The 144,179-nt window shown below is 41.4% G+C and overlaps 2 protein-coding genes, 1 long non-coding RNA gene, 1 other non-coding gene and 2 pseudogenes across 10 annotated transcripts; 2 read left to right on the forward strand and 4 right to left on the reverse strand.

Moving 5' to 3' along the window:
• Nucleotides 1–3,401: 3,401 nt before the first annotated feature.
• Nucleotides 3,402–121,069, reverse strand: LOC103791277 (POTE ankyrin domain family member A-like). 7 transcript variants are annotated; one of them, XM_078372542.1, is made up of 17 exons: nt 120,568–121,069; nt 119,586–119,700; nt 118,728–118,901; nt 114,431–114,537; nt 112,978–113,115; nt 110,660–110,730; nt 83,760–83,833; nt 81,098–81,234; nt 78,362–78,451; nt 72,503–72,536; nt 72,078–72,216; nt 58,409–58,622; nt 53,974–54,136; nt 52,962–53,084; nt 37,910–38,356; nt 34,101–34,229; nt 3,402–12,144 (listed from the first exon to the last, which is right to left on the reverse strand). In XM_078372542.1, exons 1-17 carry the CDS (start codon nt 120,801–120,803, stop codon nt 12,115–12,117), a joined length of 2,421 nt encoding a protein of 806 aa, XP_078228668.1. In that variant the 5' UTR covers nt 120,804–121,069; the 3' UTR covers nt 3,402–12,114. The 7 variants fall into 7 exon arrangements, with proteins under 7 accessions (XP_078228668.1, XP_078228670.1, XP_078228669.1 ...); XM_078372544.1 differs by lacking the exon at nt 78,362–78,451 and having other exon boundaries at nt 52,962–53,081; XM_078372543.1 differs by lacking the exon at nt 3,402–12,144 and having other exon boundaries at nt 22,136–34,229; nt 52,962–53,063.
• LOC100410579 (D-3-phosphoglycerate dehydrogenase pseudogene) lies at nt 62,025–63,353 on the forward strand (annotated as a pseudogene).
• Nucleotides 81,996–83,504, forward strand: LOC118153681 (tubulin beta-3 chain pseudogene; annotated as a pseudogene).
• On the reverse strand, nt 111,785–111,889 carry LOC118154253 (U6 spliceosomal RNA). Its single transcript, XR_004744139.1, has one exon. It is a non-coding gene; the product is annotated as a U6 spliceosomal RNA (small nuclear RNA).
• A 13,261-nt stretch (nt 121,070–134,330) lies between the features above and the next one.
• LOC144582867 (uncharacterized) lies at nt 134,331–136,363 on the reverse strand. The gene is made up of 3 exons (XR_013536379.1): nt 136,226–136,363; nt 134,961–135,123; nt 134,331–134,502 (listed from the first exon to the last, which is right to left on the reverse strand). It is a non-coding gene; the product is annotated as an uncharacterized LOC144582867 (long non-coding RNA).
• A 5-nt stretch (nt 136,364–136,368) lies between these two features.
• Nucleotides 136,369–143,395, reverse strand: LOC100393899 (nuclear cap-binding protein subunit 3-like). The gene is made up of 6 exons (XM_078375412.1): nt 143,362–143,395; nt 142,779–142,878; nt 142,086–142,189; nt 139,488–139,785; nt 137,912–138,137; nt 136,369–136,386 (listed from the first exon to the last, which is right to left on the reverse strand). The coding sequence occupies exons 1-6, from the start codon at nt 143,393–143,395 to the stop codon at nt 136,369–136,371; spliced, it is 780 nt and encodes a 259-aa protein (XP_078231538.1).
• Nucleotides 143,396–144,179: the final 784 nt, after the last annotated feature.

Raw genomic sequence — 144,179 nt, forward strand, 5'->3', positions numbered from 1 at the left:
AAAACTTTCCTTTCTTTCTTCTTTCTTTCTTTCTTTTCTTTCTTTCTTTCTTTCTTTCTTTCTTTCTTTCTTTCTTTCTTTCTTTCTTTCTTTCTTTTTCTTTCTTTTTCTTTCTTTTTCTTTCTTTCTTTCTTTCTTTCTTTCTTTCTTTCTTTCTTTCTTTCTTTCTTTCTTTCTTTCTTCTTTCTTCTTTTCTTTTCAAAAACCTTGCTCTGTCACTGAGGCTGGAGTACAGTGGTGTGATTTTTGCTCACTGCAACCACTGCCTCCCAGGTTTAAGCAATTCTCCTGCCTCTGCCTCCCAAGTAGCTGGGACTACATGTACCTGCCACCATGCCTGGCAAATTTTTTCATTTTGTATTTTCAGTAGAGACAGAGTTTCACCATGTAGACCAGGCTTGCCTCTAACTCTTAACCTCAAGTCATCTGCTCATCTTGGCCTTCCAAAGTGCTGGGATTATGAGTGTGAGCCACCCAGCCTCCATTTAATTTCTGTAACTCTGACCTTTTCTCATGACTGTTAATCTCTTTATGTTCATTTCTGTTCACATATGGAGGATAGATTCACTACAAATCCACAGAATTTTAAATGCCCCTATAGCTTGAAGAAAAGGAGCAGTGCTGCTCCTGTCCTGGGCCTATAGATGTTCTTCCCATCCATGGCTGTTTCTATTTTAATCTGGAGTCTGTGATCACATGATGGGTGATTTCCTTTGATGTGTACTGGGAACCCCTGATTTCAAGCTCCTTTCCAGCTGGTTAGAGCCTGGCCTGTCCACAGCGTGTTGAGAGTTAAGAAAACCCCTGGACCAGGGATCTGCAGTATCTTCCTCAGGGCTGAGGCCCAGAGGGCTCCAGGGTCCTCTGAGGCATCTGACCAATAAACTCTGTGCCTCTGGTGAGGGACATGAGTGTGGCAAAGAGAGTGAGGTGGCAGCGGAGGGCGTGGACGGTTTCTTATTCGGCACAGAACATGCAAGCCAGATTTAGCCCCATTCCCTTCTCTGGCCCTTAACAGATTCAGGACCTCATTCAGTTCCCATGAGCAACAGCAGCTGTGTCCCAACTGAAAACATGGAGAAGACAAAGGTAAATGCTGGGGTCATTTTCACTCTGCCTGTATCAGGACACTGTCGTCTTTTCCTCCACCAGTCTCTCCTGGCCTGGCCTCTGCTCTATGGGATCTGTGATACCTTTTCTGTCTGGACTTTTTCAGAAGCAACATCTTCCCCATAAGCTTTCTGGTTTCTCCATCCCCAGCTAGTCATCTTGGGTGACACCTACAGTAGCCATAAATGCTTAGGGACTGAGGGCTGAAGGGCTTTTTACTGTTCTGTTTCCAGAAATAACATGAGGAATGCCACCGACTTCCACCTCTGCAGGTCTCACGGCCCAGTGAACTCTGACTGATCTCTCTTACTCAAGGTGTTGTGGGGACTATTTCAGAAATATATGGGGTTTTATTTTGCTGTGATTTTGTTTGTTTTCTTCTATAAGGTAAATGATTAACATTTGAAATATCTTCTGTATTCCCAGAAGTGACAAGTGAAAACTCATTAATCCAACATTAATAGGTGCTTTGTGCAGTTTTGAATGCTCTTCAACAAGGTCAATTCCATAGTTCATCACAGTCCCATTCCTGTTGTTAACTGTGTTGTGCAAAAACCCACCTTCACCCCCTTCAGTGTTGTGCCCTGATCTAATATTCTAAGTGTCAGAGTTTCTGTACTTGTAATAGAAAATATGTCTTGACTGTGAGTTAGTGAAAGTGAATGTAACATATTACCCACAGCGACGATTCCCAATGAAGGCCTTAAATGATGCTCAGCTCTGCTGGTTCTTGTGTTGGCCTCTGTACTTACAACAGCTGCTGAGGCTTATGATTACACATGATGAGAACTGTACACTTGAAATTAAACATATTTCTAAAACTTGCTTTTTTCAGAATCATCCCTCATTTTTCCATGTACAAAAATTATTATTTATGTCATAATGCATTTTAATTTGTATAGCCTGGGCATTCAAAGAAATATTCTAGCTGTGCCTAACTGACTTCTGTATGTCGGATTGTTCTGTCAGAAAACTTTCTCCCAGTTCCCATGAATGTCTTCAGGAACACACATTTCCCCAGAGCCATTTGTGCTGACAGGGCCACCCCCAGAGTGAACAAGACCCTTTGTCAAGAAGGGAAGTAGAGAGGAAATGAGAGGGTCCTGTAGGCAGGCAGAGCTGGAATCAACTCCCACTCTGCCTCCTGCAAGCTGTGTGACCCTGGGCACATGCTCTTCCTCGGGGAGCCTCTGTTTTCTTCTATTTGGAGCAGGTGGTCACACTGACTTGCAGAGTTCTGAGAATCAGAGACAGAACATAAAAGTCCTGGAGAACATTCTCCAAAAAGAAGCTTCAATGCATGTGTGGACAATGCACTTTTCATGCCTCTCTTACTTGCTGTTTATCTGATGCAAGGAGCACGCTCTGGTGATGGTGGTGAGGGAGGAATGAAGATAGACATAGACACTCTCGTGTCAGAAACGTGCTTCTTCCTTACTGTGCTATGACTCTGTCTCCCCTGGGGTAGGCCCCCCACCTGCCGATATTTGCAGACAAACACAATGGCATGTGGAGAAAACAGTTTTTCCCAATGACTTTTCTTCACTTCCAAGCTGTCGGTAGTACTTAGTGGAAGGGTGACTTCATGATACTGATGTGCTACTTTGAAACCTGGAGGATGGAAAGGTGCAAAAACTATCAGCAGCAACATAAGTTTCAGCCTGTGTTGTTGATGGTGGTTCTGTTCATCAAATTAATACATCTCACAACACTTCCTCCTTCTGCCTGCAGGTTTACATGGCTGCTGCACAGCATCATCATTGCTCAGAATTGCCCTCCTCACACTACCTCATGGCTGATCCTTCAAGGTCACTGATGGCTTGCCACCTCCTCCATCTGGGTGTCACTTGGGAGCTCAACCATTTTCATTAGTTAAAGGTGTTCTGGGACCTCTGACAACTCATCAACTCCAGTGTCTTCTAGGACCTCAGCCACCTTCTCCAGCTGACAATTTTTGGGAACCACAGACACCTACACATGAATGTCTTCTGTTACCTCTACCACCCTTAGCCAATGATTTTCTGAGTCCATACACAACTCCACCTGAGTGTCTTCTGGCACCTCTACCACCATCTACAGATGATAATCTTTGGAGACCACAGACACCACTAGTCCAGTGTCTTCTGGTACATATACCATTGTCTCCAGCTGATGATTTTCTGAGACCACACACACCATCCATTCAGTGTCCTCTGGGTCCTCAACTACTTTCACTAACTAATAATTTTTTGAGATTACAGGTAGCTCCACCATTTGAGTATCCCTTCAGACCTCAACTACCTATTCAATAGAGTGTCTTCTGGTATCTCTTCACTTTCTTGGTGATTTTCTGAGACCACAGACACCTCTACCTGAGTGTACTCTAGTACCTCTACCTCTGTCTTCAGCTGAAGATTTTCTAAGACCCAACTTACCTCAATCTGAGTGTCTTCTGGTATCTCTACCACCATCGCCAGCTGAAGATGTTCTGAGGCCTCACACACCTCCACTTGAGTGTTCTCTGATACCTCTACCACCATCTCAAGCTGAAGATTTTCTGAGACCACAGGCAACTCCACCACTTGAGTGTTTTCTGGAACCTCAACCTCCTATTTCACTCACGTGTATTCTGGGACTTCAACCACCTACTTCACGTGAATGTCCTGTGCCACCTCAATCATCTTCTCCAAGTGAAGATTCTCTGAGACCACAGTCACCTCCTCCAGTCAAGTGCTCTCTGGTACCTCCACCATCTCTCCAGCTGGTGATCTTCTGAAACCACAGACATTTCCAGCAATTGAATGTCCTCTGGGACCTCCTTCATGTCTTCCAGCTGTTTGTTTTGTGGGATCTCCACCATCTCCTCCAGCTGCATCTCCTATGGGACTTCATCCACCTCATTCACCTGTCTATCCTGCTGTACCTCAGCCACCTGATCCTATCTGTCCTGGGGGACCCCATCCACCTCATCCCTCTGTGTGTCCTAGGGAGCCCCATCCACCTCATCCCTCTGTGTGTCCTAGGGGACCCCATCCACCTCATCACCCTATGTGTCCTGGGGGACCCCATCAACCTCATCCATATGTCTTTCCTGGGGGACCCCATCTGCCTCATACCTCTGTGTGTCCTGGGGGACCACATCAACCTCATCCCCCTCTGTATCTTGGGGGACTGCACCCACCTCATTCATCTGTCTTTCCTTGGGGACCCCATCCACCTCATCCAGCTGTATTTCCTTTTGGACCTTACCTTCTTCCTCCAGCAGTGTGGCATCTGCGTCCTCAGCCTACTTGTCCACTTAGTGGCCACTGGCACCTCAGCCACCTTCTCTACCTTGGTGGCCTCCCTTAGCTATCACCTTCGAATGAGTCTCCTTTAGTACCTAAAGAATCTCCTCATGACCTCTCAGCTCTCCTTCCCCTAGGTCTTCTCTAGTACTTCAGTCACCTCCTTCACGTGGCTGACCTGCTGACACTCAGCCTTCACCTGACTTGGCCTCAGACTTTACCCCCTCCTCTACTAATGTGGCCTCTGACACCTCGACCAACACCTGTAAATGCACCACTTGATGTGTTGATTTGAATGATATAAAGTAATTTGTAAAAAAAATTCATCTCTTCTTTTTTTGAGTGAATAAAAAGAAATGTCACAGATGGTTCTGAGGGCTTTGCAGTACAAGGTAACACTGGCTGAGATCTTGGTCATTTTTCACAAGTTTCTGAGAGTAATCAGGCCATTGCATTATTTCCTCATCATGAGTTTGGCAGCAGATATCTCTTGTAGATAGAGGCAGATTTTTTATTTTTTTGTGGGGACAGAGCCTCACTGCATCAGCCAGGCTGGAGTGCAGTGGTGCAATCCTGGCTCAGTGCAACCTCCATCTCCAGGCTTCAGGTGATCCTCCCACCTTAGCCTCCAGAGAAGTGGCTGGGACTAGTCACATACCACCACATTTGGCTCTTTTTTATTTTTATCTTTATGTTTTTTGAGACAAAGTCTCACTCTGTTGCCAGGCTGTAATGCAGTGGTGTCATCTTGGCTGACTGCAACCTCTGACTCTTAGGTTCAAGTGACTTTCCTGCCTCAGCCTCCCAAGTAGCTGGGACTACTGGCCCATGTCACCATTCCCAACTAACTTTTTGTATTTTTAGTAGAGATATGGTTTCATCATGTTGTCCAGGACAGTCTTGATCGATTGATCTCATGATCTGCCCGCCTTGGCCTCCGAAAGTGCTGGAATTACACACATGAGCCACACTGCTCATCCTTTCTTTCTTTTTTCTTTTGAGATGGAGTCTCGCTTTGTCACCCAGGCTGGAGTGCAGTGGTGCGATCTCAGATCTTAGCTCACTGCAACCTCTGCCTCTAAGTTCAAGTGATTCTTCTGCCTCAGCTTCCTGAGTAGTTGGGACTACAGGTGTGTACCACCACACCTGGCTAATTTTGGTATTTTTAGTAGAGACAGGGCTTCACCACATTGGCTGGGCTGGTCTCGAACTCCTGACCTCAGGTGATCCACCCACTCTGGCCTCCCAAAGTGCTGGGATTACAAGTGTGAACCACCGTGTCTCTCTCTCTCTCTCTCTCTCTTTTTTTAAACTTTTTGTAGAGACCATGTTTCACCATGTTGCACAGGCTGGTCTCAAACTCCCAGAATTTATTCATGTCATCTGCCAACTTAGGTTTTCCAAAGTGCTGTGATTACAGGCATGAGCCACTAGCCCAGCCAGAGATTGTGTATAGAAGCCAGAAATAGCAGTGTTGCAGGTGTGTATAGAACCTGGGCTGTTTGGCCATCTCTGTGAAGGATGACACCCATCCCTGACTTGAAGGGTGTCCTGTGTCCTCCAATAGAGAGATCCACACCAAAGGGCACAGAGCTTGTGACCACCCACAGTGGAAGCACAAGTGAAGGGACTCAGTGTGCAAAAGAAAGAGACTGAATCTCCTGAGAATAAACAGGAGGCTGTGGAAGAGAAGGCTGCAGCGGGTTGGTGTCACTGGGGGGTTTGTGTAACTCAGGTGGAGCTGCAAGGCATTGTGAGCAGGAGCATGGAGGCTGCATGAGGGCCCCACAGAGCCACCATGGAAGAGCTTGGATGGCCAGGTGTGCACAGGGAATTATGGCCTTACTTAGTTATCTGTAGGAATGATGATTCCTTCCCTGGATGTGTGAAGGCTCTTGATCAGGGTGAACAAATGCTTAGCGCTCTGGGAAATTTATCTTTGTTCTATCAGTGGGCACTGTCTCCCCTAGATCTTATGGCCCCAGGATACTAACAATGAGGATGGGTCTGGTTTATTGGAGCTGTGGCCTTGGTCTTCAGAATCATGTCAACTCTGGTAGGGAACTCAAGGCCAATCCTGAGCTGTTCCGGCATCACCCTATCCCCAGCAACCTCTCTCTCCCCTGAAACTCCCAGCTTTGCATCTCCCAACCTCGGCCTGCAAAATCCTCCCCCCTTCGCTGTGTCCCTGCTGCCTGGGCTCAGACACAAATTCTCAGTGGGGCTCAGAGTTCCGGCTTTCTGAGAAATGAGCTGGGACTGATGTGGTTATGAGCTCATGGTGGATTGCTTGAGGTCCACCTGTCACCCTGCATGCTTTGTTGGCATCTTACAAGAGAGGAAACAGAAAGGAGGCAGAACAGTATGTTGGCAAATAGTATTGGCAAGTAGGAGTATGCCTTACAAATCTCATAAGAAACAACAAGGAGGGATGATTATTCTTAAATCCGCATCATCAGTTCACACAGAATTCCACTGTGGAACTGCTTGTTTGCAAGTGAAATCTCCGACACAAGAGGTTCTTCTGTGTTCTCTGTGAGATGCTGAGTTCCTAGGTTACTGAAAACATCAGGAATCCAGGGAACAACATACTTATATTGTGCTCAACTTTGAAAAATATAATAGATATTGACATTTAAAAATGAATAAGAATAATAAGTACGGCACCAGGACTTTCAAGTCTTGAATTCTAGTTGCAATTCTACCATTCTAATATGTATGTGTGTAGATGGATGGATGGATGGATGGATGGATGGATGAATGGATGGGTGGGTGGATGGGTGGAGGTTGGTTGGTTGGGTGGATAGATGAGTGGATGGATGAATGAGCAGATGAATGCATGGATGGATGGATGGATGGATGAAGGGTTGGGTATGTAGATGAATGGGTGGATGGTTGGGTGGGTGGATGAATGGGTGGATGGATGGATGGATGGATGGCTGAATAGATATAAAGACATAGATAACAGCTTTATCAAGATATGATTCACACAATTCTACTATTTCTAAGCCTCAGTTTTATCTATAAAATATGAAAGATTTTTATGTGCCTGACAAAGAAAAAAGGAAGACTGACCCATTCTCCTTGCCTGTTCTATTTTTTTCCATACCACTTATTTTTTTTTTTTTACCTTGGTTAGCATCCCTTTATTAGTGTTTTGGGTTTTGTTTTAATTACCCGTGGTTGTTGGTAAGTCAGAAGACTCCATTCCATGCTTATTCAGCTATAGCTGTGTGATGATTAAGAGCAAGTCCCTAGAGCTCTCTAAGCTTCAGTTTCCACATCTGCGGTATTTGACTAACAATAATTTTCTATCACTGTTTCCATACCACTTATAATCTTGTTTTTAAATGGTAGTTTTTAAAACTGATTCATTTGAAAAATCCACTTGGATAAAAGACCCGACCTCTTGATCATGTTGTTATCTATAGTTTATTTCCTAACAGCTTTATTGAGATAAAATTATATGCTATAAAGGCTGGGAGTGGTGGCTCTAATCCCAGAACTTTGGGAGGCCATGACAGGTAGATCACTTGAGGTCAGGAATTCGAGAACAGCCTGGCCAACATGGTGAAACCCTGTCTCTACTACAAATACAAAAATTAGCCTAGTGTGGTGGCGCATGTCTGTAATTCAAGCTACTTGGGAGGCTGAAGCAGGAGAATACCTTGAACCCCTGAGGCAGAGGTTGCAGTGAGCCAAGATTGTGCCACTGTACTCCAACCTGGGCAACAGAGCATTACATATAAATGAAATATTTACATTCTGAACATCTAATATAAATGGGATCACACACTGTGGCCTTTTGCCTGACTTCTCTCACTGGGTGTGATTTTGGGGGGTTCATCTGTGTTGTAGTGTGTATGCAGTGAGGTTTTCAATGCTCCTAGACTTAGCAAAACCCCTTGTGTGCAGGGCCTAGAGGAGCTAAATCAAGGCATTGTTTCCTTACTGCTGCCATCATCTGACATGAGAGGAGGGGCCAGAGTCAAAGAGTGGAGGTGGGAATGATGCAGGAAGATCCAGAGACACATGGAAGACCCCAAGATCTGTAAGAAATGAGACCTGGGGGGCCAGGGCGGTGGCTCCCGCCTGTGATTCCAGCACTTTGGGAGGCCAAGGTGGGTGGATCAGTTGAGGTCAGGAGCTCATGACCAGCCTGGTAAAAATGGCAAAACACCATCTCTGATAAAAATACAAAAAATTAGGCCAGGTGCAGTGGATCATGCCTGTAATCTCAACACTTTGGGAAGCCGAGACAGGCAGATCACGAGGTCAGGAGTTTGAGACCAGCCTGGCCAACATGGTGAAACCCCATCTCTACTAAAAATACTAAAATTAGCCAGGTGTGGTGGTGCATGCCTGTAATCCCAGCTACACAGGAAGCAAAGGCAGGAGAATCATTTGAACCCAGAGGCAGAGGTTGCAGTGAATTAAGATTTTGCCACTGCACTCCAGCCTGGGTGACAGAGCAAGACTCTGTCTCAGAAAAAAGAAAGAAAGAAAAAAAACAAAAACAAAAATTAGCCAGGCACAGTGTCAGGCACCTGTAGTCCCATCTGCTTGGGAGGCTGAGACAGGAGAATCACTTGAACCCAGGAGGCTGAGCTTGCAGTGGGCTGAGATTCCACCACTGCATTCCAGCTTGGGGTAGAGAGGGAGACTGTCTTAAAAGAAAGAAAAGGAAGGACACTTTGGGGTCAGCTAGCACCAAGGCTGGCCAGGGATGGTCAATGTCACACCTGAGCACCTGGGCTGACAGATGCAACCATCAAGTCAAAGCAAGGAGGTCGGGGAGGAAAAGAAGCCAGTTTCCCCAGAAAGACGACCACCCGGTAGGGTCCGGGGTGCAATCAGCAAGCCCTGGTGTGCTGGGTCTGAGGACTTGGTAGACTCAAACCAGGACAACCCCGAGCAACCCAGGTCAGGCTGGTCACCCTGAGTACAGAGTTCCCAAGGAGTGGGCCAAGGTTTGATGCATCAGCAGGTGGTTTGTAATGAAGGTCAGAGGAGGATGGAAAAGTAATATGGCCCCTGACTGACAGGAGAGAGTTCTGCGGGGCCAGTGTCCAGGGCTCCTGCCCTTTTCCCAGCTGGGGGAAACAGGCCCTTTGACTGCCCTGCCTGGCCCTGTGCAATTCACCAGCTGTTGACTTTAAAAGGAAAACAAGCCTCATGATGCGTGTTTAGGTCTGTTTACTACCTGTCACTTTGTTGAGAGACGAGTCAGGATGGTTTATCTCAGTGTGACTTTTTAATCTGATATCTTTCAGGCTGTCCCCAGGGAGCTGGTGAGGATGTAAAGGCCAGTTGTAATTTAGCCAGACTCTCCCAGTGGACAAACAACACTCTCATCAGGCCCATGCTACCCTCTCATTCCCTCATTAAGCTTAGGGAGATAGTTTGTGCTGGAGTGACCCACTAGGTTTCTAAGCAGCCTGTGAAGCACCCTATTTCTGCTGCACAAATTGTGCCTGGGAATGTTTTATGTCACATCAGGCTGTTTGTAAATACAGAGATGTTTTTTTCTTCTCTTGCTTCAATCTGGATGCTTTTTACTTCATTTTCATGTCCAGTCACCCTGGCTTGAACTTGCAGTAACAATAATGAATGGAAGCAGTGAGAGCAGCCACACTTATCTCATCCCTGTTCTTTATTTATTTTCTTTATTTAGGTTCTGGCTGTGTCTCCCAGGCTGGAGTGCAATGGCAATGATCTCAGCTCCCTACAACCTCTGCCTCCCAGGTTCAAGCAATTCTCTTGCCTCAGCCTCACAAGTAGCTGGGACTACAGACACCTGCCACCACGCCCGGCTGATTTTTGTATATTTAGAAGAGATGGGGTTTCACTATGTTGCCCAGGCTGGTCTCAAACTCCTAACCTCTCAAATGATCCACCCGCCTCAGCCTCCCAAAGTGCTGGGATTACAGCCTTGAGCCACTATGCCCAGCCTTAATTTTTTTACAGACTCTGTCACCCAGGCTGGAGTGCCGTGGCATGATCACAGCTCACTGCAGCCTTGAACTCCTGGACTCAAGCGATCCTCCCACCTCAGCCTCCCAAGTAGCTGGAACTACAGCTATGCACCACTGTGCCTGGCTAATTTTTAAATTTTTGCAGAAATAGGATTTTGAACTCCTGGACTCAAGCTATCCTCCTTCACTGGGCTCCCAAAGTTCCAGAATTGTAGACATGAGCCACCAAGCCTGGCTCTGACTTATTTTTAATTTTTTGAGACAGAGTTTTGCTCTTTTGCCCCAGGCTGGAGTGCAGTGGTGCAATCATGGCTCACTACAACCTCCAACTCTCAGGCTCCAGTGATCCTCCTGCTTCAGCCTCCCAAGGAGCTGGGACTACAGGTTTCCTTATATACTTTTTTCTTTAACATCATTACCTCAATGCAGATCATTACTCAAACAATAAAAGGAACAGAAAATTCCTTGGGGGATGATTCTGAGGAACTGTCAAAGGGAACAAATACTAATTTAAAAGATCAATGGGAAATAGGTGATGCTGATTATCAATATTGTCAGAACAATCAGTAACTTGGATAACAATCTTTAATTAACTAGAAGTCACAAGCTCGGCAGTAAACCGTGCATCTGCGAGAGAGAAGGACCACAGGGGAGGTCACTAGGTTGAAACAATGCCTGGTAAACAAAGTCTTAAGGAGAAGCAACGCAGGATTGAGTATAAATAGTCTGATTAGCGGGATAAGATAAACTACGGGAACCGGCATGAACAAAGGTAGGAGATAAGGATACAAACAGCTTCCAGAGAAAAGCGTAGGCTTTGCCAGAGAAGGTAGTGTAAATGGGAGTGCTCCAACCATCAGGTGTTTCATAACAAGCTAAGGCAATGTCAAGAGGATGAAGAACAGACCAGTTATACAAGGAGAAACCAGAAGGCAGGGTGTAATTAATAGCTTGCTTTTGGTTAGGAAAACAGAACTGCCAGTGAGGGGAAGTGTCCAAAGAGGAGTTAGAAGGTCAACAATGCCAGTGCTCAATGAGGGGAAAATGCTGAGCAGAGGAAAAGTTGTAAGTTTCTCTAATTCCCACATGGTTGAGTATCCAATCACGAGAATAAATGGTCTCACCTGGGAAGAGGTCAGAGGGGCCAGAAAAGGTATGAAGTTGGCAAATTCCAAGATCGAAGCAATAAGAACTGGAAAAAGAAAGAGGAATAGAAGGAGGAGAATAGACATTAGCAGAGGAATCACGATCCCAGATTTTGGAGGCATAGAAGCACATGGGAGGGGCAACAGCTTGGGCAGAGTAAGTATAGGTAGCAACCTGAGGAGTAATGTGAGAAAAAGAAAAGAAGCCAAGAATAAAAGTATCATTAATGTAGACAGGGAAGGTGGGATCATTCCAGGTAACAGGTCGAAGAAAAGGAGGGTCGGGAACATAAGCCCACATAACACGAGAATTAGGGAGAGGGAAGGCCTGTGCCAAATGACAAGACAATATAGCTATTATAGCAATAAACATAACAGTAGGAGAATGGGATTGTCCGGAAGATGCGACCAGGGCAGCTGCTTCAGCAGTCAGACGGTGCATCTGGGCCCACATCGGCAGGGGGCTGCCTCGTTGCGGAGTCTAGAAGTTCGCTAATTGAGCTGCTTGACGAGTCCCACGGCGGTGGTGAGGCGGGGGTAGCGTCAGCCAGAGACGATGAAAACGGGGTATCAGGGCGTTTGCACTGCCTGGTGGAGAATTCATGCTTGACAAGGTGTTCAGGAGCCCAAATTGGAGAGGAAGCAGACCTGGGAAAAATACAAACATGTCCTCATCCCCATATTAGGACTGGATCTGGAGCATGCCATTGGTTAGTGAGAGCATCTTTCCACAAGACCTGGGGATGAGATACATTATTAGGGTGCCAATGACGATCCGTTGTGGGAGTCCATCAGCATCTAAAGTTAAGACATTAAAAACGTAAACAGCATGTTTAAGCCAAGTGTGAGGGGTTTTATGTAGTAAGTCAGAAATCAGACCATGTTTTAATTTGTGTAGTAAATTTTCCAAAACAGCACGGCTTTTTTCGATGATGCCTTGGCCTTGAGGATTAAAAGGAATGCCTGTATGGTGAGAAATCTGAAAATGAGAGCAAAAGGAAGCAAATTTTTTGCTGGTATAAGCAGGTCCATTGTCTGGCTTCAGGATTTTAGGTGGGCCAATAATAGAAAAAACGGTTAGGCAATGTGCTACAAAATCCTTAACTGCTTCTCCAGCATGAGCGGTAGCAACTACAAAATGAGAAAAAGTGTCAATGGAAACATGTACATATTATAATTTACCAAAGGGGGGAAAATGAGTAACATCCATTTGATATACATGACCAGTTTGCAGTCCTCGGGGATTCACCCCATAGTGGCAAGCAACAGGCAAGTAAGGCAAACAGGCTGTGCATTGTTTAACAATTTGGTGGGCCTGTTCTCTGGTAATCTGAAATTGCAATCACAGACTGTGAGCATTCTGAAGATGCAGGGTGTGAGAAGTCTCAGCCTGCTGTACAGGGGACAGAACAGGAAAAATACACTGAGTGAGCTGATCAGCTTGAGTGTTGCCCTCAGTTAGAGGACCTGGCAGGGAGGAATGGGCTCTGATATGACCAATGAAAAAAGGATGCAATCTGCGGTGAAGTGTCTGCTGTAAGAGGAGCAAAAGATGAATTATAGAAGAGGAGTCAGAAAAAAACAAAGGGGCTGTTTCCAGATTTTGAACCAAATTAACAACATATTGACTATCAGAGTAATATTCAAAGGGACATCCCAATTAGTCAGGACATGTTGAACTGCCAGGAGCTCCATGCACTGAGTGGAGTATTCTGGGGTCTGAAACCAAAAAGGGTGTGTGTTAACAGTGCCTGCAGCAATACCAGAAGAGGAGCCGTCAGTAAAGGCTAAGCATGCTTCAGATAATGGTGACTTGAGGCAGGTCTGTGGAAAAATAAGGAAGTTTTGGGAGTAAAAATGTAACAATTTATCAGCAGGATAATGGCACAGTATTTGACCAGAAAAGCCAGCACAGGCCAATTGCCAGGAGTCAGAGAACTGCCAAAGCCACTGTTGCTGAGTGCTAGAATAAGGAACAAGGATTTCAGGAGGATCAATACCAAAAAGAGAAAGAGCCTGTACACGACCTTTAGCTACCAAAACAGAAACTCATTCAAAGTAAGATGTTACAACTTTCCCACAGCTGGCCGAGAGATGAAGCCATTCCAGGATACCTTGTTGCCAAGAAACTGCAGTAGGAGTATAAACAGTGGGAAGAACACAATAACACCAGTGGGAGTTTTCCTTAATATGAGAAAGTTTTTGCCTGGACAAGGTATCATGAACTAACTGCAAAGCCACCTTGGCAGGAGCTGTCAAAAAACGAGGGGAAGTTGGATTAGAGAGGGTCCTTTGAGAATGTCAAATAAGGGCTTCAATTGTCCTGTGGTAAGTTTCAAGCTCGGGCAAATCCAGTTAATGTCTCCTAAAAATTTCTGAAAGTCATGCAGTGTGGTTAAATTTGCTGTGGAGAGAATAGGAGTCTTAAAGGAAACTTGGTTAGATTCAATAAGCTTTCCCAAGTAATGGTAGGGAGTGGCAGTCTGAACCTTATCTGGTGCAATAACAAGGTTATTTTTTGTCAAATAGGTTTGCAAACATTCAAAGGCTTGATAAAGAAGGGTCTCAGTTGGAACAGCTAAGAGAAGATCAGCCATATAATGTAATAGTTGAGTATCAGAAAATTATTGATGAACAGGTTGGATGGCTTTAGACACAAAGGTCTGACACAAGCTGGGGCTGTTAGCCATAACTTGAGGCAACACAATACACTTGTACCGCTCATACAGTTGATCAAAATTAGTGCATGGTATGCTAAAGGCCAAACGATGACAATCTGAGGGATGCAAAGGAATGGAAAAGAAACAATCTTTCAGATCAATCACTAACAGTTTCCAAGTCTGAGACACAACAATAGGGGAAGGTAGCCTGGGTTGTAAGGAGCCCATCACCTTCATAGTAGCATTAACCTTTCTTAAATCCTGTAAAAGCCTCCATTTACCGGAGCGCTTCTTAATGACAAAGATAGGGGAATTCCAAAAACTATTAGTAGGTCTAATATAACCCGCAGAGAGTTGTTCCCGAACCAACCTCATGAGCCACTGTAATCTTTTAATCAGAAAGGGGCCACTGCTCCACCCACACTGGAGTATCTGACAACCAAGTAATTTTATCAGCATGGGAGTTGGGAATCATGGTGACCCCTAGGAAAAATATCCTAGGCCAGAACGGTCAGTTTTCTGGAAAAGAGCAAGAGGCTCAGGATTTCCCTGCAAAGTTTTCCCAAGCCCTTGCCAGGCAAGTAGCCCTGTTTAGTCATAATGTCGAGAGAAATGGGATTGGTCACCAATAGAGCCCCCATGGCTTCTAAAACATCGCAGCCCCAAAGATTGAGTGGGATACCAGGAATTACATAGGGGTGAAATGAGCCAGAGTGACCCTCATCATCAGTCCATGTTAATAAACTTGCAGATTGCATAAGATTGTTAGTCATTCCTATGCCTTGTAGAGAAGTCATGGCAGTAGTTGTAAGCCATTGAGAAGGCCAATATTTATGGGAATTACAGACACATCAGCCCCTGTGTCCAGGAGGCCTTTAAATGTTTTGCCATTAATTTTAATGGTAAGTTCAGGTCTGATAGATGAAATGGCTTGAACCCAGTAAGCATAAGAAGAAGAAGGCTCAGAACCTTTGTTACCTATAACTTTAGTCGACAATTGAGAGTCAGCTGAGGTATCAATAGGAGTGAGAAGCAGTTGAGCAAACAACAATTCAGGACTCAGCGTGAAAACACCTGTAGGCGACCAAGCAAACACCTTAATTTCTCCTGAGTAATCAGCATCAACAACAACAGGTAATACATTCAGACCTCTCAAGGAACAGTTACTATGACCTAAAATAAGACCAATATATCCTGAGAAAAGAGGGCCAAAAATGCCCGTAGGGATGGCTTGGGGTCCCATGTCAGGGCTTAATACCTGTCAGGCGGTGACACAGAGGTCAAGTCCTGTGCTGTTCGGTGTTGCTCTGCAGAGTTGAGAAACGGATTTGCGCTCAAACTCAGGACAGGAGCTTGAACATAAGGTGTCCTGATATTTTGCGGGGGCTGGGACTGACCCCCCTGGGAGTTTCCCAATTGCTGAGGGAGAGGATTGCCCTGGGCATCATGCTTAGAGTGGCACTCGTTGGCCCAATGGGTGCCACGGTGACAGCGAGGGCACAAACCTGGTTGATGTGGTTGGGGTGATGGGGTGACAGGAGAAGGAGAAGTAAAAGTAGGATCTGGGGGTGCTGGCAAAGCTAACATCTGAGGCTGTGGAGCAAAAGGAACTTGACACTGTCTAGCCATATGGCCCAGACTGCCACAATGAAAAAATTTAAGGGGCGGTCTAGGTTGGTTGGGTCTCTGTTTTAAAAAGGTGGCAATAGACATACCTGCTTGAGCAGCTGCTAGAGCAAGACCTTGTTGATAAGCAGGTCTGATATCAGCACAGAGGCGAATATAATCAGTTAAGGTGTCTTTACGTTTAAAGGGCCTCATGGATGCCTGGCATGCCGTATTAGCATTCTCAAAAGCCAATTGTTTCACCAATAGAGATCCAGCTTCATCATTGCCAACCTGGCGTGTAACAGCCTGGAGGAGGCGTGAGACAAATTCCTGAAAAGGCTCGTCAGATCCCTGACGAATTTTAGCAAGCTCCTCCATCCTAACACTGGATGATGGTAACTGCCTCCAGGCACACATCGCCAAGGAGGTTATCTGAGTATAAGCCTCATTAGGGTAATTAAGTTGGCCAGGCAATTCAGAATGCACCCCCCTCCCCATAAGCATATCTAGGGTAACTGGAGACTGCTGGCAACAGTTTTGAATAGACTTGTCATATAAGCATGAAAACAAAAAGTCTTAAAGCGACTGTGAGTGGAAGCCTGGTGGTCCTCGAAGAGGCTGGTAGGAAGGGTTTTAAGGATAGTGAAGAAAATGATAGTGGAACCCGAAGGAAAGGACATTGTAACTACACAGCTGCAAATGGAAACCAAAAGCATGCAGGAGCAGCTATATTTCTACCAGACAAAATAGATCTTAAGTCAAAAAATAAATAAATAAAAGAAAAAAAGAAGGTCATTATATAATAATAACAGGATCAATTCAGCAAGAGTATACAACAGTCATAAAGGTATATGCACTTAACACCTGAGCACACAGATCTATAAAACAAACATCACTGAAACTAAAGAGACAGTCCCCAGTACAATAGTAGATGAGGACTCCATCACCTGACTTTCAGCATTGTAAAGATCTAAACAGAAAATCGATAAAGAAACATCAAAATTAACCTGCACTGCAGACCATAGGGACCTAGCAGACACTTACAGAACATTTCATTAAAAAGCTGCAGAATAGGGGGGAGGACTCAAGATGGCGCTGTGAGAACAGCCCAAGATTGGAGCTCGCGTTGTGTCCGCGGAAAGGTGAGTCTGAGCTGCACTTCCAGACTGATCTTTGTTGCCCACGGAATGGGGAAATTCCCAAGTGAAGAGGAGACGTGGGATGCCAGGCAGAACCTCTGCCTGGCGAAGCCGGCAGCCGGGGTGGCGGTGGCCGGCCCTACCCAGTGCTCCCCACAGGGCGCGCTTGTCTGGGTGCCCCGTTGAACCAGCAACAGGAGACGTGAGAGGGCTGGACTTGAGACTGAGCTAGTCTTGGACAGTGGGCCAGCCAGGGGATCGCAGGGACAGAGAGTTAGGTTTGGCCCAGTGGGATGAAAAAAACCGTGATTTCAAACAAGCCCCAGGCAGATGGCCCGAGAAGCTCTGAGGGGGAGGGGCGTCCACCATTACCAAGGCAACCCGCGCCAACTGAGATACACGCCCATTGCTGACGCAGCCTGCCGTTGCTGAGGCAACCCGTCCCTACTGAGATACACGCCCACTGCTGACGCACCCTGCCATTGCCGAGGCAACCCGTCCCTACTGAGATACACGCCCACTGCTGACGCAGCCTGCCGTTGCCGAGGCAACCCGCTACAACAGAGAGACTCCACTGCAGGGTGTGGCGGAGACCACAGCAGAGCCTGCAGGAACAGGGCTAATCACACAACAGCAGGGCGGAGCCTCGGCAGCCAAACAGCGGCTAGTCTCTGTCCTAGCTGGGCAGGACCTCAACGGACATTCAAAAATAAAGCCCAAACCCCTTAACACAGAGCATTTGAGAAAAAAAAGGGTTTTTTAATGAGCTCTGTTGCTGCAGAATCAAACATAGCAGCCTAACAACCCTGAATGAACAACAGAGCTCACAGCTCAGCAATTAAACCCCTATAAAGTACAAACTGTCTCCTCAAGCAGCTCCCTGACCCCTCTATATCCAAAAGACTGACATTAGGCAGGCATCATCCTGGGACAAAGATAGCAGAAAAAGAAACTGGTAGCATCCCTCGCTGTGCCACAGCTGCTAGAGGTGCACCCCAGACAAGCAGGGTCTGGAGCGGACCTCAGCAGTCGTACAGCGAAGGGGCTAGACTGGTAGAAGGAAAACCAAGCAACAGAAATACTTCATCATCAACATTCTGGGTGTCCACTCAGAGACCCAATCAAAAAGTCAGCAACTACGCAGACGACCAGCGGACAAATCCACAAAGATGGGAAAAAACCAGCGCAAAAAGGAGGAAAACACCTGAAACCAGAACAACTCGCCTCCTAGAAAGGACCAAAGCTCCTCACCAGCAAGGGAACAAAGCTGGACGGAGAATGACTGTGATGAAATGATGGAATTAGACTTCAGAAGATGGATAATGAGAAACTTTTGTGAGCTAAAAGATCATGTATTAAATCAATGCAAAGAAACTAAGAACCTTGAAAAAAGATTTGAAAAAAGATTCGAGGAAATGATAACAAGAATGGATAACTTAGAGAGGAATATGAATGAATTAAAGGAGCTGAAAAACACAATACAAGAACTTCGCGAAGCAAACACAAGTTTCAATAGCCGAATTGACCAAGCAGAAGAAAGAATATCTGAAGTCGAAGACCAACTCAATGAAATAAAACGAGAAACCAAGATTAGAGAAAAAAGCGCAAAAAGGAATGAACAAGTCTCCAAGAAATGTGAGACTATGTGAAAAGACCTAACCTACGTTTGATAGGTGTACCAGAAGGGGACGAAGAGAATGAATCCAAGCTGGAAAATACTCTTCAGGACATCATCCAGGAAAATTTCCCCCACCTAGCAAGACAGGCCAACACTCAATTGCAGGAAATACAGAGAACACCACAAAGATATTCCGCAAGAAGAGCAACCCCAAGGCACATAATCGTCAGATTCAACAGGGTTGAAATAAAGGAGAGAATACTAAGGGCAGCCAGAGAGAAAGGTCGGGTCACCCACAAAGGGAAGCCCATCAGACTCACAGCAGATCTCTCGACAGAAACACTACAAGCCAGAAGAGAGTGGGGGCCAATATTCAACATCCTTAAAGAAAAGAACTTTCAACCCAGAATTTCATATCCAGCCAAACTGAGCTTCAGAAGTGAAGGAAAAATAAAATCCTTTGCGAACAAGCAAGTACTCAGAGATTTTGTCACCACCAGGCCTGCTTTACAAGAGCTCCTTAAAGAGGCACTACACATAGAAAGGATCAACCAGTACCAGCCATTCCAAAATCACACTGAATGCTAAAGAGCATCAACATAATGAAGAATCTACAACAACTAACAGGCAAAACAGCCACTTAGCATCAAAATGGCAGTATTAAATTCACACATAACAATATTAACCCTAAATGTAAATGGACTAAACGCACCAATCAAAAGACACAGACTGGAAAATTGGATAAAAATCCAAAACCCATCAGTGTGCTGTATTCAGGAAACCCATCTCACATGCAAGGATACACAAAGGCTCAAAATAAAGGGATGGAGGAAGATTTACCAAGCTAATGGAAAGCCAAAAAAAGCAGGAGTTGCAATTCTCATCTCTGATAAAATAGACTTTAAAGCAACAAAGATCAAAAGAGACAAAGAAGGCCATTACATAATGGTAAAAGGATCGATACAACAAGAAGAGCTAACGATCCTAAACATATATGGATCCAATGCAGGAGCACCCAGATACACAAGGCAAGTTCTTAATGACTTACAAAAGGACTTAGACTCCCACACAATAATAGTGGGAGACTTTAATACTCCACTGTCAATACTAGACAGATCAACCAGACAGAAAATCAACAAGGATATCCAGGGCTTGAACTCAGACCTGGAGCAAGCAAACCTGATAGACATTTACAGAACTCTCCACCCCAAATCCACAGAATACACATTCTTCTCAGCACCACATCACACCTACTCTAAAATTGACCACATAATTGGAAGTAAAGCACTGCTCAGCAAATGCAAAACAACTGAAATCATAACAAACAGCCTCTCAGACCATAGTGCAATCAAGTTAGAACTCAGAATTTAGAAACCGACCCAGAACCGCACAGCTTCACAGAAACTGAACAACTGGCTCTTGAATGTTGACTGGGTAAACAACGAAATGAAGGCAGAAATAAAGAAGTTCTTCGAAACCAATGAGAACGAAGACACAACGTGCCAGAACCTCTGGGACACATTTAAAGCAGTCTCTAGAGGAAAGTATATAGCAATAAGTGCCCATATGAGGAGAATGGAGAGATCCAAAATTGACACCCTATCGTCAAAATTGAAAGAGCTAGAGGAGCAAGATCAAAAAAACTCAAAACCCAGCAGAAGACAAGAAATAACTAAGATCAGAGCTGAGCTGAAGGAGATTGAGACACGAAAAACCCTTCAAAAAATCAATAAATCCAAGAGCTGGTTTTTTGAATAGATCAACAAAATAGACAGACCACTAGCCAGATTGATTAAAAATAAAAGAGAGAACAACCAAATAGATGCAATAAAAAATGATAAAGGGGAAATCACTACAGATTCCACAGAAATTCAAACCATCATCAGAGAATATTACAAACAACTCTATGCGCATAAACTAGTAAACCTGGAAGAAATGGATAAATTCCTGGACTCCTGTGTCCTCCCAAGCCTAAACCAGGAGGAAGCTGAAACTATGAATAGACCAATAACAAGGTCTGAAGTTGAGGCAGAAATTAAGAGCCTACCACACAAAAAAAAGCCCAGGTCCAGACGGGTTCACAGCCGAATTCTACCAGACACACAAAAAGGAGCTGGTACCATTCCTTCTAAAACTATTTCAAACAATCCAAAAAGAGGGAATCCTTCCCAAATAATTTTATGAGACCAACATCATCCTGATACCAAAACCCGGCAGAGACCCAACGAGAAAAGAAAACTTCAGGCCAATATCCATGATGAACATAGATGCAAAAATCTTCAATAAAATATTGGCAAGCCGATTGCAACAACAAATCAAAAAACTTATTCATCATGATCAAGTAGGATTCAATCCCAGGGATGCAAGGCTGGTTCAACATACGCAAGTCTATCAACGTAATTCACCACATAAACAGAACCAAAAACAAAAACCACATGATTATCTCAATTGACGCAGAGAAGGCATTTGACAAAATTCAACAGCCCTTTATGCTAAAAACCCTCAATAAACTCGGTATCGATGGAACGTATCTCAAAGTAATAAAAGCTATTTACGACAAACCAACAGCCAATATCATACCGAATGGGCAAAAACTGGAAGCATTCCCTTTAAAATCTGGCACTAGACAAGGATGCCGTCTCTCACCACTCCTATTCAATATAGTACTGGAAGTTCTAGCCAGAGCAATCAGGCAAGAAAAAGAAATAAAGGGTATTCAAATAGGAAAGGTGGAAGCCAAATTGTCTCTATTTGCAGACGACATGATAGTATACTTAGAAGACCCCATCGCCTCAGCCCCAAAACTCCTGAAACTGATAAGCACCTTCAGCAAAGTCTTAGGATATAAAATCAATGTGCAAAAATCACAAGCATTCGTCTACACCAATAACAGACTTAAAGAAAGCCAAATCAAGAGCGAACTGCCATTCGCAATTGCTACAAAAAGAATAAAATACCTTGGAATACAACTCACAAGGAACGTAAGAGACCTCTTCAAGGAGAACTACAAACCACTGCTCAACGAAATCAGAGAGGACACAAACAGATGGAGAAACATTCCATGTTCATGGTTAGGAAGAATTAATATCGTGAAAATGGCTATACTGCCCAAAGTAATTTACAGAATCAACGCTATCCCCATCAAGCTACCATCGACTTTCTTCACAGAACTGGAAAAAACCACCATGAACTTCATATGGAACCAAAAGAGAGCCCGCATAGCCTAGTCAATTCTAAGCAAAAAGAACACAGCGGGGGGCATCACACTACCGGATTTCAAACTATACTACAAGGCTACAGTAATCAAAACAGCATGGTACTGGTACCAAAACAGAGATATAGACCAATGGAACAAAACAGATGCACTGGAGGCAACACAACATACATACAACTATACAATCTTTGATAAACCCGACAAAAACAAGCAATGGGGCAAGGATTCCATGTTTAACAAATGGTGTTGGGAAAACTGGCTAGCCATGTGCAGAAAGCAGAAACTGGACCCCTTCCTGACACCTTACACTAAAATTAACTCCAGATGGATTAAAGACTTAAACATAAGACCTGGCACCATAAAAACCCTAGAAGGAAATCTAGGCAAAACCATCCAGGACATAGGAGTAGGCAAGGACTTTATGAACAAAACACCAAAAGCATTGGCAACAAAAGCCAAAATAGACAAATGGGACCTAATGAAACTCCACAGCTTCTGCACGGCAAAAGAAACAGTCACTAGAGTGGATCGGCAGCCAACAGAATGGGAAAAAATTTTCGCAGTCTACCCATCTGACAAAGGGCTGATATCCAGAATTTACAAAGAACTCAAACAGATTTACAGGAAAAAAACAGACAAGCCCATTCAAAAGTGGGCAAAGGATATGAACAGATACTTTACGAAAGAAGAGATATATGAGGCCAACAATCATATGAAAAAATGCTCATCGTCACTGGTCATCAGAGAGATGCAAATCAAAACCACATTGAGATACCATCTCACACCAATTAGAATGGCGATCATTAAAAAATCTGGAGACAACAGATGCTGGAGAGGATGTGGAGAAAAAGGAACACTTTTACACTGTTGGTGGGAGTGTAAATTAGTTCAACCATTGTGTAAGACAGTATGGCGATTCCTCAAGGCCTTAGAAATAGAAATTTCATTTGACCTAGCAATCCCATTACTGGGTATATATCCGAAAGTCTGTAAATCGTTCTACTATAAGGACACATGTACACGAATGTTCATTGCAGCACTGTTTACAATAGCAAAGACCTGGAATCAACCGAAATGCCCATTGATAATAGATTGGATTGGAAAAATGTGGCACATATACACCATGGAATATTATGCAGCAATCAGAAATGATGAGTTTGTGTCATTTGTAGGGACATGGATGAATCTGGAGAACATCATCCTCAGCAAACTGACACAAGAACAGAAAATGAAACACCGCATATTCTCACTCATAGGTGGGTGATGAAAAATGAGAACACATGGACACAGAAAGGGGAGTACTAAACACTGGGGTCTATTGGGGGGAAAAGGGGAGGGCCAGTGGGAGGGGGAGGTGGGGAGGGATAGCCTGGGGAGAAATGCCAAATGTGGGTGAAGGGGAGAAGAAAAGCAAAGCACACTGCCATGTGTGTACCTACGCAACTGTCTTGCATGCTCTGCTCATGTACCCCAAAACCTAAAATCCAATAAAAATTAAAAAAAAAAAGCACATGTGGCACATGTACATCATGGAATACTATGCAGCCATAAAAAAGGATGAGTTCGTGTCCTTCAGAGCGATATGGATGAAGCTGGATACCATCATTCTCAGCAAACTGACACAAGAACAGAAAACCAAACACTACATGTTCTCACTCATAAGTGGGAGTTGAACAATGAGAACCCCTGGACCAGGGAAGGGAACATCACACACTGGGGCCTGTTGGGGGTGGGAGGGTTGGGGAGGGATAGCATTAGGAGAAATACCTAATGTAGGTGATGGGTTGATGGACGCAGCAAACCAACATGGTGCATGTATACCTATGTAACAAACACGCATGTTCTGCACATGTGCTCCAGAACCTAAAGGATAATAATAATAATAAAAATGGCAATATTATTATTAGAAACTAAAACTTGGTAAGAATGGGAGACTACCTGAAATTGCCATCCAGTTATACATTCAAAATCCTTTGTTATATGTTAAGGTTAACAAAATTGACTACACGAACTACAAGACCTCTGAAATGAGAGAATCCCATAGGTATCTGGGTTTCATGATGTCCTTTTGAATAAACCACTAAACAATAAAGTAGGGAATATTTTTGAGTGTGCTGAAAAAAAAAAGAAAAAAAAAGCTGCAGAATACACATTCTTCTCATTAGCACATAGAAAATTCTCCAGAATAGACCATCTACTGAGTTTACAAACTCCTAGGAATCAAGTATCTTCTCAACCACAATGGAATAAATATAGAAATCAATAACAGGGACAAAAATTTTGGAAACTGCAAACACATGGAAATTAAACGGCATGCTCCTGAATGAACAACTGGGTCAATCAATAAATTAAGAAAAAAAATTTAAATATTTTGTAACAAATAAAAATGGGAAAGAAACCAACCCCTATAGAAAGTGACAAAAGAAGCACTAAGAGGGCAATTTATAGCAATTAACAGCTACGTCTAAAAAAGAGAAAGACTTCAAACAAGTAACGTAACCATGCACCTTAAGAAACCAAAACAGCAAGAACAGACCCGAAACTCAAATATAGTAGAAGGAAAGAAATGATAAAGGCAGGGCAGAACTGAATGAGGTAGAGTAAAAAAACAAAACCAACTAAACATCCTTCAAACTGGAAGACGGTTTTGGGAAAAGATAAACACAACTGATACACTGCTAACTATATTAAACAAGAAAAAAGAGAAAAACAAAAAGAGAAACAGAGAAGGAGATATTAAAACCGATACCAAAGAAATACATGGGGTCATGAGAGACTACTGTGCACAACTATATGCCAACAAACTGAAAAGCCTAGAGAAAATGGATACATTCCTGGAAATGCATAACCAGCAAGAACGAACCAAGAAGAAATGGAAACCTGAACAGAACAATGAAAGGTTATGTAATTGAATCAGCAGTAAAGTTTCCCAATAAAGAAAAGTGTAAAACTGGGTAACTTTACTGCTGAATTCTATTAAACTTTTAAGGAAAAACTAACAGCAATGTTTTGCAAATTACTCCAAAATCTTTCTAGTTTATTCTGAAGGTCAGTATTACTGTAAGGCCAAACCGAGACAAGGACACACACAACAAAAGGAAACTACATGTCAATATCCCTGAAGGACACAGACACAGAAATTGTCAAAAAAATCAAGGGGATCCAAATTGGAAAACAGAAAGTCACACTGTCTCTCTGTGCACATAAAAGAATTCAGCAGGCCGGGCGCGGTGGCTCACGCCTATAATCCCAGCACTTTGGGAGGCAGAGGCAGGTGGATCACAAGGTCAATAGATCGAGACCATCCTGGTCAACATGGACCCTGTCTCTACTAAAAATACAAAAATTAGGTGGGCATGGTGGCACGCACCTGTAGTCCCAACTACTCGGGAGGCTGACGCAGGAGAATTGCCTGAACCCAGGAGGCAGAGGTTGCGGTGAGCCAAGTTGCGCCATTGCACTCCAGCCTGGGTAACAAGAGCGAAACTCTGTCTCAAAAAAAAAATCAAACAATAACAACAACAAAAATTAGCTGGGCATGGTGGTGCGTGCCTGTAATCCCAGCTCCTCAGGAGGCTGAGGCAGGAGAATTGCCTGAACCCAGGAGGCAGAGGTTGCAGAGAGCCGAGATCTCGCCTTTGCACTCCAGCCTGGGTAACAAGAGCTAAACTCTGTCTCAAAAAAAAAAAAAAAAAAAAAAAAAAAAAGACTGCTATTTTCCTACTCAACTCTGGAATAGGGACTCCTCTCTGTCTGCTACAAAGTAAAAGATTGCTATTGCCTTACTCACCTCCGACATACTCCAGGGTCTTTGGGAGTTTCCTCCCCTAACCATTTCAACTTTTTTGGATTCTCGCTCTTCCATGCCTCCCTCTTCCTTTTTCCATTGCCAGTTCCCTGATGACAGTTACTGGCTTTCCTGAATGGAATCCTGGCCCTATCCCTGACCCCCACCCTCACTTTCAGCCAGTTTGAAACCATTTGGCTCCTTTTTTGGCAGAAGAGTCACTATTGTTGTAAAGTTTTTTAAATCAATAAAGTCAGTGGCTTTCATGAAAAAAAGGAAAACTACAGCCCTATATTTCCGATGAATGTAGACACAAAAGTCTCAACAAAATATTAGCAAATGAAACCCAGCAATACATCAAAAGTTTACTTCACCACAATCAAGTCGAGTTTATTCTTGTGATGCAAGGTTGGTTCAAAGTACACAAATGAGTAAATGTGTTTCACCACATAAACAGAATGGAAAAAGAAAAACCATATGATCATCACAAAAGATGCAAAAAAGCTTTCAATAACATCCATAATCCCTTCATGAAAAAAATCAACACATTAGGCATCAAACAAATAGACCTCCAAATAACAAGGGCCACTTTGTAACAAACCTGCTGCTGAAATCACAGAATGGGCAAAAGCTGGAAGTGGGAGCTGAGTGCAGTGGCTCATGCTTATAACTCCAGCATGTTGGGAGGTGAAGACAGGAGTATCACTTGAGGCCAGGAGTCTGAGACCAACCTGGCCACACAGTGAGACCTTGTCTCTATAAAATAATAAAGAAAAAAGAACAAAAAGAGTTGGAAGCATTCCCCTTGACAGCTGGAACAAGACAAGGATGCCCCATCTCACCACATCTATTCAACATAGGACTGGAACTCCCACCTAGCCAGAGCAATCAGGCAAAAGAAAGAAAGGCATCCAAAAAGGAAAAGAAGCCAAACTATCTCCCTTTGCTGATGATCTGATGCTCTAAGTAGAAAACTCTGTGAGTCTGCCAGTGTATCCTGGAACTGACAAATGACTTCAGTCAGAATGCAAAAATATCAGTAGCATTTCTATAGACCAATAAAGTTCAAGCTGAGAGACAAATCCAGAATGTGATTCCATTGACAAAAGCCATACACAAGAAAGCAAAATACTTAGGAATGCATCTAACCACAGAGATGAAACGTGGCTAAATGGAGAACTGCAAAACACTGCTGAAAAGTCATGACACCAAAAAATGCAAAAACATTCCATGCTCACAGATTGGAAAAATCAGTATCAGTAAAATGGCCATACTGCCCAAAGCAATCTACAAACTCAATACTATTCCTATCAAACTACAAAGGTCATTTTTCACAGCATTAGAAAAACTATTCTAAAATTTCATATGAAATGAGAAAAGAGCCCAAACACCCACAGCCATCCTAAGCAAAAAGAACAAAACCTGACACATCACACTGCCCAACTTCAAACTATACTCAGTAAACAAAGCCTACAATGAACAAAACAGCATGGTACTGGCACAAAAACAGACACACAGACCAATGGAACAGAATAGAGAGCCCAGAAATAAAGCCACAAGCCTATAACCATTTGATCTTTGAAAAAGCGCAATGGGGAAAGGACTCCCTGTTCAATAAATGGTGCTGGGATGACTTGCTATCCATACACAGAAATATGAACCTTGACCCCTAGCTATCACCACATATAAAAATGAATGAAAGCTGAAGTACATTCTTAAAAGAAAAACCTCTAACTATAAAAACCCTACAAGAAAACCAAAGAAACATAGTATTTGAAATCAGCCTCTGAATATAATTTATGAATAAGTCGTCAAAAGCAACTGCAACAAAATGAAAAACTGGAACCTAGTTAAACAAAGGAGCTTCTGCATAGAAAAAGGAACCATTCAAGAGACTAACTAGGCAACCTAAATCATGAAAGAATGTATTTACAAGCGATGCATTAAACAGTTCTGATATCCAGAACCTATAAGAAACTTAAATCAACAAGCAAGAATTTAAAAAAATATATAAAAGCGGGCAAAATACATAAAGAGACATTTCCCAAAAAAAGACAGAAAAGCAGAGGGCAAACATGAAATAAAAGCTCATCTCACTAATCAGAGAAAAGCAAATCAAAGCCACAATGAAATGCCATCTCAAACCAGTGATAGCCATAATGGCTATCACTAAAAAGTCCAAAAACAAGGAACATCGACCCAGATTTTGGCAGAGCTGCTACAGCAAAAAGGGCATTCGAATACACTGCTGGAGAAAATGGTAAATTCATTTAGCCACTGTGGAAAGCAGTTTGGAGATTTCTGTCATGGAACTAAAAATAGAACTGCCTTCAACCCAGCAATCCCATTAGCGGGTTAAATACCCACTCCCTCCCAGAAATCATTCTACCAAAAAGACACACGCACCCATATGTTGGCTGCAGCACTATTCACAATAGCAAAGATATGGAATCAATCCAGAAGCCCATCAATAGTGCACTGGATTAAGAAAATGTAGCACACATAAAATATGTAACACTATGCAGCTATAACAAGAACAAAATAATGTTCTTTGCAAGAACATGGATGTAGCTGGAGGCCATGATGCTAAGCAAACTGATGTGGAAACAGAAAACCAAATACTACATGTCTCACTTGTCAGTGGGACCTAAACATTGGGTCCACATGGACATAAAGAGAAGAGCAACAGACACTGGGGACTACAAGAAGAGGGATTGGGTTGGGACAATGGTTGAAAAATGACATGCCAGGTACATGCTCACTACCTCGGTGATAGGTTCAATTGCACCCCAAACCTAACCATTATGCAATATATACCTTTGTAACAAACCTGCACATGTACCCCCTAAATCTAAAATAAAAGTTAAGAAAGAGGCGGTGGCTCACGCCTGTAATCCCAGCACTTTGGGAGGCCGAGGTGGGCAGATCATGAGGTCAAAAGATCGAGACCATCCTGGCCAACATGGTGAAACCCTGTCTCTACTAAAAAATACAAAAATTAGCTGGGAGTGGTGGCGCACACCTGTAGTATCCAGCTACTCGAGAGGCTGAAGTAGGAGAATTGCTTGAACCCAGGAGGTAGAGATTGCAATGAGCTGAGATTGTGCCACTAAACTTCAGGCTGGGACCTGAAGACAGAGTGAGACTCTGTCTAGAAAAAAAAAGAAAAAAGAAAGAAAGAGAAAAAATAAATAAGATGAAAATAAAATGCCCTTTATAACTTGCAACGACAAACACCAATAACATTCTTCACAGAAATAAAAAAAAAATCCTAAAATTTATATGAAACCACAAAAATGCTAGACTTAGACAAGCCAAGTCTGAGGGAAAAGAACAAAGCTGGAAGCATCACTCTACCTCCTTGAAATCTACCTGACTTCAAATATATTATAAGCTTATGGTAACAAAAAAGCATGGTCTTGGTATAAAAAACAGAAAATTAAATCAGTGGAACAGAATAGAGAACCCAGAAATAAAAACACATATTTACAGACACCGGATTTTCAACAAAGGTGTCAAGAACATACATTGGGGAAAGAACACTCTCATTGACAAATGGAACCAGGGAAACTGGATATTTGTAAAAAGAAGAATAAAACTAGGTCCCTATTTTTCACCATATACAAAAATCAACACAAAATGGATTAAAGACTTAAACATGAAATCCAAAATTATAAAACTACTACAAGAAAATACAGGAAAAATGCTTCATGACACAGGTCAAGGCAAAGATTTTCAAGCTAAGTTATCACAGGAATATGCAAAAAAAGCACAGGCATAAAAACAAAAATAGACAAGTAAGGCTATTTTAAAATTAAGTTTCTTCACAGCAAATCCTTTGTTGAACAACCAACAATCTGTAATATAAGAGACAATATTTATAAATCTATTCATCTGAGAAAGGTCTAATATCTAGAATATACCAGAAACTTAACACAACAGTAAAAGCAGTTAATAATGTCCCTAATGTGGACAAAGAATTTAAATAGACATTTCTAAAAAGAAGAGGTACAAATGGCCAAAAAATATATGGAAAAGTACTCAACATCACTGACAGCAGGAAAACGGAAATAAAATTCAAAATGAGATATCATCTCACCACAGTTAGAATGGCTACTATATATATTTAAAAAAAAAAGTAAAAAATCCTGGTGAGGTTGGAGAGAAAAAGAAAACTCTTATGCACTCATGGAGGGAATGTAAACTAGTATAGCCATTATGGAAAACTGTGGAACTTTCTTAAAAAACTAAAAATACAAGTCTCATATAATCCAGTAATCCCACTACTATTTATCCAAAAGAAAGACATTCAGTATATCAAAGGGATACCAGTATCCCCATGTTTACTGCAGCACTATTCACAATAACCAAACTACAGAATCAACCTAAATGTTCATCAATAGATGACTGTGGTTGTGAGTAAAGGAAATGTGATACACTGGGGTCTGTTGGGGGAACAGGGGAGGGACAGCTGGGGGTGGGGAGTTGGGGAGAGAGAGCATGGGGAGAAATGCCAGATGTAGGTGAAGGGGAGGAAGGCAGCAAATCACACCGAAACGTGTGTACCTATGCAACTATGTTGCATGTTCTTCACATGTATCCCAAAACCTAAAATGCAATGAAAAAATATATAAAATAAATTAGAGAAGCAAAAAAAGAAAGAAAATGTGACATATGTACACAGTGGAATACTATTTAGCCATAAAAAAGAATAAAATTATGCAATTGACAGCAACATGGATGAAAACATTAAGTGACATTAAGTGAAATAATTCAGGCACAGAAAAATAACTACTGTATGTTCTCACTCATATGGAAGCTAAAATTAAAAAAAAAGTTTTTGGAATTGTGGGTAACAGAGGCTGAGAAAGGTAAGGGGAGATGGGGAGAGGTTGTTTTATGGATATAAAATGATAGCTAGATGGGGGAATGAATTCTAGTGTTCTTCTGCATTGTAGGGTGAATATGGTTAACTTTTCTTTTTTTTTTAGAGACAGAGTCTCACTCTGTCACTCAAGCTAAAGTACAGTGATGCACTCTCAGCTCACTGCAACCTTTGCCTCTGAGGTTCAAGCCATTCTGCCTCAGCCTCCCTAGTAGCTAGGATTAGAGGTGTGTACCACCACACCTGGTTTGGTTAACTAATAGTTTTAAATAGCTAGAGGAGTGGATTTTCAAAGCTCACAGCACAAAGAAATGGTGAATGTTTGAGGTGATGGATATGTTATAGTCTTATTTGACCATCACACATTGTTTACACATATCGAAATATCACTGTGTATACCATAAATATGTAGTTATACAAGTCCACAAAAAACAAAAGGAAGCCAGGTGTGGTGTCACAGGCCTGTGATCTCAGCCACCTGGAAGACTGAGGCAGAAAGAATTCCTGAGCCATGGTGGTCAAGGCCAGCCTGGGCAACATAGCAAGACATCATGTTTAAAAAAAAACACACACACAAATAAAAGTAAAAGCAAAATAATTCATCCTATACATAGACTATGGGTGAAACTTAACGGCTTGCTTCTAATGAACAGAATGTGTTAAAAGTGATAACACGATGTTGCTTCCTACATTAGGTTTAAAGAGGCTCTCTACCGCAGACTGCTCGCCTTGAAACCCAGCCCCCATGTTGTGAGGAAACTTAGCCACAAAGAGAGCCTAGGAGTTCCAGTGTAGAATATTTGGCTATTCAATGCAATTTCCCCTTAACTCATTTGTATGGAGAAGGGAAAAGCAGCTCATCTTTATATTGTAACAAAATGCTTCTCCATATCATATAAATTGGCTCTGAAATTTTGAAATTCATACAACTAATTTGACTCTTTGTTCCTGATAAATGCCTGGACATTACCCGATATCCAGTTGCTGCACTCCTGGAAGTTGTTCTTTGAATAGGTTGAAGTATTTATTCAATGAATTATGTATTGAGCTAGAAAAGCATAGCTACTCATCTACATTTAAGCAAAAGGAGGTAAATGCAGGGAACTCTGGTTTCTGAGAATGTAGGATCTGTGCCAAGAATAGGATTTAGCCCCGGGGTTGTATAAGAGAACCAGGTGCTGGGTCAAAAGAGGATCTAACTGTGAACTGCAACATGATAAATTAGCTCAGTTTCCAATGAGGAAAGATGACAGCCCAGACTTAATCTTGATCTTCATAGATAGTTCAAATCTACACATGACTTCATGACTTATAATGAGCTAATGAAACATAACGTAATAAATAGTAGATGCAGTCAGCAGATCCTGTGGTGAAGAATTGATGGAAATGGGAGTGAAGAGAGAGGCACTGGGTGAGAGACAAAAGGTGTGACTGGAGAAAAAAAAATCAATGGGATCTGTCTTTGCAAGCCTGACTCTCATCATGTCATGGAATCAGCAAGGCATAAGCTGGCCATACACTCCTTCAAGAAGCATAAAATGAAATTAAAGACATTCTACTACTTGAATTTCTGTTCTTACCTAAGACAACTCGTGATAAGCAACAGGACTGAAAATGAATTCTCCTAAAATGTGATTCGGTACTGGCATAAATGTGATTTGGTACTGGCTCAACATATTAGAATCTAGAATCCAAAAAGAAACCTACATTTTTATAGTCAACTGATTTTCAACAAGGGTATAAAAAAATGAGAAACGAATAGATTTTTCTACAAATGATGCTGGGACAACTGTATTTCCATGTGCAAGAGAATAAAGGTGGATTTCCACCAAATGTCATATATAAAACTAACAAAATAGAACCACTAAAATTATAAAATTCCTAGGAGAAAACATAGCCATAGATCTTTGTGACTGCAGAAAAATAGATTAACTGGACTTCATTGAAATGCAAAACTTCTGTGCTTAAACGGAGACCATTAAGAAAGGGAAAGGAGGTTGGGCATGGTGGCTTACACCTGTAATCCTAATATTTTGGGAATGCTTGAGCTCAGTTCAAGATAAGCCTAGGCAACTTAGTGAGACCTTCTCTCTACAACTTAAAATTATATAAATTTTAAAAACATAATAAATCATAAGAAAGTAAAAAGGAAAGACATTGAAAATATTTGGAAACAATATATCTGATAAGGGACTTACACCTAGAGTATATAAAGAACTCTTAAAATTCTGAAATTTAAGATAACCCAATTTTAGAGTGGGCAAATGATTTGAATAGACATTTCCCAAAGAAGATATACAAATGGCTCATAAGCACATGAAAAGAGGCTTACAGTCATTCATCATTAGGGAAATGTGAATCAAAACCACAATGACATGATACCACTTTATACCTCTGGGTTAGAATCCTTTTTAAATCAAAAATATGAAAAATGCTGGCAAAGATGTGAAGAAGTTAGAACCTTCATACAATGCTGATGAGAATGTAAAATGGTGCAACCACTTTGAAAAGCAGACTGTCAGCTCCTCAAAAGCTTAAGTATAGAGTTACTATAGAACCCAGAAATTCAACTCCTAAGTATATACCCAAGAGAAGAACACATACGCAAACACAAAAACTTGTACATAAAAGGTCACAGCAGGATGATTAATAGCCAAAACGTGGAAAAAACCCAAAGGTCCATCAACTGATAAATGGCTAAATAAAATGAATGGTACGTCCATACAGTGGAACAATACTCAGCAGAAAGATGAAATTAAGTACTGATACATGTTACAACACAATGAACCTTCAAAATGTTATACTAAGTAGATGAAGCCAGACACAAAAGACCACCACATATTGTGTGATCCAGTTGATATGTGGTGTCCAGAATGGGCTAATGTATGGAAACAAAATAGGTTGCTGGTTCTTTTCAGGGTCATGAAAATGTCCTATAATTGATGATGGTGATGTTTATGCAACACTGTGACTATACTAAGAGACCATGATTTGTACGCGTTCAATGGGTAAACAGTGTGGTATAAGAATTTTGTCTCAGTAAAGTTTTTTTTTTTTTTTAAATTCAGTGGTAGGATCTAGATACATCTCTTAATTCTCTACTTTGGATGTACTTACTATAGGTGATTTGTAAAAAAGCACAATATATTTAAAATGAAAGGTAAATGAAGGAAGTGCCTAACATGTCAAGTAGTTTATAAATTAAAACATTTGCATTTTGGAGAACAGTACTATGGCCTTTCTGTACAAGTTATCCTGAAATTCATGAAATAAATATACACACATTCTGTACCCATTTACAAAAGTAAAGATAAGAAATAAGACGATTTCTGAAACATTCCATTAAACATTATCCTATGATTTAATCTGGCTTGCCTAACCATGGCAATAGAGAAATCACTAAAAATACTTCACAGGAAAAAAAAAAGCCTCTCAACTTCTATGAGGAATAATAATAATTCCCAAGTTTCCTAAGGATCTTTGGAAATGATCCTTATTTTTAAAATGTATGTACTTAACAGGAGAAAAGGACAGAATGAAAACCAGAGGTTAAGAAAAAAGTGCATTATAAAGATAATAAAATTATCCTAAAAATACAAAGGAAAGCCATCCACTTCAATCAGTATCCTAAAGCATTTGACACTATTTCACCACCTATAGATTAACTGTAGACATGTTAGGTTTCATACATACTTCACTGCTGCTTTGACCCAATTTCTTCTTTGAATCCTGTGTCTCATCTAAATTAAATGATGTAGCCTCTGCTGTAGGTTGTTGTTTTAGGGGATCAGTCCATTCTAGTTGGTGTTGTCTCATAACTACCTGTGAAAGTATTTTTGTTACTGATTGTATCATCACCTTATTGTTAAATTGTAGTAATGATATTTAGCTCTAACATATACACTTTGAAAAACATCAACACATATGTGGATTCACCTTTTCCTTGTGTGTGCACATTCTTGTTTATTACTGAATTCAGTTAAGGACACAGAAGGTGCTATCTTTCTGCCAAATCAGTTTTCTGTTAACTTAGACAATAGATTCACCCACTATTCACTCATCCCTGAAACATCTGCAATGCTTAACAACCTACTGAAGTCTCAAAAAGAAATCGGGTGGGGCTGCTGGTGGTACATCCCACACTGTGAAATGTTTTTCCCTCGTTTTTATTAGAAGCTCCAATCAACTTCAGAGTTCCTTGCATATTCAGTTGCCTACTCAGATCCTTCCAAAAGATTCCTATCTCAGAATACAAGTAAAATTCCAATGGCCTTTGAGGCCCTGGGTTACCTGGCCTCTACCTCCCTCCTGACCTCAGCTGCTTTTTTTTTTTTTAATGGGTTTCAATAATGGCCGATCAATATTTTGAGTGTTTAAAGTGGTTAATGCATATTTTATGTGTTTAAAATGGAGACCTCTATTGTGTTTATTTGTTCTGGCTCTGAGTTCAAGTCCTGGATATCGTTATCAATTTGTTGTCTCATTGAATCTAAATCTCATTATGTGTCTTATGTATCTGGGTGTTAAGATCTCTTATTGTTGCATTAATCCTTTTACCCTTGCATCCTTGTAGCTTTGAAATCTATTTTATTAAGTGTGAGAATTGCAACTCCTGCTTTTTATTTATTTATTTTTGCTCTCCATTTGGTTGGTGAGTTTTTTTTCCATCCCCTTGTTTTGAGTCTTTGTATATCTTTAGATATATCGTTAGATTTTGTGGATAATGTATATTTTGTGTGTTTAAAATGGAGCGCTCTATTGAGTTTATTTGTTCTGGATCTTAGTTCCAGTCCCAGATATCGTTATCAATTTTCTGTCTCGTTGAATCTAAATCTCATTATGGGTCTTATGTATCTGGGTGTTAAGATCTCTTATTATTACATTAATCCTTTTACCCTTGTATCCTTGTAGCTTTGAAATCTATTTTGTCAAATGTGAAAATTGCAACTCCTGCTTCTTATTTATTTATTTTTGCTCTCCATTTGGTTGGTACTTTTTTTTTTTCCAACCCTTTATTTTGAGTCTATGTATATCTTTGGATATATCGTTGGATTTTGTCTGTATCTTTTGATTGGGAGATTTGGTCGATTTAAATTTAGGGTTGCTGCCATTTGATATTAACTGGCTATTTTGTCCTTTCGTTGATAAAAATTCTTCTTTATGTTAATGCTCTTTACTTTTTGGTGTGTTTTTAGAAAGGGTCATACTGGTTGTTCCTTTCTGTGTATAATGCTTCTTTTAGAAGTTCTTGTAAAGCAGGCCTTGTGGTAATAAAATCTCTGAGTACTTGCTTGTTCCAAAAAGATTTTATTTTTCCTTCAAATGTAAAGCTTAAATTGGCAGGATATGAAAATCTGGGCTGAATGTTCTGTTGATTAAGTATATTGAATATTGGCCCCCACTCTCTTCTAGCTTGTAGGGTTTCCGTTGAGAGATCTGCTGTAAGCCTAATAGGCTTACCTTTATGGGTAACTTGATCTTTCTCTCTGGCTGCCCTTAATATTTTCTCCTTCGTTTCGATCTTGGTGAATCTAACGATTATGTGCCTTGGGGTTGGTCTTCTTGAGGAATATCTTTGTGGTGTTCTCTGTATTGCCTGGGGTTGAATAGTGTCCTGCTTTGCTAAATTAGGAAAATTTTCCTGGATAATGTCCTGGAGAGTATTTTTCAGCTTGAATTCATTCTCTCCATCACATTCAGGTACACCAATCAAGCGTATATTAGGTCTTTTCACATAGTCCCATATTGCTTGGAGACTTTGCTCATTCCTTTTTATCCTTTTTTCTCTATTCTTGTCTTGTCGTTTTGTTTCATTAAGTTGATCTTCGACCTCTGATACCCTTTCTTCTGCTTGATCCATTCGGCTGTTTAAGCTTGTACATATTTCACTAAGTTCTCGTGTTGTATTTTCCAACTCCATAAGTTCATTTGTATTCCTCTCTATATTGTCTATTCTTTTCAACATTTCATCTAACCTTTTTTCCAAGTTCTTAGTTTCTTTACATTGGGTTAGAACAAGTTCCTTTAACTCCCAGAAGTTTCTTATCATCCACCTTTTAAAGCCTACTTCAGATAATGGAACACAGTCCTTTTCCATCAGGGCTTGTTCCATTACTGATGAGTCCTTTTCCATCAGGGCTTGTTCCGTTGCTGATGGGTTCTGATTTTGAGTATACTCGGCCTTCTTAGGCTGTTTTTTCCCCTTCATTGTAGATGAACCGCCTTTCTAATTAGGTTTCTGAGTCGACGTCCGACTTATTGATCCCCAGTGCTGGGATCCGAGCAACCCACTGTGGCAGCCTAAATAGCAGTGATAAGACTGATGGTGCTCTTCTGCCTGGGAATCTCTGGTCTGGCTTCCCTCTTGAGTCTGCAACAAGCAGCTCTGACTTCCCGGAGCTCCAAACTCTGGTCAGTAGGGGAAGCAGTCCCGTTGGTTCTGCATGAAGAGCTGCTGTGCCGAGACGCCGGCAAAACCACTGCAGTGGCCACAAGAATCGCGCTGGCGACCTGTGGGGCTCCTCCACTGGGAATCGGCTGATCGGTGAGTGATGAAAATTCGTCTAAAAGTGTGGCGTCGTCTCGTTCTCTGGGCTTTCACTGGGAGCTACAATCCTGAGCTGTTAGTGGTCGGCCATCGACCTCAGCTTCTACAAGTGTCTCCCCTATTCAGTCCATTCTCACTATATGTGAATCCTGCCACCTCTCATTAGTTAAAAAATGGGGACTCAATGCCAAACACATAAATCACAGATAAACACAGTTACCTTTGTACTGGTCAAAGTTATATCTGAATGACAGGCAGTGAGCCTTGAAATGAAAATTATAAGCAAACTGTTTGTAAAAAAATTCAAAGAAATTATAAATACTAGTGGTAAGATGAAATCTAACATAGCTTTGCTGAAATTCACATCTGCCCCAAATTATGATTTATTAAAAAGTAAATGCCTTTAAAGAATTGAGAGGTCATAATGAGTAATTTGAAACTGAAATCCTCTCAGATTTAAGTCAAATTGATATGAATAAAAATAATATTATACCAACGTAAATAAGTTGCAAAACTACTGAAGGGAAAGTATTGTGGAAATATATACTGAAGTATAGTAGTATACTTCAGTTCACCTGGAAAATCTGGAATTAATGGTCAAAGTAACCCTCCTAACTGAATCTTAATTTCAAAATACCCATGTCAGGTATAAGCATTCTGTTTATCTGCTTCACCATGGTCTTCAAACATGGCCATATAAAAGCATTGCAATGATCATTTCAGCAGCGTAAGACAACACTATGAACATTAATCTGTACCTATTAACACTGTAACTGAGCTTACAATTTCATAGGTGACACAATTTCTTCACTCAAAGTATCAGTTTTAACAGCAAATACATTTAAGATCTATATATTTTTATATTCACCTAGATAAAACATTTAGCCATAATCAAATATTGCTTTAAATTTTCTTTTAGGAAGGTTGAAAAATATTTATCTTTCTTAATACTTACTTCCTCAGTCTCTTGTAGTAGAAGACTCTGCTTTTCACTCTCAAATTGAATATTACTGGCAAAAGCCTGAAACTGGTCATGGAGAGAACTGATTGTCTTTTCTTGTCTGTTCACTTTCTTGTGAGCATCACCCAGTTGCTGTCGAAGCAACGTATTTTCATTTTGTAATTGAAATAATCTCTCTTCTACAGATTCCTGCTTTGCAATGTATTTCTTCAGTTTTCTTTGTTGAATTTGGTGCATTTGTTCAATTTCTTTCTTCTGACAGTGTGTTTGGCCGAGGTCTCTTTGCACACGTTCCAAAATCAAATTCTGTTCTCCAACAGCATCTCTTGCATTATGGAGCTGAATTTGTAGGCTGTTGATTTCGTTTTCCACATTAGAAAGTTTTTCAGAAATAATCTCATTCCTAGCTCGTAGGTCAGACATATCAGCCTTCATTTTGTCCTGTAAGCCACAAAAATATTTATAAAAAGCAGAGGAGCAAGTAAACCACCCCTCTCAGCCTAAAATGCCTAGAGTTAGCTAAAGGAGACCCAGCATAGCCTCCTCCTTCCAAGATAAGGTACCCAAGCATATCTTTGTACCCACAGCTCACAAGCATATTTCTGCCAGAAAAAAGCCCAAAAAACAAAAAACCTGTTCTCTTCCCCAGCTACCAGCAGTGGGAGCAAGACAGCCATGGGAGCAAAATAACCACATATAAAATATACATATTCTCTGGAGGAGGGACTCAAGATGGCGCAGTGAGATCAACCCAGGATTGGAGCGCTCGGTGAATGCGCGAAGAGCTTGAGTCAGGGCCGCATTTCCAGACGGATTTTTGTTGCCCACAGAACGGGGAAATTCCCAGGTATAAAAGAGATGTAAGATGCCAGGCAGAGGTTTCGGCTGGTGCAGTCGGCAGCCAGTGCAGCCGGTGGCCAGCGCTGTAGCACAGCAGCGCTACACAGAGTTCCGCACAAAGCACAATGGTCGGGGTGCCCTGTTGAACTGGCAATCTGAGACTTGAGAGGGCTGAACTTGAGACTGAATGGGACTTGGACAGTGAGCCAGGCCAGGAGATTCCAGGGAAACAGCGTTTGGGGTAGCACAGGGAAACAAACAAAACAGCAATTCCAAACGCTCTGGGTGGAGAGGTTCCCTGAGGGCACAGCTGAACCCAGGATGGTGCAGCTCCATGGGGGAGGGGCATCCACCATTACCGAGGCAATCCACCCCTACTGAGGTACACGCCCATTGCTGATGCAGCCTGCCATTGCCGAGGGAACCTGCTACAACAGAAAGACTCTGCCGCAGGGCATAACTGGTGGCAGCAGGGCAGATACCGCAGCAGCAGAACAGAGCCTGCAGCAACAGGGCAAACCTCACACCAGTAGGGCAGAGCCTCGGCAGGCAAATAGTGACTAGACTGCCTCCTAGCTGGGCAGGACAGCACAATGGACACACACAAAGAAAGCCCCAACCCCCCAACACAGAGCATCTGAAAAAAAAAGGGGTTTTTTTTTATGAGTTCTGCTGCAGCAGAATTAAACGTAGCAGCCTAACAGCCCTGAATGAACAACAGAGCTCACAGCTCAGCACTTGAGCTCCTAAAAAGTACAGACTTTCTCCTCAAGCAGCTTCCTGACCCCTCTATATCCAAAAGACTGACATTTGGCAGGCATCATTCTGGGACAAAGATAGGAGAAAAAGAAACTGGTAGCATCCCTCACTGTTCCACAGCTGCTATAGGTGCACCCCAGACAAGCAGGGCCTGGAGTGGACCTCAGCAGTTGTACAGTGGAGAAGCTAGACTGGTAAAAGAAAAACCAAGTAACAGATATACTTCATCATCAACAATCTGGACATCCACTCAGAGACCTAATCGAAAAGTCAGCAACTACACAAATGACAGGCAGATAAATCCACAAAGATGGGAAGAAACCAGTGCAAAAAGGAGGAAAACACCGGAAACCAGAACACCTCGCCTCCTAGAAAAGACCAAAACTCCTCACCAGCAAGGGAACAAAGCTGGACGGAAAATGACTGTGATGAAATGACGGAATTAGACTTCAGAAGGTGGATAATGAGAAACTTTTGTGAGCTAAAAGAACATGTTTTAAATCAATGCAAAGAAACTAAGAACCTTAAAAAAAGATTTGAAAAAAGATTCAAGGAAATGATAACAAGAATGGATAACTTAAAGAGGAATATGAATGAATTAAAGAAGCTGAAAAACACAATACGAGAACTTTGTTAAGCATGAACAAGTTTCAACAGCCGAATTGACCATGCAGAAGAAAAAATATCAGAAGCCGAAGATCAACTCAATGAAATAAAATGAGTAACCAAGATCAGAGAAAAAAGCGCCAAAAGGAATGAACAAAGTCTCCAAGAAATGTAGGACTATGTGAAGAGACCTAACCTATGTTTGATAGGTGTATCAGAATGTGACAAAGAGAATGAATCCAAGCTGGAAAATACTCTTCAGGACATTATCCAGAAAAATAGCAAGACAGGCCAACACTAAAATGCAGGAAATACAGAGCACACCACAAAGATATTCTGCAATAACAGCAACCCCAAGGCATATAATTGTCAGATTTAACAAGGCTGAAATAATGGAGAAAATACTAAGGGAAGCCAGAGAAAAAGGTCGGGTCACCCACAAAGGACAGCCCATCAGACTCACAGCAGATCTCTCGGCAGAAACACTACAAGCCAGAAGAGAGTGGGGGCCAATATTCAACATCCTTAAAGAAAAGAACTTTCAACCCAGAATTTCATATCCAGCCAAAGTGAGCTTCAGAAGAGAAGGAAAAATAAAATCCTTTGTGCACAAGCAAGTACTCAGAGATTTTGTCACCACGAGGGCTGCTTTACAAGAGCTCCTGAAAGAGACACTACACATAGAAAGGAACAACCAGTACCAGCCATTAGAAAATCACACTAAATGCTAAAGAGCATCCACATAATAAAGAATCTACAACAACTAATGGGCAAAACAGCCAGCTAGCATCAAAATGGCAGTATCAAATTCACACATAACAATATTAACACTAAATGTAAATGGACTAAACGCACCAATCAAAAGACACAGACTGGCAAATTGGATAAAAATCCAAAACCCATCAGTGTACTGTATCCAAGAAACTCATCCCACATGCAAAAATTCACAAAGGCTCAAAATGAAAAGATGGAGGAAGATTTACCAAGCAAATGGAGAGCAAAAAAAAGCGAAAGTTGCAATTCTCATCTCTGATAAAATTAACTTTAAAGCAAAAAAGATCAAAAGAGACAAAGAAGGCCATTACATAATGGTAAAAGGATCGATACAACAAGAAGAGCTAACGATCCTAAATATATATGGACCCAATACAGGAGCACCCAGATATATAAGGCAAGTTCTTAATGACTTACAAAGAGACTTAGACTCCCACACGATAATAGTGGGAGACTTTAACACCCCACTGTCAATATTAGACAGATCAACCAGACAGAAAATCAACAAGGAAATCCAGGGCTTGAACTCAGACCTGGAGCAAGCAAACCTGATAGACATTTACAGAAGTCTCCACCCCAAATCCACAGAATATACATTCTTCTCAGCACCACATCACACCTACTCTAAAATTGACCACATAATTGGAAGTAAAGCACTGCTCAGCAAATGCAAAACAACTGAAATCATAACAAACAGCCTCTCAGACCATAGTGCAATCAAGTTATAACTCACAATTCAGAAACAGACCCAGAACCACACAGCTTCATGGAAACTGAACAACTGGCTCTTGAATGTTGACTGGGTAAACAATGAAATGAAGGCAGAAATAAAGAAGTTCTTCGAAACCAATGAGAACGAAGACACAACGTGCCAGAACCTCTGGGACACATTTAAAGCAGTCTCTAGAGGAAAGTATATAGCAATAAGTGCCCATATGAGGAGAATGGAGAGATCCAAAATTGACACCCTATCGTCAAAATTGAAAGAGCTAGAGGAGCAAGATTAAAAAAAAAACTCAAAACCCAGCAGAAGACAAGAAATAACTAAGATCAGAGCTCAACTGAAGGAGATTGAGACACGAAAAACCCTTCAAAAAATCAATAAATCCAAGAGCTGGTTTTTTGAAAAGATCAACAAAACAGAGAGGCCACTAGCCAGATTGATTATAAAGAAAAGAGAGAACAACCAAATAGATGCAATAAAAAATGAAAATGGGGGAATCACCACAGATTCCACAGCAATTCAAACCATCATTAGAGAATATTACAAACAACTCTATGCACATAAACTAATAAACATGGAATAAATGGATAAATTCCTGGACTCCTGTGTCCTCCCAAGCCTAAACCAGGAGGAAGCCAAAACTATGAATAGACCAATAACAAGGTCAAAAGTCGAGGCAGCAATTAAGAGCCTACCACACAAAAAAAGCCCAGGTCCAGATGGGTTCACAGCCAAATTCTACCAGACACACAAAGAGGAGCTGGTACCATTCCTTCTGAAACTATTTCATATAATCCAAAAGGAGGGAATCCTACCCCAATCATTTTATGAGACCAACATCATCCTGATACCAAAACCTGGCAGAGACCCAACAAGAAAAGAAAACTTCAGGCCAATATCCATGATGAACATAGATGCAAAAGTTTTCAATAAAATATTGGCAAGCCGATTGCAACAGCAAATCAAAAAACTTATGCATCATGATCAAGTAGGATTTATCCCGGGGATGCAAGGCTGATTCAACATACGCAAGTCTATAAACGTAATTCACCACATAAACAGAACAAAAACAAAAACCACATGATTATCTCAATTGATGCAGAGAGGCATTTGACAAAATTCAACAGCCCTTTATGCTAAAAACCCTCAATAAACTCGGTATCGATGGAACGTATCTCAAAGTAATAAAAGCTATTTATGACAAACCAACAGCCAATATCATACTGAATGGGCAAAAACTGGAAGCATTCCCTTTGAAATCCAGCACTAGACAAGGATGCCCTCTTTCACCACTCCTATTCAATATAGTACTGGAAGTTCTAGCCAGAGCAATCAGGCAAAAAAAAATAAAATAAAGTAAAGGGTATTCAAATAGGAGAGGTGGAAGCCAAATTGTCTCTATTTGCAGACGACATCATAGTATACCTAGAAGACCCCATTGCCTCACCCCAAAAACTCCTGAAACTGATAAGCAACTTCAGCAAAGTCTCAGGATATAAAATCAATGTGCAAAAATCACAAGCAGTCCTATACACCAATAACAGACTTAAAGAGAGCCAAATCAAGAACGAACTGCCATTCACAATTGCTACAAAAAGAATAAAATACCTAGGAATACAACTTACAAAGAACGTAAGGGACCTCTTCAAGGAAAACTACAAACCACTGCTCAACGAAATAAGAGAGGATACAAACAGATGGAGAAACATTCCATGTTCATGGTTAGGAAGAATTAATATCGTTAAAATGGCTATACTGCCAAAAGGAATTTACAGAATCAACTCTATCCCCATCAAGCTACTGTTGACTTTCTTCACAGAACTGGAAAGAAACACCATGAACTTCATACGGAACCAAAAGAGAACCCGCATAGCCAAGTCAATTCTATGCAAAAAGAACACAGCGAAGGGCATCACACTACCGGATTTCAAATTATACTACAAGGCTACAGTAATTAAAACAGCATGGTACTGGTACCAAAACAGAGATATAGACCAATGGAACAAAACAGTGGCATTGGAGGCAACACAACATATCTACAACCATACAATCTTTGATAAACCTGACAGAAACAAGCAATGGGGAAAGGATTCCCTGTTTAACAAATGGTGTTGGGAAAACTGGCTAGCCATGTCCAGAAAGCAGAAACTGGACCCCTTCCTGACACCTTACACTAAAATTAACTCCAGATGGATTAAAGACTTAAACATAAGACCTGGCACCATAAAAACCCTAGAAGGAAATCTAGGCAAAACCATCCAGGACATAGGAGTAGGCAAGGACTTCATGAACAAAACACCAAAAGCATTGGCAACAAAAGCCAAAATAGACAAATGGGACCTAATGAAACTCCACAGCTTCTGCATGGCAAAAGAAACAGTCACTAGAGTGAATCAGCAACCAACAGAATGGGAAAAATTTTTTGCAGTCTACCCATCTGACAAAGGGCTGATATCCAGAATTTACAAAGAACTCAAACAGATTTACAGGAAAAAAACAAACAAGCCCATTCAAAAATGGGCAAAGGATATGAACAGATACTTTACGAAAGAAGACATATATGAGGCCAACAATCATATGAAAAAATGCTCATCGTCACTGGTCATCAGAGAGATGCAAATCAAAACCACATTGAGATACCATCTCACGCCAGTTAGAATGGTGATCATTAAAAAATCTGGAGACAACAGATGCTGGAGAGGATGTGGAGAAAAAGGAACACTTTTACACTGTTGGTGGGAGTGTAAATTAGTTCAACCATTGTGGAAGACAGTGTGGCGATTCCTCAAGGCCTTAGAAATAGAAATTCCATTTGACCCAGCAATCCCATTACTGTGTATATATCCAAAGGACTATAAATCATTCTACTATAAGAACACATGCACACGAATGTTCATTGCAGCACTGTTTACAATAGCAAAGACCTGGAATCAACCCAAATGCCCATTCATGATAGACTGGATTGGGAAAATGTGGCATATATACACCATGGAATTTTATGCAGCAATAAAAAATGATTAGTTCGTGTCGTTTGTAGGGACATGGATGAATCTGGAGAACATCATTCTCAGCAAACTGACACAAGAACAGAAAATGAAATACCACATATTCTCACTCATAGGCGGGTGATGAAAAATGAGAACACGAACCCAGGATTGGAGTTCTCATTGTGTCTGCGGAGAGGTGAGTCTGAGCTGCATTTCCAGACTGATCTTTGTTGCTCATGGAACGGGGAAATTCCCAAGTGAAGAGGAGACGCAGGACGCCAGGCAGAATATCTGCCTGGCGAAGCCGGCAGCTGGGTTGGCGGTGGCCAGCCCTACCCAGCGCTCCCCATAGGGCGCACTTGTCCGGGTGCCCCGTTGAACCGGCAACTGGAGACGTGAGAGGGCTGGACTTGAGACTGAGCTAGACTTGGACAGTGGGCCAGCCAAGGGGATTGCAGGAACAGAGCGTTAGGATTGGCCCAGTGGGACGAACAAAACCGCGATTTCAAACAAGGCCAGTGCAGACGGCCCGAGACGCTCTGAGGGGGAGGGGTGGCCACCATTACCGAGGCAACCCACCCCAACTGAGATACACGCCCATTGCTGACACAGCCAGCTGTTGCCGAGGCAACCCTTCCCTACTGAGATACACGCCCACTGCTGATGCAGCCAGCCCTTGCCGAGGCAACCCGTCCCTACTGAGATACACGCCCACTGCTGACGCAGCCTGCCATTGCCGAGGCAACCCGCTACAACAGAGAGACTCCGCCGCAGAGTGTGGCGGAGAACAGCAGAACAGCAGAGCCAGGGCGAGCCTCACAACAGCAGTGCGGAGCCTTGGCAGGAAAACAGTGGCTAGTCTGCATCCTAGCTGGGCAGGACCTCAACGGACATCCAAAAATAAAGCCCAAACCCCTCAACACAGAGCATTTGAGAAAAAAAAGGGTTTTTTTAATGAGCTCTGTTGCAGCAGAATCAAACATAGCAGCCTAACAGCCCTGAATGAACAACACAGCTCACAGCTCAGCAATTAAACCCCTATAAAGTACAAACTGTCTCCTCAAGCAGCTCCCTGACCCCTCTATATCCAAAAGACTGACATTAGGCAGGCATCATCCTGGGACAAAGATAGCAGAAAAAGAAACTGGTAGCATCCCTCGCTGTGCCACAGCTGCTAGAGGTGCACCCCAGACAAGCAGGGTCTGGAGCGGACCTCAGCAGTCGTACAGCGAAGGGGCTAGACTGGTAGAAGGAAAACCAAGCAACAGAAATACTTCATCATCAACATTCAGGGTGTCCACTCAGAGACCCAATCGAAAAGTCAGCAACTACGCAGACGACCAGCGGACAAATCCACAAAGATGGGAAGAAACCAGCGCAAAAAGGAGGAAAACACCCGAAACCAGAACACCTAGCATCCTAGAAAGGACCAAAACTCCTCACCAGCAAGGGAACAAAGCTGGACGGAGAATGACTGTGATGAAATGACAGAATTAGACTTCAGAAGATGGATAATGAGAAACTTTTGTGAGCTAAAAGATCATGTATTAAATCAATGCAAAGAAACTAAGAACCTTGAAAAAAGATTTGAAAAAAGATTTGAGGAAATGATAACAAGAATGGATAACTTAGAGAGGAATATGAATGAATTAAAGGAGCTGAGAAACACAATACGAGAACTTCGCAAAGCATGCACAAGTTTCAATAGCCGAATTGACCAAGCAAAAGAAAGAATATCTGAAGTCGAAGACCAACTCAATGAAATAAAACGAGAAACCAAGATTAGAGAAAAAAATGCAAAATGGAATAAACAAAGTTTCCAAGAAATGTGGGACTATGTGAAAAGACCTAACCTACGTTTGATAGGTGTACCAGTAGGGGACGAAGAGAATGAATCCAAGCTGGAAAATACTCTTCAGGACATCATCCAGGAAAATTTCCCCCACCTAGCAAGACAGGCCAACACTCAATTGCAGGAAATTCAGAGAACACCACAAAGATATTCCGCAAGAAGAGCAACCCCAAGGCACATAATCGTCAGATTCAATAGAGTTGAAATAAAGGAGAGAATACTAAGGGCAGCCAGAGAGAAAGGTCGGGTCACCCACAAAGGGAAGCCCATCAGACTCACAGCAGATCTCTCAGCAGAAACACTACAAGCCAGAAGAGAGTGGGGGCCAATATTCAAGATTCTTAAAGAAAAGAACTTTCAACCCAGAATTTCATATCCAGCCAAACTGAGCTTCAGAAGTGAAGGAAAAATAAAATCCTTTGCGAACAAGCAAGTACTCAGAGATTTTGTCACCACCAGGCCTGCTTTACAAGAGCTCCTAAAAGAGGCACTACACATAGAAAGGATCAACCAGTACCAGCCATTCCAAAATCACACTGAATGCTAAAGAGCATCAACATAATGAAGAATCTCCAACAACTAACAGGCAAAACAGCCACTTAGCATCAAAATGGCAGTATCAAATTCACACATAACAATATTAACCCTAAATGTAAATGGACTAAACACACCAATCAAAAGACACAGACTGGCAAATTGGATAAAAATCCAAAACCCATGAGTGTGCTGTATCCAGGAAACCCATCTCACATGCAAGGATACACAAAGGCTCAAAATAAAGGGATGGAGGAAGATTTACCAAGCAAATGGAAAGCAAAAAAAAGCAGGAGTTGCAATTCTCATCTCTGATAAAATAGACTTTAAAGCAACAAAGATCAAAAGAGACAAAGAAGGCCATTACATAATGGTAAAAGGATCGATACAACAAGAAGAGCTAACGATCCTAAACATATATGGACCCAATGCAGGAGAACCCAGATACATAAGGCAAGTTCTTAATGACTTACAAAAGGACTTAGACTCCCACACAATAATAGTGGGAGACTTTAACACTCCACCGTCAATACTAGACAGATCTACCAGACAAAAAATCAACAAGGATATCCAGGGCTTGAACTCAGACCTGGAGCAAGCAAACCTGATAGACATTTACAGAACTCTCCACCCCAAATCCACAGAATACACATTCTTCTCAGCACCACATCACACCTACTCTAAAATTGACCACATAATTGGAAGTAAAGCACTGCTCAACAAATGCAAAACAACTGAAATCATAACAAACAGCCTCTCAGACCATAGTGCAATCAAGTTAGAACTCACAATTCAGAAACAGACCCAGAACCGCACAGCTTCATGGAAACTGAACAACTGGCTATTGAATGTTGACTGGGTAAACAACGAAATGAAGGCAGAAATAAAGAAGTTCTTTGAAACCAATGAGAATGAAGACACAACGTGCCAGAACCTCTGGGACACATTTAAAGCAGTCTCTAGAGGAAAGTATATAGCAATAAGTGCCCATATGAGGAGAATGGAGAGATCCAAAATTGACACCCTATCATCAAAATTGAAAGAGCTAGAGGACCAAGACCAAAAAAAACTCAAAACCCAGCAGAAGACAAGAAATAACTAAGATCAGAGCTGAACTGAAGGAGATTGAGACACGAAAAACCCTTAAAAAAATCAATAAATCCAAGAGCTGGTTTTTTGAAAAGATCAAAAAAATAGACAGACCACTAGCCAGATTTATTAAAAAGAAAAGAGAGAACAACCAAATAGATGCAATAAAAAATGATAAAGGGGAAATCACCACAGATTCCACAGAAATTCAAACCATCATCAGAGAATATTACAAACAACTCTATGTGCATAAACTAGTAAACCTGGAAGAAATGGACAAATTCCTAGATTCCTGTGTCCTCCCAAGCCTAAACCAGGAGGAAGCTGAAACTATGAATAGACCAATAACAAGGTCTGACGTTGAGGCATCAATTAAGAGCCTACCACACAAAAAAAGCCCAGGTCCAGACGGGTTCACAGCCGAATTCTACCAGACACACAAGGAAGAGCTGGCACCATTTCTTCTAAAACGATTTCAAACAATCCAAAAAGAGGGAATCCTTCCCAGATAATTTTATGAGACCAACATCATTCTGATACCAAAACCCGGCAGAGACCCAACAAGAAAAGAAAACTTCAGGCCAATATCCATGATGAACATAGATGCAAAAATCTTCAATAAAATATTAGCAAGCCGATTGCAACAGCAAATCAAAAAACTTATTCATCATGATCAAGTAGGATTCATCCCGGGGATGCAAGGCTGGTTCAACATACGCAAGTCTATCAATGTAATTCACCACATAAACAGAACCAAAAACAAAAACAACATGATTATCTCAATTGACGCAGAGAAGGCATTTGACAAAATTCAACAGCCCTTTATGCTAAAAACCCTCAATAAACTCGGTATCGATGGAACGTATCTCAAAGTAATAAAAGCTATTTACGACAAACCAACAGCCAATATCATACTGAATGGGCAAAAACTGGAAGCATTCCCTTTGAAATCTGGCACTAGACAAGGATGCCCGCTTTCACCACTCCTATTCAATATAGTACTGGAAGTTCTAGCCAGAGCAATCAGGCAAGAAAAAGAAATAAAGGGTATTCAAATAGGAAAGGTGGAAGCCAAATTGTCTCTCTTTGCAGACGACATGATAGTATACCTAGAAGACCCCATTGCCTCAGCCCAAAAACTCCTGAAACTGATAAGCAACTTCAGCAAAGTCTCAGGATATAAAATCAATGTGCAAAAATCACAAGAATTCGTCTACACCAATAACAGACTTAAAGACAGCCAAATCAAGAGCGAACTGCCATTCACAATTGCTACAAAAAGAATAAAATACCTTGGAATACAACTCACAAGGAACGTAAGAGACCTCTTCAAGGAGAACTACAAACCACTGCTCAACGAAATCAGAGAGGACACAAACAGATGGAGAAACATTCCATGTTCATGGTTAGGAAGAATTAATATCGTGAAAATGGCTATACTGCCCAAAGTAATTTACAGAATCAACGCTATCCCCATCAAGCTACCATCGACTTTCTTCACAGAACTGGAAAAAACCACCATGAACTTCATATGGAACCAAAAGAGAGCCCGCATAGCCAAGTCAATTCTAAGCAAAAAGAACACAGCGGGGGGCATCACACTACCGGATTTAAAACTATACTACAAGGCTACAGTAATCAAAACAGCATGGTACTGGTACCAAAACAGAGATATAGACCAATGGAACAAAACAGAGGCACCGGAGGCAACACAACATACATACAACTATACAATCTTTGATAAACCTGACAAAAACAAGCAATGGGGAAAGGATTCCATGTTTAACAAATGGTGTTGGGAAAACTGGCTAGCCATGTGCAGAAAGCAGAAACTGGACCCCTTCCTGACACCTTACACTAAAATTAACTCCAGATGGATTAAAGACTTAAACATAAGACCTGGCACCATAAAAACCCTAGAAGGAAATCTAGGCAAAACTATCCAGGACATAGGAGTAGGCAAGGACTTCATGAACAAAACACCAAGAGCATTGGCAACAAAAGCCAAAATAGACAAATGGGACCTAATGAAACTCCACAGCTTCTGCACGGCAAAAGAAACAGTCACTAGAGTGGATCGGCAACCAACAGAATGGGAAAAAATTTTCGCAGTCTACCCATCTGACAAAGGGCTGATATCCAGAATTTACAAACAACTCAAGCAGATTTACAGGAAAAAAACAAACAAGCCCATTCAAAAGTGGGCAAAGGATATGAACAGATACTTTACGAAAGAAGACATATATGAGGCCAACAATCATATGAAAAAATGCTCATCGTCACTGGTCATCAGAGAGATGCAAATCAAAACCACATTGAGATACCATCTCACGCCAGTTAGAATGGCGATCATTAAAAAATCTGGAGACAACAGATGCTGGAGAGGATGTGGAGAAAAAGGAACACTTTTACACTGTTGGTGGGAGTGTAAATTAGTTCAACCATTGTGGAAGACAGTGTGGCGATTCCTCAAGGCCTTAGAAATAGAAATTCCATTTGACCCAGCAATCCCATTACTGGGTATATATCCAAAAGACTATAAATCGTTCTACTATAAGGACACATGTACACGAATATTCATTGCAGCACTGTTTACAATAGCAAAGACCTGGAATCAACCCAAATGCCCATTGATAATAGACTGGATTGGAAAAATGTGGCACATATACACCATGGAATATTATGCAGCAATCAGAAACGATGAGTTCGTGTCGTTTGTAGGGACATGGATGAATCTGGAAAACATCATCCTCAGCAAACTGACACAAGAACAGAAAATGAAACACCGCATATTCTCACTCATAGGTGGGTGATGAAAAATGAGAACACATGGACACAGGGAGGGGAGTACTAAACACTGGGGTCTATTGGGGGGGAAAGGGGAGGGCCAGTGGGAGGGGGAGGTGGGGAGGGATAGCCTGGGGAGAAATGCCAAATGTGGGTGAAGGGGAGAAGAAAAGAAAGCACACTGCCATGTGTGTACCTACGCAACTGTCTTGCATGCTCTGCTCATGTACCCCAAAACCTATAATCCAATAAAAAATTAAAAAAAAAAAGAAAAATGAGAACACATGGGCACAGGGAGGGGAGTACTGAATACTGGGGTTTATTGGGGGGAAAAGTGGAGGGCCAGTGAAGGGGGGAGCTGGGGAGGTGAAGGGGAGAAAGGAAGCAAAACAGACTGCCATGTGTGTACCTATGCAACTGTCTTGCATGTTCTGCACATGTACCCCAATACCTAAAATGCAATAAAAAATTTAAAAAAAAGAAAATATACATATTTTCAAGGGTGTAAACTTGTCACAAGTCAATGACTAACTGTCTTTGTTTAAACCTATTTTTTTCTCCTGCCTTTATCTTCCCATGCCAAAACTAATATAAGCAAGGAATTTTCCTTTATGTGGGGCTGGCAGGCATTACAGGCAGTAAGGCCACTGTCAGCTGGAGCTCCAATAAAGATGTTCTCTTGTGTCTCTTGGTCTCTCTGTTCTTCTCGGCATGAATTTCCACAACAGGCAGAGGAAATTTCCCAATGTTCCTTAAGTTCTTTTTTTTTCCTGAGAATATCCTGTAGCTATTTTATTTTTCTACCATTTTTTATTGTCAGTTATATAAGAATTACATTTATTCATAAATGCTAAATCTAAGCATTATATTAGTTGCTTTTTTTTTTTTTTGAGACAGGGTCTCACTCCATCACTCAGGTTAGAGGGCAGTGGGACAATCAAGACTCACTGCAGCCTTGGTTTTCTGGGCTCAGGTGATCCTCCCACTTCAGCCTCCTGAGTAGATGAGACTAGAGGCGCACATCCCAACACCCGGCTAAATTTATTTGTAATTTTTGTAGAGATAGGGTTTTGCCATGTTGCCCAGGCTGTTCTGGAACTCCTGAGCTCAAGTGACTCACCCACCTCGGCCTCCCAAAGCAATGGGATTACAGGCGTGAGCCACTGCACCTGGCCTTGTACCAAGCACTTCTACATACATCACTGAGCTCATTTATATCATAATTCTGAAAGGAGAGGTCAAAAATATGCAAGCTGCAGGATTTTCCCCAGGTCCTCTTACTTTACTTCTAGTGCTCGTCCACCAAATCATGGTTACTTCTGTGTTGTAAATATGTAAATATAAAAGAAGCTTTTTATTTCAAAACACCAGTGGTAAAAAAGAAGTTATAGAGCTTTTCTTAGAAAATCCTCAGACTATCTGCTATTGCAATAACTTCTGTTTCCTCTTTACAGTGTTTGAAACAGAAATAAGCATGAAACAGGGAAAAATACACTGAAGTAGTTTTCTAAGAACAAAATAGTTATCAACAAATCATCACTAAGTTTCTGTTATAGCATATCATTGTTTTCAAAGCTCTTTGTGCTGAAATGAGATGCTACTTGGAGCAAACTGTGATGTCCCCAAAAGTAAGGGGTATGGCATCTGAAGTACGGCCTCTGAACTGGCTATACATTTCATCCTTACTACCAGTAGAAATAATCATCTAACCTCTCCATTAATATATTAGAAAGATGAAATCATGTCTGAAAGCTGGAATGTTTGTTGTTAGCAAGGGTTTTGAGATTGTGGAAAGATCATTAATTCCTATCAATAATAACAAATGTTTCTCCTTTGGATAAGGCCACTGTGAAAGTCACTACTTGACCCTTGCAGACAAATGAAGTTGAATTAAGAAAATGACGTTATACAATGGGCCGAAAATTCCAGAACCACTGTCACCACCCCCAAATATGTCTGTGTGTGTGTGTGTGTGTGTGAGAGAGAGAGAGAGAGAGAGATTCAAAAATCCATTAGAATTCCAAGTTGAATAGAGTTGTTTTTAAAATTATATTCACCTACAAAAGCATATCTGAAAATGGCCAAAGAAAATACCTCAGAATCCATTTTCTTTTGAGCCGTTTCTAGCTCCTTTTGTTTACTGGTCAGAATCTGATCTTGTACTATTCTGGCATTCTGTTCTTCAAAAAGTTGCTGCTGGGCATCTGTTTGCTGCTGCTTGACATAGAGATAACATAGAGGTGTTTGTCTAATAGCACTGAAAAAAAAGACTAAAGGGTTAATTAAGAGCAGAGCCTCACTTGACTGAGCATGGTGGCTCATGCCTGTAATCCCAGCACTTTGGGAGGCCAAGGTCTGAGGATCATGAAGTCAGGAGATGGAGACCATCCTGGCCAACATAGTGAAACCCCATCTCTACTAAAAATACAAAAATTAGGCATGGTGGTGCACGCCTGTAGTCCCAGCTACTTCGGAGGCTGAGGCAGGAGAATCACTTGAACCTAGGAGGCAGAGGTTGCAGTGAGCCGAGACTGCACCACTGCACTGCAGCCTGGATAACAGAGTGAGACTCTGCCTAAAAAAAAAGTGAGAAAAAAAAAAAAAACAGAGCCCCTCTTATAAAATGGTTAAAAGAAAGTAGCCTGTTAAAACACAAGAACTTTTATCCCTCAAGAATCACTCAAATCTTAATTGCATACATAACAATTACATTTGTCAAAGAGGAAAAACAGTTCTTAAATACGGGAAGATACAGCATTGTAAAATAAAATTTCTTTCAAAACATTTAACTAGTGTCATTATAGTTTCAAAGCTATTTAGCCTGTATTTTAACATAAAAATGTGTAAACTCATTTAGTGATTAAACTCTTCTTCCATTCTGAAAACATAAACTGAGCATCTATTTAGATGCCAAGGTTTACAATAAATAATTTGAGCTATAAATGTCATAGTTCATTTTTAAGAGGAGATAACAGTTTTGGTTTGTTTTAAACCTAAATGATATACACGAAGCCAAAAAAAGTATAAGCAATACTGATGAAACATTAAGTTAGAAATACGAAGTTTTCACCAAAGATTAATTTACCAGATCCAAGTTGTTTCTTACCATCCTCAATTCCTTAATGAGTTTTCTCAGAGTCCATTGAAGTTCTTGAATCATTTCAGCCTTTCCCCTACATTCCTCTTCTTTTATTCTTAACTGTTCATTAACTTTATTACACAACATTTCGGCATTTTCTTTCTTCTCTTTTTCTTGTTTTAAGGCAAGTCTGCAGTTAAATATGGATATTAAAATGTGTTTTGTTAGAAAATAAACATGTTTATTTTGTCATCTGGCTCTTCCATGTGGGTTTATAATCCTCATAAAAACTCCTATGTTCTTGTTTCCTTTCTAGTTCTCATGTTTTTAATTTCTCACTCCATTCTCTTCCGAGGGCCATATATGTTAGCGAAGTAGCGAGGAAAGAAACATTCTGTTAACTGGTAAGTTTCTGTTACTAGTAAACCTGTGAAGAGCATATTTGAATTTTCTCAGCAAAGTTACAAGTTGAAAATTACTTCTTTTTCATGTTTTGCAAATTGAAAATTAGTTAATTAGATCATTTAGAGTTAGCTAACTTAAAATAAGTTACTATTTACAAACAAGTTTAGAAATTCACTAGAAATACATTTTCCTCTTTATGAAATATTGTATGTGTAGCCTGAAAAATGACTTACAGTGTAAGATAACACCTTCAGATGTCATTCACACAACGTGTGTCTGCAGACTCCTATAATCCAAGACTAGGCTAAGCTGTTTAATAACTGTTACCCCCATACTTTTTATGTCTCTCTTTTTGGTAACACTTTCAACTTATCTCCTTGATTCTTATGCATTTTATAAACAATGTTTTAATTCCTTTTGGAACAAGAGAGGATCTAATATTTCATTTAAAAGTAAAGGATAATGTGTGTTCCAACGTCTAATTTGGAATTAATTTTATCTGCATACAAAGATGTGGAATAAACTAATCATCAATTACTTTCCATTTTACTTTTTATTTCATGCATATTTAGAATAAAAATGGGAAGTCCTAGCCAGAGCAATCAGTCAAGAGAAAGAAAGAAAGTACATCCAAATTGGAAAAGAGAAAGTCAAACTATCTGTTTGCCCAAGAGATAATCTTTTAGCTTAGAACACCCTAAATGCTCCTGGATTTGATCAATGAAATCAGTAAAAGTCTCAGGTTACAAAATCAATGTACACAAATCAGTAGCACTAGTATACATCAAGAATGGCCAAGGTGAGAATCAAATCAAGAACCTAGTCCCTTTTATGATAGTGATGGCAACAACAACAAAAAATTAACCTTTTAGGATCTTTCACCTCCTTGGTAACCAAGATAAAAGATCTCTAAAAGGAGAACTACAAAGCACTGCTGAAGACATCTTTCATAGGAAAAAAGGAAATCACAGATGACACAAACAAATGGAAATATGCCCTTTGTTCATAGAAGAATTAATATATTGAAAATGACCATATTAACCAAAGCAATTTCCAGATTCAATGCAATTCCTATCAAAATACTACTGTCATTCTTTATAAAATTAGAGAAAGTACTTCTAAAATTTACAAGGAATAAAAAAAGAACCCGACTAGCTGAAGCAATCCCAAGCAAAAAGAATGAAGCCAGAGGCATCACAATACCAGATTTCAAACCACACGAGAAGCCTAAAGTAACCAAAACAGCATGGTACTGGTATAAAAGTAGATACACAGACCAGTGGAACAGAATACAGAACGTAGAAATAAAGCCAAATATGTATAACCAACTGACCTTTCACAAAGTGTACAAAGACATAAACCGGGCAAAGAACACCCTATTCAATAAATGGTGTTGGGAAAATTGAATAGCTACATATAGAAGAATGAAACTGGATCCCTATCTCTCACCATATATAAATATTAACTCAAGATGGATTAGGCCCTAACATGGTGGCTTCTGTCTGTAATCCCAGCACTTTGGGAGGCCAAGGCTGGAGAATGGCTTGAGCCCAGGAGTTCAAGACCAGCATGGACAACATAGTGAGATCTTGTCTCTACCAAAAAATATTTTTTATTTTTAATTAAAAAAGAGATGAATTAAAAACTTAAATCTATAACCTGAAACCACAAAAAAATCTGGAAGAAAGTGTAGGAGAAAACTCTTCTGGACACTGGCCTAGGCAAATTATTTATGACAAAGACCCCAGAACAAAAAGCAACAAAAACAAAAATAAATACATGGGACCTAATTAAATGAAAAGTCTTCTGCACAGCAAAAGAAATAATCATAAGAGTAAACAGACAACCTACAGAATAGGAGAAAGTATTTGCAAACTATGCATCTGACAAGGGACAAACAAAGCAGCAAGAAAAATATAAATAATCCCATCAAAAAGTGCACAAATGACATGAACAGGGGAGGGCCAGTGGGAGGGGGAGGTGGGGAGGGATAGCCTGGGGAGAAATGCCAAATGTGGGTGAAGGGGAGAAGAAAAGCAAAGCACACTGCCATGTGTGTACCTACGCAACTGTCTTGCATGCTCTGCTCATGTACCCCAAAACCTATAATCCAATAAAAAATTAAAAAAAAAAAAACTAGAACAGACATTTCTCAAAAGAAGATGCACAAATGGCCAACAAACACAGTTAAAAATTCCCAACATCACTAATATTCAGGGAAATGCAAACTAAAATAACAAGGAGATATCCCCGTATTCCCAGCCAGCATCCTCATTATTGAAAACAATAGAAAGATGTTGGTGCAGATGTGGTGAAAAGGGAATGCCTGCTCATACATTGCTGATGGGAATGAAAATTAGTACAACTTCTATGAAAAACAGTAGGAAGATTTCTCAAAGAGCTAAAATAGAGCTACCATGCACTCCAACAATCCCCTATTGAGTATCTACCCAAAGGAAAAGATATCATTACATCAAAAAGACATCGGCAAATGTTTGTTTACTGCAGCACATTTTGCAATTGCAAAGATATGAAATCGACCTCAGTGTCCGTCAACCAGTGAATGGAATAAATGATACGTGGTATATGTACACCGTGGAGTACTCCTCAGCCATAAGAAGAATGAAGTAATGCCTTTTGCAGCAACTTGGAAGGGACTGGAGGCCATTATTCTAAGTGAAGTAACTCAGGAATGGAAAGCCAAATAAAAATACGTTCTCATTCATAATAGGGAGTTAAGCTATTCATCCATGTAACCAAAAACCACTTGCATCCCTTAAAGCGATGAAATACACCAAAGTTCTGAAAAACTGTAAAAGTGTAGACATTTAAAAAAAATTACTTTGGTTTTAGAAAAGTGGTCAATTCATGCTCTATTGGTTGGACTGTAAATTAACACAAACATTCTTGAGAAAAATGAATATTGATCAAAGGTCTTTTTAAAAAAGTTCCTGTATTTCAACCTAATAATTCTATATTGGATAATTTATTCAAAGCAAACAGTTTAGAAATGCGAGATTTATATAAAAAATGTTATGGGCTGGGCATGACGGCTCATGCCTGTTATATTAATGACTTGGGAGGCCAAGGCAGAAGGAACGCTTGAGGTTGGGAGTTGGAGATCATCTTGAGCAATGTAGTGAGATCCTGTCTCTACAAAAAACTTAAAAAGTTAGCCAGGCATGGGAACAGGCACCTGTAGTCCCAACTACTTAGGACGCTGAGGCAGGAGGATGAATTTCGAGGCTGCAGGGAGGTATGATCACACCACTGAACTCCAGCCTCAGGCACAGAGTGAGACCCTGTGTCTATAAATAATAATAATGAGAAAAGATGCTCCTTACATCATTAATTATAAATACAAGATAATTTCAAAACTCAAATTGCAATTCGTTAAATGAATAACAAGATTTCATATGCTGGACTTCTACATGGCCATTAAGATTGCAAAGACTATGCATTTATTTATTAGCAGAGGAGTTCACAGTTAAAATAATTTATTATTTCCAAGAATTTCATGTTCCACAAGACCAAGAAGGTTTCTTCCATTAATCCCCAGAAGGCAAGTCAGAAATTATAAAAATTCTAATATATTATCTTTAGTATAAATATTTTTTTTAAAACTAGAATGTGGCACATATATACCATGGAATACTATGCAGCCATAAATAATGAGTTCAAGTCCTTTGCAGGGACATAGATGAAGCTGGAAACCATCATTCTCAGCAAACTGACACAAGAACAGAAAGCCAAACACCTCATGTTCTCACTCATTAAGTGGGTGTTGAACAATCGGAAAACATGGACACAGGGAGGGGAACATCATACATTGAGGCCTATTTGGGGGTTTGGGGTCTACAGTAGGGATATCAGGAGGTTGGGGGGCTAGGGGAGGGATAACATTAGGAGAAATATCCAATGTAGATGATGGGGGGATGGATGCAGCAAACCAACATGGCACACGTATACCTATGTAACAAACCTGCACGTCCTGCACGTGTACCCCAGAATTTAAGTATAATAATAAACAAAACAAACATAAACTTGAGTGTCATACCTCAACCTGCACAGCTCTCGTTCCCATTCGATCTTCTGATGCTCTAACTGTAATTTTGTCTCTTTTGTTTCAGAGATTTCCTTTTGTAGTACACTAACCATATTTCCCATTTGTTTAATTTCTGCTGTAAGTCGTTCATCCTCATTATTCTTAAGTTCCAGGAAGTCTTCATATAAATGAAATACATTCTCAATTCTTGATAGGCTAACAGACTCTGTGTCAGGGAGAAAACAAGGTGGAAATAAAATATGTGAGTACTTTTTAGGTAAAAAGGACTGTGCATTTTTAAACACTGTCTCCTTCATACACAGAACAAACAGGCACTGAGTGCCTACAGTGTGGCAGATATTCCACTAAGCTCTGCAGGTAAAACAAATGAGACCTCTACTCTCATTTAGTCTTAAGTGTAGTGGGGAATGAAGACAACAAAAGTGACAATTATAAATTCACATAGATGGTGTAAGAAATCAGAGTTCCATGATCACATAGGAGAATTTGATCTATACTGGGCCCACGAAAGATTTCCCTGAGGAAGAGATGACTACACCAAGAAATCAAGGGTGAGAAGGAAGCACTTAAGCAAAGGGGTAGAAAAGCATTCTAGCAGTTGACAGCAGGTGCCGACGCTCTGCTGCCATCTGCTTCTGGCCACGATGGAAAGCAAGTACTGATTTACCTTCTTGCCTGAAATAACCAAAAGGAAAACAGAAAAAATATATTATACAATGATTTACCAGGCATTGGACTTCAGGTAATGAAGACCATGATCCCGTAAGACAGGAAACAAATGGAATTCATAATGATGCTCCAGCTTCCTGCCTTCACAGAGTTTCCAGGCTATCACACACAGAGAAAAAAGTGACATGGAGTCTACCAGATTCCCTGAGATGAGACAATGAAGCTGAGAGTCTGGTGAAGCCTAGGCAGGCAGAGGTTACAAAACAGAACACGGGAAAGGAGACAGAGTACAGGGAAAGAACACTGAAGATCTGCAAAAATACCTCCTGGGTATCTAGCAGAGTACTGAACAGTGCATGTGTGCCAGAAAACTGCCCCAGACCAAGGGGAAGAAACATCTAAAAAAAACTGGAAAGAAACACGCCTGCTGCTCATAAGGTGCCAAAAAGAGTGTCCATTCCCATGAGTGATGCTGGGAAAACTCTGACTTCACATGGGAATGAATAGAGCCATCACAAAGATCTTGCCTCAGGAGTGGGAGATTCAACCCAATCATAAAGGGAAGACCGGAAAGATCAAGCTGTTCATATGGAACTCAACTTATATCAAAATTAAGCTCAAGCAGATTGGCAGAGGCATGGAAGATACATATTTTTTTAAAGCAAAATGCTCTTCTAGAGATTCAAATTACAATGTCAGGAATGAAAACTACAATGGATGGAAGTGAACACAGATTAGACATCACCAAAGAGAAGTTTCATAAATTTGAGACATCAGTGAACTACGTGAAAACTTCAAACAGGAATAAGTCCCAAAAGAGGAAAAAAGAGAGACAGGAAAATAAAAAGAGAATGGCCAAAACTTTTTAAATGGAAAGAAAACTATAACCCTACAAATCCAGAAGAGTCTTCTGGCTGGGAGAGAGGAAATAAAAGTATATTATTCTAATTTTCCTTTTTAAAAAAATGTCAATTGGTTTTTGGGGAACAGGTGGTCTTTGATTACATGAATCAATTTTTTAGTGGTGGTTTCTGAGATTTTGGTGCACTCAAGCATAACACAAGCAGCATACACAATATCCAATCCATAGTCTTTTATCCCTCACCCCGCCACAAACTTTGCCCCCAAGTCCCCAACCTCCATTGTATCATTGTTATGTTCTTGCATCCTCATAGCATAGTTCCCGCTTATGAGTAAGAACATATGGTGTTTGGTTTTTCATTTGTAATTTTCTTATGCCATATGTGACATGGCATAATTTTTGAAGATGGACTGTGATCAGTTAAAATCATATACTATAAACTGTAGTGCAACCACTGAGATAAAAAAATAGTTATCGCTAATAAGCCATAAAAGGGAGATTAAAAATAAATCACAAAAATTACTAGACTAATTGAGAAGAAAGCAGAAAAAGAAGAGAACAAAGAACTGCGGGGACTGATGGAAATCAAAAAGCATGATGACAGATAAACCTAACTGTATCAATAAGCACATTATAAATGAAACTGGCCAAAAATCTCATTTAAAAGGCAGATTATCAGATTGGATAAAAATGCAAGAACCTACTACATGCTTCCTATATAAAAAAAAACTTGAGGCCGGGTGCAGTGGTTCACGCCTCTAATCCTAGTACATTGAGAGGCTGAGACAGGAGGATCACAGGTCAGGAGTTCAAGACCAGCCTGGCCAACATGGCAAAACCCATCTCTACTAAAAATACAAAAAATTAGCTGGGCGTGGTGGCATGCAACTGTAACCCCCAGCTACTCGGGAGGCTGAGGCAGGAGAATCGCTTGAACCCAGGAGGCAGAGGTTGCAGTAAGCCGAGGTTGCACCACTGTACTCCAGCCTGGACAACAGAGTGAGACTCTGTTTCAAAAAAAAAAAAAGAAAAAAAGAAAGAAAGAAAGAAAAGAAAAACACTTTAAATTGAAAAAGACAAATTGTTCAGAAAGACGTTAAAAGATATACCAGGTTAAGAGTTGACAAAAGAAGCCTGAGAAGAAATGGCTATGTTAACACCAAAGTAAATTTCACAGCAAAAATATTTACCAGCTATAAACAGTCATTTCCTCATGACTTTCAAAAGTTCAGTTAATCAAGAACATATAATCTTAAGTGACTGTGTACCTAATAACAGCTTCAAAATATATGCGGCAAAAATTGATAGAACAAATAGACAAATTCTCAAGTACAGTCTGACATTTGAATATTACTCAGTAAGTGATTAAAACAAGGGAGCAGCAAATCAGCAAGAAGCGGGTAGACTTGAACAACACCATGCTTCTCTAGTACCCGGGGAGCACGTTCCAAAACACCCCACATTCTAGGTTCTGCAATCAAGCTTAGCAAAAGAACTAAGTCAGAAAAATTTAACTCATACAAAGTATGTTCTCTGACCACAAAGCAATCAAATTAGAAATCAATAACAAAATATCTCATCAAAATATTCAAATATTTTAAAACAAAGTAACACACATCTAAACAACCCTAGGTCAAAGACACCTGCAAAGAGAAATTAAGAGTATTGTGAACGGAATGAAAATGCAAATACTAAGTATCATCATCTGTGGAACACAGCTAGGACAGTACTTAAAATTTTTTTAGCACTTAATGTCTATATTAGAAGACTTTCAAGTCAATGGTCTTGACTTCTATCTTAAGCAAAGAAGGAGGAGAAGGAGGAAGAGGAGGGGAAAGAGGAGGAAGGAGGAGGAGGAGGAGGAGGAAGAAGAAGAAGAAGAAGAAGAATAAGAAGAAGAGGAAGCAGCAGCAGCAGCAGCAGCAGCAGCAACTAAAAAAAGAACAAATTAAACCCAAAGCAAGCAGAGGAAACGACATAATAAACATAGGCGGACTCGGGCGTGCCAGGCCCAACCGCAGCTTCTCGGCTTAAGCACCTCCACTTGCAGCACCGATTCTGAGGCCACCTCCAGCAATGGCCTTTGCAAATCTGTGGAAAGTGCTCATCAGTGACAGCCTGGACCCTTGCTACCGTAGGATCTTGCAAGATGGAGGGCTGCAGGTGGTGGAGAAGCAGAACCTTAGCAAAGAGGAGCTGATAGCCGAGCTGCAGTTCATGGGAACAGAGCTGAATGGAAAGATCCTGGGAATTTTGGGCCTGGGAGGGATTGGGAGGAAGGTGGCTACCCGGATGCAGTCCTTTGGGATGAAGATGATAGGGTATGACCCCATCATTTCCTCAGAGGTCTTGGCCTCCTTTGGTGTTCAGTAACTGCCCCTGGAGGAGATCTGGCCTCTCTGTGATTTCATCACTGTGCACACTCCTCTCCTGCCCTCCACCAAAGGCTTATTGAACAATAGCACCTTTGTCCAGTACAAGAAGGGGGTACGTGTGGTGAACTGTGCCCGCGGAGGGATCGTGGACGATGGCGCCCTTCTCTGGGCCCTGCAGTCTGGCCAGTATGCTGGGGCTGCGCTGGACATGTTTACGGAAGAGCCACCACAGGATCGAAACTTGGTGGACCATGAGAATGTCATCAGCTGTCCCCACCTGGGCGCCAGCACCAAGGAGGCACAGAGCTGCCGTGGGGAGGAAATTGCTGTTCCGTTCGTGGACATGGTGAAGGGGAAATCTCTCACAGGGGTTGTAAATGCCCAGGCCCTTACCAGCGCCTTCTCTCCACACACCAAGCCTTGGATCGGTCTGGCAGAAGCTCTGGGGACACTGATGCAAGCCTGGGCTGGGTCTCCCAAAGGGATCATCCAGGTGATTACACCAGGAACATCCCTGAAGAATGCTGGGAACTGCCTAAGCCCTGCAGTCATCATCGGCTTCTTGAAGGAGGCTTCCAAGCAGGCGGATGTGAACTTGGTGAATGCCAAGCTGCTGGTGAAAGAGGCTGGCCTCAGTGTCACCACCTCCCACAGCCCAGCAGCACCAGGGGAGCAGGGCTTCGGGGAATGTCTCCTGGCCGTGGCCCTGGCAGGCACCCCTTACCAGGCTGCGGGTTTTGTCCAGGGCACCACACCTGTGCTGCAAGGGCTCAATGGAGCTGTCTTCAGGCCAGAAGTGCCTCTCTGCAGGGGCCTGCCCCTGCTCTTATTCTGGACTCAGGCTTCCGACCCTGCAATGCTGCCTACCATGATTGGCCTCCTGGCAGAGGCAGGCGTGCGGCTGCTTTCCTACCAGACTTTACTGGTGTCAGATGGGGAGACCTGGCACATCATGGGCATCTCCTCCTTGCTGCCCAGCCTGGAAGCGTGGAAGTAGCATGTGACTGAGGCCTTCCAGTTTCACTTCTAACCTTGGGGCTCATGGGTCCCTGCCTCTGGGGCTTTTCTGAAGAAACCTATCCACTGTGATCAACAGAGAGAGAAGATCCACATTCTTGGGCTGAACACAGGCCTCTGACACTGCTTAAACAGTGCTCATCTGGCCCTATAGTACAGCAATAACCATCTAATAAAAACCCTACCAGCAAAAGAATAAAAGATAAACATATGCCATGGTTGACATTTGCATCTTCCCAGAACTTAAGTTTGTTGTTTATGCTGAAACTTAATCACAGAGGTGATGTTATCAGGATGTTGGGGCTTTGTGGAGGTGATTAGCACATGGGAACCAAGCCCCCACCAAAGCGATTAGTGCTCTTATATAATAGACCAAAGAGAGCTCATTTACCCATCCTGCCATGTGAGGACACAGGGGGCAAAAAGGGATCTATGATCCCAGAATTGGTCCCTCACCAGACACCAAATCTGCATCACCTGGGTGTTGGACTTCTGTGAGAAATCTATTCTGTTGTTTATAAGCCACCCAGCCTATAGTATTTTGTTACAGCAGCCGAACAGACCATAACATCAAAGATGAAACCAATAAAACAAACACAATAGGAAAAACATCAATTACAACCAAACACTTTGAGGAGGTCAAAAAAAGTGATGAAACTCTCTAGCCAGGTGGTCATAGAAAAGAAGATGCAAATGACTAACTTCAGAAACATAGTCATACGGCATTGTATAGATTCGACAGACACTCAACGATTAGCAGTATAATAAGGTCAGCTTTATGTGACTAAATATGACAACTCTGATGAAACGGACACTTTCCTTGAAAAGTAAAAACTATGACAGTTCAATCAAGAAGGAATAACCTGGACTGTTCTATATGTAAAAAAGAAAATAAAGCATAAGTAAAGCCTTCCTAGAAAGATAACTCCAGGCCCAGATAGCTATGTTCTGGTGAATTCTACCAAATATTTAATAAGTAATACAACAATTTTACATGGCTTCTCTCCTAGCCCTCAAAAAAAAAAAAAAATACAACTCATCCTGTCACCCTGAACCAAAATCTGACAATGATATTACAAAAAAGAAAAACTTCCTCATGAATGTGGACATAAAAATTTAACCAATTTCTGAAGAAACCAAGATACCCTCCTTTAGGTGACAGAACCACCTCTGGTACAGTCATGCAATAATGAGCTCTCATGTCATGGGAAGACATGAAGGAACCACAAAGGCATATTACCAAGTGAAATATGCAGTCTAAAGGCTGCACATTGTATAATACCAACTATAGGACATTTTAGAGAAGGCAAAACTATAGACAGTAAAAAAAAATCAGTGGTAGCCAGGAGTTGGGGAAGGTGGGAAAAGTTGAACAGATGAAGCACAAAGGAGTTTTGAAACTCTGAAACTACTTTGAATAATACTACAATGATAAATACATGTCCTTATACCTTTGTCTAAATTCACAGCAGTTAAGACACCAAGACTGAACTCTAATATAAACTATGGACTTTGGGTGATTATGATATGTCAATTCAGGATCATCAATGAGATCAACTGTACCACTCTGGTGAGGGAGACTGATAATTGTGGAGGCTATGAACGTGTGTGGGGCAGGTAGTACAGGGATAATCTTTGTGCCTTACTTTCAGTTTTGCTGTGAAGCTAAAACTACTCTAAAAGATGGTCTTCTAAAAATTTCTAAATAAAATTTTTTCAAATCTAATACACTAGAAGGATAATACATCATAAACAAGTGAGGTTGATCCCAAAACACAAGGTTGGTTTGCTGTCAGTTATTCACCACATTAACAAACTAAAAGAGAAGAACCATCTGACCATCTCAGTAGACATAGGCATTTGGTAAAATACAACATTCATTCCTGATTTTAAAAAAAATTTCCTCTTAGTAACTAAAGAATACAAGGGAAGGCCATCAGCATGATAAAGAGCATCTCTGATAAATCTACAACTAACATGCATCATGATGAAAAACTGAACGCTTTCCCTGTAAGATCAGGAACACAGGAATGTCTCTTTTCACTGTTTGAGCAGCAGTGTACTGAAGCCAGCACAGTTAGGCAAGAAAAGGAAATAAAAGCTATCTGGGTTGAAAGGAAGAAGTAAAACTGTCCTTATTCACAATCATGATTACATAATAGGGACAGGTAAAATCCAACCTGTGGGGAAGCTTATTATTTTTACAAATAAAGTTTTACTGGAATGCAGCTGTGTTTTTAAAAATATATTTTATTGCACTTTAGGTTCTGGGGTACATGTCCAGAACATGCAGGATTGTTGCACAGGTACACATATGGCAATGTGGTCTGCTGTCTCCATCCCCCATCACCTATATCTGGCATTTCTCCCCAGGTTATCCCTCCCCAACCTCTCTACCTGCACTGTCCCTCCCCTATTTGCCCCCAACAGACCCCAGAATGTGATGCTCCCCTCCCTGTGTCCATGTGCTCTCATTGTTCAACATCTGCCTATGAGAACATGTGGCATTTGATTTTCTGTTCTTGCATCAGTTTGCTGAGAATGATGCCTTCCAGATTCATAAACGTCCCTACAAAGGACACAAACTCATCATTTTTATGGCTGTATAGTATTCCATGGTGTATATGTGCCACATTTTCCTTGTCCCGTCTATCATTGATGGGCATTTGGGTTGGTTCCACGTCTTTGCTATTGTAAACAGTGCTGCAATGAACATACATGTGCATGTGTCTTTATAACAGAATGATTTAGAATCCTTTGGATATATACCCAATAATGGGATTGCTGGGTCAAATGGAATTTTTGTTTCTAGGTCCTTGAAGAAGCGCCACACTGTCTTCCCCAATGGTTGAACTAATTTACACTCCCACCAACAGTGTAAAAGTGTTCCTATTTCTCCTCATCCTCTCCAGCATCTGTTGTCTCCAGATTTTTTAATGATCGTCATTCTAAGTGGCATGTGATGGTATCTCAACGTGGTTTTGATTTGCATTTCTCTAATGACCAGGGACAATAAGCATTTTTTCATAGGTTTATTGGCCTCATATATGTCTTCTTTAGAAAAAGGTGTGTTCATATCCTTTGCCCACTTTTAAATGGGTTTGTTTTTTTCTTGTAAATCTGTTTTAGTTCTTTGTAGATTCTGGATATTGGCCCTTTGTTAGATGGGTAGATTGAAAAAATTCTTCCCATTCTGTTGGTGGCTGGTTCACTCAAATGATTGTTTCTTTCACTGTGTAGAAGCTCTGGAGTTTGATTAGGTCTCATTTGTCTATTTTGGCTTTTGGTATTTTAGACATGAAGTCCTTGCATATGCCTATGTCCTAAATGGTTTTGCCTAGATTTTCTTCTAGGGTTTTTATGGTGTTAGGTCTTATGTTTAAATTTTTAATCCACCTGGAGTTAATTTTAGTGTAAAGTATCAGGAAAGGATCCCATTTCTGCTTTCTGCACATGGCTAGCCAGTTTTCCCAACACCATTTATTAAACAGGGAATCCTTTCCCCATTGCTTTTGTTAGGTTTGTCAAAGATCAGATGGTTGTAGATGTGTGGTATTGCCTCCAAGGCCTCTGTTCTGTTCCATTGGTCTATATCTCTGCTTCGGTACCAGTACCATGCTTTGATTACTGTAGCCTTGTAGTATAGTTTGAAGTCAGATAGCATGATGCCTCCAGCTTTGCTCTTTTTGCTTAGAACTGACTTGGCTATGCAGGGTCTCTTTTGGTTCCATATGAAGTTTAAGGTGTTTTTTTTCCAGTTCTGTGAAGAGGCTATCATAGGTAGCTTGATGGGGATAGCATTGAATTTGTGAATTACTTTGGGCAGTATGGACATTTTCACAATATTGATCCTTCCTAACCATAAGCATGGAATGTTTTTCCATCTGTTTGTGTCCTCTCCTATTTCCTTGAGCAGTGGTTCATAGTTCTCCTTGAAGAGGTCCTTTACATCCTTTGTTAGTTGTATTCCTAGGTATTTGATTCTCTTTGTAGCAATTGTGAATGACAGTTCATTCTTGATTTGGCTCTCTGTTTGTTATTGGTGTATAGGAATGCTTGTGATTTCTGCACACTGATTTTGTAAACTGAGACTTTGCTGAAGAATCTTATCAGTAAGGAGATTTTGGGCTGAGACAATGGGGTCTTCTAAACATACAATCACGTCGTCTGCAAATGGAGACAATATGACTTTCTCCTTTCCTATTTGAATATCATTTACTTCTTTTTCTTTCCTGATTGCTCTGGCTAGAACTTCCAATACTCTACTGAATAGGAGTGGTGAGAGAGGGCATCCTTGTCTAGTGCCAGATTTAAAAAAGAATGCTTCCAGTTTTGCCCATTCAGTATGATATTGGCTGTGGGTTTGGCATAAATAGCTTTTATTATTTTGAGATATGTTCCGCCAATACCTAGTTTATTCAGAGTTTTAACATTAAGGACTGTTGAATTTTGTTGAAGGCCTTCTCTGCACCTATTGAGATGATCATGTGGTTTCTGTCTTTGGTTCTGTTTATGTGGTGAATTATGTTTATAGATTTGAGTATGTTGAACCAGACTTGCATCCCCGGGATGAAGCCTACTTGATCATGGTGGATAAGCTTTTTGATGTGCTGTTACAATCAGTTTACCAGTATTTTATTGAAGATTTTTGCTTCTATGTTCATCATGGATATTGGCCTGAAGTTTTCTTTTTGTGCTAAGTCTCTGCCAGGTTTTGGTGTCAGGATGATGTTGGTCTCATAAGATGATTTGGGAAGGATTCCTTCTTTTTGGATTTTTTGCAATAATTTCAGAAGAAGTGGTACTAGCTCCTCTTTGTATGTCTAGTAGAATTCAGCTGTGAACCCATCTGGACCTGGGCTTTTTTTTTTGTTGGTAGGCTATTAATTGCTACCTCAACTTTAGACCTTGTTATTGGTCTATTCAGGGTTTTGACTTCTTCCTGGTTTAGGCCTGGAGGGTGCAAGTGTCCATGAATTTATCCATTTCTTCTAGGTTTACTGGTTTATGTGCACAGAGTTGTTTGCAGTAATCTCTGATGGTAGTTTGTATTTCTGTGGAATTGGTGGTAATATCCCCCTTTATTGTTTTTTGTTGCATCTATTTGATTCTTCTCTCTCTTTTTTTTATTAATCTGGCTAGTGGTCCATCTATTTTGTCAATCTTTTCAAAAAACTAGCTCCTGGATTTATTAATCTTTGAAGGTTTTTTTTGTGTCTCTATCTCTTTCAGTTATACTCTAATCTTAGTTATTTCTTGTCTTCTGCTAGCTTTTGAGTTTTTTGATCTTGCTCCTCTAGCTCTTTCAATTTTGATGACAGGGTGTCGATTTTAGATCTTTCCTTGATTCTCATGTGGGCATTTATTGCTATAAATTTTCCTCTAGATACTGCTTTAAATGTGTCCCAGAGATTCTGGTATGTTGTGTCTTCATTCTTGTTGGTTTTGAAGATCTTTATTTCTGCCTTCATTTCATTGTTTATCCAGTCCACATTCAAGAGCCAATTGTTTGGTTTCCATGAAGTTGTGCAGTTCTGAGTTAGTTTCTTAATCCTGAGTTCTAATTTGATTGCACTGTGGTCTGAAAGACTGTTATGATTTCCCTTCTTTTCCATTTGCTGAGGAGTGACTTACTTCCAATTATGTGGTCAGTTTTAGAGGTGTGATGTGGTGCTGAGAAGAATGTATATTCTACAGATTTGGGGTAGAGAGTTCTGTAAATGTCTGTTAGATTTGCTTGGTCCAGATCTGAGTTCAAGTCCTGGATATCCTTATTAATTTTCTGTCTCGTTGATCTGTCTAATATTGACACTGGAGTGTTAAAGTCTACCATTATTATTGTGTATGGAGTCTAAGTCTCTTTGTAGGCCATTAATAACATGCTTTATGTATCTAGCTGCTCCTGTATTGGGTGCGTGTATATTTAGGCTCATTAGCTCTTCTTGTGGCATTGATCCTTTTTACCATTATGTAATGCCCTTCTTTGTCTCTTTTGATCTTTGTTGGTTTAAAGTCTATTTTATCAGAGACTAGGATTGCAACTCCTGCTTTTTTTTTCTCTCCATTTGCTTGGTAAATCTTCCTCCATCCCTTTATTTTAAGCCTATGTGTATCCTTGCACATGAGATGGGTTTCCTGGATACAGCACACCAATGGTTTTTGACTTTTTATTCAATTTGCCAGTCTTTGTATTTTGATTGGGGCCTTTAGCCCATTTACATTTAAGGTTAATATTGTTATGTGTGAATTTGATACTACCATTTTGATCCTAGCTGGCTGTTTTGCCCATTAGTTGATGCAGTTTCTTCATTGCTTCAATGCTCTTTGCCATTTGGTACGTTTTTGGAGTAGCTGGTACTGGTTGTTCCTTTCTATGTTTAGTGCTTCTTTCAGAGCTCTTGTAAGGCAGGCCTGGTGATGATGAAATCTCTGAGCAATTGCTCGTTCATAAAGGATTTTATTTCTCTATCGCTTATGAAGCTTAGTTTGGCTGGATCTGAAATTCTAGGTTGAAAGTTCTTTTCTTTAAGGATGTTGACTATTGGCCCCTACTCTTTTCTGGCTTGTAGGGTTTCTGCCGAGAGATCTGCTGAGTCTGATGGGCTTCCCTTTGTGGGTAACCTGACCTTTCTCTCTGCCTGCCCATAGCATTTTTTCCTTCATTTCAACCCTGGTGAATCTGACGATTATGTGCCTTGGGGTTGCTCTTCTTGAGGAATATCTTTGTGGTGTTCTCTGATTTCCTGGACTTGAATGTTGGCCTGCCTTGCTAAGTTGGGGAAGTTCTCCTGGATAATATCCTGAAGAGTGTTTTCCAGCTTGGATTCACTCACTCCATCACATTCAGGTACACCTATCCAACGTAGATTAGGTCTTTTCACATAATCCCATATTTCTTGGAGGCTTTGTTCATTTCTTTTTACTCTTTTTTCTCTAATCTTGCCTTCTCATTTTATTTCATTGAGTTGATCTTCAATCTCTGATATCCTTTCTTCTGCTTGGTCGATTGGGCTATTGAAACTTGTATATGCCTCACGAAGTTCTCGTGTGGTGTTTTTCAGCTCCATCAAGTCATTTATGTTCTCTAAGCTGTTTATTCTCGTTAGCGTTTCGTCTAACATTTTTTCAAGATTCTTAGTTTCTTTGCATTGGGTTAAAACATGTTCTTTTAGCTCAAATAAGTTTATTATTACCTACTTTCTGAAGCCTGTTTCTGTCAATTCATCAGACTCATTCTCCATCCAGCTTTGTTCCCTTGCTGGTGAGCAGTTGTGATCCGTTGGAGGAGGAGAGGGGTTCTGATTTTGGATATTTTCATCTTTTTTTGTGCTTGTTTCTTCCCATCTTTGTGGATTTATCTACCTGTGGTCTTTGTAGTTGGTGACTTTTAGATGGGGGTCTCTGAGTGGACATCTTTTTGTTGATGATGAAGTTATTTCTTTCTGTTTTTTAGTTTTCCTTCTAACAGGCCCCTCTGCTGTAGGACTGCTGGAAGTCCACTCCAGACCCTGTTTGCCTGAGGATCACCTGTGGTGGCCTCTGCATTCTTGCTGAGAACTGCACTCCAGAGCTGTTCCTATTTGGCCATCTTGAAGAACAGTTGCAGCTGTGCTTTTTAACATATGCATTGTCTACAGCTGGTCTCACACTACAATGGCAGAGTTGATTGGCTGTGACAGAGACCATTTTGCCACAAGTTAGTTTCAAAATGAAAAGGTCTGACAACCTTTGGTGTATGTATAAAAGCTGATTGACTCAAATCTCAATTTTAAATGTTCATAAGCTACCCCAATTGGAAAAGACAGTTCACCAAAGAAGATATACAGGTAGCAAATAAGCCCAAACAGGATGTTCAACATTATTAGTCCTTAGAGTAATGCACATTAAAACCATAATGATATGAATACATATCCATTATAATGGCTGAAATTTAAAAATTAAAAAAACAGCAATAATAAGATCTTGAGATGCTACAGAACAAGAAATGTGATATACCTCTGGTTGGAATGGAAAATCAATTCAAATACCTTGGGAAACAATTCAGCAGTTTCTTAATAAAGAAATACAAAGGGACAGGAAAAGACTTTGATGGATTATCAACATGTTAACTCTCTTGATTATGGTGATGGTTTCTCATATCTATACAATTGTACATTTTATATATGTGCAGTCTATAGTGTGTCAGTTATACCTCACTGAAACTATCGACTGCTGGAACAATCATCTAAGACACTGGGTGGGACACAGAGAAAGAGAAGGGTAAAAACGATGCAGGATAAAGCTAGACGATTCAGATCTCTAACCTTATAGCAATGAGTAGAAGAAGCTGAGTTATAAGCAAAGGAATAACATGATCAGATCCGAATCTTTAAAAACATATAGTTATGATTGCAGAGTAGACCATGGTTTTAGGAGGTAGGGTATTAGGGAAAAGAGTTCTATGATTCCTAAGATTCCTGTAGCATTCCAGGTGGACAAAAATGGTAACCTGACATTGGGGGAAGGCACAGGAGAGAAACAGAGCCAACAAAAAGACTGGGAGTGCCATTCACACCGAGAAAAGTACAGTGGAGTTATCATAGCTTTTTGGTGTACAGTATACATTTGTTCTCTTTTTATTTTAACACTGAGCATATTTCTGAGATGAGCTTCACTATCATGCATCAGTTCTCAGCAATGTATACACACATTACTGCAGGACACATTAAAAGGCCTTGCATTTATGCAATGGTCCTACCTTTACACTTCATTCTAAGTTGTTCAATCTGCAACAAAATATTCTTATAGGAAGAGTCAGACAACTCGCATTGTGAGTCTGTTTCAGATGGTTGCATTGAGTCAGCAAAGTCAGCCTCAAAATGTATTTGGTTTTTGACCTATAAGATAAATAATACTGTTTCACAATGTCCTAGAAAGATTTATCACATATGCTAAATGTACAGAAGTGGTATTTCTCCATTGTGTTTTTTTTTTGTATGAGCAAAAACACAGGTACTTCTTAAAGAAACAGACTGTTCTTAGAAGATACAGTTATCAATGGCTGTTTTTTTCATCACTTTTTCTAAGCAAACAGCTTTATAACAAAACATTCTTTTTTTCCACCTTACCTTTTAGAATTTTTTTTAAAATAATATTTTAGATCATTTACTTTTTTTACAATACCTGGTTCTTTTCAGTAGATGTTTTACTTTCAGCCCTGAAAAAGAAACAATTCCTATTAGAAAAATAGCAAAGACGTAAAATATAAAGAATATCTAATACTATTGTTTTATCATATAAAATATCTGCATTTGTATTACTTCTGCTATTCATCAAGTGCACAGGTAATTTTTTTTTACAGGTAATGCAAAATACAGTAATTTTCTACAATGAACATTAAATTATAAACAGAAACATTGACATTAAGGGATAAAGAAATCTACTACTACCCAAAATAATTAAATTTAGGTCCAGCTTTCTGAGAGCAAAACCAAAAGAAAAAAACATGTTACCTGCATTATGTAATAAAAAAGATATACATCAAGTTCTTCTTATTGTTGTCCTTTTCAATAAAAACAGTGTTTACAGGCCCTAAAACCTATTTGGAAAATATTACTCACATTCTTTTTTTTTTTTTTTGAGATGGAGTTTTGCTCTTGTTACCCAGGCTGGAGTGCAATAGCACAATCTTGGCTCACCGCAACCTCCGCCTCCTAGGTTCAGGCAATTCTCCTGCCCCAGCCTCCCGAGTAGCTGGGATTACAGGCATGTGCCACCGCGCCCAGCTAATTTTTTGTATTTTTAGTAGAGATGGGGTTTCACCATGTTGACCAGGATGGTCTCAATCTCTTGACCTCGTGATCCACCCGCCTCGGCCTCCCAAATTGCTGGGATTACAGGTGTGAGCCACCGCGCCCAGCCTACTCACATTCTTATATAAGGGAAATCCCTTTTTTAATGATGATATTAGTTAGCTTTTTCTGGACTTACTATGCAGGTACTATGCATCATTCTAAGCACTGTCCATGTGTCAAACTCATATAATCCTTTTAACAGTGTGAGGTTGGTAACACTATGAGGTTGGTAACGTATTAGGTATTTTATAAAGAAAGAAAATAGGCACAGAAAGACCCCATGACTCTCCTCAGCCGATAGAGTTGGCCAGTAGCAGACCCAGCACTCAAACCCAAGAATTCCACCTCAAAAACATGTGTTTCATGAGATGCTGTGAAGGTAAGCTTTATTTTCATTTTCAAGTGTTTTAAAGAGATATAACAGCAAATTAATCCACACTGTCATTCCATTTCTAACTATAAATAATAATTTCAGAATCTTGCAATTTCTTCTGATAAACTATACAGAGGCAAGTTTGGAAACCTACGTTCAAAAACTAAAAATCATTTTTAATGAAATTCATCAACAGGCATTCCTTCATGTATTCACCCATTTATTTGCACATTTAACAAATAAATACTAATTAAGCACACAATACATCCTGATGGCAATGCTGGTCCAGGGAAACATGGTGTTTTGATACTTTAGAACTTTAGAATCCATTGTGGGTCAACTTGATTAAAATTTTTTTAAACTCAGAAGTAATAATCTGTGATAGACTGTCAACAATTAGTTTTTCTAAAGTACTTGAACAAAAACCTCCCCTTCTCCCCAGAATCTAAACAACTCTAAAGTTGATACGCCTGACATTTTAGAGTACCTTAGTAAATCATACCTATTCATCAAGGGATGTTTAAATTCTGTTCAGTATGGCCCAAGTGTTCGCATGTTTATTATTTCACAATTTAAAAAAATCTGTACATAACAGTTTGAATTTTAGTTCACATTTACATGCTCAGTTAGACTAATGTTACATTTCTGAAGCAATGCTGAAGGAACAACTCTTACCATAAAACTCTACATGAATAAACATTTTAAGGACAATTAGTTTGCTAAAAGCCTATAAAAGATAATGAGTCGAGCTTTCAAGCACTGAGACATGCAAACAAAACTAAATCTCATAAACATGTGCTTCTTTCCTGATCATTGCCAGCATCATACAAACACACTCTAAAAGCTTCTATTTTAAAATAAAAAAGAAAGAAAAGTCCCTGAATTCCATATTCTTCTTCAGTTATCACCCATTTCTCTACTCTCTTTCCCAGTAAACATTTCCCCAAGGGGTGTCTATGCTTATCCATGATAGTCAGGGTTCCACAGCAATTATTTATTGAAACTGCTCCTTGTCAAAGTCACCAGCCCTCAGAATAATCTGTCTTTCAGCATTGATAGTTGAGTATCCTCTAGCTTTGGCAGTCTACACTATTCCATTTCCAGAAAAAGTAACCACTGCAAATGTTCCTTCTCAGAGAAATAAAGAACATTTAAATTTCACCTCCTTTCATCCTCATCTACTTCACTTAAACCACTGTCATCATCTACTTGCAGCAGACCATGAGTTACTAAATTAGCCTTCTCAAACATTGGTGTAATCACATTATTGTGAGGTCCATTTTTTATTTTCATTTTTCTTTACTTCCTTCATATGTAATACAGAACCACAACTTTAAAAAAATCTGGCCAGGTGCAGTGGCTCATGCCTATAATCCCAGCACTTTGGGAGGTCGAGGCAAGTAGATCATGAGGTCAGGAGATCGAGACCATCCTAGCCATGGTGAAACCCTGTATCCACTAAAATACAAAATCATTAGCCAGGCATGGTGGCATGCACCTCTGGTCCCAGCTACTCAGGAGGCTGAGGCAGGGGAATCACTCAAATCCAGGAGATGGAGGCTGCAGTGAGCCGAGATTGGGCCACTGCACTCCAGCCTGGCAAAAGAGCAAGACTCTGTCTCAAAAAAAAAAAAAATCTATAAAAAGCCAATGTTTTATAATAATTTTGATAACAAATAAAAAACAATAAAATTCCAACTCTTCCCTATCTCAATTCATTAATTTAAAAAAACAGTTATGAATTACCAACATATAAAAATATATATATTTCCTGCCTCAGAAAACAAGTAATACACAATTATGATACAATGTGTTGTTTAAGAGGTGATATATAAAAAATTATATTTTAGCACAAGAAAGGCTTTACAGAAGAGGCAAAATAGGAGCTCACCAGGGAAAAATAGAGAAAACGACTCCACTCAGAGAACAGAATGAGAGCACGAAGATTAGTCCCATGGAGTCTAGGTGATTCCTAGGAACTTGAAAGGAAGAGTGTAAAACACAAGGAAACTAAGAATGGAAAATGAATGCTACATCAGACAGCTGGAGCATACAGACAATGACTCTTAGACATGAAACTCATAATTAGATCTGTTCTATGTTTTGGGTTTTGTTTTTAAATAGAATAATATTTAAACAGTTTAAACAAGGTTTTAAAAATAACAGGCACATATTACATTAAAGAAATTAGAAAAATGTCTTGGGAAGAAAAAAATCTTACTGTTAAAATTCCTAAATGTCAGTGTATACAGTTCAAAAATAGCAATATTTTTGTTAGTTACAGAAGTTTGTTTGAAAATAATTTGGTAAATTTTCTATATGTTTAGTCTAGTTTTTTTTTTTTGAGACGGAGTTTTGCTCTTGTTACCCAGGCTGGAGTGCAATGGCATGATTTTGGCTCACTGCAACCTCTGCGTCCTGGGTTCAGGCAATTCTCTTGCCTCAGCCTCCCAAGTAGCTGGGACCACAGGCACACGCCACCATGCCCAGCTAATTTTTGTATTTATAGTAGAGATGGGGTTTCACCAGGATGGTCTCGATCTCTTGACCTCGTGATCCACCCACCTCGGCCTCCACCTGCCTCGGCCTCCCAAAGTGCTGGGATTACAGGCGTGAGCCACCGTGCCCGGCCCATAGCCTAGTTTTTAAATCTTAACACAGAAAGCTGAATTTGCCAGCTGAAAATTATAATGCCTTTTTTTTTAATGAAGTAAACACATAGCATCACTGCCATTGCATGGAACAGAAAGTGAACAACAACAACAAAATAGATTAAGGAATAAAAAAAAGTATCACTATCATATAGCTACACACATTAACAAAGAGACAAACATTTACCACTGAAGATTATGTTAGGAGTTTAGCAGAAGCCTCTGAAAATACCAAAAACTGAAACAAAACTAATAATTGCCGTTTGTTTTTAACTATGTAGAGAACTCTGGTTAAAACTAATCAAAAAAAAAAAAAAAAAAAAGAGACAGTAATCTTGCTGAGACCAATTATTAAACAATTCCTCTTGACCCATAGTCCAAATTAATTACATAGTTCTGGAATATGAAATCATTTTCATTTTGAACATAGTTGATGGAAGGCAACTTTTAAACAGAAAACTGCAGTTTAAAGTTGCCTCAGCCTTAGGAAAGAACTGACCCGAAGCACGGTAGTAACAAGCAACCACCCACAGCCAGTTCTAAATACAGTCAATCAATCAACCAGTATCAATGTGGGCCACTTGCTTCTGAAAGACAGGTGAACAAACACAAACTTACTCCAATCCACAAGCCTGGGAGTGCTGACCAACCCACAGCAGCCTCCCTCACATAGCCATGTTTCTCCAGACTCTCTTATGCCCTGAGAGTCTGCCAATCCTTCAAGTCCACTCCTCCCAATACCCTATGTAAGAGCCACAGCTGCTCAGAGTGCCTGATCAGCACAGCTCTCTGGTACAAAGCAATACATTCCGACTTGGTCTTTTAACTTCAAATACTGAAGGTTCCTAATTGCTTGGAAACAATTTTTAAGTCCATTAAATTTACCACCCTTATATTTTTTTCTTTATAAATTACCAGTGAAGTTTGTAATTCCTTTGATTCATTTTATCATAAGTAAAACTATTATGATTATGACTAAAACAGTAAATACTGAGTAAACATAATATTAAGCTTTAGTCTCTAAATGGAAAACTATTAATATAAAGAATGCAGCCTATTACAAAGAGCTAAAAAAAAATCCAAAAACGCATATAATTGCCAAGCAAAAGTGTTAGAATGAACCCATGTCAAACCTTTCTTCATTTCTTTTTTTTTTTTTTTTTTTTGAGACAGACTCTCACTCTGTCACCAGGCGCCAGGCTGGAGTGCAGTGGCACGACATCAGCTCACTGCAATCTCCGCCTCCTGGGTTCAAGCAATTCTCCTGCCCCAGCCCCCCTAGTAGCTGGGACTACAGGCACGTGCTACCACGCCCAGCTAATTTTTTTTGTATTTTTAGTAGAAGACGGGGTTTCACCATGTTGACCAGGATGGTCTCGATCTCTTGACCTCGTGATCCACCTGCCTCAGCCTCCCAAAGTTCTGGGATTACAAGCATGAGCCACTGTGCCCGGCCTTTCTTTCTTTTCTTTTCTTTTTTTTTACATGAGGATCAGTCTAATGTTTTTAAAATACACCAAAGGGTAAACTTCACTTGCTCATTTATTAAGTATTTGTTGAGTAGCTACTTACTGCATGCTAGGCCCTTTTCTAGGCACACAGGATATGGTAGAGAACAACAAAAATCCTACTCATGAGTGAAATAAACACACAATGACAGTAGATAGATTAGGCAAATATATAATGTTAGAGGGAAAAACTGAAGCAGGAAAATGAAATGTTTACAGGTTTGAGAGGAGGAGTGGTGGGAATTTTAGGATGGCCAGAAAAGTCCTGACTGGGAAAGGGGCTTTTAAGTAGAGAACTGAAGGAGTGGAAGGAGAAAGCCAGGAGGCTATCTGAGGAAAAGGCATCCCAGACACAGGGAACTGCCTGGTACAGAGGTATGCCTGGAGTGTTTAAGCAAGAGTGATATATAAGAAAGAGCAAGACGTTCAGCATGGCTGAAGCAGAGCAAAGGGAGTAAGAAACAGAAATTTAAGTTGAGAGAGGGGCATTAGGAGGAACCCTGACACATACTCAGAGTGAAAGGGGAGCAATCAGATGGGTCTGAGGAGAGGAATGACATCATCTGACTTATGTTTTAAAGACAGCCACTGAGTTAACGATTGATGAAAAGAAGATTCTTTTAAGAAAACAGAAAGACCAATTAACAGTCTATTACTTGCATCTACACAGCAGATGGTGGTGACTTGGACATGGAAGATACAACTGGCTCCTGGATATATTCTTCAGGTACTCCTGACAAGATCTGCTGATAGATTAGACATGAGGTGTCAGAGAGAGAGGTGAGTCAAGGATGATGCTTTAGTTTCTAGCAGAGCAACTGCAAGAGTGCCATGAATGCAAGTAGGAAAGACTATGTGAGGGGCAGGTATGAGAAAGAACACTGGTACCCCAATATTGGACCTGGTAAGATTGTGGTACCCAACAGTTTGTGATCAACCAAACAGAGATGCCAGGTTAGTACAGAAGTCTGGAATTAAGGAGAGAGATCGAGGCAGAAGACACGCATTTGGAAATCATTAGCACACTCAAGGTAGTAAGCCATGAGAAAAAGATTGAGGACTGAGCCCCGGGACACATCAACGTGTAAAATGTGGGATATGAGAAGAAACCAAAACAGATTATGACAGATGGACTAGAAAGGCAGGAAGAAACACCAGGTGAGTAAGGAAGATCCTGAAAGCCAAGTGAAGACACTGCTATGGAGGAGAGAGAGGTTTCCAGCAGGTCCAATATCGCTGACAGGTTAAATAAAATGAGGTCTAAGAAACAATGTCTAGATTTGCTGAAGTGCAAATCAGTGGTAAACTGAGAACAACAATCCTGGAAGAGCGGTGGGAGTGAAAATTACTGGTGTCAGCTCAAGAGTGAATGGACAGGAAATCTAAATCCATGAGTATAAACCATTCCTTTAAGACCAACATACCTAGGGACATGATGTAGATGACCTTATTTTCTTTTTGTTTAGCTGTATTTTTCAATTCTTATATTACTATATAGTATATTTTTACCCTTTAAAAGTTTTTAAAATTATGTCTATATGGTATTTTTGCAATGCCAGATCAAGGTATTGAATAAAAAATTCATGAAGTTGTAGAACCAAAAGATTAAACTTTTCTAGATTACATAAGCTGATGATCATTGTGCTCATGCTTATACATAAAGATCCAGGAAGACTAAAAGTTTCAGAAGAAGCATTTCTTGCTTGATAAAAATCATCCAACTCTAGAATATGTTATACTCATCAAATATACAAAAACAGTAGTCAAAATATGGAATTCTATTAACAGGAATAAAAGGGGACAAATGCAGAAAATAATCTTATTTTGTAAACCAAATTTGTTGAAATTATATGAAGCCACTGTTGAAAAATATGGTGTGCTACCTACTGAAATATATTATCTTTTAAAAGCAAGGATAATGGCATGCATGTAGGGCACCTTTAAAAAGAGGATTCACTGCATAAGAGCACCTTGGTTTTAGCACAAGGGTCAGCAAATTGGCGCTTGTGGGCCAAATCCAGACCGCTGCCCGTTTCACGAGGAAATTTCCTTGAAACACACTCACTTTATAATCCACAAAACCTGCAATATTTACTAACTGGCTCTTTACAAAAAGGGCTGTCTAACTCTTGGTTCAGTACATCTAAGATCCTCTGATGTATTTTAGCAAGTTTTACCCGATATACTGAAACACTTATGTGGAATATGAATCCCCTTGTGCAATCCCTTAGCAATATACAGATTAATTTGAGGGTCTGGTATTTCAGCACCCACACACTGAGAAAAAAAAACAAAAATTTAATAACTAGCAGTTCTGTTGCTAACAAGGTACGGTGTCAGTGTAGCATGTAGCTAGCTTCCTGTTGTAACTGAGCAGGTATTACGAGAATTTCAACAAAACTGGCTTAAGATGTGTCACCAAACTAAATGCTTTAAATACACTTTGTGAAATAATCAGGACACTCTAGATCTAAGAACTTCATTTATTAAAATGACTGCATACTACATGATTTTCTAGCTATGACAATTGTACTATTTCCTTATTGCTAAGGATTTAGCCTATCTCCAACTTTTTGATATTAAAATGCTATAATAAATATCTTTATACATAAGTACATATGGAACACATATAAGTAACCTTAACATACCTATGTCATACTTACGACATATTTACCCATTACCCTGTCGTATATTATATACTACATGTAATAAATGTCCTTAATGCATATGTGTATGTGTTTACACAAGTAATATTTTCCTCTGGGCTCTCATCCCAAAGGTGAAGCCATTAAAGGAGTGACATGTTTGAAATTTTGATGCACGCTACTAAACTACCCTGCAAAAAGGATTTGCCAATTTCATTTAACAACTGTGTATGAAAATGCCTTTTTCCTCATATTTGCCAATGCTTCCTATTTTTATAAATAAAAATATGATTGGAAAACATGGCATCTCATTGTTAATTTTCATTTTTCTGATAACTGAAAAAGGCTAATATCCTAGTAAAAGTATAAAATTTGTTCAGCATGAATATTAGCCAAAATTAGAATTCATGTCCTAGCACATAATTGTCTTTTTAATGGAGTTTTGCTTTTGTTGCCCAGGCTGGAGTGCAATGGCGCAATCTTGGCTCACTGCAACCTCCACCTTCTGGGTTCAAGTGATTCTCTTGCCTCAGCCTCCCGAATAGCTGGGATTGCAGGTATATACCACCACACTCAGCTAATTTTGTATTTTTATTTGAGATGGGGTTTCTCTGTGTTGGTCAGGCTGGTCTCGAACTCCCAACCTCAGGTGATTTGCCCGCCTCAGCCTCCCAAAATGCTGGGATTCCAGGCCTGAGCCACCATTCCCACCCAATTGTCTCCTGTTAAGTGTTGCTATAGGCTTACCTGTCATGCACTTCATTCTCCTTCCTAGGAAACTGCTGATTAAGTCCATTATCATCACTGCCAGCAGTGGCACCGTCAGGTAGGCTTCCGGATAACTCCGTGTCATCACTTGTGTGCTGCTTCATTTCTTCTTCGACCTTGAGTGAAAGTTTGATGTTAAGGATGATTGTTATTACTTTATTCAATACAAAGAATTTTGTTCTGTTTTCATTGATTTCATCACTTGACTCAGTTTACTTATCATAATTTTAGTCATTAAAATACTTTGTGCTTACTTTATCATATCTAAAACTATAATAGAATTATAATTATTATAATTGTATCATTAACAGTTTTGTAAAGTCAGCTTTATTTCTGTTTCTATCAATGAGACAGAATTTTCCAAAATTTCAACAAGTGCCCTTCTTAATTTTGTGCTTTTATTCCCAACCACACTTCACTATGTATTATGAATTTTTAACCTCATTTGACTGGCACAAAGACATAAATAAGAAGACAAAGACACAAAGCATGTCTTTTCTTCTGTCTTCACCACCTGGCTTCAACATTAACAGCCAGACTGAGAGGATGTGACACTGTGGGGCTTCAGGAACAGAAAGGAAGCTTTCTCTTTTCTGCACTAAGCTATTCTTTTCCGCCATTAACTTTTGTCATTTTTTTTTTTCATTTGAATCCTGGGATGCCAAAGCTTACTGAAATACAAGTCTGCCTCAATACAAAAAGCAGAGTGAAACTGCTAAGCTGCCAGTGTGGAATTATGGAAATGAGATGCTTCCCAAATTTCACATTCAATAGCCATAAAAGTTTGTAGCTGGAGGATATACAGGATAAGACTCTACTTGAGCAGCCAGCCCGGCTGCCCGCATCAGTCCTCAGCAACCCGCCAGAGGCGCCCAGCATGAGTGAGATCGCGCACATCCAGACCGGCCAGTGCGGCAACCAGATCGGGGCCAAGTTCTGGGAAGTCATCAGTGATGAGCATGGCATAGACCCCAGTGGCAACTATGTGGGCGACTCTGACTTGCAGCTGGAGTGGATCAGCGTCTACTACAATGAGGCATCTTCTCACAAATATGTGCCTCGGGCCATCCTGGTGGACCTGGAGCCTGGAACCATGGACAGCGCCTGCCCTGGAGCCTTCGGACATCTTTTCAGGCCTGACAACTTCATCTTCGGTCAGAGTGGGGCCGGCAACAACTGGGCCAAGGGCCACTACACGGAGTGGAGCTGGTGGATTCGGCCCTAGACGTCGTGCGGAAGGAGTGTGAAAACTGCGACTGCCTGCAGGGCTTCCAGCTGACCAACTCGCTGGGCGGGGGCATAGGCTCTGGCATGGGCACGCTGCTCATCAGCAAGGTACACCAGGAGTACCCCGACCGCATCATGAACACCTTCAGCGTGGTGCCCTAGTCCAAAGTGTCCGACACAGTGGTGGAGCCTTACAACGCCACGCTGCCCATCCACCAGCTGGTGGAGAACACGGATGAGACCTACTGCATCGACAACAAGACGCTCTACGACATCGGCTTCCGCACCCTCAAGCTGGCCACGCCCACCTACGGGGACTTCAATCACCTGGTGTCGGCCACCATGAGCTGGGTGACCACCTCGCTGCGCTTCCCAGGGCAGCTCAACGCCGATCTGTGCAAGCTGGCGGTGAACATGGTGCCCTTCCCCCACCTGCACTTCTTCATGCCCAACTTTGCGCCCCTACGGCCCGGGGCAGCCAGTAGTACCGGGCCCTGACCGTGCCCGAGCTCACTCAGCAGATATTTGATGCCAAGAACATGATAGCCGCCTGCTACCCACGCCACGGCCTCTACCTGACCATCGCCACTGTGTTCCGGGGCCGCATGTCCATGAAGGAGGTGGACGAGCAGATGCTGGCCATCCAGAGCAAGAACAGCAGCTACTTCGTGGAGTGGATCCCCAACAATGTGTGCGACATCCCACCCCACGGCCTCAAGATGTCCTCCACCTTCATTGGCAACAGCACTGCCATCCAGGAGCTGTTCAAGCTCATCTTTGAGCAGTTCACAGCCATGTTCCAGCTCAAGGCCTTCCTGCACTGGTACACGGGCGGGGGCATGGACGAGATGGAGTTCACTGAGGCCGAGAGCAACATGAACGACCTGGTGTCCGAGTACCAGCAGTACTAGGACTCCACGGCCAAGGAGGAGGGCGAGAGGCATGAAGACTACGACGAGGAGTCAGAGGCCCAGGGCCCGAAGTGAAGGTGCTTGCAGCTGGCATGAGGGGCAGGTGGTGGCCAGGGCCAAAGCCAGCAGTACCTGACCCCCAGAGCCATCTTGCTGCCACCCCTGCTATCCCCCCACCCTCGGGCTCCCGTGCCGCCTTCTGCAGTATTTACAGCCTCCTCCTCCCCACCCAGGCCACCTGTGTGCTGCTCCTGTCTGTTTTATTGCAGCTCCTGGCCTGATGTTTTACGGTTTTGTTTATTACTGGTTTGTGTTTATATTTTTGGGGATACTTAATAAATCTATTGCTGTCAGACACACACACAAAAAAAAGAATCTACTTTAGCCCACTATCTATTGATAACTGGAACAAAGCCAAAAAAGATTTGGGCTATCTTAAATTATTAAAGCAAAGAAAACAGTATTAAACCAGAAATTTAGATTTAATTTAAATGTTTACACACCTGCGTCTGCTTATTTTCACATCTGTTAAGTCTTTCTTCCTCTTCCTCTGATGGCAGCTCCAAGTCTTGTTCTTCTACGAAATCCAAATGTTTAGTTAAACTACTTAGAAGTTAGATAAAAGAGAGTCTTTACAAAAATGGATTTTAAATTACATTTCATTTTATTTCATAAATTGAGAGTTTAAATGAAGCTTGATCTTTAGTGGAATACTTCCTTCTTTAAGAAATATTTCTAATTCTCCAACACTTCAACAAACCTTTTTGTGGGAGACACTAGATGCCACCAGGTTAAAGAAATACAATCATGTCGAAGATTCACTAACAGGTTCATCCACCGAACGTCAATGAACAAAGCCATCACAAACAAGGCATTTTGGAATGCAGGAGCAATATTATTAGGCAGTGCTGTATACTGTTCTCTACTTCATAGGAGTACCCTACTAATGATTTCCAGAATGTCTGTGGACACCTTTATCGGTGTACACCCTCTTCCTAACATCTGAAATGTTTTCCTGTATTATTCTGACAAACGTATTGATCTGTTCATCTTTTAAAATGGACTGCTAAAAATAAATAAAAACAGAGTGCTAGATGAAATTAACCCTCCTCCTGGCTGTCTTTCCCCAGGTAAACAGGTATCTCGGTATCTCCTTCCTTGGGGCTCCCCTAGGACTTTACTGATCTTTCTACTGCATCTCTACCATCTGAACTGTCGATAACTGCTTTACACATCTATTCCCTTTGCTCCTACGCTATAGGAACAATCTGGAAAATCATCTTTGTACAAAGAGTCATTATCTATTTCCCTCAGCAATTTTTTTACTGAGTCTTGCTATGTGCTAAGCACAAGGATTTAAAGAGGGAAAAGACAGCATGTCAGAGATGACTTTTCTAGAGATCCTGCCCAAGCTGACACTTAAAGAATGAGAGCCAAATTAGAAGGGGTAGGGGGCAGGAAAGGGTGAGAGCATGCCAGGCAGCAATGAAAGGCAGAGAGAGGCCTGAAAGGGTATATGTATTTGCCCACAATCGAGGGATGGGTGAAGAGGACAGGACCAGCAGTTCAGTAAGGCCAGAGAAAGAGCATACAGGGGAAGGGGCTAAAGATGGAGAGCTGAGCAGAAGTCACATTATGAAAGCCTTATGTGTAATTTAAAAACACTTGTACATTAATGTTCTCAAGAGTCCTATTTGCATTGACCAGAGAACACTCTCAATGCCAAAACCAACATTCCTAGTGAACAAATTTATTAACACAGGTGGTAGCTCACAGGGACACAGCCGAGGAGATACTATGCAGCTAATTTTCTATGATTCTCATTAATCACTGACTTGGAAAATCAATTCTATAATACATAAAGTCATAGACAGGATAGGAAGTCACTTAATATTTGCTTTTGGAAGGTGCCTTTTAAGTTTGTAGTGCATATAGTTATCACTAACAGCTGTGAATTCAGAGCTGTAAAAATAAAGCAAAGAAACCAGACTGTGTTGGAGTCAGCAATCTTTAGGTCTCTACTGAGTTATCCTAAATATAAACCAATGTTAGTCCCTAAAATATTTAGTCTCTACATTCTAACTTTAATCCTACTTTCTAAAGAAAATCGTGCTTTCCCCTAATTCTCTGTTATTTAGTTGTCGCTTTAGTTAAAGGAAGAATACAAATGTCCTGCCAAAAGGTATTCTGTTCAGTGCAAAAGGAGAGTAAACACAACGCACATGTTACCAGGAAATAAGTTTTTAAAGTTAGAACCATAGCACTATGCGGCCAAACAGGGGCACTCTAGGACTGAATTCTCCCTGCTTCTTTGTTACCTTCTTCGCTCTCTTCGCTTTCTGACAGCTGTGATTGTAACACGTCATGGAGAGTAGTATTCCCTGAGAGAACCGTAACTCCAATGTTCATCTTTTCTTGTTTATTAATAAAAAACAGACTTACAGGATTCACAAAAAGTCATAATATATTTTAGAAACTATTTTAATTATAATGAGATAGTCTTTCCTGAATGTACCACTATCTTCAGAATTCACTTTCAAATACTTGGATAAACTTCATATATTTATATGCAAAATGAGAGCCTTAAGGGACCTAATTGTTCCCATATAAAAACAGGATTAGTCTAGGACCACATTAGATCCAAAGAGCACGCAGTACCATGAGATGAGAAAGGAATATATAAAAAAACATTTTCCTTTTTTCTTTTTTGTATGGAAACAACTTTTTAAAAAAATTATTACACTTTAAGTTCTGGGATTACGTGTGCAGATCGTGCAGCTTTGTTACTGCTACACAGGTATACACGTGCCATGATGATTTGCAGTGTCCATCCTCCCGTCATCTACATTAGATATTTCTCCTAATGTTATTCCTCCCCTATCCTCCCATCCCCTGCTATCCTTCCCCACCCCCCCACCTCCCAACAGGCCCTGGTGTGTGTGATGTTCCCCTCTCTGTGTCCATGCACTCTCACTGTTCAACACCCACTTTTGAGTGAGAACATGAGGTGTTTGGTTTTCTGTTCTTGTGTCAGTTTGTTCAGGATGACGGTTTCCAGCTTCATCCATGTCCCTGCAAACGACATGTACTCATCCTTTTTTATGGATGTATAATATTCCATGGCATATATGTGCCACATTTTCTTTAACCAGTCTATCATTAATGGGCATTTGGGTTGGTTCCAAGTCTTTGCTATTGTGAACTGTGCTGCAATAAACATACGTGTACATGTCTTTATAATTGAATGTTTTATAATCCTTTGGGTATATACACAGTTATGGGATTGCTGGGTCAAATGGTATTCCTAGGTCTAGATCCTTGAAGAATCACTACACTGTCTTCCGCAATGGTTGAACGAATTTGCATTCCAACCAACAGTGAAAAAGTGTTCTTATTTCTCCATATCCTCTCCAACATCTCCTGATTTCTTAATGATTGCCATTCTAATTGGTGTGAGATGGTATCTTAATGTGGTTTTAATTTGCATTTCTCTAATGACCAGTGATGAAGAGCTTTTTTCCCATATGTTTTTCTATCTAAATAGAATTGTTGTGATTTAAATTTTTTAAGACAGGTGAAAGAAAAAAAGCAAAAAAACACAGAGGTGAAACTTTAAAAGCCATTTCATCATCAAGAGCCCGTTTATCCATATTTAAACCACATATGTATGTGGTTTAAAATGTTGACTCTATAGTATAGTTTGAAATCCGGTAGTGTGATGCCCCCCGCTGTGTTCTTTTTGCTTAGAATTGACTTGGCTATGCGGGCTCTCTTTTGGTTCCATATGAAGTTCATGGTGGTTTTTTCCAGTTCTGTGAAGAAAGTCAATGGGAGCTTGATGGGGATAGCGTTGATTCTGTAAATTACTTTGGGTAGTATAGCCATTTTCACGATATTAATTCTTCCTAACCATGAACATGGAATGTTTCTCCATCTGTTTATGTCCTCTCTGATTTCGTTGAGCAGTGGTTTGTAGTTCTCCTTGAAGAGGTCCCTTACGTTCCTTGTGAGTTGTATTCCAAGGTATTTTATTCTTTTTGTAGCAATTGTGAATGGCAGTTCGTTCTTGATTTGGCTCTCTTTAAGTCTGTTATTGGTGTAGACGAATGCTTGTGATTTTTGCACATTGATTTTATATCCTGAGACTTTGCTGAAGTTGCTTATCAGTTTCAGAAGTTTTTGGGCTGAGACGATGGGGTCTTCTAGGTATACTATCATGTCGTCTGGAAATAGAGACAATTGGGCTTCCACATTTCCTATTTGAATACCCTTTATTTCTTTTTCTTGCCTGATTGCTCTGGCTAGAACTTCCAGTACTATCTAACAAAGGGCTGATATCCAGAATTTACAAAGAACTCAAACAGATTTACAGGAAAAAAACAAACAAGCCCATTCAAAAGTGGGCAAAGGATATGAACGACGCTTTACAAAAGAAGACATATATGAGGCCAACAATCATATGAAAAAATGCTCATCGTCACTGGTCATCAGAGAGATGCAAATCAAAACCACATTGAGATACCATCTCATGCCAGTTAGAATGGCGATCATTAAAAAATCTGGAGACAACAGATGCTGGAGAGGATGTGGAGAAAAAGGAACACTTTTACACTGTTGGTGGGAGTGTAAATTAGTTCAACCATTGTGGAAGACAGTGTGGCGATTCCTCAAGCCTTAGAAATAGAAATTCCATTTGACCCAGCAATCCCATTACTGGGTATATATCCAAAAGACTATAAATCGTTCTACTATAAGGACACATGTACACGAATGTTCATTGCAGCACTGTTTACAATAGCAAAGACCTGGAATCAACCCAAATGCCCATTGATAATAGACTGGATTGGAAAAATGTGGCACATATACACCATGGAATATTATGCAGCAATCAGAAATGATGAGTTCGTGTCGTTTGTAGGGACATGGATGAATCTGGAGAACATCATCCTCAGCAAACTGACACAAGAACAGAAAATGAAACACCGCATATTCTCACTTATAGGCGGGTGATGAAAAATGAGAACACATGGACACAGAAAGGGGAGTACTAAACACTGGGGTCTATTGAGGGGAAAAGGGGAGGGCCAGTGGGAGGGGGAGGTGGGGAAGGATAGTCTGGGGAGAAATGCCAAATGTGGGTGAAGGGGAGAAGGAAAGCAAAGCACACTGCCATGTGTGTACCTACGCAACTGTCTTGCATGCTCTGCTGATGTACCACAAAACCTAAAATCCAATAAAAAATTAAAAAAAAAAGAATAAATAAAATTATCCCACCTAGGAATGAATGAAAAGTGAGAAATATAAGTAAAAAAAATAAAAAATAGAAGATGGCGCTGTGAGAACAACCCAGGATTGGAGCTCTCGTTGTGTCTGCGGAAAGGTGAGTCTGAGCTGCATTTCCAGACTGATCTTTGTTGCCCACGGAACAGGGAAATTCCTAAGTGAAGAGGAGATGCGGGACGCCAGGCAGAACCTGCGCCTGGCGAAGCCGGCAGCCGGGGTGTCGGCGGCTGGCCCTACCCAGCGCTCCCCACAGGGCGTGCTTGTCCGGGTGCCCCATTGAACCAGCAACCGGAGACGTGAGAGGGCTGGACTTGAGACTGAGCTAGACTTGGACAGTGGGCCAGCCAGGGGATCGCAGGGACAGAGCGTTAGGGTTGGCCCAGTGGGACGAACAAAACCGCGATTTCAAACAAGCCCTGGGCAGACTGCTCGAGACGCTCTGAGGGGGAGGGGCGTCCACCATTACTGAGGCAACCCACCCCAACTGAAATACACGCCCATTGCTGACGCAGCCAGCCGTTGCCGAGGCAACCCGTCCCTACTGAGATACACGCCCACTGCAGCCTGCCATTTCCGAGGCAACCCGCTACAACAGAGAGACTCTGCCGCAGGGCATGGCGGAGACCACAGCAGAGCCTGCAGGAACAGGGCGAATCACACAACAGCAGGGCGGAGCCTCGGCAGCCAAACAGTGGCTAGTCTACGTCCTAGCTGGGCAGGACCTCAAGGGACATCCAAAAATAAAGCCCAAACCCCTCAACACAGAGCATTTGAGAAAAAAAAAGGGTATTTTAATGAGCTCTGTTGCTGCAGAATCAAACATAGCAGCCTAACAGCCCTGAATATACAACAGAGCTCACAGGTCAGCAATTAAGCCCCTATAAAGTACAAACTGTCTCCTCAAGCAGCTCCCTGACCCCTCTATATCCAAAAGACTGACATTAGGCAGGCATCATCCTGGGACAGATAGCAGAAAAAGAAACTGGTACCATCCCTTGCTGTGCCACAGCTGCTAGAGGTGCAACCCAGACAAGCAGGGTCTGGAGCGGACCTCAGCAGTCATACAGTGAAGGGGCTAGACTGGTAGAAGGAAAACCAAGCAACAGAAATACTTCATCATCAACATTCTGGGTGTCCACTCAGAGACCCAAACGAAAAGTCAGCAACTACGCAGACGACCAGCGGACAAATCCACAAAGATGGGAAGAAACCAGCGCAAAAAGGAGGAAAACACCCGAAACCAGAACACCTTGGCTCCTACAAAGCACCAAAACTCCTCACCAGCAAGGGAACAAAGCTGGACGGAGAATGACTGTGACGAAATGACAGAATTAGACTTCTGAAGATGGATAATGAGAAACTTTTGTGAGCTAAAAGATCATGTATTAAATCAATGCAAAGAAACTAAGAACCTTGAAAAAAGATTTGAAAAAAGATTCGAGGAAATGATAACAAGAATGGATAACTTAGAGAGGAATATGAATGAATTAAAGGAGCTGAGAAACACAATACGAGAACTTCGCGAAGCATGCACAAGTTTCAATAGCCGAATTGACCAAGCAAAAGAAAGAATATCTGAAGTCGAAGACCAACTCAATGAAATAAAACGAGAAACCAAGATTAGAGAAAAAAACGCAAAAAGGAATGAACAAAGTCTCCAAGAAATGTGGGACTATGTGAAAAGACCTAACCTACGTTTGATAGGTGTACCAGAAGGGGACGAAGAGAATGAATCCAAGCTGGAAAATACTCTTCAGGACATCATCCAGGAAAATTTCCCCCACCTAGCAAGACAGGCCAACACTCAATTGCAGGAAATTCAGAGAACACCACAAAGATATTCTGCAAGAAGAGCAACCCCAAGGCACATAATCGTCAGATCAACAGGGTTGAAATAAAGGAGAGAATACTAAGGGCAGCCAGAGAGAAAGGTCGGGTCACCCACAAAGGGAAGCCCATCAGACTCACAGCAGATCTCTCGGCAGAAACACTACAAGCCAGAAGAGAGTGGGGGCCAATATTCAAGATTCTTAAAGAAAAGAACTTTCAACCCAGAATTTCATATCCAGCCAAACTGAGCCTCAGAAGTGAAGGAAAAATAAAATCCTTTGCGAACAAGCAAGTACTCAGAGATTTTGTCACCACCAGGCCTGCTTTACAAGAGCTCCTAAAAGAGGCACTACACATATAAAGGATCAACCAGTACCAGCCATTCCAAAATCACACTGAATGCTAAAGAGCATCAACATAATGAAGAATCTCCAACAACTAACAGGCAAAACAGCCACTTAGCATCAAAATGGCAGTATCAAATTCACACATAACAATATTAACCCTAAATGTAAATGGACTAAACGCACCAATCAAAAGACACAGACTGGCAAATTGGATAAAAATCCAAAACCCATGAGTGTGCTGTATCCAGGAAACCCATCTCACATGCAAGGATACACAAAGTCTCAAAATAAAGGGATGGAGGAAGATTTACCAAGCTAATGGAAAGCAAAAAAAAAGCAGGAGTTGCAATTCTCATCTCTGATAAAATAGACTTTAAAGCAACAAAGATCAAAAGAGACAAAGAAGGCCATTACATAATGGTAAAAGGATCGATACAACAAGAAGAGCTAACGATCCTAAACATATATGGACCCAATGCAGGAGCACCCAGATACATAAGGCAAGTTCTTAATGACTTGCAAAAGGACTTAGACTCCCACACAATAATAGTGGGAGACTTTAACACTCCACCGTCAATACTAGACAGATCAACCAGACAGAAAATCAACAAGGATATCCAGGGCTTGAACTCAGACCTGGAGCAAGCAAACCTGATAGACATTTACAGAACTCTCCACCCCAAATCCACAGAATACACATTCTTCTCAGCACCACATCACACCTACTCTAAAATTGACCACATAATTGGAAGTAAAGCACTGCTCAACAAATGCAAAACAACTGAAATCATAACAAACAGCCTCTCAGACCATAGTGCAATCAAGTTAGAACTCAGAATTCAGAAACAGACCCAGAACCGCACAGCTTCATGGAAACTGAACAACTGGCTCTTGAATGTTGACTGGGTAAACAACGAAATGAAGGCAGAAATAAAGAAGTTCTTTGAAACCAATGAGAACGAAGACACAACGTGCCAGAACCTCTGGGACACATTTAAAGCAGTCTCTAGAGGAAAGTATATAGCAATAAGTGCCCATATGAGGAGAATGGAGAGATCCAAAATTGACACCCTATCGTCAAAATTGAAAGAGCTAGAGGAGCAAGATCAAAAAAACTCAAAACCCAGCAGAAGACAAGAAATAACTAAGATCAGAGCTGAACTGAAGGAGATTGAGACACGAAAAACCCTTCAAAAAATAAATAAATCCAAGAGCTGGTTTTTTGAAAAGATCAACAAAATAGACCACTAGCCAGACTGATTAAAAATAAAAGAGAGAACAACCAAATAGATGCAAGAAAAATGATAAAGGGGAAATCACCACAGATTCCACAGAAATTCAAACCATCATCAGAGAATATTACAAACAACTCTATGCGCATAAACTAGTAAACCTGGAAGAAATGGATAAATTCCTGGACTCCTGTGTCCTCCCAAGCCTAAACCAGGAGGAAGCTGAAACTATGAATAGACCAATAACAAGGTCTGAAGTTGAGGCAGCAATTAAGAGCCTACCACACAAAAAAAGCCCAGGTCCAGACGGGTTCACAGCCGAATTCTACCAGACACACAAGGAGGAGCTGGTACCATTCCTTCTAAAACTATTTCAAACAATCCAAAAAGAGGGAATCCTTCCCAAATCATTTTATGAGACCAACATCATCCTGATACCAAAACCTGGCAGAGACCCAACGAGAAAAGAAAACTTCAGGCCAATATCCATGATGAACATAGATGCAAAAATCTTCAATAAAATATTGGCAAGCCGATTGCAACAGCAAATCAAAAAACTTATTCATCATGATCAAGTAGGATTCATCCCGGGGATGCAAGGCTGGTTCAACATATGCAAGTCTATCAACGTAATTCACCACATAAACAGAACCAAAAACAAAGACCACATGATTATCTCAATTGACGCAGAGAAGGCATTTGACAAAATTCAACAGCCCTTTATGCTAAAAACCCTCAATAAACTCGGTATCGATGGAATGTATCTTAAAGTAATAAAAGCTATTTATGACAAACCAACAGCCAATATCATACTGAATGGGCAAAAACTGGAAGCATTCCCTTTGAAATCTGGCACTAGACAAGGATGCCCTCTCTCACCACTCCTATTCAATATAGTACTGGAAGTTCTAGCCAGAGCAATCAGGCAAGAAATAGAATTAAAGGGTATTCAAATAGGAAAGGTGGAAGCCAAATTGTCTCTATTTGCAGACGACATGATAGTATCCCTAGAAGACCCCATTGCCTCAGCCCAAAAACTCCTGAAACTGATAAGCAACTTCAGCAAAGTCTCAGGATATAAAATCAATGTGCAAAAATCACAAGCATTCGTCTACACCAATAACAGACTTAAAGAAAGCCAAATCAAGAGCGAACTGCCATTCACAATTGCTACAAAAAGAATAAAATACCTTGGAATACAACTCACAAGTAACGTAAGAGACCTCTTCAAGGAGAACTACAAACCGCTGCTCAACGAAATCAGAGAGGACACAAACAGATGGAGAAACATTCCATGTTCATGGTTAGGAAGAATTAATATCGTGAAAATGGCTATACTGCCCAAAGTAATTTACAGAATCAACGCTATCCCCATCAAGCTACTATCGACTTTCTTCACAGAACTGGAAAAAACCACCATGAACTTCATATGGAACCAAAAGAGAGCCCGCATAGCCAAGTCAATTCTAAGCAAAAAGAACACAGCGGGGGGCATCACACTACCGGATTTCAAACTATACTACAAGGCTACAGTAATCAAAACAGCATGGTACTGGTACCAAAACAGAGATATAGACCAATGGAACAAAACAGAGGCACCGGAGGCAACACAACATACATACAACTATACAATCTTTGATAAACCTGACAAAAACAAGCAATGGGGAAAGGATTCCATGTTTAACAAATGGTGTTGGGAAAACTGGCTAGCCATGTGCAGAAAGCAGAAACTGGACCCCTTCCTGACACCTTACACTAAAATTAACTCCAGATGGATTAAAGACTTAAACATAAGACCTGGCACCATAAAATCCCTAGAAGGAAATCTAGGCAAAACTATCCAGGACATAGGAGTAGGCAAGGACTTCATGAACAAAACACCAAAAGCATTGGCAACAAAAGCCAAAATAGACAAATGGGACCTAATGAAACTCCACAGCTTCTGCACGGCAAAAGAAATAGTCACTAGAGTGGATCGGCAACCAACAGAATGCGAAAAAATTTTCGCAGTCTACCCATCTGACAAAGGGCTGATATCCAGAATTTACAAAGAACTCAAACAGATTTACAGGAAAAAAACAAACAAGCCCATTCAAAAGTGGGCAAAGGATATGAACAGATACTTTACGAAAGAAGACATATATGAGGCCAACAATCATATGAAAAAATGCTCATCGTCACTGGTCATCAGAGCGATGCAAATCAAAAACACATTGAGATACCATCTCACGCCAGTTAGAATGGCGATCATCAAAAAATCTGGAGACAACAGATGCTGGAGAGGATGTGGAGAAAAGGGAACACTTCTACACTGTTGGTGGGAGTGTAGAGTAGTTCAACCATTGTGTAAGACAGTGTGGCAATTCCTCAAGGCCTTAGAAATAGAAATTCTATTTGACCCAGCAATCCCATTACAGGGTATATATCCAAAAGTCTGTAAATCGTTCTACTATAAGGACACATGTACACGAATGTTCATTGCAGCACTGTTTACAATAGCAAAGACCTGTAATCAACCCAAATGCCCATTGATAATAGACTGGATTGGAAAAATGTGACACATATACACCATAGAATATTATGCAGCAATCAGAAATGATGAGTTTGTGTCGTTTGTAGGGACATGGATGAATCTGGAGAACATCATCCTCAGCAAACTGACACAAGAACAGAAAATGAAACACCGCATATTCTCACTCATAGGTGGGTGATGAAAAATGAGAACACATGGACACAGAAAGGGGAATACTAAACACTGGGGTCTATTAGGAGGAAAAGGGGAGGGCCAGTGGGAGGGGGAGGTGGGGAGGGATAGCCTGGGGAGAAATGCCAAATGTGGGTGAAGGGGAGAAGAAAAGCAAAGCACACTGCCATGTGTGTACCTACGCAACTGTCTTGCATGCTCTGCTCATGTACCCCAAAACCTAAAATCCAATAAAAATTAAAAAAAAAATAAAATAAAATAATAAAAAAAATTAAAAATAAAATATTGACTCTATATTGTGATCTGAGAATCCCTGGAGTTCAAGATTCAGGCAGGAGGTCTAAAAGGTCAAATAATACAAAATGTTATTTGCCATTTTCACTCTCATTCTCTCTTTTTTTTTTGAGACGGAGTTTCTCTCATTACCCAGGCTGGAGTGCAATGGCGCAATCTCGGCTCACAGCAACCTCCGCCTCCTGGGTTCAGGCAATTCTCCTGCCTCAGCCTCTTGAGTATCTGGGATTACAGGCACACACCACCATGCCCAGCTAATTTGTTGTATTTTTTAGTAGAGATGGGGTTTCACCATGTTGACCAGGATGGTCTCGATCTCTTGACCTCATGATCCACCCTCCTCGGCCTCCCAAAGTGCTGGATTACAGGCTTGAGCCACCGCACCCGGCCTCTCATTCTCTTTTAAGTGTACAGTGGAGCTTTTCATAGACATGATGTGTCATAACGGCATAGCTCTAATGGTGAATGGGTCATAGTCCTAATGTCTATTGGGATGTATGGTTGTGCATGCTTGTTTTTTAAATATTTTAGTTTTTATTTCTAAAATGGTAAATATCAATAGATATAACCAACTTAAAAGCTCTTTGGAATCTGCAATCATTTTAAAAATGCAATCATTTCATTTATCATTATGAAGATGGTTTAACTGAGATTCAGTAATTTGATAGAAAACCAGAGCTTCCTGTGTCAATAAGGACTGACCTTAATAATGTAATGTGACCAGACAAAAGAAAGTTGCAAAATATGTAGAGTGTACAACAATATATATGCACTTTTAGGACATAAAAACAAATTCTACATATTATTTATGACCATACACATATGTAATAAAATGTTTTAAAAGAGAATGAAAATGATAAATGGAAATAATAATTTGGGGTATCAGTTACCTCTAGGCAATAATATTTAATCATATAAAAGAAACTTCAGGCCAGAAAGTTTTGGAACCAGTGTTTTAAAAGACTATGTCCACCACATACTCAGTAAAGAGTGATTAATTACTTTCCTCATTCTTGATAATCAAAGATACCCTCCCCCCAACACACACACACACACACACACACACACACACACACACACACATACACTCACACACACACGGTCTGCTAACTAGAATATCTGACTGGCTTAAAATCATCAGTATAGCCACAGTATGAAGAAATAATTCAACTTAAAGCACAGCTCACATGTTGGCAGGTAAAGTTTGTCTTATCTGATAAGTTTTGGTGCTACACGTTGACCTTACATTCTTTCCACCTTCCTAATACCCACTCTTCCTTCTTCGGAGGTGTTATTTTACCACCCTCCACCATATGCACCTGCTTCTTTTCCCTTCATTTGCTCCCTACACTCTCTGCCTTCCTCGTTCTTTATTCTCCCTTTTACTCTTATCCTCTTCCTTCTAATCTGACATTGCATATCTAGGGTTCAATAGTATCCACAGTTGCAGGCATTCGCCAGGGGTCTTGGAACATATCCCCCATGGATAAGGTGGGGAAATGGTACATTTTGTTGTGTCACAACCTAAATTCTCTAGATCTTCAGTTAAAACTATTCCGTTTAGGAAAAAACACCCTAGCACAAGGAAGCTAGGTCTATGGGTACTGTGCTCTGTCATATGGCAAAACATAGGAAACAGACCAGGGACAAGGATCTTTGCACAGACTTTCACTGCCAGTGGAGAAGAGCTCAAGGGAGATCAATGTATTCACTCTCACTAATCCTCTTCTGGGGCAGATGCTGGTTATGTTTACTTACTTTTAGCTATTTTCTCTAGCACAAACAAGGCTCAAATTCACTCCCATTTTACCTCCCATGGAAAGAACCACTGGAAAGATCACTCCCTTAAAGAGCTTATTCACTCTGAGCCATACCACTCATTCAGAGAGAAGCTTAAGAAGAAATACCACAATGGTGGCAGGTTGCCAGGGAGTGCGATCTGATATGAAAAATACATACGAACACAACTATCAACTCACTCACACTACCAGAATGTGCCAACAGTTGTTGCTCTCGCTGGTGAAAACAAAATTATTTTTCAGTTCTTGTAAAGCAAAACACTGGCATTTCCTATGACAGGGAACCTAACTGTAGATGAGCCATGTTATAATAATATAGAAATGAGTTTCCAAACTCATCCCTAAAAGGAAGAGAATTGGTGGGGAACATATTTAGTTTCACCTGTCATATTCACTGCCCGATCTTTTTAAATGCCAGGTAAGTATGAAAGACTTTGTGATTCCAGGTTTATAAAGTCCAACTCTTGAGATTATCCTGCCCCATTGCTAAAGTCTCTCTGGACCCATCTCCTGCTGTGGAGTACTGCATGATGCCATTTTTCCCCTCTCCCCATTACATGGCAAATGTCTATAGAAATCACACTTTCTCAGCATGTCAAGTCATATGTCATCAGATCCTATGCTGATGAACAAGACATGAGGAAAACAAAGGCAAGGACAAAGAACATCTAAAATGACAGAATGAAATTACCATGACACTTTATTTTTTAAATGTTCAAAAAGATATCCACTCTTTCATTCCAACTATATGACAAGCCTGGAAAAAGCAAAACTATGGAGACACCAAAAAGACCAATGGTAGCCAGAAGCCAGCGGAGAGGAAGAGATCAAAAGGCAGAGGACAGAGGATATTTTGGGCTGGGAAACTATTTTGTCTATGATGCTACAAGGATATATACATGCCATTACACATTTGTCCAACAGCAGAGAATTTACAACACCAAGAGTGAGCCCTAACAAAAACTGTGGACCTTGGGGGTGATGTGTCTGTCCAAGTAGGTTCCTCAACTGTAACTCTCATGGGGGGTCCTGATAATGGGGAGGCTACTCACATGTCTGGGGTCATGGGGAATATGGAAAATCTCTATACCTTCCCAATTTTGCTGTGAATCTAAAACTGCTTGAAAAATAATGTTATGAATTCTAAAAAACATACTAAACTTGCTATTACCCTAAATCATAAAAAGACAAATTTTACCTTGAAAATTGTGAATCACTAAAGATCAAGGTAACAGAATATGAGTATAAGCTCCCAAATTGAAGCATATAAAAACACATAAAGCAATTAATTTAACTGCACACATAGGCAAAAAAATTGATAAAAATGATTGACTATGAAATCATTATTTCACAATTATAAACAGGGATTTAATACAATATGAATCAAAACTGGTCCATCCATGTACATAAAATGAAACACAATTTTTATTCTAATTTTAAATCAGAACTTATTATGCCCATTTTATCCACAATTTTATTGAAAGTTTAATCAGATAAGGACAGGTTATAATTATTTAATATTGCCATAGTGACTTATGTACAATTACCTGTTAAGTATTCACCAAATGTCAAAACTGTAAGCAGGACTGCTACTTAATATGAATGATGCAACTGAAACCAGTACCATGTTATGGTCTACCATTCTATTATTTGCTATCATATTACATCAAATTTTATGATAACACCAAAAATTTAGTCAGGGCCATAGCTGCTGGGCAGCAAGGATTGCATATAACAGGCACGAGACAGCCATCCTTAGAGAGCTTGCTTGCAAGGCTGGTCCTTGGCTGGTGTTCGGGACCTTGAATTTGGGAGGGCTCCCACCATTCCCTAACTTAGAAGAAGGGAATGGCTCACCGTGCCTAAACTGTTTGTGCAAATGCAAATATAAATGTTTACTATGAACAGTTCATTTCCTCCTAGGAGTCTGGAATTTTGGTACATGTGAAGGAGAGGAGAGGATGCCTACGTGACTAGCCTCCATCTAAAAGATGGGTGCTGAGCCTCTAAAGAAACTCTGGTAAGGCAGACAACATTGTACGTGTGTTTTCAAAATTTGAGGCTGGGGGAATTAAGCACATCCTGGTAACTACACAGGAGGTGACTCCTGTAGCTTGTGCCTGGCTTCCTCCAGACTTTGACACATGCACCTTTTCCCTTCTCAGATTTTGCTTTGTGCCTTTTCACTGTAATAAATCAAAGCTCTAAGAATGACTATCTGCTGAGTCCTGTGAGTCCTTCTCCGTAAATTACCAAACCTGGGGTGGTCTTGGGAACCCCTGATACAATTGCATAATATAATTTTTTTATTTTTTAAGTTGATATGTTACATGTGACTGCAATCAGAAGCTTGTTTCACAGAATACCTTTCTTTAATATACTAATTTTTTAGTTTTTGACACTTGTCTTGGAAATTCCTGCACTTCCGTATCCAATGAACTAAAGGCATTAAAAATGCATCAATGATGTCAGAAAGTAATTTTTAAAAGCAACAATCCTATATTAACCCAATTAAAAAATAGAAAATCTTGATGATTGACAGTATGTTCTATAGTATAAAGGTTTCTGACACAAAAAATTAAAAGATCATAGTAAATTTTCTCCAACTCGGTAGGGTTTAATTCACTTTTACAATAAGTGTGCAGCAGGCCAGGTGCAGTGGCACACATCTGTAGCTGCACCTATTCAGGAGGTTTGAGGCTGGAAACTAAAGCTCCTAATCACCTGTTCAAAAAGAAAGACCGCATCCAAAATGTAGTATAAATTATCCATTTCTCCCTCCATATAGTGGAACTGATCAGTAAGGATCAACAGGACTTTTAGCTTATCTGGCCAGGAGAAGAGACTTATCTTACACATAGATAGTTAACAGTGTGATAATCCAACAGACCACATATTCTAGTTAATCACAGATTACCCATTTCTGAAGAAATGCAATTACTAGAAAAGCACTTTACATTTAAACTATGTCAGATAAAACAATTTGTATTTGACAACCAGAAGACACTTAAAATCTTCGCAGACCATCATCATTGTGTCATTGTGGTGCAGATATAAAGAAGTGTATTTGAAATGTGTTTTAATAGTATTTTTTTTTAGAAATAAAATTCAAAAGGAAGCAGTAAAAGCAGAAGTATCACAAGGGTAAATGCAAAGGGAACTGCACTAACAAAGAGTCAGGCACTGACTTTTCTACCGATGTGACTAGTGTTCCCCAAATACAGAACCACTATATTCAGCATTTCACTGTACATTTTTCTCCAGGACATTATATTAGTTTCCTGCAATAAACTATCTTTTTAATGTTGGTTCCACTAAAGTGCTGGTCTGTAAACTATTTCTAATTAAAACTTAAAATTTTGTCAAAACGTTGCTATATTATGATTCCATGTCAAAGGAGGGATATATGTACCGTCTGATAGCGGCTTCAAGTTGCTGCCACTGTTTGTTTGGGAATGCATCCAGAAGACCTTATCAAGAATTTGAGTACAAAACAAGCATTTCCACAAAACAACAGGTAAGAAAGACTACACTCTTCCTCACATAGGACCTTTAGGTTTAGACAATTCTAGGAAAGTGGTGGTACATGAACTCACCAGTCTTGCCCATTTTCCCTGATCCCGTATAGGGGAGTTGCTGCAGTTACAAAAGTTAGGTAGGACCTTGGTAGGTGTATTCTTCCACATTTGAACCCCAGAAGTACTGATCACGTAATCAGCCAACCCTGCAACTCCATGATTGTTCTTTAGAAGAGAGTACCACTGAAAAGCTTTTCTCTCTCTCTCTCTGGTTTTTATTTTTTATTTTTTTTTAGATGAAGCCTTGCTCTGTCGTCAAGCTGGAATGCAGTGGTGTGGTCTTGGCTCACTGCAACCTTCACCTCCTGGGTTCAAGCGCTTCCCCTGCCTTAGTCTCCTGAGTACCTGGGACTACAGGCATGTGCCACCATACCCAGCTAATTTTTGTATTTTTACTTAGAGACAGGTTTCACCATGTTTGCCAGGATGATCTCCATCTCATGACCTCATGATCCACCCACCTTGGCCTCCCAAAGTGCTGGGATTATGGCCCACTGAAGAGCTTTTAAAAGGTTAACTTACTTGACTTTTTAGTAATCTTATTGGTTAGAATTTATACTCCCTCCCTGAAATTCTCACCTTTGTAAGTTTTTGCAACATCCCTTTTGATTCCTCTCCTCTTTCTCTTTAGCCACTGCTCAGGCTTCTTTCTTTTTTTTTTTTTTTTTTTTTTTTTTTTTTTTTTTAATTTTTTATTGGATTATAGGTTTTGGGGTACATGAGCAGAGCATGCAAGACAGTTGCGTAGGTACACACATGGCAGTGTGCTTTGCTTTTCTTCTCCCCTTCACCCACATTTGGCATTTCTCCCCAGGCTATCCCTCCCCACCTCCCCCTCCCACTGGCCCTCCCCTTTTCCCCCCAATAGACCCCAGTGTTTAGTACTCCCCTTTCTGTGTCCATGTGTTCTCATTTTTCATCACCCACCTATGAGTGAGAATATGCGGTGTTTCATTTTCTGTTCTTGTGTCAGTTTGCTGAGGATGATGTTTTCCAGATTCATCCATGTCCCTACAAACGACACGAACTCATCCTTTCTGATTGCTGCATAATATTCCATGGTGTATATGTGCCACATTTTTCCAATCCAGTCTATTATCAATGGGCATTTGGGTTGATTCCAGGTCTTTGCTATTGTAAACAGTGCTGCAATGAACATTCGTGTACATGTGTCCTTATAGTAGAACGATTTATAGTCTTTTGGATATATACCCAGTAATGGGATTGCTGGGTCAAATGGAATTTCTATTTCTAAGGCCTTGAGGAATCGCCACACTGTCTTCCACAATGGTTGAACTAATTTACACTCCCACCAACAGTGTAAAAGTGTTCCTTTTTCTCCACATCCTCTCCAGCATCTGTTGTCTCCAGATTTTTTAATGATCGCCATTCTAACTGGCGTGAGATGGTATCTCAATGTGGTTTTGATTTGCATCTCTCTGATGACCAGTGACGATGAGCATTTTTTCATATGATTGTTGGCCTCATATATGTCTTCTTTAGGCTTCTTTCTTAACTCCTCTGGGAAATGCTGATATTCCTAGGGTTCTGTCACCGGCCCTCTGCTCATTCTATACATTTTCCATCATGGATAAGCTCACTCAAATCTATGATTTTGCCTCCGTTATTCCAAGTCTGCATCTCCAACCTCAGAGTTCCTTCTCCAGCCATAAATGCCTATTATCCAATTACTTACTGAAAATATCCTACATGGACATTCCAGTGAACTTAACAATGCTGAGAAATGCTAGTCATGCCTGTTGACCTGCTCTCCTTTACACACCTGAAAACTGCCTACTTCATGTCCCGGTTAGGTGCGAGGGCATAAGCCAGAAACCTGAGAATCATCTGAGATTTCTCCTTATCCCCTATCGTTTTACATTCAATAATCACTAAATCATTTTAACTGTACCTCTTTTCTGCATCCGCTTTATATTTCCACCACCACACATTCATTTTATGCTTATATTTCCTAGTTAAACATGGGTTGTTAAGTAGTGGCTTTTATAGGGAAAAAACAACTATTAATGTTATTTCTTAAATGGAAAAAAAAAGTTTAAGTAAAATAAATTAAAAAGGCATCATGCCAAGAATGAGACCAACATTTTTAAATGAGTAACTGAGCTCCTTAATCTTCCTGATTTCACCAGGGCTGGGTGAAAACCTCACAACAGACTGCTACTAGTCTGAGGACAGGACAAGGGAACTATAGCTCTGCTAACTGCAAATGCTTCCTTTGTTTTCCTGTCTCTTTATATGGTGATCTTCTAGCTGCCCTCCATATGAGGGAGTCAGCAAACTACAGGCCATGGGCCAAATCCAGTCTGCCTTATAGTTTTGTAAATAAAGTTTTACTGGAGCTCAGTTATGTGTATTTGCTTACCTGTTATCTATGACTGTTTTCATACTTCAGTGGTAGGGTTGAGTAGGAATGACAGAGAACATGAAAAATCCCTGTATAGAAAAAGCTTCCCATTCCCTGCTTTATATCATAACCAGAATGCCCTAATACTCCAATCTAATTGTGTGACTCCCAGCTCACAATTCTCCAATGAACCCCTACAGTAAACATTGCTGTCTCCCTACCCGATTCCCTACTTGTGTTGCTGGAGAAACACACATCTATTTGGATATTTATCATGCCAATAGCCCTCCCAACTCCAAAAGAAGAAATGATTATTCTAAGCTTATCACAGTAATTACATTTGCTTTCCCAGTGCCTGGTGTAGGAATGAGCATGTAGCAGCCAATAAAATGTTACAGGAAGTCCACTGCATGCTTCTGAGTCTTCTCCCTAATTAAAAGAAAATATAAACAAAAGCCACCCTTTCAGCTTCAGATATTGTCAGTGAGACCATGATGTTTGGAGCTGCTGCTAATTAGCCAGCCATGAAAAGAGACATGAACAAAACACTGTGATGTCACTGAACAGTCAAAACGACTCTGGTCCCTACTGTTTTAGCCACTGTTAGTTAGGTCATCTAGTATTTGCAGCCCAAAGCATTCCACTGTAAATTTCCCATGGCCTACAGGAAAAGATCTACTCATTTCTACAGTATTAAAAAGTCTGGGCAGGGAGTGGTGGCTCATGTCTAATCCCAGCACTTGGGAGGCCAAGGGGGATGGATCACTTGAGGTGAGGAGTTTGAGACCAGCCTGCCCAACATGCCAAAATCTTGTCTCTATTAAAAATACAAAAATTAGCTGGGCATGATGGCTCGCACCTGTAATCCCAGCTACTTGGGAGGCTGAGGCACGAGAATCACTTGAACCTGTGAGGTGGAGGTTGCAGTGAGCCAAGAGAATGCCACTGCACTCCAGCTTGGATGACAGAGTGAGACTCTGTCTCAAAAAAAGAAAAAGAAGTCTGTGGTAAGCTTGCCTTAGGTATTCACTTCATTCCCAAGCATTCACATCTCACACGACTTGCACTAGCAAAACTGAACTGCTCATAAACCCTGCAAAGTTCATTCAGGCATCTGACTTTTGCACTTGCTTCTCCTTCTGCCAAACACACAATCTTGTTAGATGTTCCTTCTGCCCACATCATCCTTCTGCCTCTTTACCTAATAAAGTTCTACTTTCTCTGCATGCTTACCTTAAATCCTACCCACTGTTTTACAGCTTTCATTCCTCACCACATAAAGTGTTGGCACATATTTAACACAATAAATTATCATTATATGCTTCAGAGGGCATCTAGCCCACAGTAGTAGGCACTGAATAAATAATTCAGCAAATAAATAAAATGACAATGATAATAACAAGCTCCTGGGTTTTTTGTTTTTTTTTCTTTTTTGAGACAAGGTCTTACTCTGTTACCCAGACAAGAGTGCAGTGACATGATCATAGCTCACCATAACCTCAAACACCCAGGCTCAAGAAATCCTCCCACCTCAGCCTCCCAAGTAGCTAGAAACAGAAGCACCTATCACTGTGCCCAGCTAATGTTTTATTATTTTAAAAAAATTTAGTAGCGATGAGGTCTTGTCATGCTGCCCAGACTGGTCTCAAACTCCTGGGCTAAAGTGATCCTCTCATCTCAGCCTCCCAAATTGCCAAGATTAGAGGCATGCATCACTGAGCTGGCCATGGCTATATTTTTAAATGTTTGTATTCTGTAACATTAGAAAAAATGCTTAGTATCTAACAGACATTTGATAATTATTTGTTAAGTGGACAAGTGAATGATTTCCTTGAAAATTCTGTTGAAAAAAACACAGAAATTAAATAGAGAAAGTTCTATTAGGACTACCTCAAAGACTAAAACTATGTCTATTTCATGTTTGTCTCCAATAACTTGCAAAACCTAACTTACAGAAGTTCTTTGATTAATATGTACTAAATTCAAGGTGTCCTCTTACAATTCAGGTTGTCCAATGCATGAGGCAGCACATCTCAGTAGCACAGTAGCATTTTTGTTATTGTGAAACATTTTTATACTTTTATTATAATTTGTTGAGCCTAGAGTTGGGCTACTTGAATATTTATTATGATCATCTTTTGGCTAATGGTAACAGGATATCTTGTGCTAACAAAATTATTGTTATCATAACAACTAACCAGCAGGTAGAAGAACACATCTTGTTCTAATGAAGTAAATATACCTCATTCGATTTCTTTTTTTTTTTTTTTTGAGACAGAGTCTTGCTCTGTTGCCAGGTGCCAGGCTGGAGTCCAGTGGCACAATCTCGGCTCACTGCAACCTCCGCCTCCTGGGTTCAAGCAATTTTCCTGCCTCAGCCTCCTGAGTAGCTGGGATTACAGGTATGCACCACCATGCCCAGCTAATTTTTTTTGTATTTTTAATAAAGATGGGGTTTCACCATGTTGGCCAGAATGGTCTCGATCTCCTGACCTTGTGATCCGCCTGCCTGGGCCTCCCAAAGTGCTGGGATTACAGGTGTGAGCCAAATGTGCCCAGCCTCGATTTCAAATTAGGGGAAAAGTTAATAATCGTGAGAGCTTGTTGGTTTATAAGTATGTAACATGACCTGTACTTCTCAACAAGAAATTGCTTTTCTGACTTCTGCACTCAGTAGATATTTTTAAAAATAATTTCCTATTAGTATGCACACTGGATAGGTTTTTCATGTTTTTTCCTTTTTCAGAGACAGGGTCTCACTCTGTCATCTGGGTTGGAGTGCAGTGGCATGATCACCATAATAGTTCACTGCGGCCTCAACTCCCAGACTCAAATGATCCTCCCATCTCAGCCTTCCAAGTAGCTGGGATTACAGGTGTGCACCAAAACACCCAGCTAAGTTTTTACTTGCTTTTGTAGAGATGTGGTCTCACTATGCTGCCCAGGCTGGTCTTGAGCTTCCCGATGGAAGCAATCCTCCTGCCTAGGCCTCCCAATGTGTGGGACTACAGCTGTGGGCCAGCACACCTGGCCGTTTTGCAGTTCTTATTGCCATTTGTTTATGGTGCCAGAAAGGCATTGTTAATTTTCCAGTTTTGAAACTACTTTGTGTTACTTGAGTGACACAAATCACTATGTAATACTGTAAGCCTTTGAACAACACAGGTTTGAACTGCAGGGGTCTACTTATAGGCAGATTTTCTCCCACCTCAGATAGCAAAGACCAATCTTTCTCCTCCTCCTTAGCCTACTCAAGTTCAAGACTATGATTAAGAGTTACATAATGATCCACTTGCATTAAATGAATAGCAAACTTACTTTTTCTTATGATTTTCTTAATAACAGTTTATTTCTCTAGCTTCCTTTATTGTAAGAATACAGCATATTAATACAGACACCACACCAAACACATCTTAATTGATTGTTTATGTTATCAATAAGCTGCTGGTCACCTTCTTGGGGGAGTCAAAAGTTATACACAAATTTCTGAATTGCAGAGGGGATCAAGCATCCCTAAATCCCATGTTATTAAGGGTCAACTTTGATTGATATTTATTTACTAAACACAAGCCATTTATTTTAAAAATTAAAGTTCCAATTTCATATCAAGTCTAATTCATTATAATGTGACCATAAAGAAAACATATAACTTACTAACTTAAAAATGCCTTTTAACCCTAAATGTAAATGGGCTAAATGCACCAATCAAAAGACACAGACTGACAAGTTGGATAAAAACCCAAAACCCATCAGTGTGCTGTATCCAGGAAACCCACCTCACATGCAAGGATACACAAAGGCTCAAAATAAAAGGATGGAGAAAGATTTACCAAGCAAATGAAGAGCAAAAAAAAAAAAAAAGCAGAAGTTGCAATTCTCGCCTCTGATAAAATAGACTTTAAAGCAACAAAGATCAAAAGAGACAAAGAAGGTCATTACATAATGGTAAAAGGATCAATACAACAAGAAGAGCTAATGATCCTAAATATATATGGACCCAATACAGGAGTACCCAGATACATAAGGCAAGTTCTTAAGGACTTACAAAGAGACTTAGACTCCCACACAATAATAGTGGGAGACTTTAACACTCCACTGTCAATATTAGACAAATCAACCAGACAGAAAATCAATAAGGATATCCAGGGCTTGAACTCAGACCTAGAGCAAGCAAACCTGATAGACATTTACAGAGCTCTCTACCCCAAATCCACAGAATATACATTCTTCTCAGCACCACATCACACCTACTCTAAATTGACCACATAATTGGAAGTAAAGCACTGCTCAGCAAATGCAAAACAACTGAAATCATAACAAACAGTCTCTCAGACCATAGTGCAATCAAGTTAGAACTCAGAATTCAGAAACTAACTCAAAAGCGCACAGCTTCATGGAAACTGAAAAACTGGCTCTTGAATGTTGACTCGATAAACGATGAAATGAAGGCAGAAATAAAGAAGTTATTTGAAACCAATGAGAACGAAGACACAATATACCAGAATCTCTGGGACACATTTAAAGCAGTCTCCAGAGGAAAATATATAGCCATAAATGCCCATATGAGAAGATTGGAGAGATTAAAAATTGACACCCTATCGTCAAAATTGAAAGAGCTAGAGGAGCAAGATCAAAAAAACTCAAAACCCAGCAGAAGACAAGAAATAACTAAGATCAGAGGTGAACTGAAGGAGATAGAGACACGAAAAACCCTTCAAAAAATCAATAAATCCAAGAGCTGTTTTTTTTAAAAGGTCAACAAAATAGACAGACCACTAGCCAAACTGATAAAAAAAAAAAGAAAACAACCAAATAGATGCAATAAAAAATGATAAAGAGGAAATCACCACAGACTCCACAGAAATTCAAACCATCATCAGAGAATATTACAAACAACTCTATGCACATAAACTAGTAAACCTGGAAGAAATGGATAAATTCCTGGACACCTGTGTCCTCCCAAGCCTAAACCAGGAGGAAGCCAAAACTATGAATAGACCAATAACAAGATCTGAAGTCGAGGCAGCAATTAAGAGCCTACCACACAAAAAAAGCCCAGGTCCAGACGGGTTCACAGCCGAATTCTACCAGACACACAAAGAGGAGCTGGTACAATTCCTTCTGAAACTATTCCAAATAATCCAAAAAGAGGGAATCCTTCCCAATTCATTTTATGAGACCAACATCATCCTGATACGAAAACCCGGCAGAGACTCAACAAGAAAAGAAAACTTCAGGCCAATATCCACGATGAACATAGATGCAAAAATCTTCAATAAAATACTGGCAAACCGATTGCAACAGCACATCAAAAAGCTTATCCATCATGATCAAGTAGGATTTATCCCGGGGATGCAAGGCTGGTTCAACATATGCGAGTCTGTAAAGGTAATTCACCACATAAACAGAACCAAAAACAAAAACCACATGATTATTTCAATTGACCCAGAGAAGGCATTTGACAAAATTCACCAGCCCTCTATGCTAAAAACTCTCAATAAACTTGGTATCGATGGAACGTATCTCAAAGTAATAAAAGCTATTTACAACAAACCAACAGCCAATATCATACTGAATGGGCAAAAACTGGAAGCATTCCCTTTGATATCTGGCACTAGACAAGGATGCCCTCTTTCACCACTCCTATTCAATATAGTACTGGAGCAATCAGGCAAGAAAAAGACATAAAGGGTATTCAAATGGAAAAGGTGAAAGCCAAATTGTCTCTATTTGCAGATGACATGATAGTATACCTAGAAGACCCCATTGCCTCAGCCCAAAAACTCCTGAAACTGATAAGCAACTTCAGCAAAGTCTCAGGATATAAAATCAATGTGCAAAAATCACAAGCATTCCTACACACCAACAACAGACTTAAAGAAAGCCCAATCAAGAACGAACTGCCATTCACAATTGCTACAAAAAGAATAAAATACCTAGGAATACAACTTACAAGGAACGTAAGGGACCTCTTCAAGAAAAACTACAAACCACTGCTTAATGACATAAGAGAGAACACAAACAGATGGAGAAACATTTCATGTTCATTGTTAGAAATAATCAATATCGTGAAAATGGCTATACTGCCCAAAGTAATTTACAGAATCAACGCTATCCCCATCAAGCTATCATTGACTTTCTTCACAGAACTGGAAAAAAACACCATGAAATTCATATGGAACCAAAAGAGAGCCCGCATAGCCATGTCAATTCTAAGCAAAAAGAACACAGCGGGGGCCATCACACTACTGGATTTCAAACTATACTACAAGGCTACAGTAATCAAAACAGCATGGTACTGGTACTAAAACAGAGATATAGACCAATAGAACAGAACAGAGGCCTCAGAGGCAACACAACATATCTACAACCATACAATCTTTGATAAACCTGACAAAAACAAGCAATGGGGAAAGGATTCCCTGTTTAATAAATGGTGTTGGGAAAACTGGCTAGCCATGTGCAGAAAGCAGAAACCAGACCCCTTCCTGACACCTCACACTAAAATTAACTCCAGATGGATTAAAGACTTAAACATAAGACCTGGCACCATAAAAACCCTAGAAGAAAATCTAGGCAAAACCATCCAGGACATAGGAGTAGGCAAGGACTTCATGACCTAAACACCAAAAGCATTGGCAACAAAAGCCAAAATAGACAAATGGGACCTAATGAAACTCCACAGCTTCTGCATGGCAAAAGAGACAGTCACTAGAGTGAATCAGCAACCAACATAATGGGAAAAAATTTTTGCAGTCTACCCATCTGACAAAGGGCTGATATCTAGAATTTACAAAGAACTCAAACAGATTTACAGGAAAAAACAAACAGGCCCATTCGAAAGTGGGCAAATGATATGAACAGACACTTTACAAAAGAAGACATACAAGAGACCAACAAACATATGAAAAAATGCTCATCATCACTGGTCATTAGAGAGATGCAAATCAAAACCACATTGAGATACCATCTCACGCCAGTTAGAATGGTGATCATTAAAAAATCTGGAGACAACACGTGCTGGAGAGGATGTGGAGAAATAGGAACACTTTTACACTGTTGGTGGGAGTGTAAACTAGTTGAACCATTGTGGAAGACAGTGTGGCAATTCCTCAAGGCCTTAGAAATAGAAATTCCATTTGACCCAGCAATCCCATTACTAGGTATATATCCAAAGGACTATAAATCGTTCTACCATAAAAACACATGCACACAAATGTTCATTGGAGCATTGTTTACAATAGCAAAGACCTGGAACCAACCCAAATGCCCATCGATGATAGATTGGACTGGGAAAATGTGGCACATATACACCATGGAATTTTATGCAGCAATCAAAAATGATGAGTTTGTGTCCTTTATAGGAACATGGATGAATCTGGAGAACATCATTCTCAGCAAACTGACACAAGAATAGAAAATGAAATACTGCATATTCTCACTCATAGGCGGGTGATGAAAAATGAGAACACATGGACACAGGGAAGGGAGTACTACACACTGGGGTCTACTGGGGGAACAGGGGAGGGCCAGCGATGGGTGGGAACTGGGGAGGGATAGCCTGGGGAGAAATGCCAAATGTGGGTGAAGGGGAGGAAGGCAGCAAAACACACTGCCATGTGTGTACCTATGCAACTATCTTGCATGTTCTGCACACGTACCCCCAAACCTAAAATGCCATGAAAAAAGTATCTTTTTCTTATTTATACAAAGATAGCATATAGGATTTTAGGAACCATAATTGAATATATTTTTTTTCAGACAAGATTTTTTGAGATAATAAATGACCTGCAATTAACTTTTTACATTATTGTGAAATCTAACCTACCAAGAAAGAAATTAAGAGAAAAATATACAAGCAACTTACACACACAGGGCTTTTAAAAAACTGCTTTTCATGATCAAAACTTCTTTACTCTTACTTTTTTATCTATAGGACCACCAAAAATAATTCACAGTCAGAAGTCTTACCTGGATTGTTATTTTGAGGAAGACTTTCAGGTGTCTGTTTTTCCTTATATTCAGAAATTAGTTGCTGAATGCTATGGATAAAAATGTAATAAATGAAATTACTATTTTAAAACAAATGAAAAATACCAAATATATTAAATTTTTAGAGTATTTCAAACAATATTAGGGTTAATATTAGAACTTTATCCTATATCCTAATTTGCGAGTTCTACCAACTTTTCTTTAAGCTTTTAATGAAGAAAACAGATGAAGTACTCCTAAATTGAAGGGAGTATAGCTCAGTATAAATTAACTCACATTCGCTTGACATAATGGAAAGTGTCCTAGCCCTATTATCAGCAGCTACTTGTTGTCTGACAAGTCGCTTCTCTTAGGCTCAATGTATTCTTCTAAAAAGCAAGGATTTTACTGGCTTATTTCACTAGGTTGTTAAAGATTTAATGAAATAATGTTTTGAAAATGCTCAAACAGTGAAGCAATAAAATAATTTGTTCTTGAACTTTATTGCCAAAACTATCTCCCAATGTGTATTTTTTCAGAGGTTCTAAAATTCCCATTGCAGTTTTCTGAAACTGTTATTAAGTCCTAGTTTTACTTATCAGTTGTTCCATTCTTTGTGGCTTATAATTCAGGGCATCACAACTATTTCATACTTTGTAACTAAATTTTCTAATAAATATATTATTTCAGCAAACTAGATAACTTCCCTGTCCACTATGACTGAACTCATCAACCACACTAAGGGCAGAAAGCTAACATGTCAAGACCTAGCTTGAACTACTGTTCCAGACTCAAACTCTGAATTGGCAGATCTTTGTTAGAATGATGCTCAATCCCATGTTAACCTCCAGCTGACACAGAAAACAAAATTCTACTTTTATTTTTTCAGTTCCCTGAAAGAGATGCAAGTTGACATTCTCTCATTTCTGAGATACATACTAACAATATATTTGCACACACATCCCACATGTTACTCAGCTCAATTCTCACTCCATAGATTACCTTACTGCATATTTTGTGGTAAAAATCACAATTTTAATATTAGGTTACACCCAATTTGCTTTGACTCACACTGTTTCTTTGGAGCTAGTCAGCAAATAGTCAAATGAACTTCCAGTGATGGTGCAAAATATGGACCACTTCACAGATCTGTGCATCATCCTTATGCAGGGGCCATACTAATTTTCTCTGCATTTTGTTTCAATTTTAGCATACGTTTGCTGGTGAAGCAAGTACAAAGCTCTCCTTTTCTACATGGATACTCGTGAGTCATGAATGAGGCTTAGCTTTGTTAAATCCAACTAACATACTTGAGACTCTGAATTCTGCTGATGGCTTCCTGATTCTGCTGATTGCCACAACTCTTGGGAAAAATAATATGGGACCTTCCACGATCTAAGAAAAGGTACTATACTGGATATACAGGGCCCTCAGCGTACAGATCTGGTATTAATGAAAAAAGGAAACTCATCTCTGCAACATTATTTGAACTGAACCAGAGGGCCTAAAGGATAACTTAACATAAAGGTCTTGGCTAAGTCTAAGCTAAGATGTTGGCTCCACCTAGGTTCTGAGTGAGGGGTGAAGGGTCGGTTGGCTCACTATGTGTGTGGATAATGCTAGGAGGCTCAGCTGCCAGAGCAGGATGCTGGGAACAATGCCTGAGCATATGTATGTAAAGCAAAAAAAGTTTAGCTTTGAAATCTATGTATGGATCACCATGAAGACTTGAGGGCATCCTGGTGGCAAAGGTCAACCATTACTGGACTGCAGGACCAGTTTCAGTGCAATGACACAGCAACAGAAACAACAGCAGAAACAACAGGATGATTACAGTGACCTTTTTCTTCCCTCCTTCTGACTTGAAAAAGAGGATTGTCTTCTGAAACTTAAAGAACCCCATAAATTCTGAAAAAATTCAAGGAAGAGGGTAGAGGAGACAGTTCCCAGAAGACAGTATAAAATTTTCTGCTAAACTGGACATTTCAAGACCCAAATACCTAATCAGAAAACCCTAAGCTGTGACACTATTTTTTATCTCATGCACAGGGGTTACACTTGGAATGAAATGGACAATGCTGGGATCCCTAAGGATAAAGGTCTTAAAAGTCCTGAGATAAAGAAGCCTGTACCCTTTGCTACTTTTAACTAGTTTGGCCTTTTGCTGGATTTCAGGCTAATGACATGGAATAATTCATTGCCACTCCAAAACTACCTGAACCAAACTATAAAATCTCACCTGATGTATACAATACAATCATTATAATTATTTTAAACCTCAGTTTGGTGTTAACTAGCCTTTTAATGTAAACACTTACCCAGTAAACTGATTTAAAACTGCATAGTCTTCTGCAGTCCTCCCAAATGTATCTTGAGAAAAGATGTCAATTTGTTGCTGCAGAAGAAGGCTAACTATGTTCGCTGATCCACACTGCACAGCGAGAATGAGCACTGTTCTAAAATGACAGAGCGATAACTTCTCCCTTAGGAACTGTAAAAAGCTATTTAAAAAGCGTATTCAATATACTTTACCAACTTAATAGCTTGCCCATCCGTGTAGAACTAAACATTTACTTGTACTAACAGACACCAGCATCTTGGGTGCTCAAGTGTTCATCTTTGTAAATTACCACCAAGGCTAAAAGGAAGGGACAAAGAGGAAGTCTCTTGTCCCAGTGGGGTATGTCATAGTACAAGTTACTAACTTTCAGTCCACTGATTAGCAAGAAACTATGCTGAGGTCACTTATCTAAAGTAGGCAAAGATTTAAGTGAAGATTTCACCACTGCTTCCCTAGACCAATATGCTGTAATTCAAAATCAGCCAGGGGTCAGATAAGTGAGAGCTATCTGCAGGCTGAAAAACAAAAATATCAATAACAATGGTAATATTAGTAGTCACAGTGGTTTCAGTTACTGATACTGATAAGCATGTGCTAGGCACTGAATTAAAGGCTACACACACCATCTTTCTTACATACACAACCCTGGAAGGATATATTCGTATCCTCTTTTTAATACAGAAAAACATATTTGGTGATGAGTAATGTTCCCAAGGTCACACACCTAGCAAATGGGAAAGCTAGAAATTTAAACTCAGTCTTGTGTGAATCTGAAGCTTAACTCTTTTCTCTTTATCATCCACCTATGAGTTGCCTTCGTGAAAGGAAAAGTTTATCCACCGAAACCTGTATTTTCTCCCTCTGCCCATGCCAATTTAAAAAACATCAAAATACATTAGAAGTGAAAAAGGAAACCCACATATCTGATTATGGCAATTCACAGTCATGTAGAGATAATCTAACATTAATATTTTTCAAAGAAATAAAGCAAAGAGTTATCCAAAAGGCAAAATTCTTTTTAACTCTATTCATGTTTATTTAACATAGCATGTTTAAAGAAAATCATGTAAGAAGGAGAAATTTTTTAATAAAAGGGTTAAGAAATTCAGTATCAAGTCGTAAAGTAAAAATTACAAAGTCCACACTCCATAAACTAATAAACTAATAGGAGACCTCTGTAGCTAATACAAGATTATATGACCCAAAACATCCAACTACAAATAACAAACACCAGTCAGTGTAAGAAGAGAAGATGAATCCCACTAGACACTGTTCATGTCGCCCAGTCCAAATAATTTTCCACCAGATGATTTGTGTTTATATTTTTTACTATATCCCAATAATTTTATTAATCTTTTTATTAATTTAATATTTCTGACTTGACTGTTTTCACTCCAGAACCACACTGAGCGTTAAAAAAAAAACCATACCTTTGACACTTATCAACTGCAAGTAAATTTGCTCCTCTCTCCAGTAAAAATTCTACCATTTGCTGTCTTTTTCCACTTACGGCAAATAGAAGTGGTGTGAGGTCATTCTGTAATACACCAACAACGATTTACAATTCACAAAATTCTTATTTCTCAATGGACTGGAAACCTTACATAAGATCCTATAGACATAAATGTATAACACAGAAAGTAAATTAAAAATAGCCTCTTCCTTCTCACTCTGTGTTTTCCCATGCGCTGCTCCTTCCCTTAGAGGCCACCTTCCTCTGCCTCACCACATCAACTCTAGTCATCTCCAAAACTCCCTTCAAATATTACTGGTTCCAAAAATCTTTGCTTCTATCACAGCATTTAGCATGGAATATCGTAACAGTGGTATTGCTTCCGATGTAAACCAAGAGCTTCTTGGAGGGCAGGCTCTTTATCGCTATATATGTCTCTGTATTTAGCTCCATATTTCCAATCCCTGAGACATACCAGTAAATGCTTCAAGTATTTTTACTAAATTAATGATCTAATGTATTTGCCTTTAGATCAGTGTTTCTTAAGCTACATTCCAAAATATTTACTTTACCAGAAGTTATAGACTGTATATCTTCCCAACAGGAAGATTCCATGATCATCTACATTTGGGAAATATTATTAAACAGCACATTATATATCCAGTATTCAAGAAATCTCTTGAATTTTGCCGAATTCCTATTTGGCAATACTTTCTTTGTGGCAAACAGTAACATTTGAGGATCTAGAATTTCGGGAATACTGTGGTGAGAGCTTTCCAGTAAAGGTGGGTGTTTCCTCCAGGTTACACAAACTTGCTTAATTCTCTTCTATCAGTGGTGTCAGGATCCCAGATGCCCAATGTCAGCGCCCAGTGTCAGGCCCTTCTACTACAAATGGGTCACTAAGAAAATGGTCTGTGAATTACAGAAATCAGCTTCAAATGAACTTCCATTGCTTATTACTAAAAGGCTCACGGGTTTTCTCCTACTACAAGAGGAGAGATTTTTATCTTAGATGTTAGAAAGCACAGTATAAAATTCTGTTTTTAATTATAATACTAAGACCCTAATGCACATCTACTGTTAAAATTCTTTGTTAATTTTGTTTCCATTTTTATTGCCTCTTAAAACTATCTTTCATTTTAGGCAAAATGTAAATCAGAAATACAAATACAATGGCTTATCAATAAAACTATCTAATACTGATCTATCTGGATTGTTTCTATAATAATGAAAGCCACTAAGTCACCTGCATTTCTATGAAACAATGCTGAGGAGAAAAATATAATTTTTTTTTGCAATATGAATAGCCAGCCACCTACAGTCAGGAATAACCCAAACAGGCTTACAGGCATGCTAATGGGAAGGTGACTCTTTGTGGTAGCTATAAGGCAAAAGATTTTTTTTTTTTTTGAGACGGAGTTTCGCTCTTGCTACCCAGGCTGGAGTGCGATGGCGCGATCTCAGCTCACTGCAACCTCCACCTCCTGGGTTCAGGCAATTCTCCTGCCTCAGCCTCCCGAGTAGCTGGGATTACAGGCATGCACCACCGTGCCCAGCTAATTGTTTTTGTATTATTTGGTAGAGACGGGGTTTCACCATGTTAACCGGGATGGTTTCGATCTCTTGACCTCGTGATCCACCCGTCTTGGCCTCCCAAAGTGCTGGAATTACAGGCTTGAGCCACCGCACCGGGCCGGCAAAAGAGTTTTTAAAAAACAACTTCCAAACCCTAAAGTTCAACCCCCTTACTAAGGGATATCTATAAAATTTAGGCTATATTTTATAAACAAATATAAACTGTTTTGAAAAACTTCAAATCTTTATCAAAATATGCCATGAAAGGAGCTGTAAACTCAAATCTTACCAATGCAAAGGAAGGGACCTGAGTGAAGTACCTAGGTGGGCGCAGCAGCAAACCAGAGAACATATACCTCATACGAAGGGGTAACCTAGTCGCAGCACACTGAACAGTGACATGGGCTCAAGGGACAACAGGCTTGATTCTTAAAGAGAAGCCTGAAATCCAGATCTGGGCATGAGTCTCCTAAATTTTACACATTGACACAATTTGTGGAGGCAAATTAAACATATCTGTGGGCCACATTTTGACTACAGCCCTTGTGTTTTTATACTTGTTATAGATGTGTTTCAAAATGGTTGTGTGTAAAGTATTTACTTGTAAAACATTTCCTTTAATTTCAGATGTTTTACCAAAACAAATCAGGCCCCAACATGTAATAAAAATTGCTATTAAAACTCACAGTTGCTCACACCTGCAAGTCCAGCACCCTGGGAGGCCAAGGCAAGAGGATCACCTGAGCCCAGGAGTCTGAGACCAGCCTGAGCAACACAGTGAGACCCTGTTTCTTCAGAATTAAAAAAAAAAATGCTCACAGGCTCAAAACACTCACACTTCAAGAATTTTTCCAATACTTATTCAATTAAATTCTACTTGTGTTTATTTTTCCCAGCTTGTTAACCAAATGGATAATTAGTCCACATGACTGCCGAAACTAAATTGTTAAAAGAATCAATATTTGTACTCTTACTAATTTCAGGGTTTTCAGTGCTTAAAACTGCCATCTTGATTATTTCAAACTCTGTGAACTTAACAGAGATACTGAGGTAGTTCATAACAGAGCTTCAGCGAAAAAAAAAGGCTAAGTGTTTGCCAGCTCTAATCGAGAAAACTGCTTGTAATAAAGATTAAGCTGCTTGTAATAAACAATAATCACCTGGATGGTAAAAAAGACAGAAAATCCTAAAGGAGTCAGCCTCTGCTTACTGAAGGGCTATGAGGTTGAAAGGAAAAGGTATTCTGGAAGCTGAGAGATATTACCAATAACATTCCTTTTAACTTCCCAACCCAGAGGTAAAGAAAGATAAAAGTCAGGATAATAGTATTGAAAAGAGACAGATTTAAAGGAAGTAGCACCTATCAAACTCCAACTCCTCTAGAGATTTCTTACATTTCTGAGAATGGTCATTTACATATTACACCTACCTATTCACTGGCTCTTAACCAGGACTGTATCTGAAGTTTTAGGAATTTACTGCTGTTGTTAGAGACAGGGTCTCACTATGTTGCCCAGGCTAGACTCAAACTCTGGGGCTCAAGCAATCCTCCCAATTCAGTCTCCCAACTAGCAGGGACTTCAGCCAAGTACCACTATGCCTGGCATCAAGGAAATATTTTAAAACATAAACTTGTTCAGGCTTTATTAGACTTATTATATCAAAAGTATTCAGGGAAGAGCTTAGACTTGTAGATTTGTTTTCATTTCCTCAGGTTGCTGTGATGCACAACTCTAGCTGAGAACTAGAACAACAATTACTTCAGTCTCATCTCTCACCCACGTGACCAGTTCCCTTTAACATTTGAGGATTTTGTCAAAAAGAGGAAAGAATAAGAGACAGTCATTTGCTAAAAACTCCATTTAGTTTTCCTGGGTAGGAGTAGCACAGGGACTAGTAAACTCAAAATCCAACTTGATTTTGCTATTTCTAAACTCCGCCTCGCCCACCTTCCCATCAGAGTGTTCTAGATTTGAGGGCTGAGTGCAGACCCTTATCTAAGTGGCTGTTTCCTACTCATCACCACCTAGTCGCAGCTAATCTTGTTTCCTCAGAGTCCTCCTAAATTGGATTCCTAGGCAAGTTCACAACTCACTCTCTTCCAAACTGAAAACGATGATCCGATTATCCCCAAAACTGAAGAAAACCTTGTCTAAACATATAAACTAGAAAAAAGAAATAGTAATAACAACAAAACACATTTAAAAAAAGGTCACCTTGGTATTTTTCCCTCAATTACCTAACCTTCAAGCTGGCCTCCATATTTCTAGCTGCTTTTTTTGCCCTTTCCATTTTGCCCTCCTAAGCTTTGCCACTAAGAGCTAAACTGCTTGAATGTGTGTTATTTAAGAACTTGTTTTTTCTTGGAGTTTTAAGATGAAGTCTATTTCCAGGGCAAATTTTGCTTTCTTGTGTTGTTTTTCCTTAGAAAAAAAAATTGGGAAGAAAAAACAATTTTTAAGTATTAACTTTGACAAATTCAGTGTTTTCAAAAATATTTACCATATGTGCATAAAAGAAAGCTGTGCCCTCTAATGCTGCTTTAAAAGTATCAAGATTTGAAATATTAGGTAATTATTTCAAAATATTCTTATTCAGGGGGTTCTTGAGCTTCCAAATATGGAAAACTGACAGTTACATATGTCAGTGTTAAATGCATTTCAAATAGTTTGAAAATAAAGTTGGTTGGTCAATACCTCATTTTTTGCCTCCTTGTTTGTACTGTATGAAAGCAGTTTTTCTGCTAGTGATTCGTCTTCATTATGCACAGCATAGTGCAGAGCGGTGTTGCCGTAGATATCGGGAAGGTCTGGATCAGCACCCCCGTCCAGCAAAATAGTTGCACATTCCTCTTTTCTGCATTGTACGGCCTGTCATTATTAGACCAAGAAATAGATTACAAATGCTAGGAATTCAAAATAGAGGTTTTGCTAATGAGTTACATTTAAATGAGATGAATTCATTTTTGTTCTGTTGAGAAATGTAAAGTTTATGAATACTGATTAATGCTAAGTGTATGATAGAATATATTGTTTGCTAGGAAGAACAATGGCAAGGAAAACCTAGCAGCTCCACCCCCCCACCACAGAAAACCACTTGGTGCATTCCAAAGTGGCAGGACAATATGTAAATATCATACACCTGTTAAAACTATTCTTTAAGCTATCTGACCCTGCCCCAGTGGCTCCCTCATGAAGAATACATTTTAGGTTGTTTGATCAGTGTAAGTGGGCACCAGCTGCCTACTTGGTGTTTTGTGTTATGAGAAAATACTGAACACCTGTTTGTTAATAATGATCACCTGTTCAGAGAGATTAACTGCATGGGTCAGAGTCTACCTGGGGCCTTCAGCCTGGAATGCTGTCAGCCCTGAGCCTCTCAGTTTGGAAGGCTGCTGGCCCCCCGATTGACCCACTTTGCTGTTCTATCTGGGTGTCTGCCTCTCATTTTCTTCAGTGCTGCCTGGGTGGGAGTCTCTATGGCCGAGCTTGCTCTCAGTCATTCTACTACGTAATCAGAGCCATCTCATGCTGAAATACTTGGTTACTATATACCTTTATCAGAGCTGTCCTCTTATTGCTGTCAAAACAATTAAGTTGACATTTTCTGTCCACCAGGAGAGCTACCACTGCTGGATGTCCACTGGTGCATGCCAAATGCAGAGCCGTCCTATGACAGTAAGAAGACTTTTTAGGAAGTTGTATTGTACTATCTGAAAACACACAATGATTCACATATATCCATAGCACTGGATAGAATGTTAGTCCTCTGTCTTTAAAACAAGTATTTAATTTTCCTGAGAAGAAAGCACAGTATTTACCAGCTCTTATTTACTACATTAATGAAATGTAGCTTATTTGAAAAGACAATGCTTCGTCTCTGCTCACGCCTGTAATCCCAGCACTTTGGGAGGCTGAGGCGGGTGGATCACGAGGTCAAGAGATTGAGACCATTCTGGTCAACATGGTGAAACCCCATCTCTATTAAAAATACAAAAAATTAGCTGGGCATGGTGGTGCGTGCCTGTAGCCCCAGCTACTCAGGAGACTGAGGCAGGAGAATTGCCTGAACCCAGGAGGTGGAGGTTGCGGTGAGCCGAGATTGTGCCATTCCACTCCAGCCTGGGTAACAAGAGTGAAACTCTGTGTCAAAAAAAAAAAAAAAAAGGAAAAAAAAAATTAAAAAACAAAAAATGCTTCGCCTCTGGATTCAGTTCACCTTGAAGTGAAATCCTACTGTAAGATCTGTCACTTCTTGTTTCTCCATGTTGACCAGGATGGTCTCGATCTCTTGACCTCGTGATCTGCCCGCCTCGGCCTCCCAAAGTGCTGGGATTACAGGCGTGAGCCACCGCGCCCGGCCTGCAACACTTTTGCAATAGAAATAACCATTTATATTTGCTCCTGGCTCACGGAGAGGCCTGGGCCCCCGACCCTTCCGAGGTTTCTCCATCCGGGGTACCGTGGAACCTGTGAGCACCAGAAAGCCCGGGTCCCCGACAGGACGGCGCGCCCGCCTCCTTCGCCTGGCCATTACCTATTCTCACTGTCCCTCTCGTTCAAGCCAGGGCCTCCGGGCACCAGGACGCGCTCCAGCCCGGGGACGTCGCCCAGCCAGGCAGCTCTGTGGAGCTCCCCGAGATCTTCCAGGTGGACGTGATACTGAGGCGGGGGGAGGATGAAGTACCAAATCGGGTTGAAGGCGTCCGCTGCACCCTCGCTTCCGCTGTCCGAGCTGTCGGGCGGGCTCCAAACTCTGTATCTCCTCCTCATGGCGGAGACTGCCGCCTTCGGAGACCCCCTCAGCCCCTCCGCGCACCTCCCTGCTTTTCTCCACCTCAGGAGGCCAACAGTAGGAGTTACTGCCTTGGCCACAACCTCCCAGGAGGAAAGTCTGAGGTTTCCAATCACTGAAAGGACTACGGCCGAGCCAAGTAAAAAACGTCAAGCCAAGCAACCACCGCCAAGCCAAGCGATCACCTCGAAGCCTCACGGACAACGAACGCCAAGCCACGCGGGTAACGCCAAGCCACGCGGGTAACGGCCAGGCCCTCGCGTGTGACGTCATCGCACTTGCTCATGCTCCTGTGACGTCACTGCACCTGCGCACACCTTACTGGTGCCCCACACATTCCGGCCTGCTTCCTGCTTTCCCCGACACCCGGAGAAAACTCCTTGGCCTACAGGTGGCGCTGCAGCTCCGGCGCCGGCCTGGGCTGGCGGGTCCTTCCGGGTGGCGCCGTCCAGCCTGCCTGTCATCAGGGAGTGCCGCCTCACAGCGCCGCCGAGCACCTGCTCCTCGGCTTGCTCAGGTCAGGCGTGCGGACCGGTTCCCGCCCCTGTGCCGCCATCGCTTGGCCGCCCCGGGCTAGCCACCGCAGCGGAGTTGCCCCAGAGTCATCGCTGCCAGGACACAAGCCGAGTCAGGCGGCTGGGTCAAAGCGAGCTGCCCGCCCCGCGGGAAGGGCCTACCCGACGCCACTGCCCGCCCAGCTCCTACTCGGCTGGTGCCTAAGCCAGGGGACCAGTTCTGGGCATCCCGCTGCCTGGGGATGGGGCCGAGCAGCGGCTCCCCGCTCTGAGCTGCAGCCACCGCGCGCATCCGCCCAGGGGCCGTGCGGCTGGCGACCCGGTTGGGTCGGGGAATGCCAGGTGCCGCTGGGGTGCTCGCCTCTAGTCCGCCCTGTCCCTGCAGCCCGCGAGCACTAGTGTCGGTCGGGCGCGGTGGCTCACGCCTGTAATCCCAGCACTTTGGGAGGTTGAGGTGGGTGGATCACGAGGCGAAACCCTGTCTCAACTAAAAATACCAGAAAAATTAACTGGGCATGGTGGCAGGTGCCTGTAATCCCAGCTACTCAGGAAGCTGAGGCAGGAGAATGGCTTGAACCAGGGAGGTAGAGGTTGCAGTGAGCTGAGATCATGCCATTGCACTCCAGACTGGGCGACAGTGAGACTCCATCTTATAAAATAATAAAATAAAACATTAAAATCTGTCCAAAAACGTGTGCCTTACTGGTGTCCCACATATTCCGGCCTGCTTCCTGGGTGATCTGGCGCCATGTGGAATGCTAATCCCGAGTTCGTCCCCCTCAGCACAGCCTCAGCCCATCTTCTGGGGAGAACTCGGCTACCAGGAACTTTCATCCACATATGGTTGACGCTCATCCAGTTCTCCTGCCAACCTCCTGAGCCAGGACAGGAGGCCCATGGGAAGTCTGCTTCGGCCTCTAGGCAGCACCACCCTGGGCTCGGGCTTGATCTGAACGGCCTCCAGAGGCTCAGCTGACCATGCTGTCTCATCCCTGGGGGCCAGTGAAAGGGCTTATGGCTTGGCTTGCCCAAAGAGGCTTCCACATATTTAAAGGCCAAAAGGGGACCCCTCCCCAACCAGGCAGCAGAAGTGCCTCCCCACTCCCCAAATGCCAGTTTTCACACTGGGCTTAACTACAGGAAGCAGGCTCTGCCGGCCCACACTCACCCTCGACCATGCAGACACCTGCCCCAGTCTCTCACAGGGTCCTCACCCTCATCAGCCCAACCCCTGCTGTAACAGAAGGGAGCTCTGCCAGGTGCAGGCTCCACACTCAGACAACAAACTACAGACCCGAGGACCTGCCCCACGTGGGTGCCACGGGGAAAGGACCTTGGGGGCTGGAGGAGGAACAGAGTGGCAGAGCCTGGAGTCTGAAGTCCCGGCTTCCAGCACTGTCAACACAAAGCCTCAGCCGCCCTTCCCAGCAAGCCCGGGGATCTGACCCACAGAGCAAGAGCACTTCCCTGGAGGGCCTCCCACTCTCTAACCTCTAGCTCTAACGGACCCCTGTCAGACAGACAGTCACAGCTGTGCTCTGCAGCCCCCCGAGGAGCGGGTGAGAGGACTTACTGGCCACGCAGAGCAGTGTGGAAGAGTCACATCGCAGCTGGAGCAGCAGCAGCCACGTGGGAGCTGCGTGAGAGCCGAGGCGAACGCTGCACAGGGGCTTTGGCCCACTCAGCTTCCCTCAGCCAGGAAGCCAGAAGGTGGGGACAGCAAGGACCCACAGCAGACAGGCACTCTCAAACAGACACACTCTGGCACAGCTGTGTGTGGCTTCCTCAGTTGCAGACTGGACCCACAGCAGGAGCTTAGGGGGCACTGGCAGCCCCGCTCTATCACCCAAGCTGCAACCCACACTTTCATGGGACAGGGAGCTGAGGTTTGGCCCAGGGCCACAATTCTGGGTGTCATCAGCAGATGCGGGAGGTGTGGGGGCAACATGAATCCAGCCTGCCATCTGTGTTATCCAGCTGAGTCTGTCTCATGGCCTGCCTCAGAACCTGCCCCCAGACAGCTCAGCCTATTGTCTTCGGGAGTGGCTGCCTCAGCATTGAGATGGGGTCCCCCTCCCATAGGAAGTGCCCCCCACCCAGCCAAAACTGGACTCCAGTAGGAGCCCATGCGCTCAAGGCCCTGGGATTTTGGAGGGCCAGGTGAGTGGAGAGACCCAGGGCACTGAGTGACATCACTGCGATTCCAACTTCGCTGCAATCATTCTCTTTAAAACCAGGACTGCAGCCTGATGCTGAAACTGATTTAACAGGGCTCTGAGTCACCAGGATAACAGAAGTAAAATTCTATAAATCTTCTAGCATTGAATGTAGCATACCTCTGATCCACCCCGGCATTCCAGAGAACACGCCGTTGACAGTTTGCAGCATATTTAAGGGCTGACTTCAGGATCTGTCAGATTCTGTACCGTGCAGCCAGTCTTTGACGTGGAAGGAAATCTCCTGCTCCCCAGGCTGCTGGGCATGCAGGGTGGCGCTGTGAAGCATGACTCCCCGCAGGGATGGCGCTGTTCTCCACAGACATGGTCCAGGATGGTGCCCACAAGCCACGTATGGTACGAAACCCTTCAAATGTCACCAGAACAACTGACAGCTGAATTTTAAGTTTTATTTAATTTAAGTTAAATTATAAAGACAGAGCATTCAAGTGTCTCTCACATGGATGTCTGCAGCCCCAGGGAGGGAACTCTGAAATGTTAGTGTGTAACACAGAATGGACAGTGGTGCTGACTTCATTGCAAGATAGAAATCCGGGTTATTTTGTGTCTCACTGAAAGCTTGTGGGCTAAGGTTTCGTGACGATCCGACAGCACTCCAAACACTTTCGCCTTGTCTGCTTTGGTCTGACAAAGTGCCCATGGCTACTACATCGATTGTTTAAGATCACGGTTGACCATTTTTTATCCTGTATGAAACAGAAGTTAAACAGCTGAAAAAGCAAAAATCCGGGTCTGATGGTTTTCTGCCAGGTCATGATGAACCCATCCTAATTCTGTTTAACCTCGTCCCAGGCGGGATCGAAGCCCGTGGCCCAGGCCTATCTCCCCGCGCCACTCAGAGCTCTGTGACTCTCCTCGCCTCAAAGCATTCTTCCTTCCAAGGACACTTGGGAGAGCCACAGGGGCCTCCTCTCCCAGCCGCAGAGCAGGTCCCTGGTAGGGCAGGGCTAGAACCCAGACCTCAGGTCCCTCAAGATTTCCAAGAGAAGACTGGAGTGTGAATTTCACGGTGCCTCAGGAAGCCAGGCAAAGCTGATGGCTGAATGCTGGAGAGGGAGCAGGGCCATTTCTGTACCTCTGCAGACTTCTAGAATGCTGACTCGCCCTGCATCCATCCCTGTATTTATCTAAGCGTCAGTGCCTCTGGTCATGAGACACAGAGGGGTCCGTAACGCCCGCCTGACGGTACCTGCTTTTCCCACAAACCCAAACTACATTGCCAAGGTCAGGGGCTGGGTTGGCTGAGTAACACACCTAGCACAAGGCTGGGGGTTTGGCAAATATACACATCACCGAAAGAGGTGAATGTCGTTTCCCAACTCACTGGATACAAATGCTCTCGGACCAACCTGAGGAACATTCTACAGCAAAAACTGGACTGTACTCTTCCAAACATCAATGTCATGAAAGACAAAGCAAGGCTGAGGACCTACTCCAAATCAGAAGAGGTTGCAGGGAACTCGCAGCAGGGCCTGGTCCTGGACGGGATCCTGGACCAGAACAATGGATTTCAAACTCGTTATAGGGACAGCTGGCAGATTTGAAACATGAGCTACAAACTCACAACTTTTGGAGTGATGGGAGAATACTACACATTTCCTTTTAAAATTTTATTTTAGTTGTATTTTTATCACAGGAGAAGGATTTAAGCTTATTTCCTGAATTTGAGAGCTGTACTATGGATACTGAGAGGACGCCCCTGCTCTTAGGAAATGTCCACTAACACCTTATGGGTAAACGTGGAATGACGTATGCAAATCACCCTTCCTGGTTGTTCATGTTCAGAGAAGACTGGAAGGGAAAGGGACAAGGGAGGAGAGGAGGGAACAAATGAAAGAAAAAAATGTGGCAAAATGTTCTTTGTTGTACTCTTGAAACTCCTGTAATTTTGAAATTTTTTCAAAATAAAGTTTTTTTGTTTGTTTTGAGACAGAGTCTCACTCTGTCACCCAGGCTGGAGTGCAATGGCACCATCTCAGCTCAATGAAACCTCCACCACCTGGTTCAAGTGACTCTCCTGCCTCAGCCTCCTGAGTAGCTGGAACTATAGGCACCTGCCACCATGCCTGTACTAATAATTTTGTATTTTTAGTAGAGACGGGGTTTCACCATGTTGGTCAGGCTGGTCTCGAACTGCTGCATGTGATCTACTCACGTTGACCTCCCAAAGTGCTGGGATTACAGGCATGAGCCACCATGCCTGGCCTAAAGTTTTTTTTTTTTTAATTAAAAAAGAAAAAAGCTTTTCTTCTTCCCCTTGACACCAAAAAGAATGAAGCGTTTAAAACATGGCCAGGTCCAGTTGTGTGCACGTACAGTCACAGTTACTGAGAGGCTCAAGCCACTTGGAAAAGCTGGATCCCAGGAGTTTGAGTCTAATAGACAACATAGTGGGACTCTGTCTCTTAAAAAAAAAGTTGCAAAATGTTCAGCGATGGAGGAGATGGGCCTGGTGCGAGGTGAAAGGGCAGCCTGCAGGCAGGCGTGGTGGCTCGTGCCTGTGATCCCAGCACTTTGGGAGGCTGAGGTGGGAGGATTGCTTGAGCTCAGGAGTTTGAGACCAGCCTGGGCAATATGGTGAAACCCTGTCTCTACTAAAAATTAGCCGGGCGTGGTGGTGAGCGCCTGTAGTCCCAGCTTCAGAAGGCTGAGGCAGGAGAATCTCTTGAACCTGGGAGGCGGAGGTTGCAGTAAGCCAAGATTGTGCCACCGCATTCCAGCCTGGATGACCGAGCAAGACTTCATCTCCAAAAAAAAAAAAAAGGAAAGGGCTGCCTGCTGTCTTCACCGAGGACATCCCATTGTGCCAGTGGACAGAGGCTGGCCACAGCCTTCAGAGGCAGAAGATGGTTCTATTCCCCCACTTTCCTTCTGAGTCTTAGGATGCCAGAAAGACTGACTCAGGAAGAGTAAGGACATTGCTGACAAGAGACCCTAGGGCTGCAGAGCAGTGGTGAGTGCCCGCTCAGTGCCAAGGCCTCACCTGCTAGTCCTCGCCTGAGCCTCTCAGCCACCTACAAGTTCAACCCTACTTCACAGATGAGGGGGATGCCGTCTCCAAGAGAGGCCACACAGCCAGTAAGGAGCACAGCTGAAACCCAAAAACAGGTGTTTCCTCCAGAATCAGGACTCTGAACCATCACAAACTCTCCTGCCTTCAGGTCTATTGGTGTGTTTTTGTTTTTGAGATGGAGTCCTGCCCTGTCGTCCAGGCTGGATTGCAATAGTGCGATCTTGGCTCAATGCAAACTCCATCTCCCGGGTTCAAGCAATTCTCCTGCCTCAGCCTCCCAAGTAGCTGGGACTACATGCACGCACCACCATATCCAGCTAATTTTTGTATTTTTAGTAGAGTTGGGGTTTCACCATGTTGGCCAGGCTGGTCTTGAACTCCTGACCTCAGGTGATTTGCCCATCTCGGCCTCCCAAAGTGCTGGGATTACAAGTGTGAGCCACCACATCTGGCCAGGTGGTGTATAAAGTTTAAAAAAGCAGAGACTTCATTCCACAAATACAGGCTGGGATCCCCACATTATTAGGTGCTGCGGACTGAACTGTAAACACCCTCCAAATTCATCTGTTGAAGCCCTAACCCCCAGTGTGGCTGTTCTTGGAGATACGGCTTTTAGGAAGTCATTAGGGGCTGGGCGTCGTGGCTCGTGCCTGTAATCCAGGCACTTTGGAGGCCAAGGCGGGCGGATCACCTGAGGTTGGGAGTTCAAGACCAGCCTGACCAACACAGTGAAACCTCGTCTTTAAAAAAAAAAGTAAGTCATTAGGTTGAGTGAGGTCATAATCCAGTAAGATTGGGGGCCTGACAAGGGCCACCTGCACACACCAAGGAAAGCCTAATTGAGCAAGACAAGCAAGAGGGTGCCCACCATGCTAGCAACCTGATTGTTGGCTTCTGGACCTCAGATCTGTGGGGGGCTGAGGGGTGATGGGACAGGGAGAGAGCAAGGAGTGGGCTCTCTTGTCCTTCATAACTGAGGGGCTGCGAGGTGAGGGCTGCACTGGGTGCGGGGACCAAGGCTCCTTTGAGGCTTGGCTGTCCTGCTGACAAGCCCCTACTTCTTTCCTGCTGTCTAGCCCACACTTCTGATGCTCCCTGGAGAGGAGGGCACAGGCCCTGACCACACACTGGCACTAGAAGGAGACTGGGGCACTTCCCCAGCTAAGCCCTTCATTTCACACACAGGGAAGCTGAGGCCCAGAGAGGTGAGGGGACTTGCTCAGTCCTTCCAACTGAGTACATGGTGCAGGAGTCCCCAGGGCCCCAGCCCCCACTGCCATCCTATGTGACTTTCCCCAACAGGCATTCTACCTGAGCTAAAGCTGCTGCCTGCCTTTCACAGGCCCTCTGACGGGAAGATGGCCACATCACAGGATTAAACACTACCACAAAAACCCGAGGGAGGGACAGGAAGGCAAGAATTCTTTTTTTTCTTTTTTGAGACGGAATCTCACTCTGTTGCCCAGGCTGGAGTACAACGGTGAAATCTCGGCTCACTGCAACCCCCGCCTCCAGGGTTCAAGTATTTCTCCTGTCTCAGCCTCCTGAGTAGCTGGGACTACAGGCATGAGCCACCATGTTCAGCTATTTTTTTTTGGTAGAGACAGGGATTCAGTATGTTGGCCACGCTGGTCTCTAACTCCTGAACTCAGGTGATCCGCCTGCCTCGGCCTCCCAAAGTGCTGGGATGACAAGTGTGAGTCACCGCGCTCGGCCCAAGAATTCTCTTCTGCCAATGGTGTAGGCCTCTCGACCTCACTAACCTACACTGGCCCAGAGGTGAGGGTGACAATTTAAAATAATACAAAGTCTCAACTATTTAAGAATCTGGTCATCCAGGGAGGGCTTCTGGAATTGCTCAAATGAACAGATAAGAATCCTGAGGCAGGTACTGACTGTGGTAGGTGAAACACCACCTCTATGCTAGTTTTATTTATAGCACAGCAAAATTCCACTTCAATGCCTCACAACTACTCAAAACAGGGTTTTTGAGGCAGCATATCCCTAGCCACTCCCAGGAACAGAGTTCTATGAAATGCTCAGTGTTTCATTTAAAAAAAAAAAGCTACAATATTTTTTTCTTCTAAGATTTATTTTGTAAACATTTAAGAAAAGTTCCTGGTATTTATTGTGGGCCTGGTTATGCAGTAACAATCCGCCTTATTGCAAGTGTGCAATTCTCGGTATCAAAAGCATTCTCTTCTCTTAGTTCATAAAAGAAAAAATTGGTTTAACTTCTAATTTACTTCCTGTTATTATAAGGTTTAAAAGCAATTACTGTACTTACCTATCAAACTTACTCGTGTAGCAACTAATTAACCTGGGAAGCCACGATTTGCTGTAGGCTTCACAGCAAGTTTTGACTTGAATCTAAAGTGCGTGTTAGCATCTCACTGTAACTAAATGCTTCAAGTGAGAAGTTTGAGGAATGCTGCTTTCGGCAAAAGAGCCACTGCGGGAGTGAGTTTTGCTCTGTTCACCTGCTCTGGACTACTGTCATGTTCCTCAGCAAGAGAACCACAGGCTAAGACCTGGCTCCACAGTCCTTCTTCGGGGCCCATCACCCACCTGCCAGCTTCCTCTGCTTCTATCGTGGGACAGAGGAATGCTTTTCTAAAAGATATTCTGGCCTATCTGCATGATTCCCTGGTCAATGTTGAAGCTGAGTAAGCTTCAGCTCTGACATGGTCAGATCATCAAAATCTGAAGTTTACTCAGGTCTATTTAATGAATTTTTTTTCTTATGCAAGCATATGTACCTCTGAATAATCTTCCCTTTTTTGAATCTGGGGGTTTCACCTAGATTTAGACTAGCCTGCAGACAATGATGCCAGAGCTGGGCTGGGTTACCACAATTCATTCATTTACCAAACACTTTCGAAGCAGTACTTCCTCTGGGCTGGCCTGATGCAAGGATACAGAGATAACACCATAAAGAAACCTGCTCATTAGGAGCTTGCTTACAGGCTAGAAAGGAACATAAAGCAAGAGAATAAAGCACCGTACGTACATAGAAACATAACTAGCCCGTCAGAGGGCCTCAGAGCCTCACAGGATGGAGCTGTTTGTGAGGCTGGAGGGTTTACAAATTCATTCCATCTTTACAAGACCTGCTGGATGCGAGGCGTGGTGGTAGGCAGTGGGGAAACCCCGGTGAACAAGCAGACATGGTCCCTGCCCTCACGGAGCTAGAAGTCTAGCAAAACAAGAATTACAGTCCACTGTAGAGGTGTGCTGGGTTGTGGGGTACAGTGAGTTGGCATTATACACACATTTCACTTAAACACAATGTTATCTGTCTGAAAAAGCTTTAAAAAAAGAAAAATAAGTTGTTTGGGCCATTCCACTGACCCCTCTTTCCCTCCATGAGCAGAGACAGGAGTGGGGCCCAGGCAAGCTCATGCCTTTGCTGCTCCTGTGGCCTGCCCCAGTTCCCATGCTCCCCAAAAGTGACCTTCTCGCCTAAATGTGGTTCTAACACCAAAATAAGTGATTTTTGCACAACACGGCCCTAACTACAGGGCAAGCACTTTACCTGGTACTCAACCACAGAAACAGTGATCTGTTCCCATATGGGCAAAATGATCATTTGGGACCTTAAGATGTTGGCCTTCAACATGGCACTCTCCATTGATTTCTAAGAGGAATTTTAATTACACTCCATTTTTATCTTAGGCATTGACCTTGTAACTGAATCCCAGAGAGAACCAAGACTCTTTGTGGCAGTACCATGGGACACACAGAAGTAGCCTACACCCTGGCTCTGGAAGTTGGGGATTGCCTCCTAGAAGGGCCCCTAAGATCTTGAGGGTGAGGGGAATGGCAAGACTGAGGCGGGAGGGGAGAGGCCTGGGGGAGTATGTGGCTGGAGGTGGAAACAACACTATGCACAGTCTGTGGGGCTAGTGAGGTCAAGATGCACGCAGGGAACTAGTGAGCAGAGGGCAGGGGAGGAGGCACAGGCCAGAAACACTGCCAGAGGATAGGCCTTGACGGGCTGTATGAAGAGCGATTTCACAAGGGTGGAATTTACTTATGTATGTATTTTTGAGACAGGGTCTTGCTCTGTTGCCCAAGCTAGAGTACGGTGGCTTGATCACTGCAGCCTCGAATTCCTGGGCTCATGCGATCAGGAGTTTGGAGTTTATTCTCAGGGTAATGGTTAAGCTTTGAAAAGGTTTCAAGTAGAGGAATAACAGCATCAGATTTATATTTAAGCAAGTTCATCCTGAAGTATGTGAAAAGATGCCCAACACCATTAGCCACTAGGGAAATCCGAATCAAAACCACAATGAGGGCCAGGCGTGGCGGCTCATGCCTGTAATCCCAGCACTTTGGAGGGTTGAGGCAGGAGGATCACTTGAGGCCAGGAGTGCGAGACCAGCCTGTTCAACATAAGGAGGCCCTTCTGTACAAAACATATTTTAAAAAGAAAAAATAAAAAAACTACAATGAGATACCACCTCACATCAGAAAATAATGAGTGTTAGTGAAGACGTGGAGAAACTAGAACCTTCTCTCATTGCTAATGGGAGTGGAAAGTGATACAGCTGTTGAAAAACTGCCTGGTGGTTCCTCAAAAGGTTAAAGATAGTCGCTGTATATCCCAGCAATTCCACTCCTAGGTATACACCCAAGAGTAGTGAAAACACTCTTCGATGCAAAAATTTGTATGGGAATGTTCATAGCAACGTTAATCATTGTAGCCAAAAAGTAGAGCCAGGTGTGGTCGCTCATGCCTGTAATCCCAGCACTTTGGGAGGCTGAGGCAGGTGGATCACCTGAGGTCAGGAGTTCAAGACCAGCCTGACCAACATGGTGAAACCGTGTCTCTACTAAATATACAAAAAATTAGCTGGCGTGGTGACACATGCCTGTAATCCCAGCTACTTTGGAGGCTAAGGCAGGAGAATTGCTGGATCGCAGGAGGCAGAGGTTGCAGTGAGCCAAGATCACGTCATTGCACTCCAGCCTGGGCAACAAGAGCAAAACTCCGTCTCAAAAAAAAAAATACAAACATACATATATATAGCCCAAAAGTAGAAACAACTCAAATGCCCATTAACTCATGAATGGATAAAAACAAATGTGGTGTGCCCATAAAATGAACTATTATTCAGCAATTTTAAAAAACGAAATAATGATATATGCTATGACATGAATGAACCTCAAAAATACGTTAAGGAGCCAGTCACAAATAGACCCATGGTGGATTCCGTTTATATGAACTGTCCGGAACAGCAGATCCACAGAGAGAAAGAGCAGCGGCGGCCAGAGGCTAACAGGGAGGGATGGGAGTGCTGCTAATGCGCTCAGGGTTCCTTTGGGTGAGAAAAATGTTTTCAAGTTGATTACAGTGCTGGGCCACAAGTCTGTAAATATACTCAAAGTCACTAAAGTGTACACTGCAAATGACTGAACTGAATGCAAATTACCTCTAAATTAAGCTGGTAACAACAAGGGTTTGTCCTGGCTGCAGCGTGCAGAATGGAGGCAGGGCAGAGAGCAGTGAAGGGCTGCTACACGGATGGAGCTGGAAAGGACAGTGGCTGAACTGTGGGAGGGAGTCACAGGACCAGACTACGAGGGGCCGGAGGAGAAGACTACATCCTGTCGTGGGCGCCACAAGTTCTCCTGGGCACCTGGCAATTCTCCAAAGAGGAGAGTGGGAACAAATGAGGTACTCCAATGATCATAAAGCAGCAAAAATGTACTCAAAATCTCCTACATGGAAGACTAAGAGGAACTCAAAAAGTGTGTCGCCCGCATGTGTGGGGAGTGCCCAGGATAAAAGCACACCAAGTTGCCTGCCAGGGGGCTGTGCTGACTGTCCATTCTCCCTCCTAAACGCCAAAGGAAAGGACTCATCATTCAGGTCACACTCAAGATGTTGCAAGATCTGCATGAGGTCACCTGAGGTCAGGAGTTCAAGACCAGCCTGACCAACATGGTGAAACCCTGTCTCTACTAAATATACAAAGAGGCTGAGAAGGCCAATTACTCCCAGAAGTCAAATCTTTAAAGCTGCCTTTCTGGGTTCTCTGCATGTCTGTGAAAACTGTAAGGCTGCTGAAGTGTGCATTTTTCTTGGTTAGAGCAAAGACCCAGTTTTGACTGCATACCACCTCCTTCCAGAACATCTTCACTCATCTCCAGGAGGAGACTGATGAGTGTGGAAAGGCCATGGGACAAATGGACCTGGCCTGCTGGTGGAAAACCAAAAGGCAAGTCTGTGAAGGACCACATTCCAAACCCTGCAGAGACTGGCAGCTGGGACCATGACCACAAGTCATCTTTGCCCCATTAGAAGAAGCAAAGACTGTACTGGGATGGGAATAAGCCTGGCCACACCTCACACATGCCCTCCGACATCTCCTTGATGCTTTCTCCACCTTCAATAGAATTAATGCTGGCCAGCCACTGCCGCCACAGCTAGGGAAGAGGAAAACACCCCTGAGATGCGCCAACAAAGCTGGGAGTTCTGGTACCAGCACACTCAACTGCTAAATGGCAAAACGGAGGCCCAGGTCCATGGAGCAGAGCCGGGGTTGGCATTTAGGGCTCTGCACTTCTCACTCTACCAACTCCTCAAACCCTGACCTTTCCTAAGAACCTGGCTCCACAGGGAAAGAAAAGGTGAGGAATATCAGATGCCTAAGTCTCAACTGGCAGAGAAACCAGAATCACCTCTTTCCTAGAAAAGAAACGGAAACTGTCATGGTTATATGCTGTCATCTCTCTAAAGGAAGGGGGAAAAGCAGGTTAACCAACAAAACATGGGATGATAGGGTTTTAGCTGCAGCTCTCAAATCTTACAGCCCTTTACTTCCTTTATTAACAACATTGTTCTTCATTCATTCGTGCCACAGTAATCAACTATCAGTGTGACCATCAGCTCAGCCAAGCAAGGGCTGACAGGATCCAGGCTGCACTGGGTGCAGAACAGCCCAGGCAGCTGAAGAGCTGAGATGTCGCAAAAACGACCAGGGCCTATCACCATCTCTACTTCCCATGGTCCAGCAAACCAAGGCCAAACACTGTTTCCTAAAACTGCAGAGAAATCCAAAATTAAACACTACCAAACAAAAAGCAGACAGGAAGACGAAATAATCTACCTCCTCCTCATGGAAAAATAATCTGAAAGGAGTTTAAAAATACACGAACTAAAATTTTTATAACTATTATCTGCCAGTTTTGAAGACGTCTTCGGGTGCCACAACTGGGGGCGAGAAAGAATAAATATCAACGTATAACTTCTAGAGTGATAATAAATGATGGGACCCCATCTCGGATGGATGGATTTTTTTTCCCTGCTATAGCCAAAAAGCAAGCTGAACTCTATGTACAACAGACAGACTATACAATTAGGGGCATTTAAAAATAATAAGACTCCTCTCTGCCTTCTTGCAAAGAATAGAATATATATTTAACAGCACAAAAGAAGATACCACTTGAGCTTCCCCTTTAGCCAACAGGAAGAATTTCCACATATAAAAATTAAAAATTTAAACTTTTAAATCATTCGTGTTTTAAACATAATACAGACTTAGAAATTGTTCAATATTAACCCATAATCCCACCCCTAGCACAAAAATCAACCCCAAATCCAGAAGTCACAGGTTTTTGTTCCTAAAAATCCCACAGCACTGAACTTGATCTTCACATCAGGCTGACAGCAAGTAAGAGGCTTGCAATATGAGCAATCCCGAGGGTAGAACAGAAGCACAATCAATGCTGCATCTATTATCTACCTGGCGGCACTGGTGTACCTCTGAGGTCAGGTCCATGAGATTCGCCCCCAGACTAGGGCCCCGGAAGGGTGAGCTGGCCGCTTCCCTCATCTTCCCCCTCGAAGGATGTCCAATAAGCACCTGGGAATTGACTTTTCTTGGGGAAAGGGTGCTGGTAACAGCTGTCAGGGCCAAGGCAATAGTGAGAAGTTCAGTTCTCTGCTCTTTGGATGAACTGTGTAAAACATTTATTTTAAAAGACACAATGTTAAAAATATTAAGAAAAATGTCTACAAAATCTGGAGGGCTGCCTTTTTCTCAAAGGGTAAAGCCTGTGGGGTGGTGGGAAAATAATCGAGGGCCCAGAACTACAACTCTGCAGTGAGATAGAGATGCCCTTGAAAACTTGTCACATTCTTAAGATGCCTTGCCAAGGTAGCAAAAGCTGAGGGTGACTGTGTGAGCAGGAGAGAGAGGGTGCCAGCTCCTGTGGGGGAGGTTGCTACTGTGCCCCACCCTGTGCCTGAATGTCAGGCTTTAGGGCAGCTGTCACAGGCCCCGGGGGCATCAGGACTCTGCCTCTGAACCAGAGCTGCTTTCCCGACTAACTTCAATCTGGAGAGATGGTAAGTTATCTAACCGGCTCTTCTTTTGGCGAGACTGCTCTTTCTCCTTAATCAGAGCCCCCCACGCCCTTTGCAGCTCGGAGTCATCTTCCTCAGTGCCAGGTGCCCTATGATCTCCTTTCTTCATACTCTTTTCTTTGGTCTTGGGTGCAGATCCTAAGCGAGTCCATAAATTACCTGTTTGGATGATATGACATTTCAGTTTTGCAGTCAGTGCTAAAAACCAGGGTAGTACCAAGGGGGCAGTGGCACTGTCAACCCCTGATGTGCAGGAAATGCCAGCAGTCTGTGGCGCCTGCCAGCACGGTGCAGCCTTGGGAAGGTCATCTCATTTCCTGGGGGCAGCCCCTGCCTGCAAACAGAGGGGTCTGGACCCCACAGGGGATTCTCACTGTGTGGGGACAGTCATGTACCTCCCTGTCACCGGACACATGGGATCACCTGAGAGGCTGTTTCCTCCTGCTCCTGCCCTTCCCTGCTGAGACACACCCCTGTGTGCCAATCCTTTCTGCTGGGAGTAGGCCGTTCCCAGATCCTTCCAGCTCCAACATTCTACAAATCAATGGGCCTACTGCACTGCAACGTTTCAGAAATTCTGCCCACTATCCATTCATTTTTGAAATACATTTTATGAAAATTTTGCAAGAGAAATATGTGTTTAGATTTTGTGAACAGCCACATTATAAGGCAATTAAAAGTGGTTTCTGTTTTTGTTTTTTGAGACAGGACCTTGCTCTGTTGCCCAGGCTGAAGTGCAGTGGTGCAGGCACCCACCACCACACCTGACTAACTTTTGTATTTTTAGTAGAGACGGGGTTTCACCACATTGGTCAGGCTGGTCTCAAACTCCTGACCTCAGGTGATCCACCCGCCTCGGCCTCCCAAAGTGCTGGGATTACGGGCATGAGCCACCGTGCCTGGCCTACAAATTTTATTTATAAGATGATAGAATATGGCAAACAACTATGATAAAATGCTATATGAAAAAAGTAGGATTTGTATGTGGACAAAGATCGGAATAGCTCACATGAAACTAAAAAGGATCTGTGCCACACGGAAGGAACCATGAGCACGCTATTTTTTCCCATTTTCTAAGCATTCCTTACTGTTGGGATGCTGATGCTGATGATGCTGATGATGACCTTAAAGGAAAAGGAATCATCACTTATGTTTGTCATGTGCTGTTTCTTGCCTTCTGATAAGAAAGTATTTCTACAATACACCACTGTCCTCTGCTCTCACCGAACTCCCCATCCCATCAATGTTAAGTGTTACCAACCTGATTTCTTCTCCCGAGTATCGGCGTAGAGGCCTTTAATATCTTGCCTAGGAACACCTAGTCTACTATGAACATCAGAAGAGGGCTCTCTCCGAACCACTGGGTTACTACTAAAAGCCTTTTCTGGAGAATATGGTCTTTTTCTAACCGCTGGCATATATCTGAAAACAGAGAGAAAGTACAACAGTCACAGTGTACGTGCTTTACTCTCAGCACCATCTGCCTGAGACCTCTAAAGGATCTGGAACCAGCTCTCCCTAAGTGAGGACACAGGGCCTGACAAGCAGGCTGCTACATATCTTTCCTTTGTCATCAGTCTGGATTTCCCTAGGAAAATTCGGACGTAGGTGCTGTCAGGGGGAAAAATCTTTAATTGATTGCTCCAGAACTAAATTTTTGAAAAAACAATCATTTTTATTGTTTTAGCAGATTCAAGCACACTAAATAATTTACAAAAGTTTCAGCTAACAAAAGAATCCTGCAAGCTCCCTGAGAGCAGAAGGGACAATCTTTGAACATATTAAGTAGTTCCTAATAAAGAGACTGGCAACCAGCAAAAGCAAAGGATAAAAATTTGTTTTTCACTCCATCCCCCCAGAAATCTGCCTGTCCTCTTGCGTTCCCCCTAACAATGACAGCAATGGCCGAAACAGCGTTGTCAGTGAGACCTTGTGCTGAGACCTCATCTCTAACTTCTCTCGGAGAGCAGCACCCTGGCATCTGCTCACTCAGGCCCGAGCCCCTTCCTTCAGCACTTCCTAGCCCTGAGTCTTCCTTCATAGGACTTCCTGTTCTTTATCCATTCTGTATCCACTAACCTAGCTCAGGCTCCTGGTACTGATTTAACTCTCCACCCCACCCCACTCCACCCTCCAGTTATCTTTCTAACATAGATCTAAGACCAGGTTACTTCCCATCTAAAAAAATCAGGTTTGCCAACAAAGATGCTGCCCTTCTGAGTCCGCGCTCTAAAGCTACTTTCTCTAAGAGCCTTTCACAGTCTCCTTAGTAGATTGGCAATGGCTGTGTGTCTCCTCCAAAGACTTCTCTCGCTCCTAAGCACCCAGCCTTGGCTCTGACACACAGCAGGTTTGGCTAAACACCTCCCAAATGAGTGTTTGCATGTACAAATGATCTAGTGAAAACTCTTAACCATTCAGACAACCACCCAACTTAATTTCCATTATTCTTGTATATAAAGTATGCCAATGTCATACAGAGTAAAATATGGTTGGCGCACCTCAGCCATGGGCTCCACATCTACAGATTCAACCAACTGCAGATTGAATATATTTGGGAAAAAAAAATAAGACATAAGAGTCCAGCAAAAAATATACAGGATAAGAATTTATACTGTATTAGGTATTATAAATAATCTAGAGATGACTTAAAATATATGAGAGGATGTGTGTAGGTTACACGCAGGTAATACGTCACTTTAAGGGACTTAAGCATTAGTGGATTCTGGTATCTGCAGATTCTGGTATCTGTAAGTGGGTGAGGAGTCCCAGAAACAAACCCCCAGAAATACCAAGGAGCGACTGTAATTATCTGGAATAAAAATATTTAAAACTAGTTTTGCAAAAGTTTGATTACTTTTCATTTCCTGAAATTCCAACACCTAGCCCAAAATCTAGATATGATGAGCCAGGGCAGCGAAATCAGTTCACAAATGGTGTATTTTACCCAAGAACTCAACTCTGCCCCAGTCTGCTTTCTGGAGCTCAGAATACAGCCCAGAAGCACAGCTACAATACCTGATTTAGTATTGCTGACTGGTGGTCGTGGACGCGAGTGCTGGCGTTTTTCATCTAATAGATCTAGGACATCTGCAAATTTCTCAGGTGGCGGTTTGTTACCAATTCGGTTTTTGATATTGCTTGAAGATACACTATCTGCCCTCATGGAGTTCCTTGAAAAAGCAGGTAGGACAGGGCACAGTTAACCAACTTCAGCTCTGAGACAAGGCCCAAACAACAATCTCATACTTTGGAGGAAACAATTTAAGAAATCCAATCTAATATGGCCAACATTCACTCACAAATTCATAAACTTACAATTATTTGCTTATGGAAACCATGAGCTACCTGCTATAAAGAGCCTGGTCTGGGCGAACAGGTTTTCAAATGTGGTTTCCACACGTGTATGTCCTATCACAGAGCACGAGACTACCAGTCCCCCTCTCCTGGGATAGATGTTAAGTAGAGGCCTACAAAGAGACTGGGGCTTCGGCTCACCCATGCTGTGATTTGGCTGTAGTCAATACATAGTGTAGTCTACAGTCTCTCTCCTTAAAGGGCAGATTTCTCTTTCAAAGAGATATGCTACCATACTAGGTAACAGCACGGTTCTGGTGGCATTCTCTACCAGAAAGTTCTCTGAAAACTAAATATAAGAGTGTGAACAAGGCCATACAAACAAATCAGCTTGAATGGACTTTTCTCCTCCCTACAAACATACTGAGAACATGTGAGATAGAGCATCCCTAGACTTTAACCCTTGAATTGTGGATTCTGCCTGCACAGAATCTGCTCACCCCTAGTAGTCATCAAAGACGTGCACATTGAAATAACTAATTCGTTTTTGTTCATGAAACTAGCTAACATTAGAAAGAATGGTAATAGCTAAGGCTGGTGAGCATGTAGGTAATAGTGGTAATTGTGTGATTAAAACCCTTCTGGAAAACAATTTAGCAATACCACCTTTTAAAACATGTATATTGTTTTATATAATAACTGGACTTTGAAGAATTTATCTAGTTAGTGCAACAGTAAGAAAACAGAAACCCAAAGTCCATCAAAAAGGAATTCTTTAAATAAACCATGATACTTTCAAACAATGGACTACATACAGTTGAAAAAATAACAATGTCTATAACAAGTGAAAATGCACAATGCAAAACTATAAATAGCATAACCTCATTTTTATAAAAAATATACTTTTATACAACTATAGCTATAGTTTTTCCATGTGCTATACACACATACACACAGCTGAAAGGCTATTCACCCAATTGGGAACAGTGTTACTGTCAGGAAAGAATGGGAATACAGATGATTTTCACTTTCTATATTGTCTATAGCTTTTAGAACAAGAATTGCTGCTTGTATAGAGGAAACACTGGATGTGTTTATTAAACTCCTACAAGGGACTGAAATCAGAATAGATGAAAGATATTATAAAATTAGGAGGCATTAAGAAGAAGTCATATTAGTATTTAAAATCAAATGAAAAGCTGGCATTGATAAAACAAAGATTTTACCTAATGTTTTTCAACTGAGATTCCACTTCATCAGCATACATAGTCATTTTCATGCTCTTCTTTGGGGAAGGAGTGGAAATCATTTTCAGTTCCAGATCATAGTCCATTTCATCTGAGTCTGAGCTGCTGGCACTGGACCGTCTGGACGTGCTCCGGTCTTTGGACTGCTTGAGAGCTGGGAGCTCCTCGTGGTACTCTACCACCACTCTGTCATCTGCATCCATGTCCTGGTCTTCTTCCTCCTCCTCCTCCTCCTCCTCCTCCTCTTCAATGGGTTCCTCAGGTACATTCACTAGTCCTGAGGAAATTTAATCAGAAAACATTAGGAAAAGCACTAAAATTAACAAGTATGATTTTCTGCTCTACATCGGGGACCTTTTTAAAGACAGGGCTCCCATCCCTGACATTTTATAAGAGCACGATCTGTAATAGTGCTGAATGGACATTACTCTGATACTGTAACAGGAGCATGGCTAGGTAAAGTATGATGCAGCAACATAATCAAATATCATAAAGTCATTTAAAATACACTGATCCATTATTCACAGTTTTTGTATTTGCAAATTTGCCAAATTTATTTGTAACTCCAAAATCAATACTTGCAATGCTTCAATGGTTGTTTGCTGGCACGCAAAGAATGGCGAAAAAACTCTGAGTCACCAGACACGCACACTCCCAGCTGAGGCCAAACAAAGCAACACTCTGCCTTCTTGTTTCATCTCAAGCTGTAAACAACTGTCTGTTTCAGTCTGCCGCTAGCCACAGTTTTCACACTTCTGCACTTGCTGCCAGTGATTTCACTGCTTAAAACTGCCCTGAGTGTCCTGCTCAAGTGCTGCCTGGTGTTCCTAGATGCAACCAGGCTGTGGTGGGCAGTGTGCAGCCTGAGTTTTAGGGCTACTGGCCGTGAATTCAACGTTAAATAAGGTGTCCTTAAACAGAAACACATAAAACAAGATACCATATTGATCCACTGGCAAAAATGTGACCAGAGGCTACACATGATTCGGTGTTTGCTAATTCAGTGTGCACAGTGACTTTATAGAACATAAGCCCCATGAATAATGAAAATCAATGGGAAAACACAATAAACAAAAGCAGCAAAATAGAAAGTATAAATTCACAAGAGTTAGACTATTTATTATGAAAATAGACAAATGGGAAAAATGTAAGATAAAATCAGTCATCATACAGGGTACTAGAAATGGGGTAATTTGCTTTTTAATTTCCTTAATCTATATATAAAAACTGTATGATGAAAATATCTATAGTAAGTAAAACTGGAAAAGCATAACAGTGTAACAGAAAAATATGTGTATTATTATTGTTGTTGTTGTTGTTGTTATTTTGAGAAAAGGTCTTGCTCTATGGCCCAAGTTGGCATAGAGTAACACCATCTTGGCTCACTGCAGCCTCGACCTCCCAGGCTCAGGCAATCTCAACCTCCCAAGTAGCAAGACCTGGTCTGGCTAATTCTTTATTTTTTTGTAAAGACAAGGTCTCACTATGTTCCCAGGCTCGTCTCGAACTCCTGGTTTCAAGCGATCCTCTTGCCTTGGCCTCCTGAAGTGCTGGGATTATAGGTGTGAGCCACTGTTCCCAGCCTATGTGTATTATTAATATGTAGATCTCAAATACACAATTTTGTATATACACACTAAATAAAATGTCTAGACTTCATCCCTTTCTGTCCCCATTACAATCAATGTGTGTGTATGTGATTCTGTATGCTGACTTGGCAAGTTCTATTATGCATGTAGAAGATTCCACAGATTAGGCTCAAAATAAGAACAATTCATTATAAAACATAATTAAAATGGTTCTTTTACAAATAAGCACCAAAAAAGGAGAAAGAAACCCATTTTTCTGATATCTCCCTTTTCTGAGGCATTCACATGCACAAACCAACAAGCACAAAGCACTCAACACAGCAGCCTATTTTTATTACAGAAAAAGAACACACAATCAGTTTATATGACAAAATAATTTTTAAAATTGTTTCCAGCCAGGCATGTTGACTCACGCCTGTAATCCCAGCACTTTCAGAGGCCTAGGAAGGCAGATCACAAGGCCGAGAAGGGAAGATCGACCGGCCTGGCCAACACGGTGAAACCCCATTTCTACTAAAAATACAAAAATTAGCTGGGCCTGGTGGTGCACGCCTGTTGTCTCAGCTACTCAGGAGGCTAAGGTGGGAGAATCACTTGAACCCAAGAGGCAGAGGTTGCAGTGAACCAAGATCATGCCACTGCACTCCAGCCTGGGCGACAGAGCGAGACTCCATCTAAAAATAAAATAAAATTGTTTTCATGCAGCTGTTGATATTAATAGTTGAAAAATTAGAATCCTAAAAAAAGGTTTAATTTTCTCTGTGTCACATTTGGTCTTTTTGATAGAACAGCTTTTATAAAATCATTTGATCTCTTTGGGCAACTTAAAATTAACTGTGACTTGACTTACTTTCCTATATGTTGGCAGAGGGTGAGGGCAAGGAAGCGAGGATGATAAAGTTTGGAACCTTAAAAGATTGTATTAAGAATAAAAATATGATTTCAGGAGCCAAACATGTGTCTACCCAAGAGCTGAGCAGGCAACTACCAGAATGCCGATGTTTATACGACGTCAAGCCAACGTTATCCCCAATCAGGGCTCTCTTCTTGATCACGTCCCACTGAATACGACGGGAATTATATCTTTGCTTCCTGCAAGAACGCCAAAATAAGCACACAATCAAAAACTAATAGGAAGGGCCCTGAAATCAACTAGCCCATTTCTTTCTTTCTTTCTTTTTTTTGTGATGGAGTCTCTCACCTTCTCCCAGGCTGAAGTGCAGTGGCTATCTCAGCTCTCTGCAACCTCTGCCTCCCGAGTTGCAGCAATTCTTCTGCCTCAACCTCCTGAGTAGGTGGGTCTACAGGTGTGTGCCACCACACTGGCCCATTTATGTATTTTGAGTAGAGACAGGGTTTCACCATGTTGGCCAGGCTGGTCTAGAACTCCTGATCTCAGGTGATCCATTCGCCTTGGCTTCCCAAAGTGCTGGGATTACAGGTGTGAGACACTGCCTCTGGCCTCACTAATTCATTTCAACTACACAATGAAACAATGTTAGGTACTAAAACAGATATTTTAAATGTAACTAAAACTCAGCATTTACCACATTTAAGAATCTTGAATTCTTCCCTCATCTTCCTTCCAGTCTACATGGGGTTTAGACATTTCAACACAGAATACTAACTGAAGAATTAAGAAAAACTTAAATACTTTTGCATTTTAAGGTTTTGGGCTCACCATGAATTGCTAAGAATTCCTTTCATGCCTTCGTAATTTGAATTCCCATATTTCATGTAATACTGATTCCTTCTGGCTGCTCCAAGTTCCTTTTTGTCATCTAAAAATTAATTATAATAGTGACCTAGGATTTCCTGTGAGTGTGAAGGCAATGTTGAATGTTTTCTGTTGTTTTTTTTTTCCTTAATGATTTCCATAGCTGGAATCAGATCAGCGCAATTTGCAAACAAACAGGAAAAATCCACTACCAAATTCATACTCTGAGTGCCCACTACGACAGTGAGTGTAGAAGGGATAAAGCCAAATACAGAGGCGAACAAGGTTACAACTGCTGTTTTGGAGCCAAATGACTTAACGGGGAAATAAAAATAAACAATACAAGACACAAGGTTCCAAGAGGCATAAAGAGCTTTAGGTCATTGCAGGTACTCAGGAACCAAAAAGGCTTTCTCAAAACGGCATTTTTGCCACCCCATGAAAGATGATATTCACTTCTGAATAAGACGTCAACAACACAGAATCAGGATGAAAGAAAGAGTGTTTATCATTCCATATATTTGGTAAATCATTTTTTCCAGCTTACCGTGTTTCTCAAAATGGCTTAAAGAAAACGGCATAGTACTATACATCTAGAATGTACTCAACAACTCAAATGAGTACATGTGGCAAAGATCACATTTGTCAAGTTAAAAACGTCAGTTAACAGGAAAGAAAGGCGGTCAGTGATGATAAATTTTTGTCCAAAGCAGTAATACAAAGGCCTTCCATGGTTCTTGGACACTCTGACAGTAAATAACAAACACCACTGTAAATATACTCAGTGCTCTAGGTAAATGTGACAACACAAACTGGAATGCACAGCCCCCAACCCTGAGCCCCTCAAACCATGCCCACCAGCTCCTTGGAGAAATGGCTGATTCCAGATGTGGAGCAGGTAAGATCCAAAATGAGTCTGGAAAAGCAAGATGCTTTGTTGTGCCATAAAGTAAGAAAGTGCTTAAAGAATCATGGAGTACATCAAAACAGCTTGAAGGGGCTCTACTGGCCAAATCCAAGACAACTTGTAAATTAAAATACTCATATTAATGGATGACGACCCACTGAATAAAGAATCCATGATTCTAAATTGATGTAAATAAACAAACAGGTAAAAACAGAAAGCTCCTCCTTACAGCATCTGTCTACTAGTTAGAAATGATGTAGTCAGAAAGACATCAACACATATTAAAAGCAGGAAATGCTGAGAGCAACAGGCTATTTACAGGAGCTCAAAGAATCTGCCCACCAAGAGATTTTATTCATTTCTTTAATTTTTAAAAATAGGGATGAGGTCTTGCTATGTTGCCTAGGCTGGTCTTGAACCTCTGGACTCAAGTGATCCTTCTGCTTTAGCCTCCCAAA

The sequence above is a fragment of the Callithrix jacchus genome, chromosome 5, assembly GCF_049354715.1.
Source record: "Callithrix jacchus isolate 240 chromosome 5, calJac240_pri, whole genome shotgun sequence".
Classification (NCBI taxonomy): Eukaryota; Metazoa; Chordata; class Mammalia; order Primates; family Cebidae; genus Callithrix; species Callithrix jacchus.

What these genes read in the sequence shown, in the direction of transcription:
- LOC103791277 (XM_078372540.1), bottom strand. Translation starts at nt 120,803, where the DNA reads ATGAGGAGGAGATACAGAGTTTGGAGCCCGCCCGACAGCTCGGACAGC. An exon ending in GTTTTAAATCAGTTTACTGG is followed by an intron (nt 110,731 to 112,977) that starts GTAAGTGTTTAC and finishes TTTTATCCATAG; the next exon opens with CATTCAGCAACTAATTTCTG. An exon ending in ACTTAGAATGAAGTGTAAAG is followed by an intron (nt 58,623 to 72,077) that starts GTAGGACCATTG and finishes TCCCTGACACAG; the next exon opens with AGTCTGTTAGCCTATCAAGA.
- LOC100393899 (XM_078375412.1), bottom strand. Translation starts at nt 143,395, where the DNA reads ATGCCGTTTTCTTTAAGCCATTTTGAGAAACACG. An exon ending in GGAATTCTTAGCAATTCATG is followed by an intron (nt 142,190 to 142,778) that starts GTGAGCCCAAAA and finishes GCGTTCTTGCAG; the next exon opens with GAAGCAAAGATATAATTCCC. An exon ending in TCTCAGTTGAAAAACATTAG is followed by an intron (nt 138,138 to 139,487) that starts GTAAAATCTTTG and finishes TGCTTTTTCAAG; the next exon opens with GAACTCCATGAGGGCAGATA.